At 39.8% G+C, this 144179-nt stretch overlaps 4 protein-coding genes across 7 annotated transcripts; 2 read left to right on the top strand and 2 right to left on the bottom strand.

Moving 5' to 3' along the window:
- Positions 1-5932: 5932 nt before the first annotated feature.
- Positions 5933-6244, bottom strand: LOC308328777 (ATP synthase subunit g, mitochondrial-like; the record flags this gene model as incomplete). The annotated part of the gene is made up of 1 exon (XM_080782888.1): positions 5933-6244. The coding sequence occupies one exon, from the start codon at positions 6242-6244 to the stop codon at positions 5933-5935; it is 312 nt and encodes a 103-aa protein (XP_080639014.1).
- Positions 6245-16141: 9897 nt separating this feature from the next.
- On the top strand, positions 16142-17359 carry LOC308328776 (26S proteasome non-ATPase regulatory subunit 11-like; the record flags this gene model as incomplete). Its single annotated transcript, XM_080782887.1, has 1 exon — positions 16142-17359. The coding sequence occupies one exon, from the start codon at positions 16142-16144 to the stop codon at positions 17357-17359; it is 1218 nt and encodes a 405-aa protein (XP_080639013.1).
- Positions 17360-87415: 70056 nt separating this feature from the next.
- On the bottom strand, positions 87416-125290 carry LOC308328692 (uncharacterized protein). 3 transcript variants are annotated; one of them, XM_080782740.1, is made up of 7 exons: positions 125163-125290; positions 112957-113022; positions 110019-110098; positions 109592-109724; positions 109011-109334; positions 107399-107495; positions 87416-93786 (listed from the first exon to the last, which is right to left on the bottom strand). In XM_080782740.1, exons 1-7 carry the CDS (start codon positions 125257-125259, stop codon positions 88692-88694), a joined length of 5892 nt encoding a protein of 1963 aa, XP_080638866.1. In that variant the 5' UTR covers positions 125260-125290; the 3' UTR covers positions 87416-88691. The 3 variants fall into 3 exon arrangements, with proteins under 3 accessions (XP_080638866.1, XP_080638867.1, XP_080638868.1); XM_080782741.1 differs by having other exon boundaries at positions 125167-125288; XM_080782742.1 differs by lacking the exon at positions 112957-113022 and having other exon boundaries at positions 125163-125280.
- A 4648-nt stretch (positions 125291-129938) lies between these two features.
- morn4 (MORN repeat containing 4) lies at positions 129939-139362 on the top strand. Of its 2 annotated transcripts, XM_080781749.1 has the most exons (6): positions 129939-130058; positions 133204-133281; positions 137001-137115; positions 137870-137979; positions 138166-138319; positions 138351-139362. In XM_080781749.1, the coding sequence occupies exons 2-5, from the start codon at positions 133215-133217 to the stop codon at positions 138312-138314; spliced, it is 441 nt and encodes a 146-aa protein (XP_080637875.1). In that variant the 5' UTR covers positions 129939-130058; positions 133204-133214; the 3' UTR covers positions 138315-138319; positions 138351-139362. The 2 variants fall into 2 exon arrangements, with proteins under 2 accessions (XP_080637875.1, XP_080637874.1); XM_080781748.1 differs by having other exon boundaries at positions 138166-139362.
- The last annotated feature ends 4817 nt before the right edge of the window (positions 139363-144179 follow it).

The raw sequence follows: 144179 nt of genomic DNA, 5'->3' as shown, positions 1-144179 counted from the left end.
TATGGGCACAAAAGTGGGAATGCCCAGTATAGGGATACTGATGACATAAGCGATCTCTATATATGGGACAAGGACAAATACATCCATCCATCTATCTTCAACCGCTTATCCGTAGTCGGGTCGCAGGGGCAACAGCTCCACCAGAGTGCTCCAGCCGGGGTGCGCACGTTTTTCCGACACCCCAATAATCCGACAGGCAATAGTCCGACATGTGTCGGACCATTGTCCCCCATTCCGGCTTTTTACTCCAATGGTTAGACATGTCATTACCCGACAGAAGTTCTAGCAATAGTCCGAAAACCATAGGTTAGACGGGACAATAGTCCGACGCGGGAAACAGTAGATAAAGCGAAAATAGCTGATCCGCAAGCTCAACTTGCATCCCACGATGCTGAGCGTGTGTTCCAGTTTCAACTTCATTGAGCGTGGCCAGCGCCGCTGTGTGTGTGTGTGTGTGTGTGTGTGTGTGTGTGTGCGTGAGTGCGTTCGTGTGTGTGTACGCGTGCATGTGTGTGTGCGCGTGTGTGTGAGTGCGTGCGTGCGAACTTCGAGACTAGTTGTATGTCCGCCTGACAGTAGTGCATTACATTGTATTTCAATTTGAAATAAATAATGATGAATTGATGTACTGTTGCTTGTGTGTGTGTGTGTGTGTGTGTGTGTGTGTGTGTGTGTGTTTTTTAGACAATAGACCACTTAGCACTTGATTTAACTATGAAAGAAATAAAGACTATTTAACTATGAAAGAAATAAAGACATGAAAGATATTGTCAAGGGGTTGGCAATGATTGACACACTTAATTGTTAGTAGAGATGATTATGGACGTGTCCTCCCTATAAGATACCATGACTCTCCCTCTGAATGAAAATGAAAATGTAACCTGAAAGTGACGACAAGAAGCAGATAAAATTGGAACTGGAAAATCAAAAATGAAGCTGTTAAATGTATTTATCTATCTATCTAGTAGGGGGTGGGGTGTAGGGATGGTGGTTCATTTTTGTTTATTCGCTTAAGGAGGGTATTATAGGTCTATAGATTTTTAGGGTTAATTAGTAGGATTTTTTATTTCATTCAGAGGAGAGTCATGGTATTTTATTTATACTTTTATAGTGAAACATACATTTCATCCAGGGCGTACCCATTTTGAAGTGTGTCAATCAGTGCCAACCCCTTGACGATATCCTTCATCGTCTTCATTTCTTTCATAGTTAAATCAAGTGCTAAGTAAGTGGTCTATTGTCTAAAAACACACACACACACACACACACACACACACACACACACAACAGTAGACTACATCTATTCATCATTATTTATTTCAAATCAAAATACAATGTAATGCACCACTGTCAGGCGGACATACAACTCGTGTCGAAGTTTGCACGCACGCGCGCATGCGACACACACACACACACACACACACACACACACACACACACACACACACACACACACACACATGAAGGGGTTCCACTCCCGCCTCAATCTCTCTCTCTCTCTCTAAGCGCCGTGCACCTTTCTGACATAACAGTAGAAACGGCGTTGTGCTGTTTGTCTGTCTTCCGTGTCGGACTATTGGCTTGTCTGATCTATGATTGTCGGACCATTGCTAAAACCTTTGTCGGGGGAATGTTATGTCAGACTGTTGGGGTGAAAAAGGGGGAATTTCTATGGTCGGTATATTGGATTGTCGGAATAATGACGTGTCGGAATATTGGCTGTCGGACTATTGGTTGTCGGACTCCCGGTATGTCGGAAAAAAGACCTGTACCCGCTCCAGCCTTCCCTCTCCAGAGCAACATTAGTGACTTCCTCCTGGGGGATTAACATGTATGTTATATATAAGTATTGGGTATTCCTTCCCAATAGACATCACTTACTGTACAGTGTTGGTTAATTTCCCCCCTAAGATTTTGTAACCCATTTTTTCACCCAGTGTCAATTATCTAATGTAATCCTGGGTGCTACTGTACACTCCTTCTGCCAACCTGGGGAGAGCAACGGACTGACACCCATACTTCCTTCAATGCATGAGTAGTCCAAGCCGCTTATTTTCAACTGACAGGGGAAGCTTCCCCGGTTGGACGTAGCGTGTGGAGGAAACATGTTATTCCAACCAGTTCCTTTCCCCCATCAGGGGTGGCAGTTTAGAGACCAGGGGGTAGGAATCTTCACATTTCTCCTGCCATGGTGCAACAAATACCAGATTTAATTCAGCCAAATAGAACAAATGTAGCTACCATGTGATCTCAGACTACCTTGCAGTGTTGATGAGAGCACTTGATTTCAGTAAAGCAACGCCATACTGCCTCCTACATTATGTGCAATTTCAAAACAGGTAGTATGCACGGATTACCAACGACCACTTCCAATATCCAACTTTCTTGACAGAAAGTATCTCATAACATGTCTACGGTAGAGGATAGCCCCTTGACATGTATCATCTTGTTTTAGAGATGCAGATAGATAATTCAAGCTTTTTGTACACCTGCAATGTTGATGAGTTTGACGTCATTTAATACAATCAGCAAATTGCGGCGAAAAATCACACCCGTGTGAAGTGGGGGCATACATCATCATGACGTAACATGTCTATTTGCAAGGACACTATGACGTAACATTCTCCATTCATTTTCAGAATTTAATGTTTGTAGGACGAAAATAGCCGACTTGCTCAGACACCTAAAATAGTGCTAGTAGTTCTTGTGCCTGGTGAAAGCCTCTTTTTGATTGGCTCGTACAATGTTGTCGGGCGAGGGTGAATCAAAGTGGAATGGTGTAATCGGCTGTAGAGGAGTTTGCTGCTCTTGGCTTTTGACCAGCATCTGGCCCCCTGGTGGTCTGTACAGGAGGATGGCCTTCATCATCCTCTCTCTGCCGTTCTTGGGGGCACGGAGTGACAAGGTCACAGCGAATACAGATGGTGAGGCACATGCAGTGAGGTCATTGTCACAGATATGAAGAAATGCATCTGCCGACCGGGCCACAGGTTTTCTCAAATCGAGGTTCTGGCCCGACCTAGTGGGTTTGGTGTTCAGGCAGAGTAGTTTAGGTGGTGTCTTATCTTGGGCGCTGTTCACTTTGAAACTGCCAGTCGAGTCGGTCGACAATGTACGCCCACATGAGCTCCCTGGTGAAAGGAGTGAGCTGAGGGAATATTCTGGAGCTTTTGAGATGACTGCTGTTTTGACTTGGTTCTGAGAAGACAACTGAGCCAGAGAGAGTGGCTCTGAAAGGCCAGATGGTCTGGTCTCTCGAAGTTTCAGCGCTTGAATGCAGAAGGGTTGAGATGGACCTGAAGGGTGGTTGCATTGATTCTGCAGGGCCAGCTGAGACGGAAGCGGCCTGTCTAGGCCTATTAAGGGACTGGTGCCGGTTGAGCTGGACACAGTGTGTGTTTGTGCTGGTCTTGCAGTGCCCTGCGATTGAAGGAGAATGTGTGTGTCCTTGTTCTGATGCTGGGACGCAAGCTGAGACGGTGAGAGCGTGTGCACCGCCGTCGCTGGATTCTGTGACACTCTAGGAGTCATACTGCCATGGGGACTGGGCATGGAACTACAGAGAGTGGGTCTTTGGTTTGAGTGTTCCTGGATTAGATCGGCAAGCGACAAGCATCCATTGGGATCAGTGGTCTTCATGAACCTGTTTCGTTCCCCAACTTCCACTGACTGGCTGCTCCGAAGGACAGAGCCGAAACCCCTGACAACAGGTGTGGGAGGGACCAAAGTAGAGTCAGACACTGGCACTCTTGGGTTACCTGGTGACAGGCTACTCGATGAAACCGCAAGGAGGGAAGAGGAAGGGGCTGGAGGAGCCGAGCTGAGAGATGCTGAGGACATTTTCAAAGTCCCCAACATTCCGGGTGAAAGGGAGAGGCCTCCCTCCCTCCCTAGTTTGGGAGGTGACTTACCTTGGACCCTGTTAAATTTTATACTGCTGGTCGATACTTTACCCCCATGCAAGTTCCCAGGTGAAAGGAGTGAGTTGAGGGAACAGTCTGGCCAATTTGAGATGGCTGACGTTTTGACTTGGTGCTGAGAAAACAACGGAGACAGAGAGAGTGAATCCGAAAGGCCAGACGGTCTGGTTTCTTGGTGTTTCAGTGCTTGAGTGCAGACGGGTTGAGGACCTGAAGGGTGGTTGGATTGATTCTGCAGGGCCAGCTGAGACAGATGCAGCCTGTCAAGGCCTAGTAGGGGACCGGTTCCGGTTGAGCTGGACACAGTGTGTGTTTGTGCTGTTCTTGCAGTGCCCTGCGATTGAGGGAGAATGTGTGTGTCCTTGTTCTGATGCTGGGAGGCAAGTTGAGACAGTGAGAGCGTGTGCACCGCCGTCGCTGGAGTCATACTGCCATGGGGACTGGGCATGGAACTACAGAGAGTGGGGCTTCGGTTAGAGTGTTCCTGCATTAGATCAGCAAGTGACAGGCATCCATTGGGATCAGTGGTCTTTATGAGCCTGTCTCCTTCCCCAACATCCACTGCCTGGCTGTTCCGAAGGACATAACCGAGACCCCTGAAAACAGGTGTGGGAGGGAGCAGAGTGGAGTCAGATACTGGCACTCTTGGGTTGCCTGGTGACAGGCTACTTGATGAAGCTGCAAGGAGGGAAGGAGGTGGAAAGCTAAGAGGTGCTGAGGATATATTCAAAGTCCCCATCGTTCCGGGTGAAAGGGACAGGGAGGGTGGAGCACCCAGTGAGTAAAGGCCTAGACCCTGGCCACCTGCTGCTTCCTGGGTATTCCGGTTGTGTTCAGACATGAGCTGAGCCAGGCTAGGGCTGCCTTTTGAGGAACCATTTTTGTACATGGTGATTCTTTCCTTTAATGTTCTCTCCAGTTTATATTTCTCCCTATGTGTCAGGCCTTATGCTAAGGCGTCTATGACATCACATACAAATGCAGACCTTTGCAGATATTGTTAATGAATGTGGCTCCCATGTGACAGTCTATGATGTCAGACTATCTATCTATGACATAGGCTATCTACGTCTCCATATTTGGGCAATGTCTCAGCCTGAGCCAAATCACACATCCATTATACATTTTAAGTTAGATATTTCAATGAAATATAAAACAGTATGTGAATTTCACGGTTTGCGATATTAACTCTGAACACAAATTTGATGTGCATCACCTCAGAGCCATGTCGTAAAAGTGGCAGAATTTTGTTTTGTTTAAAGTTTGAACGTTTCTTTCTTCTTTTTGAGGGGCACTAGCCCCTCCTATATACGGCTTTTGTCCCAACACGTCTCAAGATTGACAATGAACGGAGAAATGTCAAAATTTTGCTAACTATGACATAAATTAAACATCAAAACATTAAACGCCATTGACAATGAAGGAAGAATTTACGTCATATGTAAACGAGCAAATCAGCTAACCAATCACATGCAACAGGCATTCTGATTGGCCAATATGAGATGATCCATGATGATTTACGATAAGAGCACCCCTCACTTCACACAGGTGTGATTTTCTTTAAATTGTACACATGTGAAGTTGAGCATGCAACACCCAGATAGTGGCCACCAGCAGGACCTCAGAAAGGAGGACACTCTTGAGTGTTTAACCAACATGACCCCTCTTATGTGTTTACATCACCCACTTCTATAGATTACACCTGTTGCACCCGTTATTCAGGGTTTCATTTTGAGGTGCGTGAGCACCTCTAACGTCTGACGGCTTTTGGAAATTACGTCATATGGCATCCAAGTCTATGGACTTTGTTTTAGAGTAGGGTGCCCCTCACTTTATATGAATGTATTTTTTCATGTTTCGATTGACCTTTTCTTTGGGGTTTCGTGGAATGCATTTTATTCACAAGTTAAACTGTCCCAATGTTAAGTTAGGACTGGCATATTTGAGATAAGAAAACAGCGGGACAACAAAGTAGAGACTCATGGTGGAGAACAGTATTACCAGTCCAAAACTCAGACATTGTAGCCAATAAGGCCTCCTTTGCCAATGCACTCTCCAATATAGAACCACATCAACACTTCAGTGGCCACCAGTCCATTCCTTAATGCGTCCTTCACTGTTGTTTGTCCAAGGCGTCCTGTCTGGAAGCCCTTGATGAGGCTTTGTGCACTTTCAATAGCGCTGGGAATCTCAGTAGGAGACGGAGGAACCAGCTCAACACGAGCGTAATGCCAGAAGGTCGCTAACCGGGGTCTGGAATAGGCGACAGTGGCATCGACCATTGTGGGTAACTTTGCCATCAGTTTCTGCACTGCTTGTGCCATGATGAAGTGTGAATGTTTCTCGTTAACTGGAACTGTCGACTGAAAGTGACCTAAAGCATACCCACTATTTGTTCATTTTGAATGAATGAATGAATGATGATGACAGACATGTGTTGACCCTGACGCGATCAGTGACGTCACCACTGATATCATGTTATGACGTCATCTACAGTATGACGTAACGTATGTTAATACTCATTATTATAATTAGCTATTAACTGTCAATAATTTATCTGGAGACCAAATGATTGATGGTTAATATTAATATACTACAACTATAGTATGTTGTTTTTCATAGTTTTCGACGATAACAAAAAAGGTCAAATTATTCTTTTGGATGACATACTAATAATAGTATGTTGTTCATGGTTTTCGACGAAAAGAAAGAAATTATGAAAACCATGAAAAAACTACTTACTACATTTTAAAACATTGCTGCAAATTAACGGGACCATACAAAGCATCATATTTGAAAACAAAGTTAACTGTAAGGAACACTGTGTACTTGAATCTGTAGTGTACAGAAGACTCGACTTGAAAAACAATACTATATGAAAATGCTGCACAATATATCGTATCGTTATCGAGGTATGAAGATGTGCAATATCAGTATTGCAAAAAGGCAACAGTATCACAATATATCGATATATATCGTCCACTTCGAAAGCCAGCAACATCCCTCTGTTTTAGCCTGTACCCTTGGCCGTCACTTGGTGTGTGTGTGTGTGTGTGTGTGTGTGTGTGTGTGTGTGGGGGGGGGGGGGAACAGTGAAAGAAAAATCAGTTTTTCACTGTAATCCTCTTAGTTTATTTCTCCAATTCGAGTCACTCACTTATATTGTTCATCTCTTCTATGTTGATTTTTCTATCACGTTCTGCCTAATTTTAGCTTGTTTTGTAAAGCACTATGCAAATAATGTGCATTATTATTGTAATGCACATTATACAAAAAAAATCAACATTAACCCTTAGATGCATGACTGGGTCCAAAATGACCTGGTGTGGTTAGTCAGCTTCCCTATGTAATTCTTTTTTTCTTTGAAAGATTTGCATATTGATACATTTATAGAAATGCCCAGATGTATATGGCATTGTATATGGCAAACTGGGCTGCTTGGTGAGTGAGGATTTGGTGCCAATGAGGCTTAACTCGGTTTTATTGCCATTTAGTTTGAGGTTTGGAAGTCCGGATGAGTTTGGAAAGGTCTGAGGGAGAGGGGAGTTGGAAACAGGAGAGCGGTGCAGAGACTGGGGGATTAGGAACAGAGGGAGGAGGACAACCGGACGTGAGGGGGGCTAGTTGATGGTGAATGGTGGATATTTTGGCGTTGAAGAATGACATTATGGCGTTGCAGTGGTCAGTGGAGTAGAAGTGTGGGGGGAGGGAATCAGGGGGGCGGAGGGAGTTGTTAACCACCGAAAACAGAGCCCGGGTGTTCCCGGCACCGGCAGTGATTTTGTCTGCAAAATATTGGGTTTTGGCTGAGGAGATGGCATTTTTATATTGGAGGATGTGGGCATGGTGCATTTGTTTGTGAACAGTGAGGCCGGTTTTGGTGTACAGTCGCTCAAGCTGACGGCCTTTGGCCTTCAGCTGGCGCAGGTGTGGGGAGAACCAGGGGGCAGAGTGGCGAAATGAGGTGTTCCGGGTCTTGAGGGGGGCAAGTGTATTTAGCAGGGATTGGAGGCCATCATTGTAAATACTGACTAACTGATCTGGGGTGCATGGGGGGGTGATGGTGGGGAGATTTTCAATGCCTGTTATGAGGTCGTCTGGGTTTATGTTTTTGATGTTACGGAGGGTTATGGTACGAGATTGTTTGGTTTTGGACAAGGTGAGACTGAGGTTAAATGAAATTAGTTTGTGGTCAGTGAAAGGGAGGTCGGAAGCAGAGAAATTGAGAGGAGTGATACCAGAGCAGCAAACTATGTCCAATGTATGACCTTTACAGTGTGTGGGGAAATTGATAAATTGTTTGAGACCAAAACTGTCCAGGCATGAGATGAAGACCTTAGTGAAAGCAAGATTGTTATTGTCCAAATGAATATTTACGTCACCAAGCAAAATTATATTGGGTGACAGTGCAGATATGAGTGAGAAATGTAGTGAAATCAGTAATAAAATCCTTGTTTGGTTTGGGAGGGCGGTAAATGTTGACTAGAATGGTAGGAGTGGGTCACTGGGTCCATTCAAGTGAAGAGCCACAGCCTCGAATGATTGTGACACTGTTGGCATGGTAACGGTAGACACTTTCCAAGTATCGCGATGTAAAATCGCGAGACCGCCTCCTCTTCCGGATAGACGAGACTTGCTGGTGTAAACAAAGCCATGTGGAATACAGTCATTTCATTGTGAATAATCATCCGGGGTTTGCCAGGTCTCACAGAGACAGAGACAGTCGAGATTGTGATCGGTGAGGATGTCCTGGAGTAGTTGTCCTTTGCCGGTGACGGAGCGGGTGTTGAGGAGTCCAAAGTTGACGTCGGAGTGTTGGTTGGAGAAGCTAACGTTAGCCGACCTAGCTAGGCTGGCTAGCGTTCTGTGATCCACCCTCCTGTTGGTGTTTTTTGGAGGACGGCGGCGGCCGGCGGACCAGAGCGACTGAATGGCAGTGGAGTCGTCGGTGTTATAATTCCGTCCGGAGCCGCGGTGGATGTATCTCCGACGGGCTCATGTACTGTATCAATGTAGACGCTGGATGGATTAAAAGGGACAAGACTGTCCACACGAGCACAAAGCTCACAGCGAGCTTTTAGATCCACGCCATGGTCTCCACGGGTTGGTGAGCCGAGCAGCAGCAGCAGTAACCAGGTATTCCAGGTAAAGAACCCCAGCACGCTACGAGCTTGAACGGAGAACACAATACTGGTGATACAGTATGCTTCTATGATGAGCCCATGGTGGAGATCAGCAATACCAAGTTCCATAGAAGTGTAAGGTCTGCTGTAGGCGATGCGTGGAATCATAAAAAAGTTTTAAAAACAACCGGAGAGCAGCGGCAGCTAGTCGCGCCAGCGTTCACTGTGGGATGACACAAAAAATGAAATCGTAACTTGGACCATTGGACTCCTTGACCCTGAAAATATAGGTTTAGCCATTCAAATCAATGTTCCAACTTATTTAGAAGCAAGATATTACAAAACATACATTTTACAATTCAATATGGCTGCCACAGACATCTGGGCAAATTATTTTCTGATTCCTACCCTTTCCAAAAATGTATAGTTATGCAAATCTTCAGAAAATAAATCCAACAAAATTACATAGTGAAGCTGACTAACCACACCAGGTCATTTTGGACCCAGTCATGCATCTAAGGGTTAATGTTGAATTTTCTTGCAGCTTCATAACTACCACCATTGGATTCCTTGATGCTGAAAATGTGGGTTTAGCAGTTAAAATGTTCTAGCTTATTTAGAGGCTGAGATATTACAAAACGTACATTTTACGGTGGCCATTTTGTAAATTCCAATATGGCTGCCACAGACATCTGGGCAAATGGGAACATTGATTTTCTGATTCCTTACACAATACCCTTTCCGAAAATGTATCTTGCAAATCTTCAAAAAAATCCAACAAAAATACATAGTGGAACTAACACATTCATACACCGATTGCGGCGGAAGCCATGCAAGGTACCAACCAGCACATCGGGAGCAATTTGGGGTTCAGCGTCTTGCCCAAGTACACTTTGACATGTAGACAGGAGGAGCCGGGATTCGAACCGCCGACCCATGGATCATTGGACGACCTGCTCTCAGGGACGGATTAACCCCTACGAGGTCCCCTGGGCCGGTAATATTTGCAGGGCCCCCATAGCGCGCATGCGCGTGACATTTTCGTGTTTTCCGTGTTTTTATCATCTTTTTAACCTAAGTTAAACAAAATTAACAGGGTAATTTGTCCCTGCCTGCTCTACCTCTTGAGCCACAGTCGCCCCAATGGGCCATAACATTTTGGAGCCGTTCCGACGGGTTACCACATCTAGCCAAATTAATCATATAGTGATGGAATCTGTAACTGCAATTATTGCAAATAAGTTAAAAGAATACAACTCACTTGATGCAGCATCAGGATCACTTCCTGGGAGACCTGTGTTGCTGTGGGCATCATAGAAGGGTTCCTGAAAATTAATAAATACGTGTTGTCATACTTGGCTCATAAGAATTAAATCTCAGAACTTAAACTGTCAATGTCATGCACACAGCTTTATGTTTTATGCAAGGAGGACATGATAGTGTCATGCAAATGACTATTATAGCCTGTATGTGGTCCAGCTAAAATAAACCTAGAACATGTTCCCTTACAAAACCCATCCCCACTAGGACTAGGAGTTCAAATTTGATGTGCCATGATAATTATGCGTAATGTTACCTTCCTTCATGGAACTGCAGAAAATCAAGCAGTCCTTCAACTTTATCCAATTTCACATACTTCTGCATTTGTCTGTACCTGGGCCAGCATTTTTAATCATGCAGTAGTTATAGTAGGCTACTAAAAACTGCTTTTGTTTTCTTCCTTGTGAATTGCAAAACCGTCATGATGGTAAATCATCATGATAAAGAGACGAGAGAAAAGTACCATAACAGTATCTTATCTTAAAGTAGCAACAACACCCTACCTTACACTACCACCAGAAGATCAGTCAGGGTCTAATTTTAATGTTCAGTGATTCTTCTACACAGAAGGCAACACAATTAGAATTATATCAGAGTGAATAAGAATAATGTAATGTTCACTGTTTGTAGCCTTTACAGTTTACAGCATAAACTTGTATTTTTGGCACCAAACGGCCAGTCGGGCCAGACCATGGACTCCATGGTTTGTGTAACATAGTCACCATTAAGTCAAGATAAACATTTTGTAAAACCTACAGGCCTAGGCCTACAGTCTCCTACATCTCCGTGGATGTTTCCTTGTAGCTAATTAATGCAGTCTGCAGCACACATTTGTAATTATTTCAATAAGTCTGCACTTACCATGAAATCATGTTCGAAGAACACACATTGAAGAAAATGTGACTTGTCCACCGTGCATGTCTGTTGATGTTCTCTCAGTGTTCTGTGTAACTAACTGTTCTCTTCATCAATCAATTCAAACTGAAATGCAGGTGTGGGTGCTTAATTACATCTCTGATGAGTTGTGTTAACACTTGTGTAAACACCATTTAAATCAGAAAATGTTGAAATTACACTTTGGGAGTGGAAATCAACTCTGGATTTAATCAACTATTTAAAACAACTCCAAACACTCTCGGCTGAGTTTGGTAACACTGACGTGATCAACTCTTTCAAATGACTCCAACACTGAACCCAATTTAAATCTGAAGGTGTTAAAATGACACTTTGGGAGTTGAAATCAACTCTGTTTAACCCTGGAATTTCATCTCTCCAATTTTTGCTAGGCTCCATCTTGCGCCACCCTTATCCCTATAAGCTTATTTGCCATTTTTTACTATTTTGAAAATCATTTTAAAATAGTTCAACTAGCCGACTACATCTACACGTTGTGAGCTTGTAGATCAGCTATTTTAACTATTTTAAAAGGTTTTTTTTAAATAGTAAAAAATGGCAAATAAGTTTAGGGATAAGGGTTAAGGGGTGGCGCAAGATATAGCCCCATATGTTTGAAATAGACACTATAGGGTATGATTTGGTTCCGTAAAGATGAATACAAAATTAATATGAACATCTTTATACTGTCCAATAATTAGATAAGGAGATTATGACAGGCAGTTTTGTTGTCAAAAAACACTATGTTTGAAATGCTGTAGACACTCATGCTTTTTAAGGTGTGATTTGGGGTGCTAAGGATGAATACAAAATCAACATCTTAATACTGTCCAATACTTAGGGAGGGGGGTGGAATTATGACAGGCAGTTACTGGCGTCAATATATGACTCCAAAATGAATATCAACATCTTAATACTGTCCAATACTTCGATACAGAGGCGGGTGCAATTATGACAGGCAGTTGCTGCTGTAAAAAAATGACTCCCCAGTCCACTATATTTCCACACTCACTCCAGAGGGCCACTATATTTCCACACTCACTCCAGAGGGCCACTATATTTCCACACTCACTCCAGAGGGCCACATTGCATATACTGTCTTAGCAAAAATAGCCGATCTACAAGCTCAGATCAGCTTGTAGATCAGCTATTTTTGCTATATTTCAATTGAAATTCTGAATATTTCTTTGCTATTATTGAATTGGAATCCTGAAAAGTTATTTTATTTCAAATGCATTTAGTTATATTTCTGTTAACTTTATGAACTAAATACATTGGACATAAAAAAATGCAGTGACATTTTAATACTAAGCTACTTGTTGCATGTTTGGAATTGTTAACAGCTGATATCAATACTATATCAGTATTACGATATTAACCTGCGGGCCGCATTTAGTGAAGGTGGGGGCCGCATGTGGCCCCCAGGCCGCCAGTTGCCCATGTATATTCTAAGGTCTGATTTGGGGCCCTAAAGATGAATACAAAACCAATATCAACATCCTAATACTGTCCAATAATTGAATAATTTGAATAGGGAAGGGGTGAAATTATGACAGGCAGTTGCTGCAGTTCCCTTTCTAAGGTGTGTTTTTGGGGCGCTGCTAAGGATGAATACAAAATGAATATCAACATCCTAATACTCTCCAATATTATTTAGATATACAATACTTAGATAGGGAGGGGGGTGAAAAATATGACTCCCCAGTCAAAAAACCTCTGTTTGAAAGGTAACAAGAACACTCGGCGGATTTACCCTTTTTGCCGACTTCTCAAGACAAGTCGGCAAACCGTGGAGAATATTCGGCAGAATCTGAAGAAGAGTCGTCGCGCGGCGAATCTTCTTAAGATTCTGCCGAATATTCTCCACGTTTCGGGGCACTTTCAGCAGCTGCAGCTGCAAACCAGAAAAATAGCTGTCTACTTCCTGACTGAATTACATCTGAATAGCAACGCTTATTCTCCACGTTTCGGGGCACTTTCAGCAGCTGCAGCTGCAAGTTTCTGAATGTTAGCTACTGTGCTAACGACGATAACCAAAACAAACCCAAACCAGAAAAATAGCTGTCTACTTCCTGACTGAATTACATCTGAATAGCAACGCTAACAATGCAGAAGACGCTAACACTGAGGAGCTAAGCTAAAGTAAACGTGACGTTGTTGTGATTAAACATAATACTGCTAATGACATGCATGTGAGAAGCTCACTACAGGCCAATGTTTTTAAATAGGCTACTGTATAAAACAGTGCAGTGGATTTAGCGTGCCTCTCACACGCGCGCGCACATTTAGTACATAAATCGTCTGGAAACGTCATAAGGATTGGAACCGAGAGGTGCGTTCGTCTGTGGACGTCCTAGCGACGTCCAAACGACACGGGGCGAGATAAGAATATTCAGAATGATTCCTATTTGTTTTTTTGGCATTTCGCTTTTCGCTTGCCGTATGCTAATGCTCTGTGCAACTATTAGCTTGTCATTGACTCCCATGAATGACTCGTATCTCCTCATCCAGGGCGCTCTCCGTGGTGATAAATGGATCGATATGCTGGCGCTTCATTTCTGCTCCTCATCCGTCTGTCCCGCAAAATATGAACGCTTTTTGGAGCGTATATAAATATATTAAGATGATCGGAGATTGTGAGGTCACTTTGTGCGCGCGCGCGCACACCCACACACACACACACACACACACACACACACCGCCTCCTGGCACACACACACACACACACACACACACACACACACTGTGAAGGCCGTAGTACTGTAAATATGACATGAATATGAATGCAAAGTAGCGGTCCATGCTTTTGCATGCTTTTATTGATCTGCTGTCTGATCAGCGTGCATGATCATCATGCAGTAGCTAGATGCGCGCTCCAGCGCCGAGATTTCTTCCCGTTTCGGCGACTCTTCGTCACTTTCCGTCCGAGTTCTCAGACAGAACTCGGACCGGAAAGTGACGAAGAGTCGGCGAAAGGGGAAGAAATCTCGGCAAAGATGAAGAACAGTCGGCGACCCGAGTTCTCCAGTATTCGTTTGAAATAGACACTAGTGCTTTATAGGTTACAAAAACACTTTGTGTTTGAAATAGACACTCATGCTTTCTAAGGTGTGATTTGGGGCCCTAAGGATGAATATAAACATCTTAATACTGTCCAATACTTCGATACAGAGGGGGGTGAAATGATCACAGGCAGTTACTGCCGTCAAAATATCCAGTAGAAAGAAAATAATTTGGGGCCCTAAAGATGAATATAAATGTAGGTAACACTTGCCATGCATCCCAAATAAGCTTTATAATGTGTCATGATAATGTTCATGATTTATTTTTATAATAATTTAACATTTATAATGTAATGGTTAATGTCAATACTTGATATTATAAGTCATTTTTAATAGTTTATACTATAGTTTATAATGTGTTGTGATTAAGGTTATAAAGTATTATGATTATTTATGAGCGCTTATAAATATAATTATACATGGTTATGAGAAGATTATAATGTCTTGTGTGTTCATAATGCGTTATAAACATGGAATGCATAGCAAGTGTTAACCTAGTGGGTCACCCCGATCTTTGGACCCATGGGCCTGGGCGCGACAGGCCCTGTTCCATCTATCTTGTTGTTGGGTCACCTAACAACACAGTAACCTGACTCTGCCAGATAGCGGCAGTATTGAGTTCACACGTTCACAATTTTGTGAATGAGTGAACTCAATACTGCTGGAGTCAGGTGGAGTCAGGTTAACACACGGTGCTTGAGAACAGAGAACATGTCTGACACATACCCAAATATGGAGTCTAGGCCATATATGACATCATTAATACTAGTCATCATAGTAATGACCTCCCCTCTCCACATGGCGTCACAGCCCGGCCCCCCTCCCTCTGTCTTTGGTTTTGTCTATTGGTTGACCTACATGATGTCACAGCCCGGAGAGCAAGCGGAACCGGGCATACTTACGACCAGTAAGACGCGCAAACGCGGGAAGCGAACGCAGCTGAGACCCTGCAGATCATGTCTGTCTGTCTGTCTGTCCCGCTGTTACTGTATATGTGGACCTGGCCCCTTTTGTGCCCATATATGGAGCTGAGTGATTGCTGATGCAACACACTCCATATTTGGACGTATAGCGGGACAGACACACACACAGACAGACAGACACACAGACAGACATGATCTGCTAGGTCTCATTGCGAACGCAGTGAGCACTTACTATGAGACCTAGCAGATCATGTCTGTCTGTCTGTCCCGCTTTTGTGCCCATATATGGAGCTGAGTGATTACGTCACCATGACTCAGCCATAAGACCTAGCAGATCATGTCTGTGTGTCTGTCTGTGTGTCTGTCTGTCTGTCCCGCTTTTGTGCCCATATATGGAGCTGAGTGATTACGTCACCATGACTCAGCCATAACCCAAATATGTACGAGCTGCGTTCGCTTCTCGCGTTTGCGCGTCTTACTGGTAGTAAGTGCTCACTGCATTCGCAATAATAGTGGACTCGCTACTCAAGCCCACAATTACGCAAGTAATGCTAAAAGGATAACAGAAAAAGCCCCAAGGGCTTGTTACCACTGTGGTCCTATGCAGTAGTCGATATGAGCAGAGCACCCATATTGGTCGAATCAACGGTTATGGAAAACTGGATCTCCATAATGCCTATATAGGCATATTAGTCGGATGACTCTCTCGGGTCCTCAGCGATGCATAAAATCCACAGTGCTAAAGACCAGAAACACTTAAGAAACATAAGAAAGTCTATATTTGGCCAATGGTTTGTTCTACGTATGTGCTCACATCACGCCTAAGGCATTAGACTATCATATAAAGACGGTCTAGCCTGTCATATAAAGACTGTCTAGCAGATTACCGTGACTGGAAGATGGCCGATTGCAATGCCCTCATTGACAGGTTACATTCAATAGTGAAACGCGACATCCAGGAGAGTGATGAGGAGGCCGTCCGTGAAAAGGAGCAGTGCATCCTTGAGTTGGGCCGTCTGCTGGCCAAGACCGGACAGGCTGCAGAGCTTGGTGGACTGCTCAAGTATGTGCGTCCCTTCCTCAACTCCATCTCCAAGGCCAAAGCAGTGCAGATGGTGCGCTTGCTGCTGGACCTCTTTCTGGACATGGAGTCCGCCACGGGCCAGGAGGTGGAGCTCTGCCTGGAGTGCATCGAGTGGGCGAAGACAGAGAAGAGGACCTTCCTCAGACAGGCACTGGAGGCTCGTCTTGTCTCACTGTATGTTGACACGAAGCGTTACCAGGAAGCACTACATTTAGGCTCCCAGCTACTGCAGGAGCTGAAGAAGATGGATGACAAGGCTCTACTGGTGGATGTTCAGTTGTTTGAGAGTAAAACATACCACGCCCTCAGCAACCTGCCCAAGGCTCGTGCCGCCCTCACCTCTGCCAGGACCACCGCCAATGCCATCTACTGCCCACCCAAACTACAGGCCTCACTCGACATGCAATCAGGGATCATCCATGCGGCGGAGGAGAAGGATTGGAAGACGGCCTACTCATACTTCTACGAAGCCTTCGAGGGCTACGATTCCATTGACAGCCCCAGAGCTATCACTGCTCTCAAATACATGCTGCTCTGCAAAATCATGCTCAATGCGGCGGAAGACGTGCAGGCTTTGATTAGTGGGAAGCTAGCGCTGCGGTATGCAGGCCGGCAGATAGACTCATTGAAGTCTGTGGCACAAGCAAGCAAGAACAGGTCTCTGGCTGACTTTGAAAAGGCACTAACGGAGTATAGAGCAGAACTGAGCGATGACATCATCAGCACCCACCTGACCAAACTCTACGACAACTTGCTGGAACAGAACCTCATCAGGGTCATAGAGCCGTTCTCCAGGGTCCAGATAGCACACATTTCCACCCTCATCAAACTCCCTAAGGGAGATGTGGAGAAGAAGTTGTCACAGATGATTCTGGATAAGAAGTTTCACGGCATTTTGGACCAAGGCGAAGGTTTGTTGATCATCTTTGATGAGCCACTGGTGGACAAGACATACAAAGCAGCCCTGGAGACCATTCAGAACATGAGCAAAGTGGTCGACTCCCTCTACAACAAAGCCAAGAAGCTCACATAGTTAGACACCGTTGACCATCTGTCTCACTGTCCTGACTCCTGTGATAGGATCACAGTCATACCTGCACAAGAGTTATTCTATATCTGCTGAGTCATAGGATCACAATCATACCTGCACAAGAGTTATTCTATATCTGCTGAGTCATAGGATCACAGTCATATCTGCGTAAGAGACTGATTATATACCTGCTGCTAAATGTCTACTTGCACAAGAATCATATTCTGCCTAATTTTATTTCTATTTGACCATTCGCCTTATATTTCTCCGTATATTTGACGTTGTGCATGTTTCCCTTGTTTTCCCCCCTCTATTCTTATGACTTTGTTTAAAACTACACAACGCTGGGAGCCTCTTTAAACCAGTATACCTGTGGTGTGACAAAATGTAGTTGAAATTGGCCATGACTTCACTTCCTCCTGTCTTGAGGATGGAGAATTTTACAAGCCAATATTCCAAGCCAACAAAAAAACTTAAAAAAAACCTCAACAAGAACGACAACAAAAACAGACCAACAGAACCACAGACTGAGGCTTCATACACACATGAAGAACAACTGTTCTGTGCTCTGCCTGTGTTTGATGGCCGCCTCAATGCTTTTCCAATGGAAGTCACATGGTTTTACCAAACACTTGTGTTTGATTGCCCCCCTCCCCCGCATCAAACAAACAGGAACAGACTTCCATTGGAAAAGCATTGAGGCGGCCATCAAACACAGGCAGAGCACAGAACAGTTGTTCTTCATGTGTGTATGAAGCCTCAGTACTTGTCTGGTCTGCCTTACCCATTTCCTCTGTTACTTTTGAGTCTGTGTCTCAACCCGTTCCGATTCTTGCTCTCTGTTTTGATTTTCTTTTTCTTGTCAACTTCCTTTGATCTCCCCTTTAATCTGATCCCTCTATCTTTTTTTTACATCAGGCAGTCCAGCTTTTGGTGTGTGTGTGTGCACAAACTTTGTACTACCCAAACATTAAGTCCCATTGACAATGAATGGACACTTTGCGTAAACACAAACGTTGCCTAACACAAACATTGAAGACGCAAATTCTGATTGGCCGGAAGGAGATGATGTATGATGATGTACGATGATAAGATCGCCCCTCACTTGTCACTTCACACGGGTGTGATTTTTTTGAGGGGCGCTAGCCCCTCCAATATACAGCTTTTGTCCCCACACGTCTCTTTGACAATGAAAGGAGAAATTAGGTCATATATGCCTGAAATATGACGGAAATTTGTGGAAACACAAACATTAAATGCCATTGACAATAAAAGGGCAAATCGGCTAACCAATCACATAAATTCAGTTGTCATCTTACATGATCATGCGGTGAAAGGATTAGTTTTTTTTAATAAATATTGTATCATGGTTAAGTCGACAAAGTAATTCATTCATTTCTTATTGGATGATTTTTACGACGACAAGAGCGCCCCTCACTTCATGCGGGTGTGATTTTTACTTTAAAGTTTACTTTAAACCACCATTCCAAGGACCCTGATGGGTTAGTGATTAGTGATGGGTTAGTAATTTGTACACTCAGGGACTGGTCCTCATTCACAACGGCGTTTACGCTCATAACGTTACGTAACGTGAGCGGACAGGCATTTACGTGGATTCTCCTATAGCTATATAAGTTATATATAAGTTATATAATAAGCTATATAACTAATAACTGATCTCGACCGAATGTCATCCCGGTGCCTAATGCTGGAGACCTCTCAAAACGACACATAATGTACAGTACAGTACAGTACGGCTCACCTATAACGACATGCGACACATAATGTACAGTACAGTACAGTACGGCTCACCTATAACGACATGCGACACATAATGTACAGTACAGTACGGCTCACCTATAACGACATGCGACACATAATGTACAGTACGGCTCACCTATAACGACATGCGACACATAATGTACAGTACAGTACAGTACGGCTCACATATAATGACATGCGACACATAATGTACAGTTCAGTACGGTTCACCTATAACGACATGCGACACATAATGTACAGTACAGTACGGCTCACCTATAACGACATGCGACACATAATGTACAGTACAGTACAGTACGGCTCACCTATAACGACATGCGACACATAATGTACAGTACAGTACAGAGGATTTTTGTCCAACCACGAAACGACAACCAATGGGTTCGCAGAGGGGCACAACCAGGGGGCGGGACTTGACAAAGGGGTGAATTGGGACCAGTGTTGTTTTTGGGCAGCAAATTTAGATTTTAGTTTTAGTCATAGTCTCTTGAATAGTTTTAATTTAGTTTTAGTCACCTGGAATGTTTTAGTGTCAGTTTAGTTTTAGTCGACTGAATCTACAGGTGATTTAGTCGACTGAAATGTATTTTGGCGGGCCTTGATGTTTTTTACACTCGCTGAAAATATAGCCGACGTGTTGTGAGCTTGTAGATCTGCTATTTTCACCCTCCACCAACCTAGTCCCCATATATGGGGGACAAGGGGAGAGCAACGGACTTGAACTCATGCTTCCTTCATGCCTGAGTGTCCAAGTTACTCCTTTTACACCTGACAGGGGGGAGTTTCCCTGGTTGGACGTAGCGCGTGGAAGGAACACGTTATTCCAACCAGTTCCTTTTCCCCTCCATCCCTCAGGTTTTTGTGGAGATTGGTGGGACGTCCAAGCTGTGTGTGGAGCTGCCGCTGGTGATGGGCACCATCCCTCTCTGCAGACACAGAGAGGGTCCAAACGGGCCAAGCGGGCCACTCCTCAGCTTCCCAGTTCATCCTGAGCGTAAGTTTGGCCCATTTTGGACTTATTTTGATTAAACCCATTCTGACCTGAGATCAGATTCTATAAATGTCTTCTACATCCTGACAGTTTTCTGAAAAAGCTATGTTTCTATGTCAGTGGTTCTTCGATTTTTCAAAAAATCTCATAGCGCGCCACTCGGTGGCTATGGGCTATGGGCTTGTAGATCTGCTATTTTTCAATAGCTAAAGCATAACATAATGCTAACACCAAAATGGGTTAAGTCACATTCCCCGGCCCATGAAGTCACATAATATACCCAACACTGACAAGACCCTGTTGGTTGGCTATAGCTGGCCCTACTCTCGCTTTCATTTAGTTTAACCTTTTAGGCTCCAAGCCAAATTAAAAATGGAATGAATATTACCATCCCAACTCCAAACTCAGTGACCGAATCCAGCTTGCACTACTAAATTGCTGGGCAGGAATCCCGTGACTGACCCTTTTTCTGAAATAGGCCTACCTATGTTTCTGTATCAGTGGTGCTCAATATTTCATGTCAAGGACCCCAAAAATTATCTGTGTTTGGCCATCGACCCCCATCTGAAAACGTTGTTCCAGGAACATGTTTCAGGCACATTTTCACGATTTTCAAAAATAGCAGACCAAGTTCATAGCGTGCCACTCTGTGGCGCGCTATGAGCTTGTAGATCTGTTATTTTTCAAAAGGTAAATTATAACATAATGTTTAAAACACCAAAAGGGGTTCCCACCCAAAATGGGTAAAAAAAATGATTTTAATATTTTTTTACTTTGCATGCCTGATGTAGCCACCATATTTAATGAATAATTTTTTTGGTTCCAGGGATTCCGGAACTCAGGAGGTTGGAATCTGATCAGGTCTGCAGAGTCAACCAGCCGAGAGACGCCGCTGCCTTCCTCGCGATGCCCCAACGAGGCTGATTTCTGTCCCTTTGAAGTTGAATCAATTGAACATGTTGGGGAGTGAATTAACTGGTTCGGAGCTTAATTTTCTCTAAAGTATTTACAGTATTTATGAGAGCATTCCTCTATAGTTCTAGGTAGTTTATACCATTTAGACCTGAGGACGATTCTACAAATGTCTTCTAAATCATGACAGTTTTCTGAATGAAAAAAAAAATTCCGCAATTTCCGAAATGACAAAAAAAAATGAAAAATGAAAAAAAAAATCCGCAATTTCCGAAATGACAAAAACGATGGGTTATAGCTAAGGCTGCAACAACGAATCGATTAAATCGATAAAAATCGATAATTGAATTCGTTGCCAACGAATTATCTTAGCGATTATTATCGCGGGTGTTTTCCAACATTAAAATGTAACATAACGCTGCTTTCTTTTTACCGTTCAGTAACGGCACTAGGCTGAACGAACAATATGCAACGGGTCGTATAAACACAACACAAGATTGTCTTGAACGTGACCAGAGCGCTCCGCATCTATTCTACCCCTCTCTCTCACAACTTCAGTCTCCCCCCCCACACACACACACACACACACACACACACACCGCAACGATCCTGTTGCAACGTTAGCTTGCTAGCCTAACAAGGTTGTGTTTACTGTTGATATAGCAGCTATCGCTAACATGAGGAACAGCAACAAGTCCTCTTTGGCTCTCCGTGTTCATCGGATTCTTTATCTTACATAAAGAAATACGAGCGACCTGTTAAAGAAGTTAAGAACACAGCGTGGGGACAGAAGTCACAGTGACAGACTTGTACTGAGCGTGCCGTATGTGACTGTGAGCATTGCGGGCTGAGAGGACTCCCCCCTCCGCTCCCAAGGCTCAGGAGGGAGGGGGCTGTTTGACTGTACTGTGCGCTGGGCAGGAGCATGTCTTAACGGTAGAACGGAGCGGCACTAAAAGTCAGCATTGCAAAAATAAAAAGTATGATTTTATAGTAATGATTTATATAAAAGTAAGTCAATTCTGTCTTTCATATATTTTATTTATCCATGAATATTTTTCTTCACAGTTAGGTTTGTGGGCAGGGGGTGCTTAGGGGGTAAAGGGTCTGTAACAGAGTACAAAAATGGAACCAAATGGACTCAACATTGATTTTACAATAGAAATTAAAATATAAAAATTGGGGTCCCAGAGATAGAAATGGAAAGAAAGACAGTCAGCTATACACGGTCAACATTACAGATTACAGTATCATTACAAGTAGGAATGGCAATGAAATCAAATTGGATAAAAAAGGGGGTAACATATTAATTTTGAAGGAGTATTCATTTTTATTATCTTTATTATTAGTTACAACATGCCTAAAATAACTTGAAGCTAATTTTTTTAAGTAATTGCAAAAAGGTGCCATAATCCGATTAATCGATTCATCGTTTAAATAATCGGCCGATGAACCGATTATGAAATTAATCGTTAGTTGCAGCCCTAGTTATAGCCCATGTTTTTTGAAATTTTGAAAAAAAAAGTTAGCCTCGTTTCTCATCATTTTGGACCGTGGGCTATAGCCCATATCGTACGGCATACTATAGCGCGCAGTTTTTCATCATTTTTGAAGATTTGAAAAAAATGACGAAATGACAAAAACGATGGGTTATAGCCCATGTTTTTTGAAATTTTGAAAAAAAAAGTTAGCCTCGTTTCTCATCATTTTGGACCGTGGGCTATAGCCCATATCGTACGGCATACTATAGCGCGCCGTTTTTCATAATTTTTGAAGATTTGAAAAAAATGACGAAATGACAAAAACGATGGGTTATAGCCCATGTTTTTTGAAATTTTGAAAAAAAAAGTTAGCCTCGTTTCTCATCATTTTGGACCGTGGGCTATAGCCCATATCGTACGGCATACTATAGCGCGCAGTTTTTCATCATTTTTGAAGATTTGAAAAAAATTACGAAATGACAAAAACGATGGGTTATAGCCCATGTTTTTTGAAATTTTGAAAAAAAAAGTTAGCCTCGTTTCTCATCATTTTGGACCGTGGGCTATAGCCCATATCGTACAGCATACTATAGCGCGCCGTTTTTCATCATTTTTGAGTATTTGAAAAAAATTACGAAATGACAAAAACGATGGGTTATAGCCCATGTTTTTTGAAATTTTGAAAAAAAAAGTTAGCCTCGTTTCTCATCATTTTGGACCGTGGGCTATAGCCCATATCGTACGGCATACTATAGCGCGCAGTTTTTCATCATTTTTGAAGATTTAAAAAAAATGACGAAATGACAAAAACGATGGGTTATAGCCCATGTTTTTTGAAATTTCGAAAAAAAAAGTTAGCCTCGTTTCTCATCATTTTGGACCGTGGGCTATAGCCCATATCGTACGGCATACTATAGTGCGCCGTTTTTCATCATTTTTGAAGATTTGAAAAAAATGACGAAATGACAAAAACGATGGGTTATAGCCCATGTTTTTTGAAATTTCGAAAAAAAAAGTTAGCCTCGTTTCTCATCATTTTGGACCATGGGCTATAGCCCATATCGTACGGCATACTATAGTGCGCCGTTTTTCATCATTTTTGAGGATTTGAAAAAAATGACGAAATGACAAAAACGATGGGTTATAGCCCATGTTTTTTGAAAAAAAAAAAAAAAAAGTTAGCCTCGTTTCTCATCATTTTGGACCGTGGGCTATAGCCCATATCGTACGGCATACTATAGCGCGCCGTTTTTCATCATTTTTGAGGATTTGAAAAAAATGACGAAATGACAAAAACGATGGGTTATAGCCAAGGGGCCAGCTATGCACTCCAATTTTGAAGCGCTGGGCCCTAGTGGTAAGAGGAAGGACTGCAGGCGGACCCGTGGATTCTTGACGAGGAAACCCCGTGCAACCGAGCGCCCAATGTAAAGCCCAGGTGCACTCTGGGTGCACTTCCGCATTTGGACACCAAATTTTGGTGTCCAAATGCGGAAGTGCACCCAGAGTGCACCTCGGTGAAATGCTGAATCAGCGAAAAGACGGTACTTCCGGCAGCCTTCCGGGTGCTTCAAAACGCCACTGAGCAACTTCCACTGACATGAATAGCAGAGGGGGCGGAGCTTCGCGTTAGTTTAGTCTCTATCCTTTTAATACTCTATGGTTATAGCCCATGTTTTTTGAAATTTTGAAAAAAAAGGTTAGCCTCGTTTCTCATCATTTTGGACCGTGGGCTATAGCCCATATCGTACGGCATACTATAGCGCGCAGTTTTTCATCATTTTTGAAGATTTGAAAAAAATGACGAAATGACAAAAACGATGGGTTATAGCCCATGTTTTTTGAAATTTTGAAAAAAAAAGTTAGCCTCGTTTCTCATCATTTTGGACCGTGGGCTATAGCCCATATCGTACGGCATACTATAGCTCGCCGTTTTTCATCATTTTTGAAGATTTGAAAAAAATGACGAAATGACAAAAACGATGGGTTATAGCCCATGTTTTTTGAAATTTTGAAAAAAAAAGTTAGCCTCGTTTCTCATCATTTTGGACCGTGGGCTATAGCCCATATCGTACCGCATACTATAGCGCGCAGTTTTTCATAATTTTTGAAGATTTAAAAAAAATGACGAAATGACAAAAACGATGGGTTATAGCCCATGTTTTTTGAAATTTTGAAAAAAAAAGTTAGCCTCGTTTCTCATCATTTTGGACCGTGGGCTATAGCCCATATCGTACGGCATACTATAGCGCGCCGTTTTTCATCATTTTTGAAGATTTGAAAAAAATGACGAAATGACAAAAACGATGGGTTATAGCCCATGTTTTTTGAAATTTAAAAAAAAAAAGTTAGCCTCGTTTCTCATCATTTTGGACCGTGGGCTATAGCCCATATCGTACGGCATACTATAGCACACAGTTTTTCATCATTTTTGAAGATTTGAAAAAAATGACGAAATGACAAAAACGATGGGTTATAGCCCATGTTTTTTTAAATTTTGGAAAAAAAAGTTAGCCTCGTTTCTCATCATTTTGGACCGTGGGCTATAGCCCATATCGTACGGCATACTATAGCGCGCCGTTTTTCATCATTTTTGAGGATTTGAAAAAAATGACGAAATGACAAAAACGATGGGTTATAGCCCATGTTTTTTGAAATTTTGAAAAAAAAAGTTAGCCTCGTTTCTCATCATTTTGGACCGTGGGCTATAGCCCATATCGTACGGCATACTATAGCGCGCAGTTTTTCATCATTTTTGAAGATTTGAAAAAAATGACGAAATGACAAAAACGATGGGTTATAGCCCATGTTTTTTGAAATTTTGAAAAAAAAAGTTAGCCTCGTTTCTCATCATTTTGGACCGTGGGCTATAGCCCATATCGTACGGCATACTATAGCGCGCCGTTTTTCATAATTTTTGAAGATTTGAAAAAAATGACGAAATGACAAAAACGATGGGTTATAGCCCATGTTTTTTGAAATTTTGAAAAAAAAAGTTAGCCTCGTTTCTCATCATTTTGGACCGTGGGCTATAGCCCATATCGTACGGCATACTATAGCGCGCAGTTTTTCATCATTTTTGAAGATTTGAAAAAAATTACGAAATGACAAAAACGATGGGTTATAGCCCATGTTTTTTGAAATTTTGAAAAAAAAAGTTAGCCTCGTTTCTCATCATTTTGGACCGTGGGCTATAGCCCATATCGTACAGCATACTATAGCGCGCCGTTTTTCATCATTTTTGAGTATTTGAAAAAAATTACGAAATGACAAAAACGATGGGTTATAGCCCATGTTTTTTGAAATTTTGAAAAAAAAAGTTAGCCTCGTTTCTCATCATTTTGGACCGTGGGCTATAGCCCATATCGTACGGCATACTATAGCGCGCAGTTTTTCATCATTTTTGAAGATTTGAAAAAAATGACGAAATGACAAAAACGATAGGTTATAGCCCATGTTTTTTGAAATTTTGAAAAAAAAAGTTAGCCTCGTTTCTCATCATTTTGGACCGTGGGCTATAGCCCATATCGTACAGCATACTATAGCGTGCCGTTTTTCATCATTTTTGAGTATTTGAAAAAAATTACGAAATGACAAAAACGATGGGTTATAGCCCATGTTTTTTGAAATTTAGAAAAAAAAAGTTAGCCTCGTTTCTCATCATTTTGGACCGTGGGCTATAGCCCATATCGTACGGCATACTATAGCGCGCAGTTTTTCATCATTTTTGAAGATTTAAAAAAAATGACGAAATGACAAAAACGATGGGTTATAGCCCATGTTTTTTGAAATTTTGGGAAAAAAAAGTTAGCCTCGTTTCTCATCATTTTGGACCGTGGGCTATAGCCCATATCGTACGGCATACTATAGCGCGCCGTTTTTCATCATTTTTGAAGATTTGAAAAAAATGACGAAATGACAAAAACGATGGGTTATAGCCCATGTTTTTTGAAATTTTGAAAAAAAAAGTTAGCCTCGTTTCTCATCATTTTGGACCGTGGGCTATAGCCCATATCGTACGGCATACTATAGCGCGCCGTTTTTCATCATTTTTGAAGATTTGAAAAAAATGACGAAATGACAAAAACGATGGGTTATAGCCCATGTTTTTTGAAATTTTGAAAAAAAAAGTTAGCCTCGTTTCTCATCATTTTGGACCGTGGGCTATAGCCCATATCGTACGGCATACTATAGCGCGCAGTTTTTCATCATTTTTGAAGATTTGAAAAAAATGACGAAATGACAAAAACGATGGGTTATAGCCCATGTTTTTTGAAATTTTGAAAAAAAAAGTTAGCCTCGTTTCTCATCATTTTGGACCGTGGGCTATAGCCCATATCGTACGGCATACTATAGCGCGCCGTTTTTCATCATTTTTGAAGATTTGAAAAAAATGACGAAATGACAAAAACGATGGGTTATAGCCCATGTTTTTTGAAATTTTGAAAAAAAAAGTTAGCCTCGTTTCTCATCAGTTTGGACCGTGGGCTATAGCCCATATCGTACGGCATACTATAGCGCGCCGTTTTTCATCATTTTTGAAGATTTGAAAAAAATGACGAAATGACAAAATCGTTGTGTTATAGCCCATGTTTTTTGAAATTTTGAAAAAAAAGTTAGCCTCGTTTCTCATCATTTTGGACCGTGGGCTATAGCCCATATCGTACGGCATACTATAGCGCGCAGTTTTTCATCATTTTTGAAGATTTAAAAAAAATGACAAAATGAAAAAAACGATGGGTTATAGCCCATGTTTTTTGAAATTTTGAAAAAAAAAGTTAGCCTCGTTTCTCATCATTTTGGACCGTGGGCTATAGCCCATATCGTACGGCATACTATAGCGCGCCGTTTTTCATCATTTTTGAAGATTTGAAAAAAATGACGAAATGACAAAAACGATGGGTTATAGCCCATGTTTTTTGAAATTTTGAAAAAAAAAGTTAGCCTCGTTTCTCATCATTTTGGACCGTGGGCTATAGCCCATATCGTACGGCATACTATAGCGCGCAGTTTTTCATCATTTTTTAAGATTTAAAAAAAATGACAAAATGACAAAAACGATGGGTTATAGCCCATGTTTTTTGAAATTTTGAAAAAAAAAGTTAGCCTCGTTTCTCATCATTTTGGACCGTTGGCTATAGCCCATATCGTACGGCATACTATAGCGAGCCGTTTTTCATCATTTTTGAAGATTTGAAAAAAATGACGAAATGACAAAAACGATGGGTTATAGCCCATGTTTTTTGAAATTTTGAAAAAAAAAGTTAGCCTCGTTTCTCATCATTTTGGACCGTGGGCTATAGCCCATATCGTACGGCATACTATAGCGCGCAGTTTTTCATCATTTTTGAAGATTTGAAAAAAATGACGAAATGACAAAAACGATGGGTTATAGCCCATGTTTTTTGAAATTTTGAAAAAAAAAGTTAGCCTCGTTTCTCATCATTTTGGACCGTGGGCTATAGCCCATATCGTACGGCATACTATAGCGCGCCGTTTTTCATCATTTTTGAAGATTTGAAAAAAATGACGAAATGACAAAAACGATGGGTTATAGCCCATGTTTTTTGAAATTTTGAAAAAAAAAAGTTAGCCTCGTTTCTCATCATTTTGGACCGTGGGCTATAGCCCATATCGTACGGCATACTATAGCGCGCCGTTTTTCATAATTTTTGAAGATTTGAAAAAAATGACGAAATGACAAAAACGATGGGTTATAGCCCATGTTTTTTGAAATTTTGAAAAAAAAAGTTAGCCTCGTTTCTCATCATTTTGGACCGTGGGCTATAGCCCATATCGTACGGCATACTATAGCGCGCAGTTTTTCATAATTTTTGAAGATTTGAAAAAAATGACGAAATGACAAAAACGATGGGTTATAGCCCATGTTTTTTGAAATTTTGAAAAAAAAAGTTATCCTCGTTTCTCATCATTTTGGACCATGGGCTATAGCCCATATCGTACGGCATACTATAGCGCGCCGTTTTTCATCATTTTTGAGGATTTAAAAAAAATGACGAAATGACAAAAACGATGGGTTATAGCCCATGTTTTTTGAAATTTTGAAAAAAAAAGTTAGCCTCGTTTCTCATGATTTTGGACCGTGGGCTATAGCCCATATCGTACGGCATACTATAGCGCGCCGTTTTTCATCATTTTTGAAGATTTGAAAAAAATGACGAAATGACAAAAACGATGGGTTATAGCCCATGTTTTTTGAAATTTTGAAAAAAAAAGTTAGCCTCGTTTCTCATCATTTTGGACCGTGGGCTATAGCCCATATCGTACGGCATACTATAGCGCGCCGTTTTTCATCATTTTTGAGGATTTGAAAAAAATTACGAAATGACAAAAACGATGGGTTATAGCCCATGTTTTTTGAAATTTTGAAAAAAAAAGTTAGCCTCGTTTCTCATCATTTTGGACCGTGGGCTATAGCCCATATCTTACGGCATACTATAGCGCGCCGTTTTTCATCATTTTTGAAGATTTGAAAAAAATGACGAAATGACAAAAACGATGGGTTATAGCCCATGTTTTTTGAAATTTTGAAAAAAAAAGTTAGCCTCGTTTCTCATCATTTTGGACCGTGGGCTATAGCCCATATCGTACGGCATACTATAGCGCGCCGTTTTTCATCATTTTTGAAGATTTGAAAAAAATGACGAAATGACAAAAACGATGGGTTATAGCCCATGTTTTTTGAAATTTTGAAAAAAAAAGTTAGCCTCGTTTCTCATCATTTTGGACCGTGGGCTATAGCCCATATCGTACGGCATACTATAGCGCGCCGTTTTTCATCATTTTTGAAGATTTGAAAAAAATGACGAAATGACAAAAACGATGGGTTATAGCCCATGTTTTTTGAAATTTTGAAAAAAAAAAGTTAGCCTCGTTTCTCATCATTTTCGACCGTGGGCTATAGCCCATATCGTACGGCATACTATAGCGCGCCGTTTTTCATAATTTTTGAAGATTTGAAAAAAATGACGAAATGACAAAAACGATGGGTTATAGCCCATGTTTTTTGAAATTTTGAAAAAAAAAGTTAGCCTCGTTTCTCATCATTTTGGACCGTGGGCTATAGCCCATATCGTACGGCATACTATAGCGCGCCGTTTTTCATCATTTTTGAGGATTTAAAAAAAATGACGAAATGACAAAAACGATGGGTTATAGCCCATGTTTTTTGAAATTTTGAAAAAAAAAGTTAGCCTCGTTTCTCATGATTTTGGACCGTGGGCTATAGCCCATATCGTACGGCATACTATAGCGCGCCGTTTTTCATCATTTTTGAAGATTTGAAAAAAATGACGAAATGACAAAAACGATGGGTTATAGCCCATGTTTTTTGAAATTTTGAAAAAAAAAGTTAGCCTCGTTTCTCATCATTTTGGACCGTGGGCTATAGCCCATATCGTACGGCATACTATAGCGCGCCGTTTTTCATCATTTTTGAGGATTTGAAAAAAATTACGAAATGACAAAAACGATGGGTTATTGCCCATGTTTTTTGAAATTTTGAAAAAAAAAGTTAGCCTCGTTTCTCATCATTTTGGACCGTGGGCTATAGCCCATATCTTACGGCATACTATAGCGCGCCGTTTTTCATCATTTTTGAAGATTTGAAAAAAATGACGAAATGACAAAAACGATGGGTTATAGCCCATGTTTTTTGAAATTTTGAAAAAAAAAGTTAGCCTCGTTTCTCATCATTTTGGACCGTGGGCTATAGCCCATATCGTACGGCATACTATAGCGCGCCGTTTTTCATCATTTTTGAAGATTTGAAAAAAATGACGAAATGACAAAAACGATGGGTTATAGCCCATGTTTTTTGAAATTTTGAAAAAAAAAGTTAGCCTCGTTTCTCATCATTTTGGACCGTGGGCTATAGCCCATATCGTACGGCATACTATAGCGCGCCGTTTTTCATCATTTTTGAGGATTTAAAAAAAATGACGAAATGACAAAAACGATGGGTTATAGCCCATGTTTTTTGAAATTTTGAAAAAAAAAGTTAGCCTCGTTTCTCATGATTTTGGACCGTGGGCTATAGCCCATATCGTACGGCATACTATAGCGCGCCGTTTTTCATCATTTTTGAAGATTTGAAAAAAATGACGAAATGACAAAAACGATGGGTTATAGCCCATGTTTTTTGAAATTTTGAAAAAAAAAGTTAGCCTCGTTTCTCATCATTTTGGACCGTGGGCTATAGCCCATATCGTACGGCATACTATAGCGCGCCGTTTTTCATCATTTTTGAGGATTTGAAAAAAATTACGAAATGACAAAAACGATGGGTTATAGCCCATGTTTTTTGAAATTTTGAAAAAAAAAGTTAGCCTCGTTTCTCATCATTTTGGACCGTGGGCTATAGCCCATATCTTACGGCATACTATAGCGCGCCGTTTTTCATCATTTTTGAAGATTTGAAAAAAATGACGAAATGACAAAAACGATGGGTTATAGCCCATGTTTTTTGAAATTTTGAAAAAAAAAGTTAGCCTCGTTTCTCATCATTTTGGACCGTGGGCTATAGCCCATATCGTACGGCATACTATAGCGCGCCGTTTTTCATCATTTTTGAAGATTTGAAAAAAATGACGAAATGACAAAAACGATGGGTTATAGCCCATGTTTTTTGAAATTTTGAAAAAAAAAGTTAGCCTCGTTTCTCATCATTTTGGACCGTGGGCTATAGCCCATATCGTACGGCATACTATAGCGCGCCGTTTTTCATCATTTTTGAAGATTTGAAAAAAATGACGAAATGACAAAAACGATGGGTTATAGCCCATGTTTTTTGAAATTTTGAAAAAAAAAGTTAGCCTCGTTTCTCATCATTTTGGACCGTGGGCTATAGCCCATATCGTACGGCATACTATAGCGCGCAGTTTTTCATCATTTTTGAAGATTTGAAAAAAATGACGAAATGACAAAAACGATGGGTTATAGCCCATGTTTTTTGAAATTTTGAAAAAAAAAGTTAGCCTCGTTTCTCATCATTTTGGACCGTGGGCTATAGCCCATATCGTACGGCATACTATAGCGCGCCGTTTTTCATCATTTTTGAAGATTTGAAAAAAATGACGAAATGACAAAAACGATGGGTTATAGCCCATGTTTTTTGAAATTTTGAAAAAAAAAGTTAGCCTCGTTTCTCATCATTTTGGACCGTGGGCTATAGCCCATATCGTACGGCATACTATAGCGCGCCGTTTTTCATCATTTTTGAAGATTTGAAAAAAATGACGAAATGACAAAAACGATGGGTTATAGCCCATGTTTTTTGAAATTTTGAAAAAAAAAGTTAGCCTCGTTTCTCATCATTTTGGACCGTGGGCTATAGCCCATATCGTACGGCATACTATAGCGCGCAGTTTTTCATCATTTTTGAAGATTTGAAAAAAATGACGAAATGACAAAAACGATGGGTTATAGACCATGTTTTTTGAAATTTTGAAAAAAAAAGTTAGCCTCGTTTCTCATTATTTTGAACCGTGGGCTATAGCCCATATCGTACGGCATACTATAGCGCGCAGTTTTTCATCATTTTTGAAGATTTGAAAAAATGACGAAATGACAAAAACGATGGGTTATAGCCCATGTTTTTTGAAATTTTGAAAAAAGAAGTTAGCCTCGTTTCTCATCATTTTGAACCGTGGGCTATAGCCCATATCGTACGGCATACTATAGCGCGCAGTTTTTCATCATTTTTGAGGATTTGAAAAAAATGACGAAATGACAAAAACGATGGGTTATAGCCCATGTTTTTTGAAATTTTGAAAAAAAAAGTTAGCCTCGTTTCTCATCATTTTGGACCGTGGGCTATAGCCCATATCGTACGGCATACTATAGCGCGCAGTTTTTCATCATTTTTGAAGATTTGAAAAAAATGACGAAATGACAAAAACGATGGGTTATAGCCCATGTTTTTTTAAATTTTGAAAAAAAAAGTTAGCCTCGTTTCTCATCATTTTGGACCGTGGGCTATAGCCCATATCTTACGGCATACTATAGCGCGCCGTTTTTCATCATTTTTGAAGATTTGAAAAAAATGACGAAATGACAAAAACGATGGGTTATAGCCCATGTTTTTTGAAATTTTGAAAAAAAAAGTTAGCCTCGTTTCTCATCATTTTGGACCGTGGGCTATAGCCCATATCGTACGGCATACTATAGCGCGCCGTTTTTCATCATTTTTGAGGATTTGAAAAAAATTACGAAATGACAAAAACGATGGGTTATAGCCCATGTTTTTTGAAATTTTGAAAAAAAAAGTTAGCCTCGTTTCTCATCATTTTGGACCGTGGGCTATAGCCCATATCTTACGGCATACTATAGCGCGCCGTTTTTCATAATTTTTGAAGATTTGAAAAAAATGACGAAATGACAAAAACGATGGGTTATAGCCCATGTTTTTTGAAATTTTGAAAAAAAAAGTTAGCCTCGTTTCTCATCATTTTGGACCGTGGGCTATAGCCCATATCGTACGGCATACTATAGCGCGCCGTTTTTCATCATTTTTGAAGATTTGAAAAAAATGACGAAATGACAAAAACGATGGGTTATAGCCCATGTTTTTTGAAATTTTGAAAAAAAAAGTTAGCCTCGTTTCTCATCATTTTGGACCGTGGGCTATAGCCCATATCGTACGGCATACTATAGCGCGCCGTTTTTCATCATTTTTGAAGATTTGAAAAAAATGACGAAATGACAAAAACGATGGGTTATAGCCCATGTTTTTTGAAATTTTGAAAAAAAAAGTTAGCCTCGTTTCTCATCATTTTGGACCGTGGGCTATAGCCCATATCGTACGGCATACTATAGCGCGCAGTTTTTCATCATTTTTGAAGATTTGAAAAAAATGACGAAATGACAAAAACGATGGGTTATAGACCATGTTTTTTGAAATTTTGAAAAAAAAAGTTAGCCTCGTTTCTCATTATTTTGAACCGTGGGCTATAGCCCATATCGTACGGCATACTATAGCGCGCAGTTTTTCATCATTTTTGAAGATTTGAAAAAATGACGAAATGACAAAAACGATGGGTTATAGCCCATGTTTTTTGAAATTTTGAAAAAAAAAGTTAGCCTCGTTTCTCATCATTTTGAACCGTGGGCTATAGCCCATATCGTACGGCATACTATAGCGCGCAGTTTTTCATCATTTTTGAGGATTTGAAAAAAATGACGAAATGACAAAAACGATGGGTTATAGCCCATGTTTTTTGAAATTTTGAAAAAAAAAGTTAGCCTCGTTTCTCATCATTTTGGACCGTGGGCTATAGCCCATATCGTACGGCATACTATAGCGCGCAGTTTTTCATCATTTTTGAAGATTTGAAAAAAATGACGAAATGACAAAAACGATGGGTTATAGCCCATGTTTTTTTAAATTTTGAAAAAAAAAGTTAGCCTCGTTTCTCATCATTTTGGACCGTGGGCTATAGCCCATATCGTACGGCATACTATAGCGCGCCGTTTTTCATCATTTTTGAGGATTTGAAAAAAATGACGAAATGACAAAAACGATGGGTTATAGCCCATGTTTTTTGAAAATTTGAAAAAAAAAGTTAGCCTCGTTTCTTATCATTTTGGACCGTGGGCTATAGCCCATATCGTACGGCATACTATAGCGCGCCGTTTTTCATCATTTTTGAAGATTTGAAAAAAATGACGAAATGACAAAAACGATGGGTTATAGCCCATGTTTTTTGAAATTTTGAAAAAAAAAGTTAGCCTCGTTTCTCATCATTTTGGACCGTGGGCTATAGCCCATATCGTACGGCATACTATAGCGCGCAGTTTTTCATCATTTTTGAAGATTTGAAAAAAATGACGAAATGACAAAAACGATGGGTTATAGCCCATGTTTTTTGAAATTTTGAAAAAAAAAGTTAGCCTCGTTTCTCATCATTTTGGACCGTGGGCTATAGCCCATATCGTACGGCATACTATAGCGCGCCGTTTTTCATCATTTTTGAAGATTAAAAAAAATTGACGAAATGACAAAGACGATGGGTTATAGCCCATGTTTTTTGAAATTTTGAAAAAAAAAGTTAGCCTCGTTTCTCATCATTTTGGACCGTGGGCTATAGCCCATATCGTACGGCATACTATAGCGCGCAGTTTTTCATCATTTCTGAAGATTTGAAAAAAATGACGAAATGACAAAAACGATGGGTTATAGCCCATGTTTTTTGAAATTTTGAAAAAAAACGTTAGCCTCGTTTCTCATCATTTTGAACCGTGGGCTATAGCCCATATCGTACGGCATACTATAGCGCGCCGTTTTTCATCATTTTTGAGGATTTGAAAAAAATGACGAAATGACAAAAACGATGGGTTATAGCCCATGTTTTTTGAAAATTTGAAAAAAAAAGTTAGCCTCGTTTCTTATCATTTTGGACCGTGGGCTATAGCCCATATCGTACGGCATACTATAGCGCGCCGTTTTTCATCATTTTTGAAGATTTGAAAAAAATGACGAAATGACAAAAACGATGGGTTATAGCCCATGTTTTTTGAAAATTTGAAAAAAAAAGTTAGCCTCGTTTCTCATCATTTTGGACCGTGGGCTATAGCCCATATCGTACAGCATACTATAGCGCGCAGTTTTTCATCATTTTTGAAGATTTGAAAAAAATGACGAAATGACAAAAACGATGGGTTATAGCCCATGTTTTTTGAAATTTTGAAAAAAAAAGTTAGCCTCGTTTCTCATCATTTTGGACCGTGGGCCATAGCCCATATCGTACGGCATACTATAGCGCGCCGTTTTTCATCATTTTTGAAGATTAAAAAAAATTGACGAAATGACAAAAACGATGGGTTATAGCCCATGTTTTTTGAAATTTTGAAAAAAAAAGTTAGCCTCGTTTCTCATCATTTTGGACCGTGGGCTATAGCCCATATCGTACGGCATACTATAGCGCGCAGTTTTTCATCATTTCTGAAGATTTGAAAAAAATGACGAAATGACAAAAACGATGGGTTATAGCCCATGTTTTTTGAAATTTTGAAAAAAAAAGTTAGCCTCGTTTCTCATCATTTTGAACCGTGGGCTATAGCCCATATCGTACGGCATACTATAGCGCGCAGTTTTTCATCATTTTTGAAGATTTGAAAAAAATGACGAAATGACAAAAACGATGGGTTATAGCCCATGTTTTTTGAAATTTTGAAAAAAAAAGTTAGCCTCGTTTCTCATCATTTTGGACCGTGGGCTATAGCCCATATCGTGCGGCATACTATAGCGCGCCGTTTTTCATCATTTTTGAGGATTTGAAAAAAATGACGAAATGACAAAAACGATGGGTTATAGCCCATGTTTTTTGAAATTTTGAAAAAAAAAGTTAGCCTCGTTTCTCATCATTTTGGACCGTGGGCTATAGCCCATATCGTACGGCATACTATAGCGCGCCGTTTTTCATCATTTTTGAAGATTTGAAAAAAATGACAAAATGACAAAAACGATGGGTTATAGCCCATGTTTTTTGAAATTTTGAAAAAAAAAGTTAGCCTCGTTTCTCATCATTTTGGACCGTGGGCTATAGCCCATATCGTACGGCATACTATAGCGCGCCGTTTTTCATAATTTTTGAAGATTTGAAAAAAATGACGAAATGACAAAAACGATGGGTTATAGCCCATGTTTTTTGAAATTTTGAAAAAATAAGTTAGCCTCGTTTCTTATCATTTTGGACCGTGGGCTATAGCCCATATCGTACGGCATACTATAGCGCGCAGTTTTTCATCATTTTTTAAGATTTAAAAAAAATGACGAAATGACAAAAACGATGGGTTATAGCCCATGTTTTTTGAAATTTTGAAAAAAAAAGTTAGCCTCGTTTCTCATCATTTTGGACCGTGGGCTATAGCCCATATCGTACGGCATACTATAGCGCGCCGTTTTTCATCATTTTTGAAGATTTTAAAAAAATGACGAAATGACAAAAACGATGGGTTATAGCCCATGTTTTTTGAAATTTTGAAAAAAAAAGTTAGCCTCGTTTCTCATCATTTTGGACCGTGGGCTATAGCCCATATCGTACGGCATACTATAGCGCGCCGTTTTTCATAATTTTTGAAGATTTGAAAAAAATGACGAAATGACAAAAACGATGGGTTATAGCCCATGTTTTTTGAAATTTTGAAAAAAAAAGTTAGCCTCGTTTCTCATCATTTTGGACCGTGGGCTATAGCCCATATCGTACGGCATACTATAGCGCGCAGTTTTTCATCATTTTTTAAGATTTGAAAAAAATGACGAAATGACAAAAACGATGGGTTATAGCCCATGTTTTTTGAAATTTTGAAAAAAAAAGTTAGCCTCGTTTCTCATCATTTTGGACCGTGGATATCGTACGGCATACTATAGCGCGCCGTTTTTCATCATTTTTGAAGATTTGAAAAAAATGACAAAATGACAAAAACGATGGGTTATAGCCCATGTTTTTTGAAATTTTGAAAAAAAAAGTTAGCCTCGTTTCTCATCATTTTGGACCGTGGGCTATAGCCCATATCGTACGGCATACTATAGCGCGCAGTTTTTCATCATTTTTGAAGATTTTAAAAAAATGACGAAATGACAAAAACGATGGGTTATAGCCCATGTTTTTTGAAATTTTGAAAAAAAAAGTTAGCCTCGTTTCTCATCATTTTGGACCGTGGGCTATAGCCCATATCGTACGGCATACTATAGCGCGCAGTTTTTCATCATTTTTGAAGATTTAAAAAAAATGACGAAATGACAAAAACGATGGGTTATAGCCCATGTTTTTTGAAATTTTGAAAAAAAAAGTTAGCCTCGTTTCTCATCATTTTGGACCGTGGGCTATAGCCCATATCGTACGGCATACTATAGCGCGCCGTTTTTCATAATTTTTGAAGATTTGAAAAAAATGACGAAATGACAAAAACGATGGGTTATAGCCCATGTTTTTTGAAATTTTGAAAAAAAAAGTTAGCCTCGTTTCTCATCATTTTGGACCGTGGGCTATAGCCCATATCGTACGGCATACTATAGCGCGCAGTTTTTCATCATTTTTTAAGATTTGAAAAAAATGACGAAATGACAAAAACGATGGGTTATAGCCCATGTTTTTTGAAATTTTGAAAAAAAAAGTTAGCCTCGTTTCTCATCATTTTGGACCGTGGGCTATAGCCCATATCGTACGGCATACTATAGCGCGCCGTTTTTCATCATTTTTGAAGATTTGAAAAAAATGACAAAATGACAAAAACGATGGGTTATAGCCCATGTTTTTTTAAATTTTGAAAAAAAAAGTTAGCCTCGTTTCTCATCATTTTGGACCGTGGGCTATAGCCCATATCGTACGGCATACTATAGCGCGCAGTTTTTCATCATTTTTGAAGATTTTAAAAAAAATGACGAAATGACAAAAACGATGGGTTATAGCCCATGTTTTTTGAAATTTTGAAAAAAAAAGTTAGCCTCGTTTCTCATCATTTTGGACCGTGGGCTATAGCCCATATCGTACGGCATACTATAGCGCGCAGTTTTTCATCATTTTTGAAGATTTTAAAAAAATGACGAAATGACAAAAACGATGGGTTATAGCCCATGTTTTTTGAAATTTTGAAAAAAAAAGTTAGCCTCGTTTCTCATCATTTTGGACCGTGGGCTATAGCCCATATCGTACGGCATACTATAGCGCGCAGTTTTTCATCATTTTTGAAGATTTGAAAAAAATGACGAAATGACAAAAACGATGGGTTATATCCCATGTTTTTTGAAATTTTGAAAAAAAAAGTTAGCCTCGTTTCTCATCATTTTGGACCGTGGGCTATAGCCCATATCGTACGGCATACTATAGCGCGCCGTTTTTCATCATTTTTGAGGATTTGAAAAAAATGACGAAATGACTAAAACGATGGGTTATAGCCCATGTTTTTTGAAAATTTGAAAAAAAAAGTTAGCCTCGTTTCTCATCATTTTGGACCGTGGGCTATAGCCCATATCGTACGGCATACTATAGCGCGCCGTTTTTCATCATTTTTGAAGATTTGAAAAAAATGACGAAATGACAAAAACAATGGGTTATAGCCCATGTTTTTTGAAATTTTGAAAAAAAAAGTTAGCCTCGTTTCTCATCATTTTGGACCGTGGGCTATAGCCCATATCGTACGGCATACTATAGCGCGCCGTTTTTCATCATTTTTGAAGATTTGAAAAAAATGACGAAATGACAAAAACGATGGGTTATAGCCCATGTTTTTTGAAATTTTGAAAAAAAAAGTTAGCCTCGTTTCTCATCATTTTGGACCGTGGGCTATAGCCCATATCGTACGGCATACTATAGCGTGCAGTTTTTCATCATTTTTGAAGATTTGAAAAAAATGACGAAATGACAAAAACGATGGGTTATAGCCCATGTTTTTTGAAATTTTGAAAAAAAAAGTTAGCCTCGTTTCTCATCATTTTGGACCGTGGGCTATAGCCCATATCGTACGGCATACTATAGCGCGCCGTTTTTCATCATTTTTGAAGATTTGAAAAAATTGACGAAATGACAAAAACGATGGGTTATAGCCCATGTTTTTTGAAATTTTGAAAAAAAAAGTTAGCCTCGTTTCTCATCATTTTGGACCGTGGGCTATAGCCCATATCGTACGGCATACTATAGCGCGCAGTTTTTCATCATTTTTGAAGATTTTAAAAAAATGACGAAATGACAAAAACGATGGGTTATAGCCCATGTTTTTTGAAATTTTGAAAAAAAAAGTTAGCCTCGTTTCTCATCATTTTGGACCGTGGGCTATAGCCCATATCGTACGGCATACTATAGCGCGCAGTTTTTCATCATTTTTGAAGATTTGAAAAAAATGACGAAATGACAAAAACGATGGGTTATATCCCATGTTTTTTGAAATTTTGAAAAAAAAAGTTAGCCTCGTTTCTCATCATTTTGGACCGTGGGCTATAGCCCATATCGTACGGCATACTATAGCGCGCCGTTTTTCATCATTTTTGAGGATTTGAAAAAAATGACGAAATGACTAAAACGATGGGTTATAGCCCATGTTTTTTGAAAATTTGAAAAAAAAAGTTAGCCTCGTTTCTCATCATTTTGGACCGTGGGCTATAGCCCATATCGTACGGCATACTATAGCGCGCCGTTTTTCATCATTTTTGAAGATTTGAAAAAAATGACGAAATGACAAAAACAATGGGTTATAGCCCATGTTTTTTGAAATTTTGAAAAAAAAAGTTAGCCTCGTTTCTCATCATTTTGGACCGTGGGCTATAGCCCATATCGTACGGCATACTATAGCGCGCCGTTTTTCATCATTTTTGAAGATTTGAAAAAAATGACGAAATGACAAAAACGATGGGTTATAGGCCATGTTTTTTGAAATTTTGAAAAAAAAAGTTAGCCTCGTTTCTCATCATTTTGGACCGTGGGCTATAGCCCATATCGTACGGCATACTATAGCGTGCAGTTTTTCATCATTTTTGAAGATTTGAAAAAAATGACGAAATGACAAAAACGATGGGTTATAGCCCATGTTTTTTGAAATTTTGAAAAAAAAAGTTAGCCTCGTTTCTCATCATTTTGGACCGTGGGCTATAGCCCATATCGTACGGCATACTATAGCGCGCCGTTTTTCATCATTTTTGAAGATTTGAAAAAATTGACGAAATGACAAAAACGATGGGTTATAGCCCATGTTTTTTGAAATTTTGAAAAAAAAAAGTTAGCCTCGTTTCTCATCATTTTGGACCGTGGGCTATAGCCCATATCGTACGGCATACTATAGCGCGCAGTTTTTCATCATTTCTGAAGATTTGAAAAAAATGACGAAATGACAAAAACGATGGGTTATAGCCCATGTTTTTTGAAATTTTGAAAAAAAAAGTTAGCCTCGTTTCTCATCATTTTGAACCGTGGGCTATAGCCCATATCGTACGGCATACTATAGCGCGCCGTTTTTCATCATTTTTGAAGATTTGAAAAAAATGACGAAATGACAAAAACGATGGGTTATAGCCCATGTTTTTTGAAATTTTGAAAAAAAAAGTTAGCCTCGTTTCTCATCATTTTGGACCGTGGGCTATAGCCCATATCGTACGGCATACTATAGCGCGCCGTTTTTCATCATTTTTGAGGATTTGAAAAAAATGACGAAATGACAAAGACGATGGGTTATAGCCCATGTTTTTTGAAATTTTGAAAAAAAAAGTTAGCCTCGTTTCTCATCATTTTGGACCGTGGGCTATAGCCCATATCGTACGGCATACTATAGCGCGCCGTTTTTCATCATTTTTGAAGATTTGAAAAAAATGACAAAATGACAAAAACGATGGGTTATAGCCCATGTTTTTTGAAATTTTGAAAAAAAAAGTTAGCCTCGTTTCTCATCATTTTGGACCGTGGGCTATAGCCCATATCGTACGGCATACTATAGCGCGCCGTTTTTCATAATTTTTGAAGATTTGAAAAAAATTACGAAATGACAAAAACGATGGGTTATAGCCCATGTTTTTTGAAATTTTGAAAAAAAAAGTTAGCCTCGTTTCTCATCATTTTGGACCGTGGGCTATAGCCCATATCGTACGGCATACTATAGCGCGCAGTTTTTCATCATTTTTTAAGATTTAAAAAAAATGACGAAATGACAAAAACGATGGGTTATAGCCCATGTTTTTTGAAATTTTGAAAAAAAAAGTTAGCCTCGTTTCTCATCATTTTGGACCGTGGGCTATAGCCCATATCGTACAGCATACTATAGCGCGCAGTTTTTCATCATTTTTGAAGATTTTAAAAAAATGACGAAATGACAAAAACGATGGGTTATAGCCCATGTTTTTTGAAATTTTGAAAAAAAAAGTTAGCCTCGTTTCTCATCATTTTGGACCGTGGGCTATAGCCCATATCGTACGGCATACTATAGCGCGCAGTTTTTCATCATTTTTGAAGATTTAAAAAAATGACGAAATGACAAAAACGATGGGTTATAGCCCATGTTTTTTGAAATTTTGAAAAAAAAAGTTAGCCTCGTTTCTCATCATTTTGGACCGTGGGCTATAGCCCATATCGTACGGCATACTATAGCGCGCCGTTTTTCATCATTTTTGAGGATTTGAAAAAAATGACGAAATGACAAAAACGATGGGTTATAGCCCATGTTTTTTGAAATTTTGAAAAAAAAAGTTAGCCTCGTTTCTCATCATTTTGGACCGTGGGCTATAGCCCATATCGTACGGCATACTATAGCGCGCAGTTTTTCATCATTTTTGAAGATTTGAAAAAAATGACGAAATGACAAAAACGATGGGTTATAGCCCATGTTTTTTGAAATTTTGAAAAAAAAAGTTAGCCTCGTTTCTCATCATTTTGGACCGTTCGCTATAGCCCATATCGTACGGCATACTATAGCGCGCCGTTTTTCATCATTTTTGAAGATTTGAAAAAAATGACGAAATGACAAAAACGATGGGTTATAGCCCATGTTTTTTGAAATTTTGAAAAAAAAAGTTAGCCTCGTTTCTCATCATTTTGGACCGTGGGCTATAGCCCATATCGTACGGCATACTATAGCGCGCCGTTTTTCATCATTTTTGAAGATTTGAAAAAATTGACGAAATGACAAAAACGATGGGTTATAGCCCATGTTTTTTGAAATTTTGAAAAAAAAAGTTAGCCTCGTTTCTCATCATTTTGGACCGTGGGCTATAGCCCATATCGTACGGCATACTATAGCGCGCCGTTTTTCATCATTTTTGAAGATTAAAAAAAATTGACGAAATGACAAAAACGATGGGTTATAGCCCATGTTTTTTGAAATTTTGAAAAAAAAAGTTAGCCTCGTTTCTCATCATTTTGGACCGTGGGCTATAGCCCATATCGTACGGCATACTATAGCGCGCAGTTTTTCATCATTTCTGAAGATTTGAAAAAAATGACGAAATGACAAAAACGATGGGTTATAGCCCATGTTTTTTGTAATTTTGAAAAAAAAAGTTAGCCTCGTTTCTCATCATTTTGAACCGTGGGCTATAGCCCATATCGTACGGCATACTATAGCGCGCAGTTTTTCATCATTTTTGAAGATTTGAAAAAAATGACGAAATGACAAAAACGATGGGTTATAGCCCATGTTTTTTGAAATTTTGAAAAAAAAAGTTAGCCTCGTTTCTCATCATTTTGGACCGTGGGCTATAGCCCATATCGTACGGCATACTATAGCGCGCCGTTTTTCATCATTTTTGAGGATTTGAAAAAAATGACGAAATGACAAAAACGATGGGTTATAGCCCATGTTTTTTGAAATTTTGAAAAAAAAAGTTAGCCTCGTTTCTCATCATTTTGGACCGTGGGCTATAGCCCATATCGTACGGCATACTATAGCGCGCCGTTTTTCATCATTTTTGAAGATTTGAAAAAAATGACAAAATGACAAAAACGATGGGTTATAGCCCATGTTTTTTGAAATTTTGAAAAAAGAAGTTAGCCTCGTTTCTCATCATTTTGGACCGTGGGCTATAGCCCATATCGTACGGCATACTATAGCGCGCCGTTTTTCATAATTTTTGAAGATTTGAAAAAAATGACGAAATGACAAAAACGATGGGTTATAGCCCATGTTTTTTGAAATTTTGAAAAAAAAAGTTAGCCTCGTTTCTCATCATTTTGGACCGTGGGCTATAGCCCATATCGTACGGCATACTATAGCGCGCAGTTTTTCATCATTTTTTAAGATTTAAAAAAAATGACGAAATGACAAAAACGATGGGTTATAGCCCATGTTTTTTGAAATTTTGAAAAAAAAAGTTAGCCTCGTTTCTCATCATTTTGGACCGTGGGCTATAGCCCATATCGTACGGCATACTATAGCGCGCCGTTTTTCATCATTTTTGAAGATTTGAAAAAAATGACGAAATGACAAAAACGATGGGTTATAGCCCATGTTTTTTGAAATTTTGAAAAAAAAAATTAGCCTCGTTTCTCATCATTTTGGACCGTGGGCTATAGCCCATATCGTACGGCATACTATAGCGCGCAGTTTTTCATCATTTTTGAAGATTTTAAAAAAATGACGAAATGACAAAAACGATGGGTTATAGCCCATGTTTTTTTAAATTTTGGAAAAAAAAGTTAGCCTCGTTTCTCATCATTTTGGACCGTGGGCTATAGCCCATATCGTACAGCATACTATAGCGCGCAGTTTTTCATCATTTTTGAAGATTTTAAAAAAATGACGAAATGACAAAAACGATGGGTTATAGCCCATGTTTTTTGAAATTTTGAAAAAAAAAGTTAGCCTCGTTTCTCATCATTTTGAACCGTGGGCTATAGCCCATATCGTACGGCATACTATAGCGCGCAGTTTTTCATCATTTTTGAAGATTTGAAAAAAATGACGAAATGACAAAAACGATGGGTTATAGCCCATGTTTTTTGAAATTTTGAAAAAAAAAGTTAGCCTCGTTTCTCATCATTTTGGACCGTGGGCTATAGCCCATATCGTACGGCATACTATAGCGCGCCGTTTTTCATCATTTTTGAGGATTTGAAAAAAATGACGAAATGACAAAAACGATGGGTTATAGCCCATGTTTTTTGAAATTTTGAAAAAAAAAGTTAGCCTCGTTTCTCATCATTTTGGACCGTGGGCTATAGCCCATATCGTACGGCATACTATAGCGCGCCGTTTTTCATCATTTTTGAAGATTTGAAAAAAATGACGAAATGACAAAAACGATGGGTTATAGCCCATGTTTTTTGAAATTTTGAAAAAAAAAGTTAGCCTCGTTTCTCATCATTTTGGACCGTGGGCTATAGCCCATATCGTACGGCATACTATAGCGCGCAGTTTTTCATCATTTTTGAAGATTTGAAAAAAATGACGAAATGACAAAAACGATGGGTTATAGCCCATGTTTTTTGAAATTTTGAAAAAAAAAGTTAGCCTCGTTTCTCATCATTTTGGACCGTTCGCTATAGCCCATATCGTACGGCATACTATAGCGCGCCGTTTTTCATCATTTTTGAAGATTTGAAAAAAATGACGAAATGACAAAAACGATGGGTTATAGCCCATGTTTTTTGAAATTTTGAAAAAAAAAGTTAGCCTCGTTTCTCATCATTTTGGACCGTGGGCTATAGCCCATATCGTACGGCATACTATAGCGCGCCGTTTTTCATCATTTTTGAAGATTTGAAAAAATTGACGAAATGACAAAAACGATGGGTTATAGCCCATGTTTTTTGAAATTTTGAAAAAAAAAGTTAGCCTCGTTTCTCATCATTTTGGACCGTGGGCTATAGCCCATATCGTACGGCATACTATAGCGCGCCGTTTTTCATCATTTTTGAAGATTAAAAAAAAATGACGAAATGACAAAAACGATGGGTTATAGCCCATGTTTTTTGAAATTTTGAAAAAAAAAGTTAGCCTCGTTTCTCATCATTTTGGACCGTGGGCTATAGCCCATATCGTACGGCATACTATAGCGCGCAGTTTTTCATCATTTCTGAAGATTTGAAAAAAATGACGAAATGACAAAAACGATGGGTTATAGCCCATGTTTTTTGAAATTTTGAAAAAAAAAGTTAGCCTCGTTTCTCATCATTTTGAACCGTGGGCTATAGCCCATATCGTACGGCATACTATAGCGCGCAGTTTTTCATCATTTTTGAAGATTTGAAAAAAATGACGAAATGACAAAAACGATGGGTTATAGCCCATGTTTTTTGAAATTTTGAAAAAAAAAGTTAGCCTCGTTTCTCATCATTTTGGACCGTGGGCTATAGCCCATATCGTACGGCATACTATAGCGCGCCGTTTTTCATCATTTTTGAGGATTTGAAAAAAATGACGAAATGACAAAAACGATGGGTTATATCCCATGTTTTTTGAAATTTTGAAAAAAAAAGTTAGCCTCGTTTCTCATCATTTTGGACCGTGGGCTATAGCCCATATCGTACGGCATACTATAGCGCGCCGTTTTTCATCATTTTTGAAGATTTGAAAAAAATGACAAAATGACAAAAACGATGGGTTATAGCCCATGTTTTTTGAAATTTTGAAAAAAGAAGTTAGCCTCGTTTCTCATCATTTTGGACCGTGGGCTATAGCCCATATCGTACGGCATACTATAGCGCGCCGTTTTTCATAATTTTTGAAGATTTGAAAAAAATGACGAAATGACAAAAACGATGGGTTATAGCCCATGTTTTTTGAAATTTTGAAAAAAAAAGTTAGCCTCGTTTCTCATCATTTTGGACCGTGGGCTATAGCCCATATCGTACGGCATACTATAGCGCGCAGTTTTTCATCATTTTTTAAGATTTAAAAAAAATGACGAAATGACAAAAACGATGGGTTATAGCCCATGTTTTTTGAAATTTTGAAAAAAAAAGTTAGCCTCGTTTCTCATCATTTTGGACCGTGGGCTATAGCCCATATCGTACGGCATACTATAGCGCGCCGTTTTTCATCATTTTTGAAGATTTGAAAAAAATGACGAAATGACAAAAACGATGGGTTATAGCCCATGTTTTTTGAAATTTTGAAAAAAAAAATTAGCCTCGTTTCTCATCATTTTGGACCGTGGGCTATAGCCCATATCGTACGGCATACTATAGCGCGCAGTTTTTCATCATTTTTGAAGATTTTAAAAAAATGACGAAATGACAAAAACGATGGGTTATAGCCCATGTTTTTTTAAATTTTGGAAAAAAAAGTTAGCCTCGTTTCTCATCATTTTGGACCGTGGGCTATAGCCCATATCGTACAGCATACTATAGCGCGCAGTTTTTCATCATTTTTGAAGATTTTAAAAAAATGACGAAATGACAAAAACGATGGGTTATAGCCCATGTTTTTTGAAATTTTGAAAAAAAAAGTTAGCCTCGTTTCTCATCATTTTGAACCGTGGGCTATAGCCCATATCGTACGGCATACTATAGCGCGCAGTTTTTCATCATTTTTGAAGATTTGAAAAAAATGACGAAATGACAAAAACGATGGGTTATAGCCCATGTTTTTTGAAATTTTGAAAAAAAAAGTTAGCCTCGTTTCTCATCATTTTGGACCGTGGGCTATAGCCCATATCGTACGGCATACTATAGCGCGCCGTTTTTCATCATTTTTGAGGATTTGAAAAAAATGACGAAATGACAAAAACGATGGGTTATAGCCCATGTTTTTTGAAATTTTGAAAAAAAAAGTTAGCCTCGTTTCTCATCATTTTGGACCGTGGGCTATAGCCCATATCGTACGGCATACTATAGCGCGCCGTTTTTCATCATTTTTGAAGATTTGAAAAAAATGACAAAATGACAAAAACGATGGGTTATAGCCCATGTTTTTTGAAATTTTGAAAAAAGAAGTTAGCCTCGTTTCTCATCATTTTGGACCGTGGGCTATAGCCCATATCGTACGGCATACTATAGCGCGCAGTTTTTCATCATTTTTGAAGATTTTAAAAAAATGACGAAATGACAAAAACGATGGGTTATAGCCCATGTTTTTTTAAATTTTGGAAAAAAAAGTTAGCCTCGTTTCTCATCATTTTGGACCGTGGGCTATAGCCCATATCGTACAGCATACTATAGCGCGCAGTTTTTCATCATTTTTGAAGATTTTAAAAAAATGACGAAATGACAAAAACGATGGGTTATAGCCCATGTTTTTTGAAATTTTGAAAAAAAAAGTTAGCCTCGTTTCTCATCATTTTGAACCGTGGGCTATAGCCCATATCGTACGGCATACTATAGCGCGCAGTTTTTCATCATTTTTGAAGATTTGAAAAAAATGACGAAATGACAAAAACGATGGGTTATAGCCCATGTTTTTTGAAATTTTGAAAAAAAAAGTTAGCCTCGTTTCTCATCATTTTGGACCGTGGGCTATAGCCCATATCGTACGGCATACTATAGCGCGCCGTTTTTCATCATTTTTGAGGATTTGAAAAAAATGACGAAATGACAAAAACGATGGGTTATAGCCCATGTTTTTTGAAATTTTGAAAAAAAAAGTTAGCCTCGTTTCTCATCATTTTGGACCGTGGGCTATAGCCCATATCGTACGGCATACTATAGCGCGCCGTTTTTCATCATTTTTGAAGATTTGAAAAAAATGACAAAATGACAAAAACGATGGGTTATAGCCCATGTTTTTTGAAATTTTGAAAAAAGAAGTTAGCCTCGTTTCTCATCATTTTGGACCGTGGGCTATAGCCCATATCGTACGGCATACTATAGCGCGCCGTTTTTCATAATTTTTGAAGATTTGAAAAAAATGACGAAATGACAAAAACGATGGGTTATAGCCCATGTTTTTTGAAATTTTGAAAAAAAAAGTTAGCCTCGTTTCTCATCATTTTGGACCGTGGGCTATAGCCCATATCGTACGGCATACTATAGCGCGCAGTTTTTCATCATTTTTTAAGATTTAAAAAAAATGACGAAATGACAAAAACGATGGGTTATAGCCCATGTTTTTTGAAATTTTGAAAAAAAAAGTTAGCCTCGTTTCTCATCATTTTGGACCGTGGGCTATAGCCCATATCGTACGGCATACTATAGCGCGCCGTTTTTCATCATTTTTGAAGATTTGAAAAAATGACGAAATGACAAAAACGATGGGTTATAGCCCATGTTTTTTGAAATTTTGAAAAAAAAAATTAGCCTCGTTTCTCATCATTTTGGACCGTGGGCTATAGCCCATATCGTACGGCATACTATAGCGCGCAGTTTTTCATCATTTTTGAAGATTTAAAAAAAATGACGAAATGACAAAAACGATGGGTTATAGCCCATGTTTTTTGAAATTTTGAAAAAAAAAGTTAGCCTCGTTTCTCATCATTTTGGACCGTGGGCTATAGCCCATATCGTACAGCATACTATAGCGCGCAATTTTTCATCATTTTTGAAGATTTTTAAAAAAATGACGAAATGACAAAAACGATGGGTTATAGCCCATGTTTTTTGAAATTTTGAAAAAAAAAGTTAGCCTCGTTTCTCATCATTTTTGACCGTGGGCTATAGCCCATATCGTACGGCATACTATAGCGCACAGTTTTTCATCATTTTTGAAGATTTGAAAAAAATTACGAAATGACAAAAACGATATAGCCCATGTTTTTTGAAATTTTGAAAAAAAAAGTTAGCCTCGTTTCTCATCATTTTGGACCGTGGGCTATAGCCCATATCGTACGGCATACTATAGCGCGCCGTTTTTCATCATTTTTGAAGATTTGAAAAAAATGACGAAATGACAAAAACGATGGGTTATAGCCCATGTTTTTTGAAATTTTGAAAAAAAAAGTTAGCCTCGTTTCTCATCATTTTGGACCGTGGGCTATAGCCCATATCGTACGGCATACTATAGCGCGCCGTTTTTCATCATTTTTGAAGATTTGAAAAAAATGACGAAATGACAAAAACGATGGGTTATAGCCCATGTTTTTTGAAATTTTGAAAAAAAAAGTTAGCCTCGTTTCTCATCATTTTGGACCGTGGGCTATAGCCCATATTGTACGGCATACTATAGCGCGCCGTTTTTCATCATTTTTGAAGATTTGAAAAAAATGACGAAATGACAAAAACGATGGGTTATAGCCCATGTTTTTTGAAATTTTGAAAAAAAAAGTTAGCCTCGTTTCTCATCATTTTGGACCGTGGGCTATAGCCCATATCGTACGGCATACTATAGCGCGCAGTTTTTCATCATTTTTGAAGATTTGAAAAAAATGACGAAATGACAAAAACGATGGGTTACAGCCCATGTTTTTTGAAATTTTGAAAAAAAAAGTTAGCCTCGTTTCTCATCATTTTGGACCGTGGGCTATAGCCCATATCGTACGGCATACTATAGCGCGCCGTTTTTCATCATTTTTGAAGATTTGAAAAAAATGACGAAATGACAAAAACGATGGGTTATAGCCCATGTTTTTTGAAATTTTGAAAAAAAAAGTTAGCCTCGTTTCTCATCATTTTGGACCGTGGGCTATAGCCCATATCGTACGGCATACTATAGCGCGCCGTTTTTCATCATTTTTGAGGATTTGAAAAAAATGACGAAATGACAAAAACGATGGGTTATAGCCCATGTTTTTTGAAATTTTGAAAAAAAAAGTTAGCCTCGTTTCTCATCATTTTGGACCGTGGGCTATAGCCCATATCGTACGGCATACTATAGCGCGCAGTTTTTCATCATTTTTGAAGATTTCAAAAAAATGACGAAATGACAAAAACGATGGGTTATAGCCCATGTTTTTTGAAATTTTGAAAAAAAAAGTTAGCCTCGTTTCTCATCATTTTGGACCGTGGGCTATAGCCCATATCGTACGGCATACTATAGCGCGCAGTTTTTCATCACTTTTGAAGATTTAAAAAAATGACGAAATGACAAAAACGATGGGTTATAGCCCATGTTTTTTGAAATTTTGAAAAAAAAGGTTAGCCTCGTTTCTCATCATTTTGGACCGTGGGCTATAGCCCATATCGTACGGCATACTATAGCGCGCAGTTTTTCATCATTTTTGAAGATTTGAAAAAAATGACGAAATGACAAAAACGATGGGTTATAGCCCATGTTTTTTGAAAATTTGAAAAAAAAAGTTAGCCTCGTTTCTCATCATTTTGGACCGTGGGCTATAGCCCATATCGTACGGCATACTATAGCGCGCCGTTTTTCATCATTTTTGAGGATTTGAAAAAAATGACGAAATGACAAAAACGATGGGTTATAGCCCATGTTTTTTGAAATTTTGAAAAAAAAAGTTAGCCTCGTTTCTCATCATTTTGGACCGTGGGCTATAGCCCATATCGTACGGCATACTATAGCGCGCAGTTTTTCATCATTTTTGAAGATTTGAAAAAAATGACGAAATGACAAAAACGATGGGTTATAGCCCATGTTTTTTGAAATTTTGAAAAAAAAAGTTAGCCTCGTTTCTCATCATTTTGGACCGTGGGCTATAGCCCATATCGTACGGCATACTATAGCGCGCCGTTTTTCATCATTTTTGAAGATTTTAAAAAAATGACGAAATGACAAAAACGATGGGTTATAGCCCATGTTTTTTGAAATTTTGAAAAAGAAAGTTAGCCTAGTTTCTCATCATTTTGGACCGTGGGCTATAGCCCATATCGTACGGCATACTATAGCGCGCAGTTTTTCATCATTTTTGAAGATTTAAAAAAATGACGAAATGACAAAAACGATGGGTTATAGCCCATGTTTTTTGAAATTTTTAAAAAAAAAGTTAGCCTCGTTTCTCATCATTTTGGACCGTGGGCTATAGCCCATATCGTACGGCATACTATAGCGCGCCGTTTTTCATCATTTTTGAAGATTTTAAAAAAATGTCGAAATGACAAAAACGATGGGTTATAGCCCATGTTTTTTGAAATTTTGAAAAAAAAAGTTAGCCTCGTTTCTCATCATTTTGGACCGTGGGCTATAGCCCATATCGTACGGCATACTATAGCGCGCAGTTTTTCATCATTTTTGAAGATTTAAAAAAATGACGAAATGACAAAAACGATGGGTTATAGCCCATGTTTTTTGAAATTTTGAAAAAAAAAGTTAGCCTCGTTTCTCATCATTTTGGACCGTGGGCTATAGCCCATATCGTACGGCATACTATAGCGCGCCGTTTTTCATCATTTTTGAGGATTTGAAAAAAATGACGAAATGACAAAAACGATTGGTTATAGCCCATGTTTTTTGAAATTTTGAAAAAAAAAAGTTAGCCTCGTTTCTCATCATTTTGGACCGTGGGCTATAGCCCATATCGTACGGCATACTATAGCGCGCAGTTTTTCATCATTTTTGAAGATTTGAAAAAAATGACGAAATGACAAAAACGATGGGTTATAGCCCATGTTTTTTGAAATTTTGAAAAAAAAAGTTAGCCTCGTTTCTCATCATTTTGGACCGTGGGCTATAGCCCATATCGTACGGCATACTATAGCGCGCCGTTTTTCATCATTTTTGAAGATTTGAAAAAAATGACGAAATGACAAAAACAATGGGTTATAGCCCATGTTTTTTGAAATTTTGAAAAAAAAAGTTAGCCTCGTTTCTCATCATTTTGGACCGTGGGCTATAGCCCATATCGTACGGCATACTATAGCGCGCCGTTTTTCATCATTTTTGAAGATTTGAAAAAAATGACGAAATGACAAAAACGATGGGTTATAGCCCATGTTTTTTGAAATTTTGAAAAAAAAAGTTAGCCTCGTTTCTCATCATTTTGGACCGTGGGCTATAGCCCATATCGTACGGCATACTATAGCGTGCAGTTTTTCATCATTTTTGAAGATTTGAAAAAAATTACGAAATGACAAAAACGATGGGTTATAGCCCATGTTTTTTGAAATTTTGAAAAAAAAAGTTAGCCTCGTTTCTCATCATTTTGGACCGTGGGCTATAGCCCATATCGTACGGCATACTATAGCGCGCCGTTTTTCATCATTTTTGAAGATTTGAAAAAATTGACGAAATGACAAAAACGATGGGTTATAGCCCATGTTTTTTGAAATTTTGAAAAAAAAAGTTAGCCTCGTTTCTCATCATTTTGGACCGTGGGCTATAGCCCATATCGTACGGCATACTATAGCGCGCCGTTTTTCATCATTTTTGAAGATTTTAAAAAAATGACGAAATGACAAAAACGATGGGTTATAGCCCATGTTTTTTGAAATTTTGAAAAAAAAAGTTAGCCTCGTTTCTCATCATTTTGGACCGTGGGCTATAGCCCATATCGTACGGCATACTATAGCGCGCAGTTTTTCATCATTTTTGAAGATTTAAAAAAATGACGAAATGACAAAAACGATGGGTTATAGCCCATGTTTTTTGAAATTTTGAAAAAAAAAGTTAGCCTCGTTTCTCATCATTTTGGACCGTGGGCTATAGCCCATATCGTACGGCATACTATAGCGCGCAGTTTTTCATCATTTTTGAAGATTTGAAAAAAATGACGAAATGACAAAAACGATGGGTTATAGCCCATGTTTTTTGAAATTTTGAAAAAAAAAGTTAGCCTCGTTTCTCATCATTTTGGACCGTGGGCTATAGCCCATATCGTACGGCATACTATAGCGCGCCGTTTTTCATCATTTTTGAAGATTTTAAAAAAATGACGAAATGACAAAAACGATGGGTTATAGCCCATGTTTTTTGAAATTTTGAAAAAAAAAGTTAGCCTCGTTTCTCATCATTTTGGACCGTGGGCTATAGCCCATATCGTACGGCATACTATAGCGCGCAGTTTTTCATCATTTTTGAAGATTTTAAAAAATGACGAAATGACAAAAACGATGGGTTATAGCCCATGTTTTTTGAAATTTTGAAAAAAAAAGTTAGCCTCGTTTCTCATCATTTTGGACCGTGGGCTATAGCCCATATCGTACGGCATACTATAGCGCGCCGTTTTTCATCATTTTTGAGGATTTGAAAAAAATGACGAAATGACAAAAACGATGGGTTATAGCCCATGTTTTTTGAAATTTTGAAAAAAAAAGTTAGCCTCGTTTCTCATCATTTTGGACCGTGGGCTATAGCCCATATCGTACGGCATACTATAGCGCGCAGTTTTTCATCATTTTTGAAGATTTTAAAAAATGACGAAATGACAAAAACGATGGGTTATAGCCCATGTTTTTTGAAATTTTGAAAAAAAAAGTTAGCCTCGTTTCTCATCATTTTGGACCGTGGGCTATAGCCCATATCGTACGGCATACTATAGCGCGCCGTTTTTCATCATTTTTGAGGATTTGAAAAAAATGACGAAATGACAAAAACGATGGGTTATAGCCCATGTTTTTTGAAATTTTGAAAAAAAAAGTTAGCCTCGTTTCTCATCATTTTGGACCGTGGGCTATAGCCCATATCGTACGGCATACTATAGCGCGCAGTTTTTCATCATTTTTGAAGATTTAAAAAAATGACGAAATGACAAAAACGATGGGTTATAGCCCATGTTTTTTGAAATTTTGAAAAAAAAAGTTAGCCTCGTTTCTCATCATTTTGGACCGTGGGCTATAGCCCATATCGTACGGCATACTATAGCGCGCAGTTTTTCATCATTTTTGAAGATTTGAAAAAAATGACGAAATGACAAAAACGATGGGTTATAGCCCATGTTTTTTGAAATTTTGAAAAAAAAAGTTAGCCTCGTTTCTCATCATTTTGGACCGTGGGCTATAGCCCATATCGTACGGCATACTATAGCGCGCCGTTTTTCATCATTTTTGAAGATTTTAAAAAAATGACGAAATGACAAAAACGATGGGTTATAGCCCATGTTTTTTGAAATTTTGAAAAAAAAAGTTAGCCTCGTTTCTCATCATTTTGGACCGTGGGCTATAGCCCATATCGTACGGCATACTATAGCGCGCAGTTTTTCATCATTTTTGAAGATTTTAAAAAATGACGAAATGACAAAAACGATGGGTTATAGCCCATGTTTTTTGAAATTTTGAAAAAAAAAGTTAGCCTCGTTTCTCATCATTTTGGACCGTGGGCTATAGCCCATATCGTACGGCATACTATAGCGCGCCGTTTTTCATCATTTTTGAGGATTTGAAAAAAATGACGAAATGACAAAAACGATGGGTTATAGCCCATGTTTTTTGAAATTTTGAAAAAAAAAGTTAGCCTCGTTTCTCATCATTTTGGACCGTGGGCTATAGCCCATATCGTACGGCATACTATAGCGCGCAGTTTTTCATCATTTTTGAAGATTTGAAAAAAATGACGAAATGACAAAAACGATGGGTTATAGCCCATGTTTTTTGAAATTTTGAAAAAAAAAGTTAGCCTCGTTTCTCATCATTTTGGACCGTGGGCTATAGCCCATATCGTACGGCATACTATAGCGCGCCGTTTTTCATCATTTTTGAAGATTTGAAAAAAATGACGAAATGACAAAAACGATGGGTTATAGCCCATGTTTTTTGAAATTTTGAAAAAAAAAGTTAGCCTCGTTTCTCATCATTTTGGACCGTGGGCTATAGCCCATATCGTACGGCATACTATAGCGTGCAGTTTTTCATCATTTTTGAAGATTTGAAAAAAATGACGAAATGACAAAAACGATGGGTTATAGCCCATGTTTTTTGAAATTTTGAAAAAAAAAGTTAGCCTCGTTTCTCATCATTTTGGACCGTGGGCTATAGCCCATATCGTACGGCATACTATAGCGCGCCGTTTTTCATCATTTTTGAAGATTTGAAAAAATTGACGAAATGACAAAAACGATGGGTTATAGCCCATGTTTTTTGAAATTTTGAAAAAAAAAGTTAGCCTCGTTTCTCATCATTTTGGACCGTGGGCTATAGCCCATATCGTACGGCATACTATAGCGCGCCGTTTTTCATCATTTAAAAAATTGACGAAATGACAAAAACGATGGGTTATAGCCCATGTTTTTTGAAATTTTGAAAAAAAAAGTTAGCCTCGTTTCTCATCATTTTGGACCGTGGGCTATAGCCCATATCGTACGGCATACTATAGCGCGCAGTTTTTCATCATTTCTGAAGATTTGAAAAAAATGACGAAATGACAAAAACGATGGGTTATAGCCCATGTTTTTTGAAATTTTGAAAAAAAAAGTTAGCCTCGTTTCTCATCATTTTGAACCGTGGGCTATAGCCCATATCGTACGGCATACTATAGCGCGCAGTTTTTCATCATTTTTGAAGATTTGAAAAAAATGACGAAATGACAAAAACGATGGGTTATAGCCCATGTTTTTTGAAATTTTGAAAAAAAAAGTTAGCCTCGTTTCTCATCATTTTGGACCGTGGGCTATAGCCCATATCGTACGGCATACTATAGCGCGCCGTTTTTCATCATTTTTGAGGATTTGAAAAAAATGACGAAATGACAAAAACGATGGGTTATAGCCCATGTTTTTTGAAATTTTGAAAAAAAAAGTTAGCCTCGTTTCTCATCATTTTGGACCGTGGGCTATAGCCCATATCGTACGGCATACTATAGCGCGCCGTTTTTCATCATTTTTGAAGATTTGAAAAAAATGACAAAATGACAAAAACGATGGGTTATAGCCCATGTTTTTTGAAATTTTGAAAAAAAAAGTTAGCCTCGTTTCTCATCATTTTGGACCGTGGGCTATAGCCCATATCGTACGGCATACTATAGCGCGCCGTTTTTCATAATTTTTGAAGATTTGAAAAAAATGACGAAATGACAAAAACGATGGGTTATAGCCCATGTTTTTTGAAATTTTGAAAAAAAAAGTTAGCCTCGTTTCTCATCATTTTGGACCGTGGGCTATAGCCCATATCGTACGGCATACTATAGCGCGCAGTTTTTCATCATTTTTTAAGATTTAAAAAAAATGACGAAATGACAAAAACGATGGGTTATAGCCCATGTTTTTGAAATTTTGAAAAAAAAAGTTAGCCTCGTTTCTCATCATTTTGGACCGTGGGCTATAGCCCATATCGTACGGCATACTATAGCGCGCCGTTTTTCATCATTTTTGAAGATTTGAAAAAAATGACGAAATGACAAAAACGATGGGTTATAGCCCATGTTTTTTGAAATTTTGAAAAAAAAAGTTAGCCTCGTTTCTCATCATTTTGGACCGTGGGCTATAGCCCATATCGTACGGCATACTATAGCGCGCCGTTTTTCATCATTTTTGAAGATTTGAAAAAATTGACGAAATGACAAAAACGATGGGTTATAGCCCATGTTTTTTGAAATTTTGAAAAAAAAAGTTAGCCTCGTTTCTCATCATTTTGGACCGTGGGCTATAGCCCATATCGTACGGCATACTATAGCGCGCAGTTTTTCATCATTTTTGAAGATTAAAAAAAATTGACGAAATGACAAAAACGATGGGTTATAGCCCATGTTTTTTGAAATTTTGAAAAAAAAAGTTAGCCTCGTTTCTCATCATTTTGGACCGTGGGCTATAGCCCATATCGTACGGCATACTATAGCGCGCCGTTTTTCATCATTTTTGAAGATTTGAAAAAAATGACGAAATGACAAAAACGATGGGTTATAGCCCATGTTTTTTGAAATTTTGAAAAAAAAAATTAGCCTCGTTTCTCATCATTTTGGACCGTGGGCTATAGCCCATATCGTACGGCATACTATAGCGCGCAGTTTTTCATCATTTTTGAAGATTTTAAAAAAATGACGAAATGACAAAAACGATGGGTTATAGCCCATGTTTTTTGAAATTTTGAAAAAAAAAGTTAGCCTCGTTTCTCATCATTTTGGACCGTGGGCTATAGCCCATATCGTACAGCATACTATAGCGCGCAGTTTTTCATCATTTTTGAAGATTTTAAAAAAATGACGAAATGACAAAAACGATGGGTTATAGCCCATGTTTTTTGAAATTTTGAAAAAAAAAGTTAGCCTCGTTTCTCATCATTTTTGACCGTGGGCTATAGCCCATATCGTACGGCATACTATAGCGCACAGTTTTTCATCATTTTTGAAGATTTGAAAAAAATTACGAAATGACAAAAACGATATAGCCCATGTTTTTTGAAATTTTGAAAAAAAAAGTTAGCCTCGTTTCTCATCATTTTGGACCGTGGGCTATAGCCCATATCGTACGGCATACTATAGCGCGCCGTTTTTCATCATTTTTGAAGATTTGAAAAAAATGACGAAATGACAAAAACGATGGGTTATAGCCCATGTTTTTTGAAATTTTGAAAAAAAAAGTTAGCCTCGTTTCTCATCATTTTGGACCGTGGGCTATAGCCCATATCGTACGGCATACTATAGCGCGCAGTTTTTCATCATTTTTGAAGATTTTAAAAAAATGACGAAATGACAAAAACGATGGGTTATAGCCCATGTTTTTTGAAATTTTGAAAAAAAAAGTTAGCCTCGTTTCTCATCATTTTGGACCGTGGGCTATAGCCCATATCGTACGGCATACTATAGCGCGCCGTTTTTCATCATTTTTGAAGATTTGAAAAAAATGACGAAATGACAAAAACGATGGGTTATAGCCCATGTTTTTTGAAATTTTGAAAAAAAAAGTTAGCCTCGTTTCTCATCATTTTGGACCGTGGGCTATAGCCCATATCGTACGGCATACTATAGCGCGCAGTTTTTCATCATTTTTGAAGATTTGAAAAAAATGACGAAATGACAAAAACGATGGGTTATAGCCCATGTTTTTTGAAATTTTGAAAAAAAAAAGTTAGCCTCGTTTCTCATCATTTTGGACCGTGGGCTATAGCCCATATCGTACGGCATACTATAGCGCGCAGTTTTTCATCATTTCTGAAGATTAAAAAAAATTGACGAAATGACAAAAACGATGGGTTATAGCCCATGTTTTTTGAAATTTTGAAAAAAAAAGTTAGCCTCGTTTCTCATCATTTTGGACCGTGGGCTATAGCCCATATCGTACGGCATACTATAGCGCGCCGTTTTTCATCATTTTTGAAGATTTGAAAAAAATGACAAAATGACAAAAACGATGGGTTATAGCCCATGTTTTTTGAAATTTTGAAAAAAAAAGTTAGCCTCGTTTCTCATCATTTTGGACCGTGGGCTATAGCCCATATCGTACGGCATACTATAGCGCGCCGTTTTTCATAATTTTTGAAGATTTGAAAAAAATGACGAAATGACAAAAACGATGGGTTATAGCCCATGTTTTTTGAAATTTTGAAAAAAAAAGTTAGCCTCGTTTCTCATCATTTTGGACCGTGGGCTATAGCCCATATCGTACGGCATACTATAGCGCGCAGTTTTTCATCATTTTTTAAGATTTAAAAAAAATGACGAAATGACAAAAACGATGGGTTATAGCCCATGTTTTTGAAATTTTGAAAAAAAAAGTTAGCCTCGTTTCTCATCATTTTGGACCGTGGGCTATAGCCCATATCGTACGGCATACTATAGCGCGCCGTTTTTCATCATTTTTGAAGATTTGAAAAAAATGACGAAATGACAAAAACGATGGGTTATAGCCCATGTTTTTTGAAATTTTGAAAAAAAAAGTTAGCCTCGTTTCTCATCATTTTGGACCGTGGGCTATAGCCCATATCGTACGGCATACTATAGCGCGCCGTTTTTCATCATTTTTGAAGATTTGAAAAAATTGACGAAATGACAAAAACGATGGGTTATAGCCCATGTTTTTTGAAATTTTGAAAAAAGAAGTTAGCCTCGTTTCTCATCATTTTGGACCGTGGGCTATAGCCCATATCGTACGGCATACTATAGCGCGCAGTTTTTCATCATTTTTGAAGATTAAAAAAAATTGACGAAATGACAAAAACGATGGGTTATAGCCCATGTTTTTTGAAATTTTGAAAAAAAAAGTTAGCCTCGTTTCTCATCATTTTGGACCGTGGGCTATAGCCCATATCGTACGGCATACTATAGCGCGCCGTTTTTCATCATTTTTGAAGATTTGAAAAAAATGACGAAATGACAAAAACGATGGGTTATAGCCCATGTTTTTTGAAATTTTGAAAAAAAAAATTAGCCTCGTTTCTCATCATTTTGGACCGTGGGCTATAGCCCATATCGTACGGCATACTATAGCGCGCAGTTTTTCATCATTTTTGAAGATTTTAAAAAAATGACGAAATGACAAAAACGATGGGTTATAGCCCATGTTTTTTGAAATTTTGAAAAAAAAAGTTAGCCTCGTTTCTCATCATTTTGGACCGTGGGCTATAGCCCATATCGTACAGCATACTATAGCGCGCAGTTTTTCATCATTTTTGAAGATTTTAAAAAAATGACGAAATGACAAAAACGATGGGTTATAGCCCATGTTTTTTGAAATTTTGAAAAAAAAAGTTAGCCTCGTTTCTCATCATTTTTGACCGTGGGCTATAGCCCATATCGTACGGCATACTATAGCGCACAGTTTTTCATCATTTTTGAAGATTTGAAAAAAATTACGAAATGACAAAAACGATATAGCCCATGTTTTTTGAAATTTTGAAAAAAAAAGTTAGCCTCGTTTCTCATCATTTTGGACCGTGGGCTATAGCCCATATCGTACGGCATACTATAGCGCGCCGTTTTTCATCATTTTTGAAGATTTGAAAAAAATGACGAAATGACAAAAACGATGGGTTATAGCCCATGTTTTTTGAAATTTTGAAAAAAAAAGTTAGCCTCGTTTCTCATCATTTTGGACCGTGGGCTATAGCCCATATCGTACGGCATACTATAGCGCGCAGTTTTTCATCATTTTTGAAGATTTTAAAAAAATGACGAAATGACAAAAACGATGGGTTATAGCCCATGTTTTTTGAAATTTTGAAAAAAAAAGTTAGCCTCGTTTCTCATCATTTTGGACCGTGGGCTATAGCCCATATCGTACGGCATACTATAGCGCGCCGTTTTTCATCATTTTTGAAGATTTGAAAAAAATGACGAAATGACAAAAACGATGGGTTATAGCCCATGTTTTTTGAAATTTTGAAAAAAAAAGTTAGCCTCGTTTCTCATCATTTTGGACCGTGGGCTATAGCCCATATCGTACGGCATACTATAGCGCGCAGTTTTTCATCATTTTTGAAGATTTGAAAAAAATGACGAAATGACAAAAACGATGGGTTATAGCCCATGTTTTTTGAAATTTTGAAAAAAAAAAGTTAGCCTCGTTTCTCATCATTTTGGACCGTGGGCTATAGCCCATATCGTACGGCATACTATAGCGCGCAGTTTTTCATCATTTTGAAGATTTGAAAAAAATGACGAAATGACAAAAACGATGGGTTATAGCCCATGTTTTTTGAAATTTTGAAAAAAAAAGTTAGCCTAGTTTCTCATCATTTTGGACCGTGGGCTATAGCCCATATCGTACGGCATACTATAGCGCGCAGTTTTTCATCATTTTTGAAGATTTAAAAAAATGACGAAATGACAAAAACGATGGGTTATAGCCCATGTTTTTTGAAATTTTGAAAAAAAAAGTTAGCCTCGTTTCTCATCATTTTGGACCGTGGGCTATAGCCCATATCGTACGGCATACTATAGCGCGCCGTTTTTCATCATTTTTGAAGATTTTAAAAAAATGTCGAAATGACAAAAACGATGGGTTATAGCCCATGTTTTTTGAAATTTTGAAAAAAAAAGTTAGCCTCGTTTCTCATCATTTTGGACCGTGGGCTATAGCCCATATCGTACGGCATACTATAGCGCGCAGTTTTTCATCATTTTTGAAGATTTAAAAAAATGACGAAATGACAAAAACGATGGGTTATAGCCCATGTTTTTTGAAATTTTGAAAAAAAAAGTTAGCCTCGTTTCTCATCATTTTGGACCGTGGGCTATAGCCCATATCGTACGGCATACTATAGCGCGCAGTTTTTCATCATTTTTGAAGATTTAAAAAAATGACGAAATGACAAAAACGATGGGTTATAGCCCATGTTTTTTGAAATTTTGAAAAAAAAAGTTAGCCTCGTTTCTCATCATTTTGGACCGTGGGCTATAGCCCATATCGTACGGCATACTATAGCGCGCCGTTTTTCATCATTTTTGAGGATTTGAAAAAAATGACGAAATGACAAAAACGATTGGTTATAGCCCATGTTTTTTGAAATTTTGAAAAAAAAAAGTTAGCCTCGTTTCTCATCATTTTGGACCGTGGGCTATAGCCCATATCGTACGGCATACTATAGCGCGCAGTTTTTCATCATTTTTGAAGATTTGAAAAAAATGACGAAATGACAAAAACGATGGGTTATAGCCCATGTTTTTTGAAATTTTGAAAAAAAAAGTTAGCCTCGTTTCTCATCATTTTGGACCGTGGGCTATAGCCCATATCGTACGGCATACTATAGCGCGCCGTTTTTCATCATTTTTGAAGATTTGAAAAAAATGACGAAATGACAAAAACAATGGGTTATAGCCCATGTTTTTTGAAATTTTGAAAAAAAAAGTTAGCCTCGTTTCTCATCATTTTGGACCGTGGGCTATAGCCCATATCGTACGGCATACTATAGCGCGCCGTTTTTCATCATTTTTGAAGATTTGAAAAAAATGACGAAATGACAAAAACGATGGGTTATAGCCCATGTTTTTTGAAATTTTGAAAAAAAAAGTTAGCCTAGTTTCTCATCATTTTGGACCGTGGGCTATAGCCCATATCGTACGGCATACTATAGCGCGCAGTTTTTCATCATTTTTGAAGATTTAAAAAAATGACGAAATGACAAAAACGATGGGTTATAGCCCATGTTTTTTGAAATTTTGAAAAAAAAAGTTAGCCTCGTTTCTCATCATTTTGGACCGTGGGCTATAGCCCATATCGTACGGCATACTATAGCGCGCCGTTTTTCATCATTTTTGAAGATTTTAAAAAAATGTCGAAATGACAAAAACGATGGGTTATAGCCCATGTTTTTTGAAATTTTGAAAAAAAAAGTTAGCCTCGTTTCTCATCATTTTGGACCGTGGGCTATAGCCCATATCGTACGGCATACTATAGCGCGCAGTTTTTCATCATTTTTGAAGATTTAAAAAAATGACGAAATGACAAAAACGATGGGTTATAGCCCATGTTTTTTGAAATTTTGAAAAAAAAAGTTAGCCTCGTTTCTCATCATTTTGGACCGTGGGCTATAGCCCATATCGTACGGCATACTATAGCGCGCAGTTTTTCATCATTTTTGAAGATTTAAAAAAATGACGAAATGACAAAAACGATGGGTTATAGCCCATGTTTTTTGAAATTTTGAAAAAAAAAGTTAGCCTCGTTTCTCATCATTTTGGACCGTGGGCTATAGCCCATATCGTACGGCATACTATAGCGCGCCGTTTTTCATCATTTTTGAGGATTTGAAAAAAATGACGAAATGACAAAAACGATTGGTTATAGCCCATGTTTTTTGAAATTTTGAAAAAAAAAAGTTAGCCTCGTTTCTCATCATTTTGGACCGTGGGCTATAGCCCATATCGTACGGCATACTATAGCGCGCAGTTTTTCATCATTTTTGAAGATTTGAAAAAAATGACGAAATGACAAAAACGATGGGTTATAGCCCATGTTTTTTGAAATTTTGAAAAAAAAAGTTAGCCTCGTTTCTCATCATTTTGGACCGTGGGCTATAGCCCATATCGTACGGCATACTATAGCGCGCCGTTTTTCATCATTTTTGAAGATTTGAAAAAAATGACGAAATGACAAAAACAATGGGTTATAGCCCATGTTTTTTGAAATTTTGAAAAAAAAAGTTAGCCTCGTTTCTCATCATTTTGGACCGTGGGCTATAGCCCATATCGTACAGCATACTATAGCGCGCAGTTTTTCATCATTTTTGAAGATTTTAAAAAAATGACGAAATGACAAAAACGATGGGTTATAGCCCATGTTTTTTGAAATTTTGAAAAAAAAAAGTTAGCCTCGTTTCTCATCATTTTGGACCGTGGGCTATAGCCCATATCGTACGGCATACTATAGCGCGCAGTTTTTCATCATTTTTGAAGATTTGAAAAAAATGACGAAATGACAAAAACGATGGGTTATAGCCCATGTTTTTTGAAATTTTGAAAAAAAAAGTTAGCCTCGTTTCTCATCATTTTGGACCGTGGGCTATAGCCCATATCGTACGGCATACTATAGCGCGCCGTTTTTCATCATTTTTGAAGATTTGAAAAAAATGACGAAATGACAAAAACAATGGGTTATAGCCCATGTTTTTTGAAATTTTGAAAAAAAAAGTTAGCCTCGTTTCTCATCATTTTGGACCGTGGGCTATAGCCCATATCGTACGGCATACTATAGCGCGCCGTTTTTCATCATTTTTGAAGATTTGAAAAAAATGATGAAATGACAAAAACGATGGGTTATAGCCCATGTTTTTTGAAATTTTGAAAAAAAAAGTTAGCCTCGTTTCTCATCATTTTGGACCGTGGGCTATAGCCCATATCGTACGGCATACTATAGCGTGCAGTTTTTCATCATTTTTGAAGATTTGAAAAAAATGACGAAATGACAAAAACGATGGGTTATAGCCCATGTTTTTTGAAATTTTGAAAAAAAAAGTTAGCCTCGTTTCTCATCATTTTGGACCGTGGGCTATAGCCCATATCGTACGGCATACTATAGCGCGCCGTTTTTCATCATTTTTGAAGATTTGAAAAAATTGACGAAATGACAAAAACGATGGGTGATAGCCCATGTTTTTTGAAATTTTGAAAAAAAAAGTTAGCCTAGTTTCTCATCATTTTGGACCGTGGGCTATAGCCCATATCGTACGGCATACTATAGCGCGCAGTTTTTCATCATTTTTGAAGATTTAAAAAAATGACGAAATGACAAAAACGATGGGTTATAGCCCATGTTTTTTGAAATTTTGAAAAAAAAAGTTAGCCTCGTTTCTCATCATTTTGGACCGTGGGCTATAGCCCATATCGTACGGCATACTATAGCGCGCCGTTTTTCATCATTTTTGAAGATTTTAAAAAAATGTCGAAATGACAAAAACGATGGGTTATAGCCCATGTTTTTTGAAATTTTGAAAAAAAAAGTTAGCCTCGTTTCTCATCATTTTGGACCGTGGGCTATAGCCCATATCGTACGGCATACTATAGCGCGCAGTTTTTCATCATTTTTGAAGATTTAAAAAAATGACGAAATGACAAAAACGATGGGTTATAGCCCATGTTTTTTGAAATTTTGAAAAAAAAAGTTAGCCTCGTTTCTCATCATTTTGGACCGTGGGCTATAGCCCATATCGTACGGCATACTATAGCGCGCAGTTTTTCATCATTTTTGAAGATTTAAAAAAATGACGAAATGACAAAAACGATGGGTTATAGCCCATGTTTTTTGAAATTTTGAAAAAAAAAGTTAGCCTCGTTTCTCATCATTTTGGACCGTGGGCTATAGCCCATATCGTACGGCATACTATAGCGCGCCGTTTTTCATCATTTTTGAGGATTTGAAAAAAATGACGAAATGACAAAAACGATTGGTTATAGCCCATGTTTTTTGAAATTTTGAAAAAAAAAAGTTAGCCTCGTTTCTCATCATTTTGGACCGTGGGCTATAGCCCATATCGTACGGCATACTATAGCGCGCAGTTTTTCATCATTTTTGAAGATTTGAAAAAAATGACGAAATGACAAAAACGATGGGTTATAGCCCATGTTTTTTGAAATTTTGAAAAAAAAAGTTAGCCTCGTTTCTCATCATTTTGGACCGTGGGCTATAGCCCATATCGTACGGCATACTATAGCGCGCCGTTTTTCATCATTTTTGAAGATTTGAAAAAAATGACGAAATGACAAAAACAATGGGTTATAGCCCATGTTTTTTGAAATTTTGAAAAAAAAAGTTAGCCTCGTTTCTCATCATTTTGGACCGTGGGCTATAGCCCATATCGTACGGCATACTATAGCGCGCCGTTTTTCATCATTTTTGAAGATTTGAAAAAAATGATGAAATGACAAAAACGATGGGTTATAGCCCATGTTTTTTGAAATTTTGAAAAAAAAAGTTAGCCTCGTTTCTCATCATTTTGGACCGTGGGCTATAGCCCATATCGTACGGCATACTATAGCGTGCAGTTTTTCATCATTTTTGAAGATTTGAAAAAAATGACGAAATGACAAAAACGATGGGTTATAGCCCATGTTTTTTGAAATTTTGAAAAAAAAAGTTAGCCTCGTTTCTCATCATTTTGGACCGTGGGCTATAGCCCATATCGTACGGCATACTATAGCGCGCCGTTTTTCATCATTTTTGAAGATTTGAAAAAATTGACGAAATGACAAAAACGATGGGTTATAGCCCATGTTTTTTGAAATTTTGAAAAAAAAAGTTAGCCTCGTTTCTCATCATTTTGGACCGTGGGCTATAGCCCATATCGTACGGCATACTATAGCGCGCCGTTTTTCATCATTTTTGAAGATTTTAAAAAAATGACGAAATGACAAAAACGATGGGTTATAGCCCATGTTTTTTGAAATTTTGAAAAAAAAAGTTAGCCTCGTTTCTCATCATTTTGGACCGTGGGCTATAGCCCATATCGTACGGCATACTATAGCGCGCAGTTTTTCATCATTTTTGAAGATTTAAAAAAATGACGAAATGACAAAAACGATGGGTTATAGCCCATGTTTTTTGAAATTTTGAAAAAAAAAGTTAGCCTCGTTTCTCATCATTTTGGACCGTGGGCTATAGCCCATATCGTACGGCATACTATAGCGCGCAGTTTTTCATCATTTTTGAAGATTTGAAAAAAATGACGAAATGACAAAAACGATGGGTTATAGCCCATGTTTTTTGAAATTTTGAAAAAAAAAGTTAGCCTCGTTTCTCATCATTTTGGACCGTGGGCTATAGCCCATATCGTACGGCATACTATAGCGCGCCGTTTTTCATCATTTTTGAAGATTTTAAAAAAATGACGAAATGACAAAAACGATGGGTTATAGCCCATGTTTTTTGAAATTTTGAAAAAAAAAGTTAGCCTCGTTTCTCATCATTTTGGACCGTGGGCTATAGCCCATATCGTACGGCATACTATAGCGCGCAGTTTTTCATCATTTTTGAAGATTTTAAAAAATGACGAAATGACAAAAACGATGGGTTATAGCCCATGTTTTTTGAAATTTTGAAAAAAAAAGTTAGCCTCGTTTCTCATCATTTTGGACCGTGGGCTATAGCCCATATCGTACGGCATACTATAGCGCGCCGTTTTTCATCATTTTTGAGGATTTGAAAAAAATGACGAAATGACAAAAACGATGGGTTATAGCCCATGTTTTTTGAAATTTTGAAAAAAAAAGTTAGCCTCGTTTCTCATCATTTTGGACCGTGGGCTATAGCCCATATCGTACGGCATACTATAGCGCGCAGTTTTTCATCATTTTTGAAGATTTGAAAAAAATGACGAAATGACAAAAACGATGGGTTATAGCCCATGTTTTTTGAAATTTTGAAAAAAAAAGTTAGCCTCGTTTCTCATCATTTTGGACCGTGGGCTATAGCCCATATCGTACGGCATACTATAGCGCGCCGTTTTTCATCATTTTTGAAGATTTGAAAAAAATGACGAAATGACAAAAACAATGGGTTATAGCCCATGTTTTTTGAAATTTTGAAAAAACAAAGTTAGCCTCGTTTCTCATCATTTTGGACCGTGGGCTATAGCCCATATCGTACGGCATACTATAGCGCGCCGTTTTTCATCATTTTTGAAGATTTGAAAAAAATGACGAAATGACAAAAACGATGGGTTATAGCCCATGTTTTTTGAAATTTTGAAAAAAAAAGTTAGCCTCGTTTCTCATCATTTTGGACCGTGGGCTATAGCCCATATCGTACGGCATACTATAGCGTGCAGTTTTTCATCATTTTTGAAGATTTGAAAAAAATGACGAAATGACAAAAACGATGGGTTATAGCCCATGTTTTTTGAAATTTTGAAAAAAAAAGTTAGCCTCGTTTCTCATCATTTTGGACCGTGGGCTATAGCCCATATCGTACGGCATACTATAGCGCGCCGTTTTTCATCATTTTTGAAGATTTGAAAAAATTGACGAAATGACAAAAACGATGGGTTATAGCCCATGTTTTTTGAAATTTTGAAAAAAAAAGTTAGCCTCGTTTCTCATCATTTTGGACCGTGGGCTATAGCCCATATCGTACGGCATACTATAGCGCGCCGTTTTTCATCATTTTTGAAGATTAAAAAAATTTGACGAAATGACAAAAACGATGGGTTATAGCCCATGTTTTTTGAAATTTTGAAAAAAAAAGTTAGCCTCGTTTCTCATCATTTTGGACCGTGGGCTATAGCCCATATCGTACGGCATACTATAGCGCGCAGTTTTTCATCATTTCTGAAGATTTGAAAAAAATGACGAAATGACAAAAACGATGGGTTATAGCCCATGTTTTTTGAAATTTTGAAAAAAAAAGTTAGCCTCGTTTCTCATCATTTTGAACCGTGGGCTATAGCCCATATCGTACGGCATACTATAGCGCGCAGTTTTTCATCATTTTTGAAGATTTGAAAAAAATGACGAAATGACAAAAACGATGGGTTATAGCCCATGTTTTTTGAAATTTTGAAAAAAAAAGTTAGCCTCGTTTCTCATCATTTTGGACCGTGGGCTATAGCCCATATCGTACGGCATACTATAGCGCGCCGTTTTTCATCATTTTTGAAGATTTGAAAAAAATGACAAAATGACAAAAACGATGGGTTATAGCCCATGTTTTTTGAAATTTTGAAAAAAAAAGTTAGCCTCGTTTCTCATCATTTTGGACCGTGGGCTATAGCCCATATCGTACGGCATACTATAGCGCGCCGTTTTTCATAATTTTTGAAGATTTGAAAAAAATGACGAAATGACAAAAACGATGGGTTATAGCCCATGTTTTTTGAAATTTTGAAAAAAAAAGTTAGCCTCGTTTCTCATCATTTTGGACCGTGGGCTATAGCCCATATCGTACGGCATACTATAGCGCGCAGTTTTTCATCATTTTTTAAGATTTAAAAAAAATGACGAAATGACAAAAACGATGGGTTATATCCCATGTTTTTTGAAATTTTGAAAAAAAAAGTTAGCCTCGTTTCTCATCATTTTGGACCGTGGGCTATAGCCCATATCGTACGGCATACTATAGCGCGCCGTTTTTCATCATTTTTGAAGATTTGAAAAAATTGACGAAATGACAAAAACGATGGGTTATAGCCCATGTTTTTTGAAATTTTGGAAAAAAAAGTTAGCCTCGTTTCTCATCATTTTGGACCGTGGGCTATAGCCCATATCGTACGGCATACTATAGCGCGCAGTTTTTCATCATTTTTGAAGATTAAAAAAAATTGACGAAATGACAAAAACGATGGGTTATAGCCCATGTTTTTTGAAATTTTGAAAAAAAAAGTTAGCCTCGTTTCTCATCATTTTGGACCGTGGGCTATAGCCCATATCGTACGGCATACTATAGCGCGCCGTTTTTCATCATTTTTGAAGATTTGAAAAAAATGACGAAATGACAAAAACGATGGGTTATAGCCCATGTTTTTTGAAATTTTGAAAAAAAAAATTAGCCTCGTTTCTCATCATTTTGGACCGTGGGCTATAGCCCATATCGTACGGCATACTATAGCGCGCAGTTTTTCATCATTTTTGAAGATTTTAAAAAAATTACGAAATGACAAAAACGATGGGTTATAGCCCATGTTTTTTGAAATTTTGAAAAAAAAAGTTAGCCTCGTTTCTCATCATTTTGGACCGTGGGCTATAGCCCATATCGTACAGCATACTATAGCGCGCAGTTTTTCATCATTTTTGAAGATTTTAAAAAAATGACGAAATGACAAAAACGATGGGTTATAGCCCATGTTTTTTGAAATTTTGAAAAAAAAAGTTAGCCTCGTTTCTCATCATTTTTGACCGTGGGCTATAGCCCATATCGTACGGCATACTATAGCGCACAGTTTTTCATCATTTTTGAAGATTTGAAAAAAATTACGAAATGACAAAAACGATATAGCCCATGTTTTTTGAAATTTTGAAAAAAAAAGTTAGCCTCGTTTCTCATCATTTTGGACCGTGGGCTATAGCCCATATCGTACGGCATACTATAGCGCGCCGTTTTTCATAATTTTTGAAGATTTGAAAAAAATGACGAAATGACAAAAACGATGGGTTATAGCCCATGTTTTTTGAAATTTTGAAAAAAAAAGTTAGCCTCGTTTCTCATCATTTTGGACCGTGGGCTATAGCCCATATCGTACGGCATACTATAGCGCGCAGTTTTTCATCATTTTTTAAGATTTAAAAAAAATGACGAAATGACAAAAACGATGGGTTATATCCCATGTTTTTTGAAATTTTGAAAAAAAAAGTTAGCCTCGTTTCTCATCATTTTGGACCGTGGGCTATAGCCCATATCGTACGGCATACTATAGCGCGCCGTTTTTCATCATTTTTGAAGATTTGAAAAAATTGACGAAATGACAAAAACGATGGGTTATAGTCCATGTTTTTTGAAATTTTGAAAAAAAAAGTTAGCCTCGTTTCTCATCATTTTGGACCGTGGGCTATAGCCCATATCGTACGGCATACTATAGCGCGCAGTTTTTCATCATTTTTGAAGATTAAAAAAAATTGACGAAATGACAAAAACGATGGGTTATAGCCCATGTTTTTTGAAATTTTGAAAAAAAAAGTTAGCCTCGTTTCTCATCATTTTGGACCGTGGGCTATAGCCCATATCGTACGGCATACTATAGCGCGCCGTTTTTCATCATTTTTGAAGATTTGAAAAAAATGACGAAATGACAAAAACGATGGGTTATAGCCCATGTTTTTTGAAATTTTGAAAAAAAAAATTAGCCTCGTTTCTCATCATTTTGGACCGTGGGCTATAGCCCATATCGTACGGCATACTATAGCGCGCAGTTTTTCATCATTTTTGAAGATTTTAAAAAAATTACGAAATGACAAAAACGATGGGTTATAGCCCATGTTTTTTGAAATTTTGAAAAAAAAAGTTAGCCTCGTTTCTCATCATTTTGGACCGTGGGCTATAGCCCATATCGTACAGCATACTATAGCGCGCAGTTTTTCATCATTTTTGAAGATTTTAAAAAAATGACGAAATGACAAAAACGATGGGTTATAGCCCATGTTTTTTGAAATTTTGAAAAAAAAAGTTAGCCTCGTTTCTCATCATTTTTGACCGTGGGCTATAGCCCATATCGTACGGCATACTATAGCGTACAGTTTTTCATCATTTTTGAAGATTTGAAAAAAATTACGAAATGACAAAAACGATATAGCCCATGTTTTTTGAAATTTTGAAAAAAAAAGTTAGCCTCGTTTCTCATCATTTTGGACCGTGGGCTATAGCCCATATCGTACGGCATACTATAGCGCGCCGTTTTTCATCATTTTTGAAGATTTGAAAAAAATGACGAAATGACAAAAACGATGGGTTATAGCCCATGTTTTTTGAAATTTTGAAAAAAAAAATTAGCCTCGTTTCTCATCATTTTGGACCGTGGGCTATAGCCCATATCGTACGGCATACTATAGCGCGCAGTTTTTCATCATTTTTGAAGATTTTAAAAAAATTACGAAATGACAAAAACGATGGGTTATAGCCCATGTTTTTTGAAATTTTGAAAAAAAAAGTTAGCCTCGTTTCTCATCATTTTGGACCGTGGGCTATAGCCCATATCGTACAGCATACTATAGCGCGCAGTTTTTCATCATTTTTGAAGATTTTAAAAAAATGACGAAATGACAAAAACGATGGGTTATAGCCCATGTTTTTTGAAATTTTGAAAAAAAAAGTTAGCCTCGTTTCTCATCATTTTTGACCGTGGGCTATAGCCCATATCGTACGGCATACTATAGCGCACAGTTTTTCATCATTTTTGAAGATTTGAAAAAAATTACGAAATGACAAAAACGATATAGCCCATGTTTTTTGAAATTTTGAAAAAAAAAGTTAGCCTCGTTTCTCATCATTTTGGACCGTGGGCTATAGCCCATATCGTACGGCATACTATAGCGCGCCGTTTTTCATCATTTTTGAAGATTTGAAAAAAATGACGAAATGACAAAAACGATGGGTTATAGCCCATGTTTTTTGAAATTTTGAAAAAAAAAGTTAGCCTCGTTTCTCATCATTTTGGACCGTGGGCTATAGCCCATATCGTACGGCATACTATAGCGCGCAGTTTTTCATCATTTTTGAAGATTTTAAAAAAATGACGAAATGACAAAAACGATGGGTTATAGCCCATGTTTTTGAAATTTTGAAAAAAAAAGTTAGCCTCGTTTCTCATCATTTTGGACCGTGGGCTATAGCCCATATCGTACGGCATACTATAGCGCGCCGTTTTTCATCATTTTTGAAGATTTGAAAAAAATGACGAAATGACAAAAACGATGGGTTATAGCCCATGTTTTTTGAAATTTTGAAAAAAAAAGTTAGCCTCGTTTCTCATCATTTTGGACCGTGGGCTATAGCCCATATCGTACGGCATACTATAGCGCGCAGTTTTTCATCATTTTTGAAGATTTGAAAAAAATGACGAAATGACAAAAACGATGGGTTATAGCCCATGTTTTTTGAAATTTTGAAAAAAAAAAGTTAGCCTCGTTTCTCATCATTTTGGACCGTGGGCTATAGCCCATATCGTACGGCATACTATAGCGCGCCGTTTTTCATCATTTTTGAAGATTTGAAAAAAATGATGAAATGACAAAAACGATGGGTTATATCCCATGTTTTTTGAAATTTTGAAAAAAAAAGTTAGCCTCGTTTCTCATCATTTTGGACCGTGGGCTATAGCCCATATCGTACGGCATACTATAGCGCGCAGTTTTTCATCATTTTGAAGATTTGAAAAAAATGACGAAATGACAAAAACGATGGGTTATAGCCCATGTTTTTTGAAATTTTGAAAAAAAAAGTTAGCCTCGTTTCTCATCATTTTGGACCGTGGGCTATAGCCCATATCGTACGGCATACTATAGCGCGCCGTTTTTCATCATTTTTGAAGATTTGAAAAAAATGACGAAATGACAAAAACGATGGGTTATAGCCCATGTTTTTTGAAATTTTGAAAAAAAAAGTTAGCCTCGTTTCTCATCATTTTGGACCGTGGGCTATAGCCCATATCGTACGGCATACTATAGCGCGCAGTTTTTCATCATTTTTGAAGATTTGAAAAAAATGACGAAATGACAAAAACGATGGGTTATAGCCCATGTTTTTTGAAATTTTGAAAAAAAAAGTTAGCCTTGTTTCTCATCATTTTGGACCGTGGGCTATAGCCCATATCGTACGGCATACTATAGCGCGCCGTTTTTCATCATTTTTGAAGATTTGAAAAAAATGACGAAATGACAAAAACGATGGGTTATAGCCCATGTTTTTTGAAATTTTGAAAAAAAAAAGTTAGCCTCGTTTCTCATCATTTTGGACCGTGGGCTATAGCCCATATCGTACGGCATACTATAGCGCGCAGTTTTTCATCATTTTTGAAGATTTGAAAAAAATGACGAAATGACAAAAACGATGGGTTATAGCCCATGTTTTTTGAAATTTTGAAAAAAAAAGTTAGCCTCGTTTCTCATCATTTTGGACCGTGGGCTATAGTCCATATCGTACGGCATACTATAGCGCGCCGTTTTTCATCATTTTTGAAGATTTAAAAAAAAATGACGAAATGACAAAAACGATGGGTTATAGCCCATGTTTTTTGAAAATTTGAAAAAAAAAGTTAGCCTCGTTTCTCATCATTTTGGACCGTGGGCTATAGCCCATATCGTACGGCATACTATAGCGCGCAGTTTTTCATCATTTTTGAAGATTTAAAAAAAATGACGAAATGACAAAAACGATGGGTTATAGCCCATGTTTTTTGAAATTTTGAAAAAAAAGGTTAGCCTCGTTTCTCATCATTTTGGACCGTGGGCTATAGCCGATATCGTACGGCATACTATAGCGCGCCGTTTTTCATAATTTTTGAAGATTTGAAAAAAATGACGAAATGACAAAAACGATGGGTTATAGCCCATGTTTTTTGAAATTTTGAAAAAAAAAAGTTAGCCTCGTTTCTCATCATTTTGGACCGTGGGCTATAGCCCATATCGTACGGCATACTATAGCGCGCAGTTTTTCATCATTTTTTAAGATTTGAAAAAAATGACGAAATGACAAAAACGATGGGTTATAGCCCATGTTTTTTGAAATTTTGAAAAAAAAAGTTAGCCTCGTTTCTCATCATTTTGGACCGTGGGCTATAGCCCATATCGTACGGCATACTATAGCGCGCCGTTTTTCATCATTTTTGAAGATTTGAAAAAAATGACAAAATGACAAAAAGGATGGGTTAGAGCCCATGTTTTTTGAAATTTTGAAAAAAAAAGTTAGCCTCGTTTCTCATCATTTTGGACCGTGGGCTATAGCCCATATCGTACGGCATACTATAGCGCGCAGTTTTTCATCATTTTTGAAGATTTTAAAAAAATGACGAAATGACAAAAACGATGGGTTATAGCCCATGTTTTTTGAAATTTTGAAAAAAAAAGTTAGCCTCGTTTCTCATCATTTTGGACCGTGGGCTATAGCCCATATCGTACGGCATACTATAGCGCGCAGTTTTTCATCATTTTTGAAGATTTTAAAAAAATGACGAAATGACAAAAACGATGGGTTATAGCCCATGTTTTTTGAAATTTTGAAAAAAAAGGTTAGCCTCGTTTCTCATCATTTTGGACCGTGGGCTATAGCCCATATCGTACGGCATACTATAGCGCGCAGTTTTTCATCATTTTTGAAGATTTGAAAAAATGACGAAATGACAAAAACGATGGGTTATAGCCCATGTTTTTTTAAATTAAAAAAAAAAAAGTTAGCCTCGTTTCTCATCATTTTGGACCGTGGGCTATAGCCCATATCGTACGGCATACTATAGCGCGCAGTTTTTCATCATTTTTTAAGATTTGAAAAAAATGACGAAATGACAAAAACGATGGGTTATAGCCCATGTTTTTTGAAATTTTGAAAAAAAAAGTTAGCCTCGTTTCTCATCATTTTGGACCGTGGGCTATAGCCCATATCGTACGGCATACTATAGCGTGCAGTTTTTCATCATTTTTGAAGATTTGAAAAAAATGACGAAATGACAAAAACGATGGGTTATAGCCCATGTTTTTTGAAATTAAAAAAAAAAAAGTTAGCCTCGTTTCTCATCATTTTGGACCGTGGGCTATAGCCCATATCGTACGGCATACTATAGCGCGCCGTTTTTCATCATTTTTGAAGATTTGAAAAAAATGACGAAATGACAAAAACGATGGGTTATAGCCCATGTTTTTTGAAATTTTGAAAAAAAAAGTTAGCCTAGTTTCTCATCATTTTGGACCGTGGGCTATAGCCCATATCGTACGGCATACTATAGCGCGCAGTTTTTCATCATTTTTGAAGATTTGAAAAAAATGACGAAATGACAAAAACGATGGGTTATAGCCCATGTTTTTAGAAATTTTGAAAAAAAAAGTTAGCCTCGTTTCTCATCATTTTGGAACGTGGGCTATAGCCCATATCGTACGGCATACTATAGCGCGCCGTTTTTCATCATTTTTGAAGATTTGAAAAAAATGACGAAATGACAAAAACGATGGGTTATAGCCCATGTTTTTTGAAATTTTGAAAAAAAAAGTTAGCCTAGTTTCTCATCATTTTGGACCGTGGGCTATAGCCCATATCGTACGGCATACTATAGCGCGCAGTTTTTCATCATTTTTGAAGATTTGAAAAAAATGACGAAATAACAAAAACGATGGGTTATAGCCCATGTTTTTTGAAATTTTGAAAAAAAAAGTTAGCCTCGTTTCTCATCATTTTGGAACGTGGGCTATAGCCCATATCGTACGGCATACTATAGCGCGCAGTTTTTCATCATTTTGAAGATTTGAAAAAAATGACGAAATGACAAAAACGATGGGTTATAGCCCATGTTTTTTGAAATTTTGAAAAAAAAAGTTAGCCTTGTTTCTCATCATTTTGGACCGTGGGCTATAGCCCATATCGTACGGCATACTATAGCGCGCCGTTTTTCATCATTTTTGAAGATTTGAAAAAAATGACGAAATGACAAAAACGATGGGTTATAGCCCATGTTTTTTGAAATTTTGAAAAAAAAAGTTAGCCTCGTTTCTCATCATTTTGGACCGTGGGCTATAGCCCATATCGTACGGCATACTATAGCGCGCAGTTTTTCATCATTTTTGAAGATTTGAAAAAAATGACGAAATGACAAAAACGATGGGTTATAGCCCATGTTTTTTGAAATTTTGAAAAAAAAAGTTAGCCTCGTTTCTCATCATTTTGGACCGTGGGCTATAGCCCATATCGTACGGCATACTATAGCGCGCCGTTTTTCATCATTTTTGAAGATTTGAAAAAAATGACGAAATGACAAAAACGATGGGTTATAGCCCATGTTTTTTGAAATTTTGAAAAAAAAAGTTAGCCTCGTTTCTCATCATTTTGGACCGTGGGCTATAGCCCATATCGTACGGCATACTATAGCGCGCAGTTTTTCATCATTTTTGAAGATTTGAAAAAAATGACGAAATGACAAAAACGATGGGTTATAGCCCATGTTTTTTGAAATTTTGAAAAAAAAAGTTAGCCTCGTTTCTCATCATTTTGGACCGTGGGCTATAGCCCATATCGTACGGCATACTATAGCGCGCAGTTTTTCATCATTTTTGAAGATTTGAAAAAAATGACGAAATGACAAAAACGATGGGTTATAGCCCATGTTTTTTGAAATTTTGAAAAAAAAAGTTAGCCTCGTTTCTCATCATTTTGGACCGTGGGCTATAGCCCATATCGTACGGCAAACTATAGCGCGCCGTTTTTCATAATTTTTGAAGATTTGAAAAAAATGACGAAATGACAAAAACGATGGGTTATAGCCCATGTTTTTTGAAATTTTGAAAAAAAAAGTTAGCCTCGTTTCTCATCATTTTGGACCGTGGGCTATAGCCCATATCGTACGGCATACTATAGCGCGCAGTTTTTCATCATTTTTGAAGATTTGAAAAAAATGACGAAATGACAAAAACGATGGGTTATAGCCCATGTTTTTTGAAATTTTGAAAAAAAAAGTTAGCCTCGTTTCTCATCATTTTGGACCGTGGGCTACAGCCCATATCGTACGGCATACTATAGCGCGCCGTTTTTCATAATTTTTGAAGATTTGAAAAAAATTACGAAATGACAAAAACGATGGGTTATAGCCCATGTTTTTTGAAATTTTGAAAAAAAAAGTTAGCCTCGTTTCTCATCATTTTGGACCGTGGGCTATAGCCCATATCGTACGGCATACTATAGCGCGCAGTTTTTCATCATTTTTGAAGATTTGAAAAAAATGACGAAATGACAAAAACGATGGGTTATAGCCCATGTTTTTTGAAATTCTGAAAAAAAAAGTTAGCCTCGTTTCTCATCATTTTGGACCGTGGGCTATAGCCCATATCGTACGGCATACTATAGCGCGCCGTTTTTCATCATTTTTGAAGATTTGAAAAAAATGACGAAATGACAAAAACGATGGGTTATAGCCCAGGTTTTTTGAAATTTTGAAAAAAAAAAGTTAGCCTCGTTTCTCATCATTTTGGACCGTGGGCTATAGCCCATATCGTACGGCATACTATAGCGCGCCGTTTTTCATCATTTTTGAAGATTTGAAAAAAATGACGAAATGACAAAAACGATGGGTTATAGCCCATGTTTTTTGAAATTTTGAAAAAAAAAGTTAGCCTCGTTTCTCATCATTTTGGACCGTGGGCTATAGCCCATATCGTACGGCATACTATAGCGCGCAGTTTTTCATCATTTTTGAAGATTTGAAAAAAATGACGAAATGACAAAAACGATGGGTTATAGCCCATGTTTTTTGAAATTTTGAAAAAAAAAGTTAGCCTCGTTTCTCATCATTTTGGACCGTGGGCTATAGCCCATATCGTACGGCATACTATAGCTCGCCGTTTTTCATCATTTTTGAAGATTTTTAAAAAAATGACGAAATGACAAAAACGATGGGTTATAGCCCATGTTTTTTGAAATTTTGAAAAAAAAAGTTAGCCTCGTTTCTCATCATTTTGGACCGTGGGCTATAGCCCATATCGTACGGCATACTATAGCGCGCAGTTTTTCATCATTTTTGAAGATTTGAAAAAAATGACGAAATGACAAAAACGATGGGTTATAGCCCATGTTTTTTGAAATTTTCAGAATAGTGATTCTAGGGTTAATGTAATTAATGTAGTAAATACATAAATGAAAATTGGATTTAATTATTACATTAACGATATGAACGAATGAATGAATATTAAATGAAAAAAGTTGCAAGCAAAGATTTGGAACTCCTCTGTAGTAACGAGGAACCCCTATACTATAGGGGTCAGAGAACCATGTGATCAGAACCATCACTGGCCCCTCTACACTGGCTCCCGGTTAAATACAGAATAGAGGTCAAAATCCTCCTCACCTATAAAGCTCACAATGGTCAGGCACCACAATATCTCAAAGAACTCATCGATCCCTACAATCTTAACAGAACAGTGTGTTCATAGTTTACAAAAATGTTTAGTCCCGAATATCAAAAGTTACAATAGGAGGCAGAGCGTTTAAGTCCCGGGCACCTTCTCCCGGCATCTGTCCTCGGGGGTGACACGCTCTGCAAAGACTAGATTAAAAACCTCTATGACAAAAGGTGACCCGACAAAGTAAAAGGGGTGAGAAGAGAACCCCTCCACCCAAACCCTCGGCGTGGTCACGCCGCCAGGGCCAGTTAATTGCACAACCAAACACTGTTGTATATTGTGTACACGTAATAGAGGTGGCTAGTATTTTATAGAGAAAGGTTTTATTATGTGAAGGGAGTTTAATTGCGTTTAAGTGCTTTGCTATATATGAAATGTCTTGTCGTAGTTTACAGTTTTGCCTCATTTTATAACCCACTGAGTATTTACTTTAATAAAGATTGTTATACATTTAAAACCCTTGTCTGTGGTCCTTCCAGGTTCGGACAGGACTACAGTTTGTATAGTAAACAGTCTTTTACTTAATTTTTGAGCAAAGATCCCAGGAGGAGAGAGATACAAAAGTCAGAATACGAAAGTGAGGCAAGAGGAGACACATGGGTAGGGATGGAGTTTATATCGATAACGATCAGGCTTATCGAGCCGGGTTATTAACGAGCAATTTATATTATTTTGTGGAAAGACAGGAGACAATAAAATCTGAACAGAACCAGTCTTATACTAGGGCAATTGACCTTTTTACGAATAAAATATTAAAGGTATATTCAGTGATTTCACTCAAAAAAACCGTAGGTTTCGTTTTTGGATGGGACCCAATAAGGCCTTTCGTCCAATCAGGATAGAGAGTCAAAATCGAAAACTAAGGTTTTTTGACCCACAGGGGTTAACTGGGACAGGGAGGAACTCCTTATATGGTCAGCACACTCTAGAGGATTATCACAACAAAACAAAGAAATAAGTGATATTTGAATCAAGTGAAATCACTGAATATACCTTTAAATAAACTGTTAACAGGTTAATATATGTTCCGCCACTTTAAAAGCGTAATTGTGTTTACCCGGACAGCGCTGGTTGGCATCTATTGATCCACCTCTCGTCTTGATTATTTAAACATGACCCGGGGCCACTATGCTAAACAAGCCCAAAGCTTATTGATAACGGGTACTCAATAACTTTATTAAGGATTTTTTTCCGGGTATGGAGCTCCAGTCCTACACATGGGTATCAATGTTTTATTGCTCACGGTCAAGCGGTTCATGAGCTATGCCCGTTTTAAAGTTTGAATGTTCAGTTGAGTGCTATAGCGCCACGCATTGGCCAATGGTTGTGGGCTTTGCGACCTCACCGTTTGGCATTGCCCTCTAGGTTGTCCCGATCGGATGGGGTGATCGGAGATCAGGGCCAATAGTCATTTTCAAATGATTGGAATTGAGCCCAAAAAGTAGAGGGCTACAATATTGCCAAGTTTGACGAAAACCCGACAGCACAGTTCAGCCAGAACTAACATTTTTGGTGGAAGGAGAAGAGAACAATAAGGGACCAAGAGTCCCTTTGGGCTTGGTGCCTAAAGGGACTTGTTACCCAACTGTAGGGAGTACAAACACAGTAAAGAACCTGGGGGTTGTCATCTATGAAATGGCAACACAATGAGCAGAAAATGAACCATGTAAATACAACAAATTGAGGGCACCGCAGGGAGTTGAACCCCGTTCTGGTAAACCAGGAGTACCACAACCAGTGCCTAAGTTTTTGTTTTATAATTTACAGGTCCAAATCAGTCATTAGTTGCAATTTTGGAAAATACGTCAACCTCATGCGGCCAGATAATAAAAAAAAAAAGATAGCCTACACACTCCATCTGAATCATGACTATAAATTGATTGATTGTCATTATACAATTGAAAAAGAGAAGACTCACTCCACAAATACCTTAAGGAAAACTCCTCAGACATAAACTAAGAATATCTTATTTTGTCATGCTCATAAAGTGCTGAAAAGTGCTAAAAGTGAAAAGTGCAGCAGAAAACGTTTGAGTCATAGGCCCATCGTCAATGCCTGGATGAAGTTTTAGCTGCAAATGGCAGCATAAATAAATCACATCAATACACACCACATAATGTGATGTTAACTGACGCGATGAAGCTTGCACATTATAAGACACACATCACATCAACCAACATCACATACCTACCCTAACCCTATTGTTCATTATGTGATGTGGGATGACATGATGAAGCCTTACTCACAAATGTGAAATGAGACAAGACATAAACACACATCACATACCGGGCCTGTGTTCATAGGTGATGTGGGCTTACGTAATGAAGCTTTACTCACAAATTAGATCTGATAATATAGCACCAACAATGTTCTTATGACCTAGATGTTTGCTGCTGCACTCTAAGCACTTGGAGCGCTTTATGAACATGAACAAAATAGATTTTCTTGGTCTCTGCCCAAGCAGTTGGCCTTTAGGTTTTCGTGGCGCAAGTATTTTTCTATCTAGTTGTCCCATGTAGGAAACATGGGGCAAGACTGTACAATTTATGCCATGTGTGGACGATTGACATAAATTATACGAGGTAGCAGCATTCTTTGCGCCCCAGTATTTGTCAGCAACACTATGAACATTAGTACACAACATACAACAGCAATAAACACAATTAAAATGGCGTGAATGACGAGCTATCCGCAATTGCTGTGAAAAATCACCTTTAAAAAAACCACATAAATGCACATCACATATCGGCCTGTGTTCATATCTGATGTGAACTGACGTGATGACGCTTAACTGGTAAATTACATGAAACAGCTCCAAATGAGAAACTGCACGCGAGACATGAGCCGAGTCACATACACTAGTGAAAAACTAGTGTCATAGATGAGAAAGAAAGAAATTACAATAAAAATTAAAGCAAAATGCGATTAAAAACTCTGACCACAAAAATAAATAACTTTATTAAAGCAAAGAATAGAAGAGAGGAAAGATGAAGGTTGGGTAGAAACCTTGTACGTCCAAAACGGTTACTTTTATGGACCAAAAACAACTGATCCATATTATTAATATAATAATCTGTGTTCCAATGTTATTATTTAGTCACATATTAGAAAAACAGAATACTACATGTTAAATATTCAAAAATGGATTATCTTTGCCTCGTGAGATTGGCCATTTGCTACTTGTGTGTGACACTGTAGCATGACCAAGTAAGGAAATTAATTTACTAAAAGGTTGAACTATGGAGATACAAGGTTTCTGCCCAACAGTCAAGGATAATAAAGTACACTCACTTACCTTCAATATCAGCACTAAACAAAACACACACACCAACCAAGGAAGCAAATGACACAGCGGCCATCATTTGCTTCCTCTTGTTAGTTCAGACCTACAGCATAGTAAGCTGTAAACACAGTGTTAAGGGGCTACATGCTACCATAATGACACAAGACATAAAGCACACACCTCCACATCACATAAAACACTAGTGAAGAACTAGGGCAATAGATAGGCAAGAAGAAAGACATTACTTAAATATAATGCAAAATGAGATTAAAAACTATGACAAGAAAAAATAAATAACTTTATTAAATCCAAAGAATAGAAGAGAAAGGAGATCTTACATATGTGATGTGGATGTGGACAGACTTTACCCGTAAATTATGTTTAACGATAAATAAATCACATGCCTCCACAAACCTCATATAACGGTGATGTGGACTGGCATTATACACACACAAATTAAGTGAAACTATACATGTCACAAAAGACAACCTACGGTATGGTAGCATGTAACCCACTTAAACAAGCAGCAGGAATCAGACGGTTAACTAACCTTCACTGATAACAGCAGCCAGCAGTGGCAACAGCATAGAGTTCACCCAGCAGTGGCAACAGCATAGAGTTCACCCAGCAGTCAGCTTCACTTTCTGAAATGGCAGGGGAAAAGAAAATTAGTTGTCGGCCTACAGGATGACATTTTGGAAGTCATAACAGTCACTGACAAGGCTGTGTCACACACATTCTAGGGCTATAATGTGCCTTGTGCAACCATTTCTTTTAAGACGCCTAAAAGCTAAAAAGGAAACTTCGTATTCATATGTTCAACAGCAAACACAATTGTTAATCGCAGTCCTTTGTATGACAATGAATGGTCAACTTAACATGTTGTAATGTAATGACACAGCCCTAGTTTCTACTACAGCCACATGTAATCCAGTTACGTACCGTGTTGGGCCTTCAGTCGCTCGGTTGAAGATGGCCGGTATTAATAGAGCCGCGTAGGTTGTATGGCACAATACGTCCCGAGCACCGTACGCCTCGTAATCTCAGGGAGCGTTCGTTGACACCGTTATTCGTTTCAGCTCACCCGAGTAGACACTCTATTATCAATACCAGCCATCTCCTGAAGACTGCAGCCAAGGTCACCGCATGACACCAAGGTCACATGATCAACCTGTAAGACACAAACATACGCCAACATTACTCTTTATCCAGATTTTATACATTGTAGAAAATACATCTTTAGGAAATTCTTGCTTTTCTCTTTTGCATCCAGATCTTATTTGAATGATGTTTGGGAGACCAAAAAAAGAAAAAAACTTTCCTGGGGTTTAGATATTTCAGTATTTCAAAGAGTCCATGATGTCATGGACACTGGGCTCACTTCCTTCCTGGACTACATTTTGTCTCAGTAAGACAGCCCTCCCCCTATCCACAAGGAGGAGCAGTGGACCAAAGCATTGTGGGAATAGTAGTTCAGGAAGGAAGTGAGCCCGGTGTCCATGACATCATGGATTCCATGGACACTTTGAAATACTAAAATATCTTAAAAACACATAAAAACCCCAGGAAAGTGTGTCTCAAAAATCATTCAAAGAAGGTCTGGTTGCAAAAGGGGTGAAGTGGCCCTTTAAAGTTTAAATCAAGTTGCTCTGTGTGGTAGAAATGGGCTTGTAGATCTGATACATTTGAGTTTTCCATCAACAGAGAGACATTTAGTTTAATCTTATGAATGTGTCTGAGCCAGTTACAACTGGTTACCATTATGTACTAAAGTAAAAGGGTATGGCATCAAAATGCATGATTACCAAATGTAGCTCATTGTGCAGAAATGTCCCATTTCAAATCAAATTAAAAAAATCTGAAAAATAGCTACAAATCTACAATTAGCTGATCTACAATTTCACAATGCATTGCATCACAATGCATTGTGATATTGTAGATCAGCTACTTCCAAATGGCCAAAATGTGGTTGTAGCCCAGTGGTAAATTGCAATGTAGCCAAAAGGATATATATTTAATAATCCAAATCTACAAAATAACTAGTAAAGTGTCCAAATAATAGAATATAAAAGTACAATATAGCCTATTGTCCACAGCACTTCAGTAGATGTAATTATTTACTTTCCACCTGTTTGTTTATTTGTTTGTGTCTCAAAAAGTACCAACACATTCCTCATATTGTTGTCCTTTTAGAGTCACAATAAACAACCAACAGTCCTTCTAACAACACTAACACTTTAAACAATAACAGAGTTAATGTTGGCTAACAACCATGCGGTTAACAAACAAATCTTACCTTCCAGCAGCAACGCCCCAAACACACTATGCACCGTGTGCGCCTCCATTTTAAAGCATAAGCCCCGCCTCCTGTATCCGGTTCTAGACCGTCGGTCATTGGTCCGTCGGAGTGAATGGATAACAGCTGTGTGGATTTACAAGCTGCACGCATGCGCGCGCGCACACGCAAGCACGCACACACAACAGACAGACAGACAGACAGACAGACAGACAGACAGACAGACAGACAGACAGACAGACAGACAGACAGACAAGGACCCACAAATTATATAATATGAAAAGGTTTGTCAAGAACTGCTGCAGATCCATAATCTTCAGACACATGCAGTGTCTGCTGGTGAACACTAGATGGCAGCAAAACGTCGGTTTCCCAGTCTGTCCATGACAAACTACTTTAAACATGTAGTTTCACCTGCTCTCTCTCTCTCTCTCTCTCTCTCTCTCTCTCTCTCTCTCTCTCTCTCTCTCTCTCTCTGAGTTAAAATGTTCACTCTGTAATAATATATATTCAATCAAAGATTTGAGGCGCATTTTCACAATTTTTCAAAAATAGCAGAGCTACAAGTTCTTGTAGAGCTTGTAGATCTACGTCCAACCAGGGAAACTCCCCCCTGTCAGGTGTAAAGGAGCAACTTAGACTCCTCATGCATAGAAGGAAACATGAATTCCGGACTTTTATTTCTACATTGCAGAATTGATCGTTTTACTTAAAGAGATATTTTACTTTTGGTCATTTTATCGTCTACTCATGGCCACCTGTACCCTTTTCTGGTGATATTATCCATCTATAATACGTGAGGGGGCCGTGCTTTTTTTATTGCTTTTTTCATTTATTTTGAATAATTGTTTTGAAAAAGAACCTCGATCCTCCAGGAGGAGGATGGAAGAGACAAAAAAAAATCTAAAAATGATTATTAAAAATAAATGAAAACATGTCTCCCTGGAAACACTCTGGCTACAGCAGTGGGTCTCAAAGCTCTACCTCCTGAGTGGCTGTGGCTCAGGAGGTAGAGCACGTCGTCCAATGATGATCCCTGGGTCGGCGGTTCGAATCCCGGCTCCTCCTCCTGTCTAACATGTCAAAGTGTCCTTGGGCAAAGACACTGAACCCCAAATGGCTCCCGATGTGCTGGTTGGTGCCTTGCATGGCTTCCGCCGCAATCGGTGTATGAATGAATGTGTGTGTGAATGGGTGAATGTAATGCACAATCTATGTAAAGCTCCTTGGATAAAAGGCTGCCATATCTTGCCAGCAAGATGATTATTTATTTGAAGTGTCTGAGTTTGGAAGCACTCGTTATCAGTAAAGAAACCTCCTTCTGCCTCCTGCATTATGTGCAAAAGGTGGTAGGCCTACACAAACTACACACTTACATCGTTTAATATTAATAAATATAGGACTTTTCTGTTTGGATGAATGTCAAGTTGCACCCAAGGACTGTCTAAAGAGGACGAGACGCGAAGACTCAAATAAGCCAAAGGTGTAATGATTGGGCACAACATGATCACAGCAATATAAAGTGTATCTGGCTGTGGGGGCTTGGGAGGTAAAGTGGAACATTTGGAATGCACAAGGAGGTCTCACATGGGTTCCTATTCCTTCTGAGTGCAGAAATTACCTGATGTGTTTGTAATGGGGGGTAGGATTGTTGTGTAGTGGTGAAATTCTGTTTAAACTTGTGGTGAAGTGGTTGGAGTGTATGTGAAAATGTGGTTATGAATGGGAGTAGTGTTGTCATGGTAGAGGAGCCTATGGCCTGGGTGGTGGGAGAAGAAGAGTTGGAGGAGGGAAGACATAGAGGAGAGGGTAATGTGTGGCCCCGTCGAGGTCCGTCCCTGTCCCTGCGCTAGGGAGGGGCCTCTGATCCGGGTGCATGCTCTGAGGTGGCTGGGGAGGAAAGCTAGCATTGAGGTTAGGGTTAGAATTGGGGGGTGAGAGGGTTAGGGGTAGGAGGCACTAGGCAGAGTGTTTGTGGAGAGTGACTGGGTGGGAGAGAGAGAGGCCAGGGCATTGCTCCTGATTGTACGTAAAAATCTCTTGCTGTAAAACCTCTCCTTCTGAGGACTGTGAAGAGTGTGTGTGTGGCCTGATTAAAGTGTTCTCTATTGGATGAAATCCTGAAAAAACCGAATGATTTGTGATTTGATGATTCCTGCAAAAGTGTGCTTTGGGTGGTAGCTGTGTTTATGGAGTAGCCTAGTGCGTGTGTGTCTGTGTCCTTAAAATATATTTTGTGGGCCGTGGGCTATAGCCCATATCGTACGGCATACTATAGCGCGCCGTTTTTCATCATTTTTGAGGATTTGAAAAAAATGACGAAATGACAAAAACGATGGGTTATAGCCCATGTTTTTTGAAATTTTGAAAAAAAAATTATCCTCGTTTCTCATCATTTTGGACCATGGGCTATAGCCCATATCGTACGGCATACTATAGCGCGCCGTTTTTCATCATTTTTGAGGATTTGAAAAAAATGACGAAATTACAAAAACGATGGGTTATAGCCCATGTTTTTTGAAATTTTGAAAAAAAAATTATCCTCGTTTCTCATCATTTTGGACCATGGGCTATAGCCCATATCGTACGGCATACTATAGCGCGCCGTTTTTCATCATTTTTGAGGATTTGAAAAAAATGACGAAATTACAAAAACGATGGGTTATAGCCCATGTTTTTTGAAATTTTGAAAAAAAAAGTTAGCCTCGTTTCTCATCATTTTGGACCGTGGGCTATAGCCCATATCGTACGGCATACTATAGCGTGCCGTTTTACATCATTTTTGAAGATTTGAAAAAAATGACAAAATGACAAAAACGATGGGTTATAGCCCATGTTTTTTGAAATTTTGAAAAAAAAAAGTTAGCCTCGTTTCTCATCATTTTGGACCATGGTACATCCCCCCTGTTACTTCCTCGCCTGCATTGGTGTATGAATGTGTGTGAATGGGTGAATGTAATGCACAATCTATGTAAAGTGCCTTGGATAAAAGCGCTATATAAATGCACCATTTAATTAAGTAGGCCTACTTTTTAAAAAGGGTTAATTAATATATGTAGTAGCTTCTTACACTTCATGACTAAATTAAGTTTATTAAGTCTGTTTGAGTAAGGGATAAAACCGAGAAACACAACCCAAGAAACCAAACGTAAAATTCAAACATCTTTATATCAACTCCAGCAAAAATACAAAGTTCTTAACGTAAAAGATGTATCATTCTTGGGATTAACACAAATAAAGAATTGTTATTTCTTTCTGATATACAAAAATCAAAATCTATAAATAGCAACTGTAAAGAATAAAACATGTTCAAGTCAGATATTTGGTGGGTTGTTTAATTTAGGTCTAATGAACATGGGATTCTTAAATAACAATAAAAACAGGATTTAAATGTTTTGCATTTACAAATGATTAATTCCTAGAGAGAGCGACAGAGAGAGAGCGAGAGACACAATAACACTGTGCTAAAATGGTAAATGTTTCATGTTGGATGCTACTATTGCAGATGTAGAGGAAATTTGAAAACAATGTCTAGCAGTAAATAAAACAAAAATAAAATCTTGTATGTATGGATTGAGAAGTGACAAGAAAACACTCAAACAAAAAAAGAATATTGCCCCATTAAGGAATATATATCGTTAATTGGGGCAAAAGCTAAATGATCTTATGTAGAAGAGGTACTAATGCATCAACCAGTAATGCATCATGAATGACGTATGGAAGGTCACAATAGACGAGATTTGCTGCCTTAAACCTTGTCAACCACTGCAGTGGTCAAAAAGCCACCATCACGTTTTGCTTCTCAGTACAGGTTAATGATACGCACCGTAACGTACATGCATAGTCTTGAATTACTTAACCACTTATGGTTAACCTATATGGTTGAACGGAGTCCCTCAGGGGACTATACTAACAAACGTCTTTTCCGTTTTCTTTCATTTGGGGAAAACCTTAACTGAAAATAGCAGATCGACAAGCTTACAACGTGACGCAGTGCAACACTTTGCGATTTTTCTGGATGCTGGTTAAGCCCCTTTTTTAATACATTTTTCAGGATATTTTTAAATGGCTTCTAAATCATGAAAATTGATTCAATTAAAAAAGAAAAACAAAATAAATTATGGCCGTACAAGCTCAATGCGTTATGATCACAATCAGTTGTGAGGTTGTAGATCAGCTATTTTTGAAAGATGAATGTCCAAAATAGGGATGCCAGGTCTAAAGTGGTTAACCTTCCTAACAGTAGGATTCAGCTTTACATATACGTAACATCTCTACTCCAAGAGTGGCAGAAAATAGTTTAGCAACGGTTCACATTAACAAGACTATAAACACATGCAGTAAGCAGGTCATTATTTTTTTAAGAAGGTGACAATGATGCTAATGGCCAGACTATGGCGATGGATGTGTACAACATGAATTGCTGTCAAATTCGACCTCAATGAAAAATAGAAAATTAAACAAATCAAAAACCTTTTTTTGTTGTGATGCAGAGAGATGGAGAGAGAGATAGACAGTGCGAGAGAGATTTACTGAGATTACCGTCGGCTTCATCATGTAACAACTAAATGGACTTCATGGGGGGGGGGGGGGGGGGAATGAGTATATAACAAAAAAAGAGCAGAATATAGAAATCTTCAGAATAAATTGACAATGCCTCAGTCAGCGTATTGGACACAAAAGCTTTTACACATTAAGCAAGGAGGCATACTATTATATTAAATATGCAGGTATGGAACGGAAAACCATTTGCCAAACATGGAAGGACGCACATCCGTGTTAACTGGAACCTGTGCCAACGGCAAGGGAACCGAGGCTTCACATAATAGCAAAACATTCTGACTTAAACTTCATAAATAAGGCACCTTGTCACAGCTGTTACACACCCAAAAAGCTCTGATTGCAAGACAGGCTGGAGACACCAATGGCCCAAAAGATTCTATACGCAAAAAGTATTCAGTTAAAACCGCTCTCCCATGCTTCTGGGTTCATGCATGTCGAGTAGTTCCGTTCTCCAGTGTTCACTAAATGCGCAACATGCCGCCGGCCAAAAATAATATGTGGAAGGTGAATGGATTTGCTGCCAACCTGTTGACGTAGACTAGCGTCAAACGTTCATGCACACAATTCTGCAAAACTGGTTTTCACATGGCATCAATGTTATCTCCAGCCGTGCTACAGAGTGGTGAAAAACAAAGCAAAAAATGGGGGGACAATAACTCTGCTCGTCGTCGCATGGAGCTTGCATGTAGCCCCTGAACACATACAGCAAACCTAATGCATTTCGCGGCACAAGCTAGACGAAAGCGTGAATCAATTCCGAGTGTCAGCACTTTCTTTTTCAACACATTTTCCTACAAACAAACAAAATAATAATAATGAGAAAAGTTTAAACAGTTGAACAAGAGTACACAAAATAATTACTTGTACCGGTAGTCCTTTGTGAGTATATTCATAACAGAGGAAAAACATCATCATCCTCTGTTCTGTGGTCTCCCATCAATAAGTAAGTCTTATTTTGAACGAGACATCCTGGTGCGCTTAGCTGGAGACTGTAAAGGCTCCTGAGCTCTTTTTGTTGGCGATTTTGGAGTCCCACTCCGTGGCGGCGACGACACCTGACCTTTTCTTGTGACAGATTTTGGAGTCCCACTTCCTGTTGGTGTGGGCTCCTGAACCTTCTTGGCTGCAGATCTAGGACTGCCACCTTGCATTATTGCGACCGGCGTCCACAACTTTTTGGAAGCAGAACTGGGGCTTTCCGTCAGAGGGACGGTTGCCTCCATCTTTCTCTGTGACCTGGTCAGCACCTGGTCAGGTGAGATTGGGGGCTTAACATCTGTGTGTTTCTGTGAGGTTTCTACAGCGACCTCTGCACCTTTACTTTCACTGACTCGACCCTCTGTGATTGAACTTTGTAGTGATTCCTTTGTTTGGGTTCTTGTACCACTTGCTTTAGTCAGAGTGTGCTTTTCCGCCCCCGTTTTCTCCGTTTCCAACTGCTTTTTGATGGACTCAGGCTTGTTTTTCAATCTTTTAGGCATACCTGGTCTTGGAGAAGATCTCAGTGGAAAATCTGTATCTTTCCTGGTAAGATCCCTTGATGCTCTATTACTGCCTGGAGATCTCCTTTCTTGAATAGGAGATTTTGCTGTAGCCTTTCTACCAGTGGACATCTTCCCTTTCCTTATCTTTGACTCTTTCATTTGTTTATTAACGGGAAGACGTGATTTCTCTCCCTTGACAGTTGATTTGAGGTTTGTTTTTGAGCCAGACTTGGAGGCTTTCATACTTGTGGCTCTTTTTGTTGGGGCCTCTTTAAGCCTGACAGAGGTTTGCTGAACATGCAACCGGATGTTTGAGTACTTTCTGAGGATCCGTGCGCTAGCTGGGTTCTTGGATTTACCTGAAGTCTTCTGGGCTTCACTCTGCTTCTGAGCTTCGACTGAAGAATATAATGGCTTAGTCAAACGAGTGCCAGAGAAAACCTCTCTCCTCTCTCTGACTACATTTGCCTCCTGCTCCAGTGCTTTAGCAATGAGCTTCTGACTCTTGGGGTTGCTCTTCACAGGGGAGGCAATGGCAAACTTCTTCAGGTGTTTCTTAAGGCGCTCTGCCTGCAGACTTGGATATACTCCTTGAGATGTCCCCGACATGCCAGAAGAGCTGTGGAAGCAGAGCTGGGTTTCGGACGGAAGACGCGTGTTCACCTTCTTGACGATGACAAGGGACTTTGTTTCTGTTGACTCAAGGAACCAGCGGCAAATACTGGTGAGGCTGAAGTTTTTCATGAAAAGCATCTGCACCGGAGAGTGCTTCTGCTGGTCCTGAGACTTTGGTTTCCGTGTCCTGCGCTTACTCTTCCATATGGCTGCCTGTCTGTCTGACATGTTTCTGTGTTTTTTCACTGGCTGGCCCTCTTTGTCCATTTGGATCCAGCCTTTCTGCATTTTATCAAACTTCATGTTCAGATTTGTGAGTAAATGTTGGTTTTCTTCTCCATTCAGGGCTCCCAAGAACTTGTTAGCAGTAGTTTGCTTTAGAGTCTCGACTCTGGGCATGATCACAGAGGTTACCGTGCTTGGTGACAACACAGAGGTTTCACAAAACGGGGAAGATCTTACTGCCATCTTTGTTATCTTTTCTGGCTTGATTCTGATAGGTGACGCAACATCCCTCCGTTTCTCTGCTATATTAGGATCACTTGTAGAAGGCGTTGCCAGTCTCTGTGACCTCAACGGCAACTGTGACCTCAACGGTGGGTTCTCACTGGACACACCAGCCTTACTGCTCTCACTCCTCAATGGCATTTTCACAAGTTTGTCTGGAGAGGAAAAGTTGGTGGATTCCCCATCCACAGTTTTCTCATCTAGGGAGGATGGTGCTGCCTTCCTCTGAACACTTTCGCCACCTTCCGTGTCCTTGCGGAGAAGCCGTTTGCTTCTTAGAGGTGTACTTGGTTCTGCCGTTTCATTCTCTTCAGAACTCTGACTTTTCATTGGGCCAGATACCCGACTGCTAACTTGTGGATTCTCATCCTCATTGACCTTTTCAGCCTTTGACGGTCTAAGTTTCTGTTTGGTTGGCAAACGTCTTTCCACCGTTGATTTCCACTTGTCACAGAGGTTCATTTCCGGTGACTTGGGATTTACAACACCCGGCTCGACAGTATTCTCTGGGACCGCAGATCCATCTGATGATTCAGAGACAGCAGAGGAAGGAAGTACGGGTGGGGTGGAAGAAACAGGAAGAGGACAAGAAGAAACGGGGACGGAGGGCATGTCCTCTCCTGATGGAAGTGAATGTGGCCCAGTGGGTCTTGCCGATACAGAAGAGCTATTTACAGACTGTGGCGACTTAGCAGTTTCAGCTTGCGGTGATTTAGCAGTTTCAGCTTGCGGTGACTTAGCAGTTTCAGATTGCGGTGACTTAGCAGTTTCAGATTGCGGTGACTTAGCAGTTTCAGATTGCGGTGACTTAGCAGTTTCAGTTTGCGGCGACTTAGCAGTTTCAGCTTGCTTCAGTCTGGCTGATCTGAGTGGGCGTCTGGACTCAGGGGTTTGGGGAAGAGAATCAGTGTTGTGTGTACTCTGACCTGCACGTTTTTGGATTCGTTTGGCTCTTGGCTCTGATTTAACGAGGGACCCTGAGGCACGTGTTGTGTTCCGTGTGGTTTCAGGGGAAAGTTCATCCACAAGCAAAGGTATATTCTCAGATTTTACAGATGCATCTCTCTCGGGGAGATCTCTTGGCATGGGACTATTTTGAACAGGAGCATCGACTGGTGTGTTTTTGGGAACTCGTCTTCGAGATTTTAGAGGTGGAGGGGTGCAACTGGCCGATCTTCGGCGCAGACTTCTGTCAGAGGCAGATATGGGTCGACCGTTAACATAACCCACAATCTCACGCTTAGTCTCTCTTAATCGCTTTGGCAGAGTAATGACCATGCCGCGTTTTCGACGCCAGGGTGGCAATTCATTCAGAAGTGCATCAAGTGTCTTTGAGGACACATCATAGTCCTCGTCATCATCATTCTCTTCAGTCTCAGGCACCACCTCAATCTTAACTGGTTGCGCTGTGACATTGTTTTGTGGTTGAATTGGGTCATTTTCCTGTGGTTGAGCTGGGTCATTTTCCTGTGGTTGAGCTGGGTCACTTTCCTGTGGTTGAGCTGGGTCACTTTCCTGTGGTTGAACTGTGCCATTCTCCTGTGGTTGAGCTGGGTCACTTTCCTGTGGTTGAACTGTGCCATTCTCCTGTGGCTGCACCGTGTTATTTTCTTGCACCTCCACTTCCACTGCCGCCTCCTCTTCTGCAGGAGCTACGGGGCTATGATTCTGTTCTCCGTCCATATTGTCAGTGACTTTCTGCACCTCTGGTTGAGGCTCAGGTGGCTGTTCCTCATCTTTGCTGGCTTCATTTTTGTCCCCCTCTTCTTCCACAGCTCCATCACCCTCGGCTGGGGCCAAGGTTTCACACTCCTGCTGCTCTGCAGACTCGCTGCTTGGGACTTCATCTGAAACCAACGGGGGCCCCGTTTCATTTACCCGTTCATTCTCTGACTGGTCTGTCATGGTCTCTATTGCTACTTCCTCAGTAATTTTATTCAAAACCTTGTCAGGCTCATTGCTCTCCTTGTCCTCCTCAAGTGGTGCCATAGTGGCAGTTTCTGAAGCAGGGCTTTCGTCGGACCTGCTCTGAATCTGCTCTGAATCTGCGCCCGCTTCTTGCATTGCGTTTACATCTGCATATACATGCATTTCACTATTCTCCGTTGGAGAGCTTAAGGGAGATGGGGGAGTGGACGTCTCCTTGGCTACTTGACTTTGATCTGTCTGACTGGTCTCAACTAAAACATCCAGTTCACCATCTGCTGCCTCCACCACATCCCCCATTCCAGGTGTCTCCCTCTCTTCTGGCTGTTCTGGGGGCATTTGTTGGCCAACAGTTTCTCCACAGCCTCCTGCAAAAGGCATATCTACAGGGGGTACACCATCAGGTTTGGCGAGTATCTGTTTTGGGGTGACCGAGGCGACGAGCTCTGGCAGCGGGTTCGGACAGTTGCTCTTGTCGTTCCGGTTGGCTAAGGTACGGACCGTTTTCAGCTCCCACATTTCCTCTACGTACATGGGCCCCCTGGTGCTTTTCCTGGCATTTCGGCGTGGGGTGAAGGGACGCCGCTGTTCCCTCAAGCACTCTGTGATTGGTTTGTCAATATAAACAATGTCATAGTGGCCTAGATCTGGGTCTGTTATGACCTTACGAACAGACTCCCTGGGACGATGGTCAATGGAACTCCGCATGGTCTTTCTAGCGGTCCTTGGGGAGTTGATTGGAATGCTGCTGAAAGCCTTGTGAACTGAGACTTTAGCCTGCGAGTCTTTGGTGGGCCCAATGGAGCCTCTCTGTCTGGCTTGCTGCAATTGTCCCGACTGACTGTGCCTTTTCACAGCAGAGCTGAGTCTAGCACTGTGAGCCTCTGCTCTGTTTGACAAGTCCGAGTTACCCTGTTTCTCTCCCAAAGTGCCAGAGTGAGTTAACAGTGAGGGCGGGAGCACGCACAGCTTCTTACCGTCAGCTTTACCATCAGACTTGATTATAACCTTAAGAGATGGGGCGTGGTCACTGTGATGGCTGCCCTCTGCATCTACTGCATTCAAGCCGGGGATGTTCAAACCCGCGGTGCTACCTGATCCAGGTGTGCGCAGATCCAAAGCAGGGCCAGAAATAATGGACGTTTTCAGTGAAATAGCAGTGTCTATAACACTCTTTACCGTTGCAGGACTGCCAGTGATACGAGACGAGTCCCGGACATCCAGCATGCCTTTAGGAGTGGATGTAATAGGAAGCCTGGACTGAGAACATGGCTGCCCAGGGGATTCCAGGTTGGGCAGCGCAGTGGAGCACATGGCTCCCTGGCTACAGGAGGTAGGGTTAGAGGCTTGCGATGTGCTGGAATATCCCGACGCCTTCACCTCGGTCTGAAGGAAGCCCAGGGCATCTACGATCTGTCTCTGATGGTGAGGGCAGAGTTTGGCCACAAACTGCTCCAGTGTGGAGGTCGACTGCAGCTCCTTTGCCTTTGCACCATGCACCTCTGGAGGCTCACTGAAAAAAGGAAACAGTCAAATGAGTGAGTCAGCGGTTGCAACAGACAGACATGTATGGGTAATTACGTTTCAAATTGATACCGATGAATTACTTGTGGTCACTGTACGGAGAAATAAGATAATGTAACGCACATCCACCGATCTTGGTGTTGAGCCAAACTGTTAAAACAGACCACGTAGACAAAAGCAACCATTGTCATACTGATGCCCTAGTTTGGCCATGTCATAGTCACACCCACAACGTCTTTCCTCAAATTGGATTATATAGCAGATCTCCACTTGTCGGACACCGTCAAGACGGCATCATGGCTAATGACAATGAAAAATAAAATAATTAATAATAACAAGGTTTCTGCCGGGCAGCGACAAGTCAACGACATAATCAAACAAGACAAGAGCCTTCAAGCAACTGATTTGTGAAGTATAATCTATTAAAAGTAAACCACACACACACTACATGATCTGTATTTTCACAATAAATTTATTAGAAGAATAAGTGATTTTGAAAAGTGATTCTTTTATCCAGTGAATTTGACCAAAGACATTGTTACAGCCAATATATATATTTTTTTCTTCGTCTTTTCGTAATGCTTTTTCCCCCCCTTATGGAGTACATCGAGTAACCTTTACACATGCACAGAGACATTAAGCAACGATGCCCCAGTTCCCATGGTAACACAAAGCAAGATCATGTTAAATCACTGTGAAGAAACGCATCAGGAGCAAAGTTGTCAACAAGTTGTCAAATTCAAACCGTTATCAAACATCTAGTGCAATGGATAACATGTAGTGATCATTTAAGTTCTCTACCACAAAGAAATTTAACAAATTTTGTCAAAAACACACAAAAAAATGTAATTAAATAATAAATTATAGGATGGAATAACATCAACATCAAATTAGACAATGTTTGACAAATGATTAATCCCAATAATTATGAGGTTTTGTTTGTGTCCCTGTTTTTCCCCATTTATTCCATATGTTGTCCTATATTTATTTTGCATTTGTGAGGTAGGCCTGGTATTGTACAAAGTACAATTACTTTGTGTACTACCCACCAGTATGCCAAAAATCTTTTCTTTCTTTGAAAATGGATAACTGTTGCATGAACATGTCAAACATATCTTGGTTCTTTAGAGATGACCGCTTTTCCTTTTAAAATGTCAACAGGCCCTTTTCGCATGGCAGCCAAATTAACAAATTGTTGTGTCAGGCCTTCGTTCTCAAAGTGACCCTTGGGGGTGTACCATAGCCTGGTGAAACCACTCCCCCTGCTGGACAACATTTGCATTCTGCCAGCAGGGAGAGTCTGGGAACTCTCAGGCAGAGATGATGTACTCCGGTCCAATTCTGGCCGGAGTGATATGCGGCTGTATGAGGCTGCTAGAGGCGGGATCAACACGAGACTTAGGACATATTGAAGCGCTCCCACAGCGCAAATGTAAACACAACCTAATAAGACTACAACTCGAAATTATTATGGAGATATCGAATGTTTGTCCCGCTGCTTCCAGGTTCATCGTTTCTGCTTGAGAGATCCCAGATGCAGGCAGGAGGAGGGAACTGGTGAACTCAATACTGCCGCAATCTGGCGAAGTCAGGTTAGGTGTACCATTTTAACCTAATTTAAACCCTGGCTATTCAAATGCACACATGCTGCAAGCTCACAAGGCGTCACTTCATGCCTCGTTATGAAATTGTAATAGATCTGCTATTACTGAAAAATAGTGAACATTAACTCTTTGCTTCTGGAAGTCCCTGAAACTATTTTTGAGATGGAGGTCCGCGAATCAGAAACAGCCCCCAATGCCACTAATTAAAGCCAAGGCTCCGTTCCATTTTGAGTAATGATCCAGATTGTTTTGTTTCGTTTGTTTAACACCTTATAGCAAATGTAAAGTGCATTATAAATCAAATGAATATATCATTGTTATAATTATATTATCATTTACACCTGTAACGGAAGAAATATTACACAAATATTTGTGTCAATATGCCTGGCGTGAAAGGGGCCTAGTTCAAACTAAGCTGCCCCATTTAGAAAAGAACCTGGTCCGCCCCGGTAACAAGATGTGGACATGCATAGACTACAGTGGGGGAGGGGATGATGGCTGGGCCACCTAGCCAAAAACGAAACCTATGTTTCAGGGGTACTGGGGACAGGGAGGAACTCCTTATATGGTCAGCACACTCTAGTAGGGAGGATTATCACAATAAAAACAAAAAAAGAATTGAATTAAGTAAAATCACTGAATATAACTTTAAGTGTCACACTGTGTCACATAAGTGGTTAAGAATGTCTGAAAATGCACGTCATCTCTTGTCCAAAACTATTACTTTTCTGGATTCAAATGCAAAAAATGCATCAAAAGTAGCAGATCCACAAGCTTGAAACGTGTCACTTTGTGACTCATTTGGAGCTTGCGATCTGCTACTTTTGTATTATGATCAAATATTTACTAAAAGGGAAAAAAAGGTTAGAATATGGAGATAGGAGGTTTCCGCCCGACAGTAACGATCGGTCAAATGTAATTTTCTTTTAGACCAATACAATGTGACACATCCCTATATTGCTTGAGGCACTGTGAGCCGGAGAGAGGACTGCAGACTGAAAACCGTGCCTGGCAAACATCTTACCTGAACTGAAGTTATATTGAATTACTGCATACAAACAATAAGTGTGAATTTGTAATATCTTTGGCCGCTCGACGCAACCAAAGAGGGCGTGTGCAGCAGTAAAATATCTCACACTGATTTTTTGGAGATACTAAATAAATCTAAATAAATTGCAATGATATCCATTTAAGACACAAAAAAAATGTATTTGTGACGACAACTCCTCCAGAACCTGAGACATGTTTGCTTTTCGGTAACGGGACACATACATCCCTGCAAGCTCAGTCTAAGTAGGAATATTACCTGAACTACAATGAGGTGGTACAAGTTAGATACCTGAGGGTTTTTGCTCTCCATTTCACATAGCGTTTTGTGTAGGATCTCATACGAGATGCCATTAATTCCCCCCGCCCCTTCAAATAGTAAAGTGACAACAGATATATTATATACATTAAAAAAAGAGACCAAATCAAAACAAGACCACCACAAGAATTTGATGAGACAACAGACAGATACACGACAACACAGAGCTGTCGACGGTAACCTCACAGTACACTGGGGAGGAGAAACGGATCTAGTTCACGTGAGGAATAGGGTTGGGAATCCAGTCGAATCGTTGAAATCCTAAATGATCCCAAGTTTCCCAACCCTAGTTAGGAAACCGTTGTATGTTCAGACATTGAGTGCATTTTAGTTAGATATACATCATTAACCATTCGAGACCCATTTCAGAAACGGACAAAATAGCCGATATGCAAGCTAAGTCGAGACTCGTTTGGGGCTTGTGGATCTGCTTATTTTTCACTATTTTGCCACATATATTATTTGAACATTTTAGTCACACATGGCTCAAAACAGGGATGCCGGGTTGAGAGTGGTTAATGACACAATTGACACACGGTGGTTCTGAATGGATCCATGACATCGACTCTCACAGTTCGTCTACTTCATTGGTGTACTACACGTTTCTACATGACATACATTGCATACACCCCAGTAGTTTTATTACAACATCCCCCATCAAAGACTACTTTCACCTTACTGTACACATCAAGTGGCCCAGTGACACAATTTCTTCAGTCCATACTCTGGCAATCATGCAAAAATACACTCAGTTTCATTCCTTTGTACATTTGCAAAACAAAAGTTAAATTACAAAAAAGGAAAAGAAAGAAATTATGTCATTTCCCCGCATAAGTATGCGCTTTACGCATCTCAAGAGTGAAACTATTTGCATTTGTGCAATCTCATCAATTCGCCAAGCTCTGGACTGGTATGTTATAATGGGCTAAGCATAATATTTAAAACATTATTAACAAATTCCCCTTGTAATAACAAAGTGAAGGACAATTTAAAATCGAATTCCTTCACCTACGTCACACCCGAGGTAAATCATATACGTTATCAGCAATATATATCTATATTTTCATTAAGTTCTTCAATGTGAATAAGCGCTTTTTTTGTTTTTTGTCGTTTAGTTCTGTTAAAGCTATTTACATTCATTCTTACTTACGAGAGAAAAAGCTTCAATAATAAACACTGCCTGAGTGAAATGACTCGTGTCCAAAGAGATATTGCATTCAGGAAGCAAAATTACATCTTACTCCCATTTATGAGAACCGAAATGTTTCTCCAAAAAAGAAAACAGACTATTATTAACTGTGCCAACCACCAAGACGATACAAAATGAACACCTGACCTTTAAAATATATAAGTCAAGAATGGGTGCATGAAACTTTTTAGGATACTTTGACATATTTACATAATGGGTTAGACCCGTGCTTGAATTCTGATTCATTTCACCGTCTCATGTCAGAGTAACTATGCACATTATCTCTAGCCTCCACATCTCCTTGTGGTGTGAAAATTCATCCAAAAAGAGCTTTCTCTCTAATGCCAAATTTATGCTCCGTCGTATGACTGCACCGCACGCCGAAAACAGGCAATCTAAAAGCTCACTGCGCATCATAGATGTGATGCGTTGAGAGCTTGTAGATCAGTGGTTCTCAAAGTGTGGTCCGGGGGACCCTTGTTGAGGGGGTTCCAGGGGGATCCCCTGCAAAATGTGTAAATACAGCATCATTTTAACCCCTTTATCCATATTTTATACGTTGGCTATTGAAAAATAGCAGATGTACAAACTCAGTGCGTCACTTTGTGCCACTGCGAGCTTGTACATCTGCCATTTTTGAAAAAAATATCTTGAAGGTTTTTGGAAACGTTTTTCTTTTTTTACACAAATCTTTTTACCCTGGGGGCCCCTGGCACAAAACATTTTCAGATGGGGTCCCGCGGCCAAATATATATCAATTTGGGAGTCCTTGCGGCACGAACAAGTTTGAGAACTACTGTTGTAGTCAGATCACCCATTTCTGCTGTGTGCGCTACCGTTGTACGAAGAAGTGTATATCAATCTGGTTTTACAAGTGTGTGTGTGTGTGTGTGGTGTACATGAGAAACTGCTACATAGAAATGTTACGTGAAAACTAACAGTTTTCCATATCATGAGGTAGTAAACCGTTCGATTTGCTACAGTAAACTAGGACATTAAAATGTGTTTATAAGCCAACTGCAAAATTATATATCAAGTGTATCTGATCACATGATGGCAAATAACAGACACCACAAAACAAAACCTCACGTGCTTAACAGGCATATTTATATTTCCCAAACTTGGAACATTAATTTTTTGTTGGGTATGAATAGCCTTTGATTAATTCTTAACCCATTCTGGGCGGGAACCCCTTTTGGTGTTTAAAGCATTATGTTATACATTAGCCATTGAAAAATAGCAGATATACAAGCTCGTAGATCTGACATTTTTGAGAAATCGTGAAAATGTGGTTAAAATCTTTGAATATATATTCTTTCAGAGCGAACGTTTTTAACGCAAATATCTCGTCTCAGGTCAAAATGGGTTAATGATTGTCATGGCGAGATCAACCTATTATTCTTATGGGGCAAGTTAGTTTGAACTGGTGCATGTACTGTTACGTAATTAAACAAAGACACCATTTCATTGATTAGGTTAGTGAATTAGCCGTGCATTTGAAATCTAGGTCCATCAAACCTGCCGCTAGTAAAAATGTTTAGCCATTAGCCATTACAGTTTTAGCAATGTCAATTTAAACGTTATACACTTTACTCTATAAGTGCGAATATTTTTTCCCCCATAATGTCTACATGCAGATTCTACACCGTTAGTGTAAAAAATGAATTATGCCCTGCAAAATAGGTTTGTACATAAAGTGGTTTCAAAAGTTTAGCGTTGACTTTGAGATCAGATTTCACTTGACAATCATTGACTGCACTATTTTACACAGTCTGTAAATATATATATATATATATATATATCTGAGGTACCTACTTATACCTGAAGCATCATTTTGTATTCAAAAACATGTTTCACTTCATAGCACAACATTTTCATCTTAGAACTGTAAAAAAATTAAATTAAGCAAAAGAAAAACACAAATAAAGAATCAAATATATGAAGATCTGTTAAGAGCTTTTGAACAACCTGATAAAAAGGATCATCATAAATTATTATGTGTACAATCCAATTACAATATTATGCATGTCCTGAGGTATAGCTGTTGATAGTGTACGTGGCATACACTGACGTATAATAAGAGCCATATGCACTAAAATTCCTGATTCCAGTGCGACACCTGGATATGATTCAGTCCTTTGGATAAGCACAGTATTTATATTATTAAAGTTGCCATTCAGAAGCTATTTGTAAGAGAACCAACCAAAAAAAACAATCCTGTATCCGGAGTGTACGTAGTAAAATACTCAAAGTGTGCAAATTAAACCAAATGGAACCTTATTAGGGGCCCACTTTCATTCCATTTGTACATCCCCTTGAGTTAGATGAACACTATTTACTCATTTGTGTAAAATAAGGTATTATCTTATCTAAAGAATGCTGGTGTAAAATATGTCGACTGAGAAAAGTGTTGCCTTGAAAAGGGCTGTCCATATACAACGACAACGATGACCACAATGGCTGTTATAATGAACTAATCGTTTTTTCTTTTTTTAAAGAATCCCTCAAAATCAAGTGCGTGGCAAAGTTCACACCACTACAATAATGGAGACGACAGTGGCCGGCTTTCAGAGTGATTTGGCGAGCAGCCGAAATCAGAAAAGGTGTTGGCCTGTAATGGGTCAATGCAGTCCAGTGCAGCACTGCCCTCTGGTGAAAGCATCTTTACATTACTGTAATGGGTCAATGCAGTCCAGTGCAGCACTGCCCTCTGGTGAAAGCATCTTTACATTACTGTAATGGGTCAATGCAGTCCAGTGCAGCACTGCCCTCTGGTGAAAGCATCTTTACATTACTGTAATGGGTCAATGCAGTCCAGTGCAGCACTGCCCTCTGGTGAAAGCATCTTTACATTACTGTAATGGGTCAATGCAGTCCAGTGCAGCACTGCCCTCTGGTGAAAGCATCTTTACATTACTGTAATGGGTCAATGCAGTCCAGTGCAGCACTGCCCTCTGGTGAAAGCATCTTTACATTACTGTAATGGGTCAATGCAGTCCAGTGCAGCATTGTCCTCTGGTGAAAGCATCTTTACATTACTGTAATGGGTCAATGCAGTCCAGTGCAGCACTGCCCTCTGGTGAAAGCATCTTTACATTACTGTAATGGGTCAATGCAGTCCAGTGCAGCACTGCCCTCTGGTGAAAGCATCTTTACATTACTGTAATGGGTCAATGCAGTCGAGTGCAGCACTGCCCTCTGGTGAAAGCATCTTTACATTACTGTAATGGGTCAATGCAGTCCAGTGCAGCACTGCCCTCTGGTGAAAGCATCTTTACATTACTGTAATGGGTCAATGCAGTCCAGTGCAGCACTGCCCTCTGGTGAAAGCATCTTTACATTACTGTAATGGGTCAATGCAGTCCAGTGCAGCACTGCCCTCTGGTGAAAGCATCTTTACATTACTGTAATGGGTCAATGCAGTCCAGTGCAGCACTGCCCTCTGGTGAAAGCATCTTTACATTACTGTAATGGGTCAATGCAGTCCAGTGCAGCACTGCCCTCTGGTGAAAGCATCTTTACATTACTGTAATGGGTCAATGCAGTCCAGTGCAGCACTGCCCTCTGGTGAAAGCATCTTTACATTACTGTAATGGGTCAATGCAGTCCAGTGCAGCACTGCCCTCTGGTGAAAGCATCTTTACATTACTGTAATGGGTCAATGCAGTCCAGTGCAGCACTGCCCTCTGGTGAAAGCATCTTTACATTACTGTAATGGGTCAATGCAGTCCAGTGCAGCACTGCCCTCTGGTGAAAGCATCTTTACATTACTGTAATGGGTCAATGCAGTCCAGTGCAGCACTGCCCTCTGGTGAAAGCATCTTTACATTTACTGTAATGGGTCAATGCAGTCCAGTGCAGCACTGCCCTCTGGTGAAAGCATCTTTACATTACTGTAATGGGTCAATGCAGTCCAGTGCAGCACTGCCCTCTGGTGAAAGCATCTTTACATTACTGTAATGGGTCAATGCAGTCCAGTGCAGCACTGCCCTCTGGTGAAAGCATCTTTACATTTACTGTAATGGGTCAATGCAGTCCAGTGCAGCACTGCCCTCTGGTGAAAGCATCTTTACATTACTGCATTACTGGCCCACTGGGTCGCCTTCATGTAGTAGTGTACCGTCTGGCAAAACAATGTTGCCGGTCTGAATTATGCTTTTGCTGTGATTATATGATACGATATGATTCTGTTGTTCAAAACACGAAAAGTTAAAACATTTTTAACCTTCTTTTCCCCTTCAATCCGGGAAAGCATCCGCGTCATTTTAGATTTTAGCTATACCCTATTGGCCTGAATATAAGACATCTTTTTTCCAATGGTAATATCCTAAAAAAAGGGGAGACTATTTGACATTTAATGTTCTTTTTCCAAAAATGAGTCTTGAAAAATGAGGGTCGTCTTATAATCAGAGTTGTCTTATATCCGTCGACAATACGGCGTATTTATATATATTGTATTTAGATTCTTAGATTCAGGCCAATAGCGTATAATCGTTGTTGGGCAGAAACCTTGTATCTTCACGTTTCAATTTAAGATTAGTTTCCCCCCTGTAAATGAATGCCCCACTTCTGGACTTCAAACAAAAGTGTTGTACAAAAGTAGTGAAAACAGCAGATCTACAAGCTCACAGTTATAGATCAGCTATTTTCACCATTTGATTTTTTTTTTTTTTTTTAAAGGGAACCGTTTTGGACATACAAGGTTTTCACTCGACAAACAGACAGATTTATAGCAACTTAAGTTTTCCAGAAAACCGTCAGGATTTAGAAGGCATTATTTAGAATCAGACTGAGGTCTTAAATGGGTTGAAGAGACAAGATATTTCAGAGGCAATAAATTGTACCCAATATAAAACATGAAGTCAGTAAATGAGAAGCCCTAAACAAAGAAAAGAAAAAGATCCAAAGGCTTGAACTGGTGTTCTGTTGACATGCTACTGATAACCGGTCAAGGTAGGCTGTGAAGACACCTGATAGAAGGGCGTGCGTATTTGTCAGTAAATAGAATACATTTATTTATTTTCTCCAAAAGAAGAAAAGTTTAAAAAAAGGAGGATTTGGGGGATGGAATATTTCCTGTTTTTAAGATGACTGAGAATATCCATAACATGAGGCACCGAGATATGCAAATACAGTATATCTAAGGTTGAGGTATGTTTGTGTTTATATAGAAATCAACAGATTTTTTTTTCCTGATAGAAACAATTCTTTCACTGACAAATACCGCACGCCAAGAAATAAATGTATCCTGAGGTGTGATGAAGGCTATTAAGTTACACGTTATCACTATTCATACTGTGCAGAGAAAGACTACATCACATTTCTAGGGTGGGAAATTATCTGGGTGTGCTTTTTGAAGGTTAGCTCTTAGTTTAGGATTTGGACCAAAGAGGGAGGTGAAACTCTGGACAAGAGGACATGTCATTCCAACAAACGGACTATAAAAATAAAAAGGTATTTGAGATCTTGCGGTGCTGGAACGCACAATATTGCCCTGGCATCTACAGTATATTTTCTTGGGGATTGGGTGGGCCAATTTCAATCTCTGGTGGTCATTTGCAAAACAGTGACGAAAAGCAAGTCCGTCCACCAGTGTTTGTATGCAAGATCACAAAAGTATAAGACATCCTTTTCTTTACAACAAAACATCTAAATTCCGCATTAACTTATTATTTACAGGCTCTCAACATCATGCACATCTGCAGCAAAGATGTTTTACTTTTGTAAAGAAAACAGTACCGGCAGAGGACAGTAAGGGGCGCCACTCGCCAAGACTTGATTCTATGTATTACCAATTGTTAGGGTGACCTTTTTAGAGACAGGGATAGATTTATTCAGTCTATAGAAAACAGCATTTTCTTTCATGGAGTGCGTTACAATCCCATATGGGTTGTTTTTTTGGAGTGTAGTGAGTCACTTGTAGTGTTTAAGGACAAAGAGATCGAATTAAATAAGTTAATAAATAAGTTTTCTTTTCTTTTTTTAAATAAAAATAATCACACACTAGTTCTGTGATGGAAAGACAACATTGCCTCTGTTACCGTCTGTCAAATGCAACATGAAAGTTATCTTGTTCAAAATAAATTCAAAATTAGTATGGTTATGTGGGTTTTACTCATCAGGGGAGGTGCTTGTGGTGAGCGACTCTCCCCCGTTCTCCATTGACGCACACTCCAATGTCTCAGAGACCGTGTGCTGCGAGTATGGGACTCCCTCGATGCTCTCAGGGGACTTTGAAATGGCCTGTTCCTCTGCTAAACTGAGGCTTAGCAGCCTCAGTTTCTTTTTGGGGGGATGTTTCAGAGTCCCCAGGCGCTCTTTAACCTTGTACTCCAGGGTGCTGTGTGGAATACCATAGATGGACTGGGCCTTAGACACGCTCATTTTCGCACCCATGACCATAGTGATCGCTTCCTCAAGCAGCTCCGTGTTATACTGCCGATAACGCCCTCTCTTCTTCCTTGGTTGCTGCTTGGAACCCAGATCTGACTCAGACTCGAGGCTGGGATAGTTGCCGCTCAACGCTTGCCTGTCTGTGTCGTAAGCCCAGTATTCCTTCTCAGCCCCGGGGAAGTCGAAAACTCCGTTGCTCCCTTTTCGGCTGTACTTGGGCAGTATAGAACGAAGCTTCTTTCCCAGACCATCCTCGCAGACTGAAGCAGAATGCTCCGAGGGCAGGTCTAACCCGGCGGACAAGCCTCGCACCTGGGGAATCTTGAGGTCAAAAGGTGAGTGGGAGAGGCCCGGGTCTCGGTGGGCCTCGCTGAGGGTTCCTTTACCACAGGACAGAGACTTGGAGAAAAGCCCAGCTGCTTCCAGCAACCGAGGCAGGTCTTTAAGATGCTCACTAGCCTCGCTGTTGGCTCTAAGCTTGAGCAAGGCCCCGAAATGAGTGTGTGCGCCGGAGAACGCAGATCCGTTTCTGAAGAGGTCAGTGGGACTGGAGCGGTGGTTCTGGCTCGGAGGTGACTCTGGGTCGCTCTCCGGGGACAGACCAGCCTCCTCCTTGATGTGCAGAGAGTAAGCAAGAGCCTGGGAAGTCTTAGAATGGTCGGAGTGGCCGCTATTCTCCCACCTCCTCCCATCCTGTAGGCTCCTCATAAACAGCCCGACTTGTCCGTCCGCTCTCAACGATCGCCTGATTGGATGGAAGGAAATTGGGTGTAAGCAGAGCTTGCACAGTGCTGTGTTTTCTAAAGGACGATGGGTTGGGGGAGGGGAGGACGTTGGCCACTCCTTTATTTGATGACCTTGCTTTGGGTAACATCACCATCTTTTCAATAAATGTTGGGGGCCGGGTGGGGTGGGGGTGCAGTTGTGTGCGACTTTTTTTAAGAACAAAAAAGGCTCAACGTTTGGGAATCTGTTTATTAGTTTGCTTTGACGATTCGGGCTCACAAATGTTCCAGTCAACATAATAAGAAAACAAAAGAAAAAAAAAGGTCAAGGGCGAACAAAATGGGGAAGGAAAAAAAAAACAAGAAACAAAAGGGTCAAAGGAAAAGAAATGAAGGAGTTATCAGAAAGAGTGATGTGTTTTCCGGTGGAGGTTCTAGAGGTTTTAGCATTGACAGTGAAGGCACTCTGTGGTATGGCAGCGGAGCGGGGCACAGTGACTATGTGTTACCAGATGACTAGTGCAAGGACAGCCCTGCTGGGTCCTTTGTGAGTGACGTTACCACTGAACAAGCGCAGCAATAAAAGAGTTAGCCAGAGGAGATGATGGGGATGTTTAGAACACTCAGTCCTCAAAGTGAAAAGATAGACCCTCCGTTAACCCTTTAAGACCTGATTCCCATTCTACAAATGCCTTCTAAAAATCAGTATAGTTCACACTTTCAAGATGTTTCTCAACGATGTCCAAAAATAGCGGATGTACAAGCTCGCAGCTGTAAGCTTGTGCATCTGTTATTTTTGAATAGCAGACGGTAAAAACTAAAATGACAAAAAAAAAAATGCTTTCCTGGTTTCAATGGGTTAAGATAATTACCAACGCAAATCAAGACATTCGGTCATGGCAGGAAATAACGATAACACTTGTTGATTTTTCAAACATGTGGAAAATTAAAGCAATCAAACTCGTGATTGGTGATAAGATCATGACAGAAGTATAATGAACAAATAATGTCGGACAAATCAGAAAAATGCGCTGTTGGTGTTTATTGAACACAAGTGTTGACAAGAAGTTATTTCTGAGGTCTGTTTTTCGTCATTTAAATAATTCCTGATCGTTTCGCGCGGCTGGTTTTCATTCACATGCTCAGCCCTTCAAGGATAAAGACCGTATGAGAACTAGATACCGTCATGCAAATATCTGGTTCACATACAGAGTGAGATCTAAACCACAGGCCGCTCTATTCTGCTAAAAAAAGTGATGATCATCATTTACGATTGCGTCTAATCCCACTGTAGCCAAGACAGAGGGAGCAAAGCAACTGGTGCTTAATTAATCCAAATCAGAACTGAATTACAGGCATGTTCAGTTTCAAATGCACCAACAACACCCAGGCCAAAGCATAATGATGTCAAGAGAGGATTCGCCTCAGAGGAAAACGGAACAGAATTGTGGGTTATGAAATAAAGACTTCAACCAATGTCTTTTATGATTCGATAAAAGACATTGGTTTGCGTGTTTTTTTAAATGAACAGACTATAGTCGAGTTATTTGTATAGAGATTCTTAAGAGTATAAGAGTGTGGCCTCTGCTGATCTGGTTCAATGTTATTTAAAAAAGCGTGTTGCTTTTACAGAATTAATATCTTCAGAGGAGATGCAGAGTCAAAACATGGCGTTATTAAACTGAGGTTGATGTGCAGAAACTCCATTTTGTTAGAAGTTCTGTCGATGCAACAAGTGAAGAGTTGTAGCAAGGACATTATCAAGCTATTGCTAGTCAATTGTTAGCCCTGCTAGAACATCACAATATTATAGTAACCGTGGTAACACAAAATGCTTCTACTATTGACAGACTCTCGGAGTCAATCAATTCCTAATTAGATGTTTTTTGCGAGTTTGTGTGTGTGTGTGTGTGTGTGTGTGTGTGTGTGTGTGTGTGTGTGTGTGTGTCAGAAATTCAATAAGTCATTAAGGTGACTTATTGAGGTCAAACTTAATCTCGTATTTGATTTCATGAAATTGAAATGGACAATGATTATCACAAATCAGATTAGGCTAAAGCAAAAGAGTCAGTGCACTTCTCAACCTTTTCACCATTTATTGCCCCTTTCTTATATAATTTTGACAACTTGGCCAATGTCTGACCAGTTTTTAATGGTATAGTTTGCTGATTACTTTAAATGCAGTAATGGTCTTTTTTCCTTTTGAGGTATTAAAAAGGTCTTAAATAGAATCATCAAATAAATACATCATCATGCAGACCCCCAGGTTGAGAAGCACTGCTGTGGGGACAGACATGGACCATGGGGACAGAAGGCCATCTTACCCTTTGATTGTTGTCGCTGGTGCAGACTGGTAGGGGGCATGGCCAGACAGACGGCTGCTGTGACGGCTCTTCTTGAGGGACAGGTCCAGGACTCCATCTGGAAAGATGGCAAATTGACACTAATTAGACTACGGACCCCCCATTAGAAAAGATATGCAAGGGACCCCCATAAGACAAGTTTTTTACAGCTCTAGCAAAACACAGTTTGACATGCATTAGTCTACGGACCCCCATTTAATGACATTTCTATCTCTGGGACCCCCAATTTATATTGTAAAATCAAAGTTAATTTAACTCTGAGAGTGTACAAATGGAACCAAATGGACCCGTTTAGGTCCAAGTATGAAAATCCACATTTGTTATTTAACCAAGTAGCCAGCATCGTAACATACTGACATTTATGACAAACCAAACCACTTGACAAACTTGTTGTAAATTCAACACGATTTTAGTTGTGGAGTGGCATTCTGCTTCAATAGACATACGTAGGGCATACACGCATTATAAGCTATGGCTTGCCCCTTATGCCATTATGGCAGGCAGGTGGACACATGGCTCCAATGTATAGTACAGAGGCCAATCAGTGGTATCATAGTGTATATATTAGAGATGTTATTTGTCATATCGGTATCAGAGAATATGCCAGTCTAACCACCGATCCGACACAGGGGTAAGGAGTTGACACTATGGCAGGTAAATAAAATGTTGGGGCATGTGGAGTTTGCTTTCGAGTTGCCCAAACAGCAATTGCACATACAGTATGAGGAGGAGTCTGCTATAAACACAACACGAGATGTATATAGCTACTAGCTAGATAGCTATAAACACAACACGAGATGTATAGCTAGCTAGATAGCTATAAACACAACACGAGATGTATAGCTAGCTAGATAGCTATAAACACAACACGAGATGTATAGCTAGCTAGATGGCTATAAACACAACACGAGATCACAACACTAGTATCGGTATCGGCTAACACAGAAATTGTGGTATCGGGATCGGCAACGAAAAAAGTGTATCAGGACATCCTAGGTATATATCTATGGATCACACATCCTAGCCTCTTCTCTCCCCTGGCTCCCAAGTTGCGGAATGATGTTATTTAGAGAGCAGGTTGTTTAGACAGACACTAGGCTCGATGTTTTCCTGGTATCCTAGTGACTTTGTATTGTAGCACTAAATAAGACTTTTTTTCCCTCCTCCACTGCAGCCAATATTGGCATGAAGTACTAGGTAGACACAGGTGTTACCAATGATATAAAATAAAGACGTGTTCCTTTCAGATCAAACGGAGTCAGGGTGCTGCTATTGTGCACGTTGGCTCACTGGGGCTCCGCTACACTAAGCAGAGCCATAATTAGCATCATTGGTAACACCTGTACAGGACGCAACATCACCCTTACGCATGTCAATATGGATGCGGTGCAAAAGGTCCTTTGTTTTCTTTGCACTCCAGTCGTGACCATTTACTTTGTCGTTTGTCGATTACGTTTCACGAGGTTTACGGTAAACCACAGATGCAATCTGCAAGATCAAAGTAAACCGTTTACTCTGATCTTGCGTTTTGGCATCTGTGGTGTCGTTGGGTGCGCAGCGACGTTCGCTGTACCTTGTTCACTGGGCTCGGCCGGGGGCTTCTTGACGGTGAGGTCGAGAGGGGAGTCCTGGTCGGCCATGAGGAGTTTGCTGAGGACCGGGTTCTGGCTGTGTGCGGCGGTGGTGGCGAGGGCGGCAGGGGGGCTGGCAGACGGCGGCGCCCCCGTAAACGAGGGCGGGCGCGCCAGGCTTTGGTCAGTGGAGGGCTCCGGGTCCGAGGGGCTGTCCTGAGTGGGGCTGGTTTTTGAGGTATATTCGGCGGCGAACTGGCGGATCATTCTCTGCATGATCTCTCGAGCCACTATTGGAATGTGAGGGTCCGAGAAGCTTGGGACATCTGACAGAGGAAAAGGCACAAGGGCAAAACAATCAAAGATACATTTCACCTTAAGCTTAAATTTATCTTCCATTGCACGATGGTGTTGCTTGCGTAAAAGAGCAAATCTTCGCGCTGTGTGGCGTGCCGTTAGCTTGAGCATCTGTTCTTTTAGACAAGGAGGTTGTCATTCTACAGAGAATAAATTAGGCTTTACAAGTTTACATCCACTTTCACTTCCAATGTCATCATCTGTGATCACCGATATAGAAACTCACCCTTTCTGTAGAGGACTGCATTTAGGAATTCCTCCGCCTGCTTCTCTAGTCTGTTAAGTTTGGTCTGGTCTTTAACCAGGAGAGGTTTCTGTGTATCTTCAAGGCCCTGGTTGCTTAAGCTAACTAAGTGCTCCTGACAAAAGGGCAAAAATAAAAAGGTCATCAGAATCAAACAGGATATTAATGAACTCATTAAAAATGCATACAACAATGAAGCTGTTTGTCCAGTTTCCATCGACGAGGCCTAGTTCTCAATATAAACATTATTGCTTATCAAAAAGGGGTTGTGCTGGGAAACCCTGGCTGCACATAGCCCAGGGCACATATATTATACATTCACAACACTGTAGGCTCACACTTTTTTTTTTTACTGGTTGGAATGAATACTAAGCAACATAAAAACTGGTGCATGAGAAGAAAAGCTTACCTTCACTTTGTCACGTCTTAAGCAGCAGAACAGACAGTTCTCATCGAAGGACCAATCAGATACCGCTTCGGGCTCACAACCTGCGGACACACAACAAAAGTGACATGTCAGTTACTGTACCATTCTGAGTCCTTTTCACCAGCATGTGTGTGTGTGTGTGTGTGTGTGTGTGTGTGTGTGTGTACACGCGTGCATGTGTGTTAAAAATAGATTTTTTTTAATTTTTATTGTAAATAAAGGACATCCAATTCCATGTTTGATCTGGACTGATGATTCAGCAAGACCTAGCCTTCGACCTTCCAGTAGTACGCAAATAATATCCATCTGTACATTTCAGGAATCACTGCATGTATGCATGCACGGGTGTATTATATGCATGCATGTCCTGCACAAAGCTGGAGACGAGAACCTCGATGCCGACGGCCAAATGAAGTGGCGGGGTCGAGTATGAAGTCGACAGGATGAGCTTTCCTCCAAAACCAACCGCCTGCCAACAGGCACGCCTTACGAACAGCGGCCACGCCCCGATCGTCCACTGACTGCACTAGTTCTCTTAACCCGTTAAGACCAGGAAAGCATCCGTGTCCTTTCAAATTTTAGCTACAGTATATAGAAACATAGGTTAAAAAAATAAAAGTAGGATTTAGAACAGTGGTTGGAACTGATTTAGAAGGCATTTGTAGGATATAATCAGCCTCAGGTATTATGGGTTAAATAAAATGTGGACAGATTTAATTTTAGCTTTTTCTTCCATCATCAACAATAATATTTATAATAAAAGCTACTGTGAAGCTTGCACTCAAGATACGACCGCACGGCGCCAATTGTTTTACATTTTGTTGTTTTGTCACTTCGCGTCTCCGTCATTAACTCGACGGCGTGCTGCCTAGCAGCTTACAAGATGCACTGTGTAAAAACACGGAACCTGCAGTGTTCTAAATGTGCTTTGAACCCACCGATGCATAACATTCAGGCCGATATAAGGTTCTCGCTGCGTACACAGAAAGCACATGTTCCACGGTGAGGAAGTATGGTGGGGTTTTCCCTACATCAACATCAATGAATTAATGAACATTAATTTTAAATATAAATATATGTGGGCCATGGTAATTCCCTGTCACCATTTGTTTTAATCGTAAGAGGAAAGGAATCGAGTAAGCATGCTCCATTCAAAAGGGGTGTATCTCTCCTTACTTTCTTTTTTCTTTGTTAAAGATGGAGTGCCACAATTATTTTATTTTTCCAGTTTTGTCTATGAGGTGACTGTACTTCATTAGATACCCTGGTGTCGTGTTTATGTACAGTACAATGATGTACTGAACCCTTGACAGTCAAACTTGCCAATGAAAAAAACAGTAATATAGTGTTTATTATCAGCCCCTCCCCTAACCCCTCCCCTTCATCATACAACTACAGCTGTGTGTGTGGCTTAAGTTCAGGTGGATCACCACCCATCAGGCATACATAATGAACTGGTGGGGGTGCCCACATAAAAACGACATTTTAACAAATACTGTAGACTTTTTTGGAAAAAAATCTTCCTCCTTATATAACAATATAATGACCTGATGATGATGTTTTCGGGGGGGAAAAAATCATGGCACTCCATCTTTAACTATGTGTTAAATGGGTCTATATTCTCCAATATAGACCCCTGATACTGAACAAAGACCAAACTGTGTTTGTTCAGTAGCAGGGGTCTCTCTGATCTCTCCCTGTCACTCATGTTCTTTAGTAAACAAGACATTTTCTGGTCAGCATACCGAATCCGATTTCCTCCACTCAGGAGAGAGAGAGAGAACTCACACAGGATAAACAAGTGAAATTGAAAGTGACGAAACGAAGAAAAAAAGCCAAATTGGAACTGAAACCTCTAAATGATCTTTGTGGGGTCCTCTCTCCTCTCTCCTTTAATGTTTTGTTTTTGCGGCTTTCTTTTTTTTTTTTATTATAGAGGAAGTACGTATGGTGGGTTTTTGACAGGAAATGGGGGAAAGAGTGGGGGAGTGACAGTAAAGGCCGTCGGGATCGCGGCACACTGCCAGACTCGGGCTACCGGCCAAGGTGCCTGGACCGCTGAGCCACGGCCCAGGCCGGGGTCCTCTCTCCTGACTGGATACAATTGGTATCCCGAAACGAATATTTATTTTGTTCACTTAATACTATTTTTGCAGAGGAATTCTTCATATCAATAAAAAATTACCTTAGGATGCTTATACACGTCCTTAGCACCCCGTGGTTTTGATTCCCAGGACGTGTATACACATCCTTAGCATAATTAGTGTTAACATCAAATTTAAATTCCAACAGCCTTCTTTACCAACTTGTATGAAAGACCCTTGCTTTATCATTTACAGTTATACTGTGGCATGGGAATGACGTGAAAACCCAGAATAATACATACATTGTTTTCATTAACATTATGCATCGTCATAATAGTCTGAAGGAATTGTGGACTTTTTTATAATGGGCCCTGTGCCATCCAAAACACCAACTTCATGTAACACACAAAGCATGCTCTTTTCAACAGCCCAGAGGAGAGGAGGGAGTGAATGTAGATGGGCACCACATGGTACAATGGTGTGGCATTGTTATAATAAGGACAGATAACACAAACACTTTATTCACCACTCAAGGCCCATTCAAAGATTCTCCCAAATTAAATAACCGATCTACAAGCTCAAGATGTATCAAGTCTGATCTTGAGCATGCACGGTATAGATCTGCCATTTTTTGAGGATTTGGAGAATTTTCACCTATAATGATAACTCCAAAATCATAATGCCAGGCTGGCCAAGAGATTACATTTGGAATGTTGACTAAAGCAGTCAACTTTAGCCGTTTTTTTTGGTACTAATGCTAATGATATAGCAGAATTTATTCATGCAGTAATGTTCTCTTATGGATTATTATTATTTATTTTTTTGTATTGACTTACCTTTAAATAATTTCAGATCTTCTACCAGCCCTGGACCAAACAGACCCTCCAGAATGCTCTCAAAACCTACAGAACAGAAGCAAATCAAATCAATCAATCAACAGGCCATACGCCATGTGAAAGAAAGAAAGAAAGAAAGAAAGAAAGAAAGAAAGAAAGATTTCAACCGTAAATGTGTAATACTTTAAGTCAGACTGTATAGAAACCAACAGCTGCAGAGCATACTCTCAAAATGTATGACTGCTTTGAGACAACCCAATTTCTGCCCAAGGGTCCAAATTAATTTAGTGTGCAAAAAGAAAAAGAAAAAAGAAACATCAATTAGGGCCAAGTGTGCTGCACATCACTGACACGGATCATACACTTCCCATACAACCAGGCTTATCTCTGGCTTTCCATTTCATCTTGACAACCCCCTCAGCTAAATCTACCCCCCCCCCCCCCACACACACACACACACACACACACACCCCCGCACACACCCCGTTAAAACACATTATCGGCAGGTTTTTACTTTAACGGTAAATACATGCACTCCGACTCCATCCATCCTCCGGTTGCCAAGCAACTGAAGCAACTATGGAGTTGGGTGCACTTATGGTACATGTTGTAACAATAAAAGAAACTGACAGAAAGAGATGGAAAGGTGATGATATGAACATTATCGTGAACCCTGTTGCAGAGCGGGAACTACACCGTTAGCTTTCATGGGAATCCAGCGCGCTACACCAAACTAAAACCGAGAAAACGGGCAGGAAAGCTGCAGGCTTCCTGCAGTTGTACATGGCAGATAAAAATGACAAAAGGTCGTTTTACAGCACAAGGCCGTCCATATATTCTGTATATATTCTGTATTTAGGACCGAAGGAAGAGTCGCACCGATGACATTTCGTTTTGCAGCCTATACGTACAGTCCCAGCTGTTCCAAGTTCATAGTGCATATTGCCTTCGCAGGCCTTCACTGAACAGTGCATAATACAATATGCTAAAGTCTGCCTACCGCCATAGGGTCAATATATATACCAGATCCAAAACTACAACACGTGTTTAACCAAGCGCTAAGGAGGTCAGAGGCAGCATCTGCCTACTGAAGCAAATCCTAAATCAGAGACCATAGGAGGAGCGTACAGTACATACACTCAGACTGTACTGTAGTCCAATTCCAACACAGACATGACTCTTCATTAACCAAACCATGTGGATGAGGCAAAACAGTGGCTCAACGGGACATTTCCAGACGCAACAATAGTAATTAACATTGCGAATAACAGCGAAAGTAGTCAATCTACATGCTCACGACGAGCTTGGAGATCGACCATTTCCGTTGGGGGGCGATAACGCCGTGCGACAAAGTATAGTATAGTACGATGAATAAAAGGGTTCAGAAAATCTCACGTTCGAAAGCAGCACATTCAACCTACAGAAGATAACATATTACCCCCCCCCCCAAGTTTTTTCAGCACTACCATCAGCATCACCGAGCCATGCCAACTGTGTGAGTTGCATAACATCTCTCCTTTTAGTCCAATGTGTTCTACTTACTTTAAGATTCACGTCTTCACAGATGGCAGCAGGAGAAGAAGCAGAGAGAAAGAAAAGAGAGCCAAAAACCTCCAGCCCTCCTCGCCATCTACCCTCCTCCTAAACTTAACTTACAGTGAGCCCAATCATATACTGTACTACTGTCATGTGTTCAAATGCCCTCTCTCTCAGCTTCTCACCCAACTCCCAACCACCCCCCTCCCCCCCGAGAGTCAAACAGAGAAGAGGGGAGAGGGGAGGGAGGGAGGTGGTGAAATATAGCGTTAGCCTGTAGCTGGAGCGTTGTGTAGCCTGTTTCTGGGTTAGTGCACAGGACTTCAGCCGCAGCCATCCAATCCCATTTCTGAAAATATTTCAGAGGCAGCGGAAGGAGGAAAAAAAAAAAAGAAGAAAAAACTAGGTCATCCACTTTCGTTTGACAGAGCAGCGGCATGACATCAAACCACTCTTCAGGAAATTTGAGTTTAGGGCATTTAAATAATGCGTCATACTGTACAAAAATAAATAAATAAAAGATGAAAAAGAAAAACAGTTAGGTAATACCAAAGCTTTTCTGCTGGAGGACAATCTATACAGCTGCTTCAAAACTCAGCCCTTTTTTTTGGTGCCAGATGCATAAATTTAGGCTTTGATGCACACTGGAGTAGAACAAGTAGCCTAAATGTGCTGCAGATGAAATATTGATGGAGGCTGACGTTGCCATGCAAACTCCACAAAGCACATCTAAAATACAACATAGTGCTGCTGGGGGTTTGGGGTGTGGTCGATGTGAAACAAAAAAAACATGAAAATACCAAGACAACACAGCTCTAATCCCGGGATACGTTGCTGTATGACTAGTAGCGAAAATAGCAGATCTACAAGCTCACAACGTGTCGCAAATCACAATGCTTTGTGAGCATTTTGATTTGCCATTTTTCTCATATAGAAACCGCCCAAAAAGGTCAAAATAGGGATGCCAGGTTGAAAGTGGTTTATAATGTGTCTTTATTTCAAGTGATGAGACTATGGCTGTGGAAATGGTTTTCTCAGCCTCTACAAAAAGGTGGGTTAAGCATTTTGACTGCTTGATAGAACATTGGGCAATTAATCATGGCAGAACAGGAATTAGGCCACCATTCAGATTGTGCTACACAGATGTAGCTCGATGTATGGTATCTACATAGCCTCCAGATATACAATATAAAGAGCTAAAGAGGTGTGGAATAGTGATAATGATCAAGTTGCAAGATGAAAACAAAATTGGGAACAGTTGAGTGAAGGATATTAGAGATAACTTAGACATATTAACTGGGCTTCTTCCAGTGCCTATAGACATTAAAAATAAATAAATGATGATCGAGATGTTAAGTTATAATCATGTTTCACCTAAAGTTGTTTGGCAAAATGTGCCCAAATGTGCTCACGAAAGACATTTTATATCAATCCTCCAGCTGACTTTAGTGACTAAAACATTATTTCAACCAAACTGTATTTTATCCAATCTGTATGGTAGATTATGTATTATTATACACAGAACTAGCACTACACTTCCATTGAGAAATGTCGACCCTTGTCTGGGGCAGGTATGACACAGACATAGTAGTTCTGCACCAAGCTCATAAGCCGCAATATTTCTCAGAGCCAAGTGAGGGATTCGTTCCTGAAGAGTGACATTTAGTCTCCCACATGGACCTGGGTTAGCATCCCCAGTAGGACATGAATTTCATGAAAGCCACAGATTGAGTCAAAGTCGTGAAACTTGAAGCTGCAAAGTACGCTATAGGATTTGAAAAATGCCAACGGTCACCTAGTTCCTAGTTTACAGAATTATTGTTGAAGGCAAATGTCACAGAAGCCACATCATGGCACAGTGTGCCAAATCCAATTTCACACATTTGATGTGATGGATTTCATAACCCGCCATTTCATCACTAGTAAAGATGAAATTGTTTTGATAAGTCTCTTGTCGACACTATGACACGATGTGTCCGTTATCGTACGGCGACGTCACAAACGTACGTCATTTGGTGTTTACAATAGAGGGAGCTCGTCCGCAACCCGCGAGTGATCCTAGGATTTCCGAAAGAAAAATACACCCGGAAAAAGATCCAAACCTTCTATGCTTTCCGTTCCCAGACAGTTTTGGTGAAAACTGCCAATTCAACTGCCAATAACTAAAGAACGGAGCATGGCGGTGACACATTTAGTTGAAACGATTAGTTGAAACGCTCAGAAGCACTGGCAGTGGCTAAAGACTGGCAGTGAATGAGTTTAATTTAAAGAGCTGGAGAGACACAGAGACCCCTGAGACTGAACAACAAACACTATAGCAATGATTGATTACTATCAGAATAGTGATTTAACCTTTTAACAAACAATAAAACAAAAAAAACATATTGTTTTAATCAAAACACATCACTTACCTTACCTTTAAGCATAAGCAATGTCTAAATGATATCTCGACAGGAAAGTTGTGATCACCTCTCCATCTGTATACCATCTACCTGGGCCTAGAGTAGACTAGGCTCTCCAGCTTGTGTGTGCGCTAGATACCATATGTAGCCCTACATCAAAACCTCCCAGAGGAATTGACCAAAGTAAAGGGAAGGAGGGAGAGTTTCCATAGTATGGTTGTAATCCTCAGGGTCTAACTGTCTCAATGGAAGATTAGGGAGACAAAAATAGCAGATCTACATTACATAGCAGATATAATGAATCACTTAATGCCGCGCTGCGAGCTTGTACATCTGCTATTTTGGATTGTTGGAAAAGTGTGAGAGCTACTGATTTCGAAGGCCTTTGTAGAATAGGCTTCAGGTCAAGTGTGTTGTTTAAAGTATATTGTGCCACGGCAGGATCCCTAAATAAACAGTTGTTTTAACCACAACCTTCCCTATAAGCCAGTTTTGTTTGAGCACCTACAGTACCAACCATTGAGCCGTGTGTGTGCTAATTGTAAGTAACACTACACTACCCAATCTGTCTTAGCCTTCTTCTGACCTACATCTCCAACCAATCAGGGACAGGGAGGCGAAGAGAGAGATTTGGAGTGACACCCATGTCCTTCCAAACACCACTTAATAGAAGAAATCCCCTTTCAGGGGGCAGATCTAGGATCAGCTTATACCCCCTAATTCCATCCCTTAACCTGCGCTGTACATCACCAACAACCGATCGTGAAGTCACTGGTTTTGATTTGGTGAACAAACACGGCTGCAGGCGGTAAGAAAATATAGCCAACAATCACATCTAGATGTGATGGAACAGCTACGTACCGACTGATAGTTCCGTGATAAGATAGGCTATATTATGCCCTCTACCTAATGTATTCCTAATTCATATGTTCGAACCGGATTCGATGGCAATTCCGACAGAGCATTAGACCGACATGCGGGAACAACGGTTGGACTAGCGCTCGAACATGAGCTGCTCCCGTGCTTGCGGTTATGGTTAGGTTAGGGTTAGAGGTATAGGTTGTCGGTCTAATGACCAATAATAGTGTCGGAACTAAAGCCTGTAGTGTACCCTGTTCCAACATTCAATGCCACAAACACAATTAATTGGTTAATCACAATTATTTGTCTGGCAATTATCGTCAACTTAAATTTGTAATCGTGACGTGATCAATGACCTGTTGTTAACAGTGATCAAGTGCTCAAGGGATGACATGTCCAGTCTATTTGACTAGTTATTTTATCAGAGCCTACTCGGGCTGTCTGACCTAGTTTTGGATTTCAGAAGCTGCTTGCTATGTGTTACGTGTCTCCTAGCTCTGCTCCATAACCTTACTGCTCTTGCTGCCGTTGCATTAGGCTATGGAACTGATTGGCTCGCATGAGATGCAGACCAGCCTCTCCTCTGTAGCGAAAATAAAAATATATGTTTTACTTACTCACCAATACAAAGACGGGTTGTGAATTTAGAAAGCCTACTTTCCTTAGTGGACACACTTTAGAGCCCCCACCACACATAAATGCACTTTTTTGGCTAGAAAGGGATTGTGTTTTCACCGGGAAAACAAATAAGAAATGTAGTTACTCCACTGTGCCCTCTACCGATATTGCCATGGGAAAATGTATATTGTGTTGTGTGCCGGTGTTACACACGTCACAACATGTTGTTGTGGGCTTGTAGATCTGCTTTTTTTGGCAGGCAATTAAGTTTAAATAACACATACCGGTAAGTAAAATGAACACAAGCAAAACAGGAAATCTGTGAGTCATATCCACCCCACATAGGTCTGAAGTAAAGATGCCATTTGGTTAGACTTTTAGCACTTATATAAAACTGTGCGTGCGTACATTTCTAGTCCTACTAATTAATCACTTATGGAGAATATGTCCCAACTTACATTCACCAATTCAAAGAGCAAAACTGTTCATGAGTGTGACAAGTAACCAAATGGACCCGTAAGGGTCTGTATACACAGTAGGGTTCTAATCTGTACATAAAGAATGTAGAATTTCTTCAAATGTTAATTGAATGCAAACATTTCATCATGGGAGTGCAGTGCTCCTCTTCCCATTGGACAACCCTCCTGTTTCATGCTGCTGCCCTACTAGCTCTGAGGGTCTCTGACTCGTATCCAACGCCTGCACGACCCACCCATCCCCCACTGACACTACAGTACAACTCAGAGAGAGAGAAGGAGACCCACAATCTTTGAGAGCTGGAGCTTCTCCGAGCTCAAAGCAGTGTATATAACCAAAAATATTAACCCATTTAGACCTGAGGACGATTCTACAAATGTCTGCTAAATCATGACAGTTTTATGTTTCTGTCAGTGGTGCTCAAAATATTTCATGTCAAGGACCCCCAAGAATTTTATGTAATTGGCCGCCGACACCCATCTGAAAATATGTTGTTCCAGGGAGGGACCTCCCGGAAGCAAAGATTTGGGTTAAAAATGTTAGCTCTGAAAATATATATATATTCAAAGGTTATACACGATTTTTCTAAAGCTCGTAGCGCGGCACGTGCCACGCTATGAGCTTGTAGATCTGCTATTTTTCAATAGCTAAAGTAACATAATGCTTAAAACACCAAAAGGGGTTCCCGCCCAGAATTGGGTTCCACCCACACTGCATCATCACTGCTTCCGTGCATGCGGGATCACTATAGCAAAAATAATCAATTGACCCGTTGAATCGATTCTTAGCCTCTCTCCGTCACCGCCCTTTCTGACGGGATGTCGGGATCATCGTTTAAAAATCATATGATCGTGTTCACACGTACTGAAGCCGATCATACATCCATATCATACAAAGAGGGTCATTGACATGCCTGAGCAGGGCTCTATGCAGATGTAAAAGGAAGCTCTGGGTGCTGGGGATATAATGAGAGAGAGAGAGTCAAAGTTTCACTGATTACTTGAGACAGGACACAAGTAAGATCATTACAGTGCTTAAGTTCTATCCCTTCTTCTTGTCACTTTTTTGGATTAGATGCTAGTAATACTATGCAGATCTATGTTGGTTTTCTAATTTCTACTAACTTGTTGGATTTGTGCTTTTGCTTGACCACAAATGCTAGTCCGATGGCATGTTGTTGTTCAGACCGATGCTAGGTTTGATGTTCACCTGGTTATTCAACACTCTACAGTTTCTTTGAAGCACAACTAAAATCTTCTCGTTTCACTCCAATTATGTGACTTTATCGCCTCTGATCTCACACTTGGTAAGTCTCTCTAGATAAGAGCATCTGTAAATTGCTTAAAATGTTAATTGTAAATTGCAGCCCAGTCATCCATCTCACACACTGTACACCGGTGGGGGCATCGGATGTCCACCTCTGAACAGCGCTCAACGGGTCAATGGAGACCCAATTGGTCTCCTGTTCCAACTCCGATGTTGCAGATTTTCCCCCCGGACCCCCCTGGGGTTTAAGAGATTTAAGCCTGATTTATACATAGTTAAATTAGACCATCAACAAGTTCACAATGTGTCACAGGCAGCGTGACTCATTGTGAGATTGTAGATCGGATATTTTCGACGGGCGACACAGACGTGCAGCCAATTCTACTATAAATCAAGCCTCCGTGGGCAAAAGCAACGCGAGTGCTTGTAATGACATTTGTTGGCCATACATTGGGCTCCTCATCGAAGCAGCAACATAGATGCATCAGCCTGTACAGTAAGCAATGAGGTGACAGCTTTGAGGGAACATCTAACAGGGGGAAAAAGCCTCCATGAATAGTTAACACGATGTGATGCAAAGTGACATTCAAATGGTGTAATGCTGCACAGAGCAAACCTCACAATAACCAAACTCAGTGAGACCATGAGTGAAATGCAAACATAAAAACATGTGGGCGTAAGTCTGAGTGTGAACACTTATATATATATATATATATATATACACACACATGCATGCATGCATGCAAGCTCAAATACCGTACTACACATACAAGCCTGCCAAGACAATGCAATTCAAAACTGTTGGAGGAGTCGTGTGTGTGCGTGCGTGTGTGTGTGTGTGTGTGTGTGTGTGTGTGTGTGTGTGAGAGAGAGCATATACAGAGTCTGTCAAAATGAACAAGCCTCAGCAATGTTTGCAAATTAAGAGATGGCCCAAATAGCCATACGAAGACAAAACAAGACAATCTAGCCATTGTCAATCATTTGTCATTTGATCTAGAACTACATCTTTAAACACTCACCCACACCAACCTCTGCATGAATGGCTGAAATTCCAGACTTTTTAAATGTTAGCCTAGCCTGTTCCAAAACTATTTGGAATTCCAAATTTCTCCGATTGAGGACAGAGAACAGAACACATGTCATCAGCTGGAGAGCACAGTTTGCAGACGGGGGCTGGTGTTCCATGGACACACGCATGCGAGACATACAGACAATAGTTTCCGCTGTTCCAACAGGACAATTGCCCTCCTTTTTGCCCTGTGGTCTCTTACAGGCTCACATTAAATACACAAAGACAAAATGCCCATTACAACTTCAACGGGGTGGTGTTGGTGGTGGTGGCGTGCAGCACTCTCCACCAAAAAGCCAAACAAAACTATGGGCTTGTTGTTGTCATGGACAGGATCTGCCATTCTGTACTAGCAGGCTGAGCTCCGTTGTTGTCATGCAGAGCCAGGGAACAAGGGACAGTTGTCGGTCATACATGAAGAAGAAGGGGCTGACTAACTGCTGCAGGGCCTTGGGTTGGGAGCAGTGAGTGACCGACCAGAATCTTCCCTCTGTTCATTTTCAGTCTAATCAGCAGCAGAAAGCCTAGCTTGTCTATGCAAAGCACCGGTTAAACTTGGTTGAGTGCTGGTGTTGTTCAGTGAATACTACGTGAATGTGATCTGCAGCGTTGTATATCTGATATTTATGGCATCCAATACCAGTGTGCAACCAAGTATAAATCAGGCTTACCTGGAACATGTTTATTACCCCGTGTTATAACGGGTGTAATTAAGTAACATGAGGGCTGGTGATAACTGGACATGAGGCTGAAAACCAGTCCATAAGTAGAAATAATAATACAAATATTTATATTTTATTGAGTGGTGCAACCACTCCTATAGACAGCTATATGTGTCCGAGCACGAAAATATCTTTTGGTTGGTTTTCACAACCAAGTGTCACTGTTGCACAGTGTGTGTATATATATATATATATCTCATGTCTTAATCATTTTGGATGCGGGGCGGCTCGCCGGAACCGGGCCGGCCCCCATGGGCGTGTTCCTGGGGGTCTGGAACTTCTGGGTACCCCACACGGAGTTGCACCACTCACTTCACACGGGTGTGATTTTTTTGTGTGAGGCAGCAAAATACTAAAACATGCAAACAGTATTAGGCAGGTTTGTATTCAACATTTAATGGCCTCTGCAAGCCATTGTGTGGTTGGGACTTGTTAATTCACTATATTCGTGGTGGTCTATTAACCCATTGATGCCTGAGGCCGAATCTGGGAACGCCTTCTAGGGCCTGACCTAAGGTTTCTGAAAACCTTCAAATTCTGATGATTTTCTTTTTAAATAGTTATGTTGCTACATGTATAGCAATAGCTGATGAGACACAGAGAGCGCATCAAGGGTAGAACAACGTATACGTTGCACCAGGCGTCAATGGGTTAATAAAATAATTTAACGAATGCACATGTCTCTGTTAACTTAAGACTGACACTATCATATGACGAAAATAGCCGATCTACAAGCTCACCAACACGCCACAACACACGGCTGGCATACAACAACGGTCTAATTAAGCAAATAGCCAAATAGCTGTACAGTGCCAAGCAAGTAGGTCCAATTGTTGCTTGTTATTAGAGACTAGCCCTTACCCGTTCGTTGTGAAATACTTAATTTATAATTTGTTAAATTGGAAAAAGGGCTTCGTTAAGACCTCCATATTATTATGGTCAATGCCTGTGTGAAAAGTGGGAGTGATTGGTGCAGGCAGTGCGGAGCTACGGCAGTCACAGTGACAGAAATTCAGACAGACATTGTCAGAATTATAGTATGATGATGATTATAGTATGATAATAATATTAACTAGTGAAATGTTTCAGCCTCCTACAGATTACTGGTGCTTTGTAAGTCTCTCTCTCTCTCTCTCTCTCTCTCTCTCTCTCTCGGGAAGTTGTGGTTTAGGAGGAGGAACCACCCGAGATAAAAGATAATTCCAGTATTATAGTTTAGCATGAAACTAAAACAATCATTTTCTAGGAGGGGGGGGGGGGGCACACTTCCTGATTGCAGCAAGGTGCCTCCTGTGCAAGGTGAGTCAAAAGCCAGTTGTTTTGCCCCCAAGCCTAAAGAAATAACTGTATACTCCAGGGGTTCCCAAAGTGGGGTCCGGGACCCCCAGGGGTCCTTGAGGGAGTTCCAGGGGTTCCCCAGCTAAATGATAGTTAGGAACCAAATGGACCCTTATGGGTCTGTAACTCTTGAGTGTACAAATTTGGTTCCATTTGTACACTCTTAAGAGTTAAATTAACATTGATTTTACAGTATAAATTGGGGGTCCCAAAGATAGAAATGTAGACTAATGCATGTCAAACTGGGGGGTCCTTGAAATCAAACAGGTTGAGAATCACTGCTAGAGCCGTACAAATCTTCTCTTATGGGGGTCCCTGGCATACCTTTTCAAATGGGGGTCTGCGGTGCTAATTAGTCAATGTGGGGGTCAATTTGGGGGTCCTTGACATGAAAAGGTTTGGGATCCACTGGTATACACCACATCTTGCAAGGCTATTATGCCAAAATGAACACTTGAACAATTGTTCAGTACTTTTCCTTCTACTCCACTACATCTCAGAGGAGCATAATATTATAATTTTAGTCCACTACAATTATTTGAAAACCTTTGTTAGCAATCGACTTGCGAATTGCTAATTACAAAAACATACATTAACCACTTCAGCCCTATACTGTATTTCGGCCAATTGAAAATAGACAATCTCCAAGGCAAGCTCACGTTGCGTTGCGATCGGTTATTTTCAAAAGATTTTCCTACATTTCAAAACGTATGAAGAGGGACCTTCTGTATATAATATAATGACTACTTTTACTTTTGGTACTTTAAGTATTTTTTGATGCCAATACTATTGTACCGTCAATACGGGACTTCTGCATAGCCTATATATATATATATATATATATATACACACACACACACACACACACAGTATTGACACCTTTACTTAAGTAAATCATGAGAGTACTCCTTCCATCACTGTCTAACACACACACACACACACACACACACACACACACACCGCAACCCCCAACCAAAATACAGTACACATCATCCCACGCGAACGCGCATCCCAGCCAAAACTACAGTGATGATGGTGGGGGGGGGGGGGTCCGCAATTTGTCGTTGCACGGCGACGGTGTCGCGTGCACGAAAATAGCAAATCTACAAGCTCACGGCACCTTAGCTTAGAGTATATATTAACGTCACAGACCAGACGCGTTTCGTTTGTGAGCTTGTAGATCTGCCATTTTGGCCGACGAGAAACGCAACGTGCACTGTTTGATGATGACGACACACACACACACACTCCCTTTAAAACAAACACACACGCGCACGGTGCCCTTTAAATTACACGGAACGACACAAATCAGCCAAACATGAGGAATTACGAAACTACAAGAAAACTACAAGACTTTGTTTAAACCAATTGGCTCACAGCACAGACTGACCGCTCGTGAGGAGAGGAAACGGTTGACAAAAACAGTTTTTTTACTCAAGTAAAAGTATCAATACTGTCTGCAATGTAGAAATTCGCCGTTACAAGTAGAGTCCGGAAGAAAAAATATACTCGAGTAAAAGTACAGTAAGCTACCGCCCAAAAGTAAAACTAAAATACATTTACTATGATTGGAGTCGAGTAAAAACTAATAATATTTGCCTCTAAGGAACAGAAATGTTGAAATACTCCAGTAACCAGCGTATTCATTTTTTTAATACTTCCGTACGGTACTTGAGTAAAAGTATTTAAGTTACTTTACACCACCGGACAAAAAAAGTGTCTCGCGGAAGGAAAGAAGGAAGGGAGGAAGGAGAGGAGACACACACACACAGTCGCACGCACACACACACACACACACACCACAGTGCAGTTATAACAGAGGCTTATAACGCCTGCTACAAAAACAAAACGGCACGCCGCGGCCCTTCAAAAACACACACGGTTGTCGTGCGTGCGTCGCTACGCGTTCCTCACCTACACAGTGGATGAGTTTGTGCCTCCATGAGTCCAGTTCCTGCCGAAAGCCGCGCCTCTCGATCGTGCATTGCTGCCTTTTACACAGACTCGCCATTTTCTAACCCCGACGAGTCCTCCTCCTCCTCCTCTCTGGACGGACGGACGGGCGCGTTCACGACGGAGAGAGAAGAGAGAGGGGACGCGAACGCGCATCAGTGTTGCCAGATTGTGTGAAAGAAATAAGCACCCATGATGGGTCTCTAATCTCTATAGGGAAGTGGTTCCCAAACTTTGTCATGTCAAGGACCCCCGGGCCGGCCACAAATTGACACTCATTAGCCCGTGGACACCATGCCAGGTACCACCATAAGATAGGATTTGTACGTCTATAGCAGTGATTCTAAACCTAGCTGTTAAATTTCAAGGAACCCCAGTTTGATATGCAATAGGCTACTGACCCCCATTTAATGGCATTTCTATCTCTGAGACCGCAATTTGTATTGTAAAATCAATGTTAATTTAACTCTGAGAGTGTACAAATAGAACCAAGTGGACCATATAGGGTACATTTGGTTCCATTTGTACACTCAGGGTTACAGACCCATAAGGGCCCATTTGGTTTCAAACTATCATTTAGCTCTAAACGATGGAGAGTTGGTAACCATATAGGCTACCATAATTTGGTATGGGGCCTCGTTCATCAGGCTTGCCTCTTAACCCTTTATTACAGTTTGATTTATCCATATCTCTCTCATTTATTGCAATATTGTCTGGGCAAGTACATATCCATCTAATTTACACACATTATTAATTATTCAAAATAAATTTGTAAGAATAGCTACTCACTATTTGGCTCCTCATGCTCTCTGTTTAAATATCTAAATGTATTGTCTATCTATGACAGTAGCCTATAAGTCCTGTTCTTTCATCTATAAATATACTTACCTTCCAAATATGCTTCCTACACCTTTCAAAGAATATTTTAAGACAAACTCTCAAGTTCATGATTATAATACTAGACAATCTGACAATATTGCATCCTCCCTTCAGCCGTACCACTCTTAGCCAATTCTCCATTAAAGAGTCAGAGGTAAGAGAGGTTATTTCCTTTAATCCACCCGACACTGATCGACATATACGTCACCATTGAAGGTATTGGGTCCTTTAATCCACATCTTTATTACGTCATCATTGAGAGCTAGTTATACCAGTTATACCCTGACGTCATATGCTGGGACGATGCATACGCATCAAAAGTGGCGCAAAGTAACCACAGTATACCGCTAATCAACTTACAAATTACATATACACAGAGGCATTTAGTATTAATATCACTGTAGTCCAAGATTAAGTCAATTTAAAGCAATTGACAATTTAAAATAAAGAATTAAATAATTATACTGTATACGTGATACCTTTTTTTTCATCGGATATCGAATAATTCTAAATCGATAAAACTGTATTTATTTTATAGATAGAAACTTGTACCATACTACAATACTACTTTTTTACATGCATAAAGTAGGTAAATGCTAAATGGCCTACCTACCTACTTGCTTGTTGCACACTAGTAGGCCATAAATGGCCTACTAGTGTGCAACAAGCAAGTAGGCACTCGACAGAGTGCAGTTCTAGTTTACTCTGGAAACACATACTTTTTGTCAACTCCTCATCTTCTCTCTGTAGTTTTAAACATAGATTGAGGGCCAGCCTCTTGAAGAAACCCTCTCCACTTGATTCTAACGTAATGTAGCTTTATTGTGCATAGACACAGACAGATATGCATGTACACTTAGGCAGTGTATTTGTACTTACTATTTGCGAATAAAACTAAACTAAACTAAGAGAGTGCAAAATTACTCAATCTTATCCAACGACAACAAAATATTCTTTAGTTTTGTGTCTGAGAGGCTATATGGGCTCTATTTTCATCCATGCTAAACCCCCTTTTTTTTAACATTTTTGACTAGTTAAAATAGCCAATCTACATCGACACATTGTGAGCTTGTAGATTGGCTATTTTAACGATTCAAAAATGTAGTTTAGGGATAAGGAGTTCAGCATGGACAAAAATAGAACCCTAAATGTGAAATGGTGGACCGTGGCTCAGATGCCGAATAAATAATAGCCTTGATATGAAAAAGGTTGAAAACCACTGACTACGCTATTTGAAAATAGCAGATCTACAAGCTCACAGGAGCTTGTAGATCTGCTATTTAAAACAAAAACAAAACATTGGGGAAAAGTGACAAATGTGGAATATATATCCTTTGGACAAAATAATACTTTAATGTGAGGGTCCATGGCAGACATGGAAATGTGTGAGAGCTGGTTAAAGCAACATTAGGAAACAAGTCCAAATAAGCAACTACACCTTAGAAACCAAGTACAAAAAAACGCAACCCACAACTACCAATGTAATTATAACAAGCAACTTCACAGAAAAAGAAGCACAAAGTCGCTTATAATTAGCAGACATGGCAACACTGTACTACGACGGCATCGATTCGCATTACAGGTTGCAGATCCGGTCTAGAACAGATACAGAAACGGTCCTTGTGTTCGCACGTATGTGTATGAGCAAATTGCCGGATACAGTAGACGGGCTCTACGCGGGATATGACTATGAATTGAAATTTGAATTGACTACTACTGAGCATTGAATGTAAACCTCAGGCTTTCTACAGGTAGGCCTATAAATAAAAATAAAAGTTACACAGCTAGTTACCCAGGCTTTTATTTTTGTTCGCATTCCACATTTCTGATGAATTGAATATGAAATACAATTACTTTGATTGACTGATTGATTGATTGTTTGAAATATTTATTAACAGTTTGCAGAATTACAGTACATTTCAAGCACAACTCAATACAAAGACTGTTAACTGTGAGTGGACGACCCAATAAAGCAATGAAGCATTACACTTCTAGCCAAAGAACAGAACAGGAATTCACCATAAAGGAGGTAAAAAGGGAAAGAAAGAAGTCCGTAGGTGCCCTTTGAGAGCGGTTTTGAAGGAGTCAAGGGATTCGCATGTCTTAATGACTATAGGGCGTTCCACATTTTGGTGGCATAGGAGAGAAAATAATTTAGTCACTTGTTTGTGCCGAATCTGGGTTGCACATGGTTTGTTGCACTCCCTCTGGTGTTGTGGGTGTGGACTTTGTTGACATAAAGGAAGTATTTAGACAGGTACATGGGTATCTTTTGGTGTATCGAATCTTGTGGACCAGACCCATTGCAAGATGCTGTACTCTGTCGTCGACCCTAAGTCATTCCAGCCTGTCAAAGTGGGAAGGGGTGAGGTGGGTTCGGGGGGTGAGGCCAAGTAGGAGCCTGACCAGTTTTGGGATGTCTAGAGCCTATAGTTTTAAGGGCCTTTGAGGTGCTGTGGTACCCCAATGGAAACATAGGCTTTCTTGGGTTTAATTCCACATTTAGCAGACCTTGTATCAAACTGTACTTTACTTCCCTTTGATTATTTTTCCAGCAAACTGCTAATAAAGTATTCAGTCAATCAATCACAGATAGTGGTTAAGTGGTAGCCTACCACAGCTGGCTATAGTAAGGTGTCACGTGCCAAAAGAAGAGCATATAGGCTATTTACAAAATGACAGATTGTCAGCTTGTAGATCTGTTATTTGTTTTGTCAGTGGTGCAATGCAGTGGAACAGCACATTATACTAAAGTAGGCCTATTCTACTGCATTTGGTTCTCAAAGTGGGGTCCAGGGACCCCCAAAGGTCCAGCAAAAGAAAATTCTGGAATATCTTGAAAGAATCACACCCGTGTGAACTGAGTGGTGCAACTCCCCTCTCCCCCCTCCTCTCTCTCTCTCTGGCACAACAGCGCCCCTACTGGTACTAATAGTTGATAATGTTAACATGTGATCTTATTGTCTTAAATATACCTGCTCTTATTCTGAAGCGCCAAATGCTCAGCAGGAAATGCCTATTTCATGTGTGTATATTAACTGCTGAATAAATGGCTGGCTTCAGATGTTGTGTTGACAAGCTGAAGGAGTGGATGTCATTGCTGCCTACTCGTGTGTGTTATTCTCTTTATTTCCTATGATGTCCGACTAGCTCCCAGGCGATCTAGATTCCGTCTATCGCTGTAATGGCACTGGCAGCTCTGCCAACAGATAACCACTGCTACTGAACACTGAAGTACAATGGATGGATGGATGGATGGATGTACTTGAGTATTTCCATTTTTTATACTTTATTATCCACTAGGCCTACATTCCAGAGTCAACCACTGCAAGTTGGTTGGTCGGAACCACGGGTGTCCAGAACTGCCACAAAAGGCCTCTGGACAGGGCCCCTGCCCAGGCTTCATGTGGAGCTGGCCTGTTCTGACATCAAGAAAGACACTCCATATTTGGGCATGTCTGACACAGAACTCCATGCACGTGTGTACGTCTCCACTTAACTTGTCGCACTGACTTTTATAAGCCATAAAACAAATTATAAGCCTATTGAAATGCATATAGCAACAGCAATAACAGTGAAATACAGTGTAGAGTTAGAAACGCCCAAAATAAATCAGTCCCTGACATTTACAGCCTAATCATTATATTTGATTATGACTCAGTTAAATAAAATAAATAAATAGACACTGAGTGACTAACGCTAAGGACTATAACGTCATCTATCTACTATGCATTATCCGGGCCAGCGTACCATTTTTTGCTCCGTTGTAATTCGCTAACGGTTGCTCGGAAACCAACTACCTCCCAATGACAGCTCTAGAATCCTTCCGAGCTATGGGGTCTTTATTGGGGGAAAAAACACAGTAATAACACACAGCCGGACCGGTGCGGTGCGTGTTTGACGTCCGCAGCTCGTGCAGACAGACACCTATATAGGTGGATTCCATGTTCCAGAGACGGCGGGGGTTGTAGTGCGCAGGTAATTAGCCTTAAATTGGGCTTGTATTGCTTTGAATAAGCTGTCATATTAATTCAGTAGGTGTGCTTTTTTTATTTGGCAGTTTTTGGCACTCAATTTAGGCTTCTATTCTGGTTACAGTAACAGGAGGCGGCGTCCTGGCTGCAACATTGTAACGGCTGTCTGTCAGGTGATCCCCGGTTTATACACCGACACCGTAGTATGGTGTGGCGACACTCGCATGTCAAAAACATGAACAGATCTACAAGCTAACAACGCGTCGTCAGCTTGTAGGCTACAGTAGATGATCTGTCCCTTTTTGACAACCCCTCATATGATGAAACTCTGTTTTTCCCTGCCCGGGATTCGAAGCTCGTCACCTCGGTCTCCCGGTCTCCCGCATGATGAGCGACCACCGCACCAGGGGAGATATTGCGCTTATGAGCTTCTGGCGGTACTACTGCTTGTCATAGTCAAGTAACCCAATAGCTGTCCCAGACCTATACCAAACCCGCGACACGCCATGATCTACATTTCTCAATTGAAAGGATATATTATAGTGAGACCTCCACCATGCACTGCATTATACATTGTATTAAACTGCAATCCGGAACTTATTTTAATAAATGAAAGCTGGCGTAAATAAGAGATCTTCTTTGGTTAATAAGTGTTAAATTGCTCTGTACTCATAATAATCATTTAATACATGTTCACACTTGTTGTAAACAAGTGTAATGCTTAATTGGGTCGTCCACTCACAGTTAACAGTCTCTGTATTGAGTTTGTGCTCGAAATGTACTGTAATTCTACAAACTGTTAATAATTATTTCAATCAATCAATCAATCAATAGTATTTGTTCAGTAATGGGCACCGGCACCCCATGCTTCTCTGCAGCTCTTTTAGAAGAAAATACATGTTCAGGATAGGAAAGGGGATATTAATTTCATCCAGCCATACAATATTGGAACCGTGGAACGAAACCACTGTGAAATTAGGCTAAAGCTCATAAATGGGTTATCTTTCCAGATTGGGTGAAACCAGACAGTAACTCACCTGAATGGAGGCTATTTTCTGTTTACTGGAGGGATGGGGAGACCCCTGTCACTGAGCAATTACTCTAGTAGTCCAGTTTCAACCCTTTTCATATCAAGGCCCATTATTTATTCGGCATTTGAGCCACGGACCACCATTTGATGAGATTTAGCCTCTCAGACAACATATAATATTTTGTTATTGTTAATTGGATAAATATTTCTGTCCACAATTCCATGCTGTGTTGATGTGGTATACCATTAGGAGAGATGCAGGCAAATGTTCAAAATAATAATTCTTCTAAGTTAGAAGAATTATTATTTTGAACATTTTGAACTCTCAAGAGTTAGAAGTTCTAACTCTTGAGAGTGTAAAATGAGATCGAATGGACCCATACGGGTTCATTCAGTTTCATTTCACGCTCTCAAGAGTTAAATATCTATATAAGAGTGAGTCCATTTGGTTGAAAACCACTGCTCTAGTAAGTGCTCATTGCGTTCGCAACAAGAGGCATGCGCGCGTGACATCACATACCCGGAAGTTATGCGGCAACGAGTGGCAAAAAACGCTACAGTTTTCTGCACCACAAAGGGAGGGACTTTCGCCCACAAAGGGAGGGACTTTCGGCCTATAGTTTTAGACCGCGACGGAGGGGCGCCGTCTCAAGCAAACTTGAGCCACGAGAGACACCGGCATCGAGCACGCTAAAGCGAGCAAGTTGCCGTGTCAAGCGTTGCAAAGTTCGCTTGAGTTGAGCCGACTCAGCCCTGTCCGAGTTGCGACCCCCCCCCCCTATACAATGAACACAGTGGAGCACTCCTTTCCCCGAAAGTGGTATTGCAGCTTCGAGCGGCACTGGGCCATACGTGGGCTGGCTCACGCCGCGAGCCAATACACAACAACCACGGCGTTCGTTCATGACTCGCTCGCGCACGCACGCACGGTACTCGGCAAAGCGGGTGCCTAATACTGCCTATGGGCTATAGTTCCAAACATTGCTCCTATGGCTGGAGCCTGGAACTATCCCATTGAGATAGAATTAGCAATTCCACATTCCATTGTTACAATGGGAGTCAACGCTAGTGTCGGCCACTCTCTTACTATATTACTCTGGTTCAAGTATGGCCCAATTCCATCCCAAAACGCAGCCACATTAATTCCATTTTCTCCAGAAACTGGCTGTATCAAATATTAATGGACATCATTAACACGCACAGCCACCCCCCAGACAGAAAGGCCGGGATGATCGGTTTATTTTTCAAACACAGTTCTTATATGAAGCGACCTAAAATCGCCCTATGGGGATTTCAATGCAATTAAAAAAATGCATGAACCTGTGTACCATATTATCCTCTATCTGCAAAGTTTTTGTTTAATAAAAATCCACCATGTTATGAGCTACTTTCTGTGATAAAAATAAGAAGTACTGCCAGAAGGTCAGGAGTACACTACATGGTAGACTTCGGTTTGAGTCCTGGGTAGGACATAGTTCTGTATTGCAGATTTAACAATATAGCAAGGCAAGGACCATTCACAAGTTATTTTACTGTTTTAATCATGTCGTGAACTTGATGAATAATTCAAGTATAGGCAGCATGGGTAGAATTACATCTCGGTAGCAGTCCCTTACATAAGTGTTACGCTTAACATTGTCAAATAATAAAATATATGTATTAATCACTTTAACAAACATTATTAAAATAGGCTTGATTACTATTCTTCTTTTCTAATTTAAGAAACATTTTTGAACGTTGTTTTTGAAAAGTAATTGGGTAATAAATTTATTTTTTGGGAAAGTAAAACAAATGGTAGCACTTTGCCATCATCATCCATCATCTCTATGCAGTATATTATGCTAGTCTTGCTCAAATATGGATCTACGCTGTGAATATGAATAGGAACTCAAATATGGAGTTCCACATTGCCTGGCAAAGATATGATTTATAGTTATTGATGCAGCAGCTACAGAAAATAGAATTTGTTGTAAATACACCAACCTGTAATGTAATCTGATCTAATCTACTTTAGGAAAGATTTGTCTGTGTATTAAAAAAAAAAAATCTGCCTTAACATTTACAGTATACGTTACAAGTACCACTATAATGTTTTCTTGTGTATGTGTGCACTGTGCAGGAGGGGTGACAATGACTCTGACCAGAGGATCTTTCACCTACGCCAGTGGAGAGGAGTACCACGGCGAATGGAAGGAAGGCAAGACACACTGTGAAACCCTGGGTGTTCATTTAACTCTGCCTAAACCAGTTCCCTAACGGTGGGTCAGGACTCAGGACCCATTTTGGGACCATAGACCAATTTCTAAGGGTCATTTACTAATAGCCCCTTTTTTAGAATTTACAAAACTAAAACAAACAAAACACTTTAAACATTTTTTCAACAGAATTTCATAAAGTTCATAAAAATATATATTTATGTAAGAATTCAGTGGAAAATAGCAGATCTACAAGCTCACAAGGCGTCGCATTGCAACCATAAACTTGCAACGCATTGTTAATTGTTTTCACAAGCTTGGTTCCCGGGGAGACTTTCTCTTTTGGGTCTTGAGACAAAGAATGTTTGGTAACCACTGGTTTAAACAACATGCTATCTAAATAACATGCTATCTAAATAACATTCTTTTAATTTGTAGTCTGTATCTGCATAGTAAAAAGTACAACGTAAAAACTAGGCTAATATTAGTTAGTAATATTAGTCAAGCTAATATTAATCCAGTTTTCACCAGCCTATATATTATCATATTATCTTATCTATTATTTTATTGTCTTGTTATTCGTAACTATGTTGTGTGCCAATAATAGCTTATTTCCAAGCTCACAGCTGTTCAATCAATGACGAACAAAACATGTATATCCACATTCGCTGGTCAAAAACCTTAGTTGTAACTTGTAACTCTACTTTAACTTGGTTTTGGTAAAATGATAATATGACACATGAATACATTAATTTATTTCACATTTCCTGAAAAGTAACTGTTAACATAAAGGTTTTTGCCCAATAGCAGAGAATAATAGGGCCTACAGAGTGTGTTTATCCAAGATACAGCCTGGTTTTGTTGCACTTATGCCATCGTTTTGAAATTATAAATGAAATAAAGCTAAATGTAACAAAGTAAACAGAATCAGAGATACAGTACATGGGAAATGTAGTTATCGGTCAACTCCCAATTTGGTTTCAGGAATGCACAAAGTCTCAGGTGCACAATTAGGGAACCGTCCAATATCGACATTATTAAGAATTTAACAAGGACAAAGGATACTGAAAGAACATTTTGACACCAGCAAAGGTAACATCCCTCAATGTTCCCATATGGCTTTGGACCTCATTAAACGTTGTAGTCGACTCATTTCCTTTAGAAAACCTAGAGTATTACTTTTGGCGTGATCAAACTAGAGTAGTCGAACATGTTCCCTAGAAAATGTTATTTCCTTGTGGTCATGGACATAATTTGCAAGGAGTTTAATATCTTACTACTGAAGGCTATTTGCGACTACAAATTTCAATATAGCTTATAAATTAAGTCATGTTTGCGTAAGCCACGGGAGCCCTGTTTTGTACTTTGTGGTACTGTATGGTGACATGCAGAGAAAATAGCCGATCTACACGCTGACAACACATCACTTGGTGATACGTTGTGAGCTTGTTGATCAGAGTTTTTCTGCATTTCTTCTAATAATCCCCCCCCCCCCCCCCCCCTTTTGACTTTCTTTGGACATTTTCCCTAAATAGGGATGCCAGGGTTAATGTGGTTAGAGGCGAAGATTTTATGGAAACTCAAAGAGTTCACCTGAAATAAAAATGATCATAAAATGATAGTAAAATGTATAATTCAATTTCAATAGACAAACACATACCGGGCACACAGGTAATGGTGCCCGTGACGAACATGAAAGCTCAAGCTATTAAGACAAATCCTAATTAGCTAGCATTGGCAACACCCCATGACCACCGCAGCCAGATTGACCTGCTGTAGCTTTGTCAAACCTTTGGGATTAGACTTGAAACTATTAGAACTCGACAACTCGTACAGTGTGAAAGCTGTTCTGAAAGCAAATCATTCAATATTGTAAGAATTCAATAGCACGAGAAGTACAGTCAGTGACCATTATTTATCTGTCCTCATGTAAGCCAAAAGTCATACAACTGTGACGGTCATTGAAAATACTTGATACTCAAGATATTGAGTACAGTTTTGGTACAGTTGAACCAGATACAGTTTGGTATCAGTCCTTTTTGCTGTGTGAACCGACTGTACAGCAAATTCTGAATTAGGCTTCAGCCTGAGACATTAAGCTGAAGTACCAACTAAATATTGATCCCATTTTATTTTCTGCCCACTTTCAAAAGAGGCAACGTAAAGATATCACTTGAAAGTCATGTGAGAAAATAAAGTTAAACCATCTCGTCTAGTACTGCATCTAGTGCAGCAGTACATACAGTACATGCCTTGCATGTTTCCATAGCCAGCCTCCTAAATAGAAATCCCTGCTAAAAAACCTGCTGGCTTAGGCTGCTGTAATTCCCACTGCACTCAAGGCAGATGGGACTCCTAATTCAGTGGTAAACCTTTAGCTGACATAGGGGGAACGGTACTTAAATCCCAGACCCATGTGACATATGTATGTGCTGGCTTTACACACAGTATGAAGAGAATATAAAACCACAGGTCAAAGTGCACGTTGAAATGGCATATATATCCTCGGACACATTCAAATTAAATACCGTAATTTGCAGGGAAATCAGTTTAAAAAATAAAACAAATGTGTTTGGTTGAGTATGTTAATATAATATACTAATGTACAATATACACAGTTTTTTACTAATGACTACGGTGATTGGAAGTGATCTGCCTACTCCTATGTTGTGGTACCCGGGCAGTACCCTCAATGCCCTCATAACCGATCAACTACAGATCTACCACTCAAATATAGAACAAACATGGGAAATTCCCATTCTATACTCTGCCACCGAAATGTGTAATGCCTTGAGGCGGACGCCATCCATTTCCTTCAAAACTGGCCTGAAAAAACACCTGTCGGCAGACCAAAAAGGGAGATAAATGCAATTTCCCATAGAAAGGTGTCATTCACTGCTGACGTATTTCCTTTTACTCCTCTGTACATAATAGTGGTTTGTATTTGATGACATGTATTATTGTGTTATTTGTATGCTATGACGATGAATTGAATATACTGTATAAGACCTCAATGTAAACAAGTCCCCAGGATTTATTTGTAATGTCTGACTGTATCACGTGCTGTACTTTTTTTTGAGTAGTAGTATTCAATCAACAAAATAAATAAATGCTGGCAAGAGGTACTGCGTAAAAGGTCAAAGCGTAATATATCCACTGTCCAAGCGGTCTTTGTTTAGCTGTATACATTTTGGCACTTGCATGCATGGGAGACCAGAGTTCAAATCCCGTGTAGGGCATAAATCATACATGTCAATAATTGCGAACGCAGTGAGCACTTACTATGAGACCTAGCAGATCATGTCTGTCTGTGTGTGTGTCTGTCTGTCTGTGTGTGTGTCTGTCCCGCTATACGTCCAAATATGGAGTGTGTTGCATCAGCAATCACTCAGCTCCATATATGGGCACAAAAGGGGCCAGGTCCACATATACAGTAACAGCGGGACAGACACACAGACAGACAGACATGATCTGCAGGGTCTCAGCTGCGTTCGCTTCCCGCGTTTGCACGTCTTACTGGTATCCCTGTGCTTCAGGAGACATACCTGACCCGGAGATATTCAAGGCCATTTCCCTTGGAGTACAGGTAATGATGTCCATGTCTTTGTTGTGTGTGTGTGTGTGTGTGTGTGTGTGTGTGTGTGTGTGTGTGTGTGTGTGTGTGTGTGTGTGTGTGTGTGTGTGTGTGTGCGCGTGTGTGTGTGTGTCTCTTCTACCTCAGGTCGGAGGCATGGGGTTGGGCAGCTCAAATTCCAGGATGGAACCCGCTACACAGGCCAGTTCGAGAACGGGCTCTTCCACGGTGCCGGTGTACTGCAATTCACAGATGGATCTAGGTGTGTTCGGGAGGACGAGGGTTGAAGTTAAAAAGGATAGAGCCCCGTGGGACTCCGGTCAGCTATTGTTGCTGTCGGGCAAGAGACCTCTTATCTCCATATTCAAACGTTTTTCTTTCGTAAATGAATCCCTACTTGTAACTTGATCATACTACAGTGTCGCACAAAAGTGTCAAAAATAGCCGATGTACAAGCTCGAAACGTTGTGTGAAGCGATGCGTTTGGAACTTGTCAATCTGCTATCTGTGCCATTTCTGAATTTTAATCCTTAAAATAAACAGTTTTGGACATATGAGGGTTTCCACCCGTGCTATAAGGTTTAAGTGGTTAAATCAGTTGACCAACTTTCACAGGCACTGCACCTGTTATGAGCCTACTGTTATATATAAATTATGCAAAGCACACCCAATCGTTTGCATTGGCTACGCTGTCCTCCTTTGGGCTGGGTGGAAGTGACGCGCGCCAGTCCGTTCCATTGCCATTGTTTAGCTAACTAGCTATAGCCCGCTACCGGTAATGTACTGTAGCTTGCCTGAAAGTGCATACAATCATCAAGTACTATGTGCAGGTTTGGATTCTGGAACAGGGTTGCCACATGCTCACGAGGCCTTGAGGCTCAAGCAAGTGACCGCGCCAAGCAGCCGATACAGTCACGGCGCTCGCCTTACTGTCAAGTGATCACAGTGGTGGGGGTGTGATTTGCAAAATTTGTTACAGGGAATGACATGCACTCTGTATGTACTGCACACCTCAGGTACGAGGGAGAATTTGCACAGGGGAAGTTCCAGGGTGTGGGAGTCTTCAATCGATATGATGGCATGGCCTTTGAAGGAGAGTACAAAAGTGGCCGTGTGGAGGGATACGGTGAGTCTGCCTCCATTAATGGCGTAATGGAGGAGTTAGTTTAACTTTAGACGAAGATATAGCCATTCAAAAAGCTTGTAGATTGGCTATTTTTGCACTCAACCAAGTTTATACCTCATCAATTTTTGTTGCAGTGCTACTGCGGCTCCAGCTGATCTCTCTGTGTGCCCTTTGTCCTGTGTCCAGGATTGTTGACGTTCCCAGACGGTGGACACGGTATGCCGCGGAACGAGGGTCTGTTCGAGAATCACAAGCTTCAGAAGAGGGAGAAGTGTCCGGGGGTGGTGCAAAAGGCTCAGGCCGCAGCCTCCAATGCCCGCAGTCTGGCATTATGACCCGCGTGCAACGGGTCAGGGTTCCAGCATGGTCAGGGTTCCAGGGTTCCAACATGGTCAGGGTTCCAGCATGACTTCAGGGACTATACTGCAGAACACCACCCACCGTCTTTCTCTCTTCTAATCACTTTTTCTCTTGCCTTTCACAATTTGGCTTTGAATGCAGAAGACGCGTAAGCGAATAGCCTATGTCGTGTTCATGTTTATTGACGATCGCGGACCATGACCTCATAAGGTGTCTTACGCTGCTTTTCCATTGCAAGGTCCTACCACCTCGACTGACTATAGCTTTGTCATATCAACTCTCTGTGTAGGCTAACAATGCTAAAAAGTTAAAACTAACGTTAATGCCGTCAGGAAACTATTTAACATGTACAATATCTGTACAAAAAACTGGTTTCTGATACCATTTTAGGTGAGAAATAATAGGCCATACGGATTTGATAAATGGAGTTATTGTGCAATGTCAGTAGTTAGAGGCCAGCCTGAGGCTGTGTGGAACTCCATATTTGGGCAAATATTTGATGAGGCGAACTCCATAGTAAGGACAAAATGTATTCAATCATTTATTTGGACTAGAGAGGTTGCGTGGGGCCTGTACGGCGTTGCCCGTTGGGCCTCTACGGCGGTGCACAACGGGCACTGGCCTACTTGGAATGATGCAAGTTGGAAATGCACCCAGATATGATGATGTCTGTGTCCCTTTTATGCCTGACGTCAGAATGATGTCAGATGTGTCCCTTTATTCCTATGGAGTTCTGTGTCAGCGATGCCCAAATATGGAGTGTTGGGATGTCAGAACAGGCCAGCTTATGGAGTTCTGTCTCAGGCATGCCCAAATATGGAGTGTTGTGAGGTCAGAACAGGCCAGCTCCATATATGGACCCTGGGCCAGAGCCCGGGCAGAGGCCTTTTTGGGGGTGGTTCTGGACAACCGTGGGTCCGACAGACTCGACACGGGTACTGCACCCCCTGTGGGGGTGTGGAACGCGTGTGTCGAATTTGAAGTCGGTGTGGCGAACGGTTCTCGAGTTACGTGAATTACAGACGTACACACGTACACACAGCGACTTGGTGCATTTATATTTAGATAACTAACTAAGAAAAACACTCTTCTATACAGCTTGCCCCTTCAGACATACACTCTAAAAAACCAACAAAGGTAATTTTGCCTACTATTATAAAAAAGGTGAGTCGAGTGGAAAAGTGCCATTGTTTGTGCTGTTTGAGGGTAGCCAGCTTTTCCCCACCTTGCAGTGGAAGAGTCCCATCACATGATGTGTGTAATTTAAGTGTTCCCTCCAGTGTGGCTTGAACAGTTGAGTTGTTTCCCGTTTTAGATGGAATAATTACTTGCAAAACGGTCACTTTACAGACAGAAGTAGTTTTTGTTTTTGTGCTTTTGGAAGATCAGTGTTCAAGTTTGCCTTAAACAAGCCATTTATTTTCCTTTCCCCCCAAATTTGAATGCGTTTATTGAGTTTATTGTTTGTGGAGTGTGTGTGTGTGTGTGTGTGTGTGTGTGTGTGTGTGTGTGTGGGGGGGCATGCAAAGAGAGGCATTGGACTGTCATAGTAAGGTGATTTGTAAGGCGTTTCATTGTTGCCGGGCAGATACTTTGTGTCTCCATAACATGTCACATTTGAGCTTAAAAAAAAGGTTAAATATTTAACAAATGAAAATGATTAACAATAGCTTGTGACTAAATAATAACTACCATGGATCCATTGGAACACTTTCTTCCCCCCTTTTCCTCCATCTCCTGAAATGCAATGGTTCGGGTCACCCAAGCCAAGCCAAGAGGATTGCCTGAAAATGAAAGAGAACACAACAATGAAATGTGGAACTGTTTTTAAACAGGCAGCTGTTTTTAAAGTAGGGATAAATCAAGTTGATATGTTAGCACTGTTTAATGCCCTCTAACCTGTGTGAAGTGCTATTTTCTTTGCTGATCACACAAATGCGTCACAATGCGATCCGTTGTGAGCTTGTAGGTCTGGTATTTGTCGTATTAAAAGTGTATAGCGCATAAGTTATGTCTCTCCCCCCCCCCATTTTCTTTTTTTACAAATCGACCTTGCTCCATATATGTATATTTGCAGCGATGTGCGTGCAAAGACTATACAATACTGTATGTGTATATGGCAGTGGTTTTCAACGTTTCTCATGTCAAGGAAGGTCCATTTATTTCTTCAGCATTTGAGCCACGAACCACCATTTGACGAGAGCCTCTCAGATCCAAAACTTCAAACATTTTGTTGTCGTTGGTATAAGATTCTATGCTGTATTGATGTGGTACCATAGGAGGGATAACAACGAAATTCAACGAGAAATTCAGCATGTTATAACCCCTTGAGTATAGAATGCGCCTTTGAGCACAGCATGAATTCCCTCGAGTGTGACTGACTGAACTAACTGCCAGCTACGTGTCATTTTAACTCTTGAGAGTGTAAAATGAAACCAATTGGACCCATTTGGTTGGTCATTTTACAGTCTCGAGAGTGAAATATCTCTAAGGGTCCATTTGGTTACCAACTCTCCATCATTTAGCTGGGGACCACCTGCTGGAACCCCCTCATGGACCACTGGTTGAAAACCACTGCTGTATGGCATTAAACAAAATGAAATGGGGATTAGATTTTTCCATCATAATCTATTCCAGGGTTGCCACCGCCTCTGTTTGATCTACCAGGTGATCAGTAATGAGGTGATCGTCTGAGTTGATCAAATAAACTCTCCTTATTAACCATTATTGTTTGATGTGCATGAAACGTTTCTCTGCTGGATAGTCAGAATCTGGTTCTTTGTTTGGTTCTATTACTACATTGTGGAGGTGGTTCTCTCTGTCTGGCACTGGGTGATCTTGCTATACCCAAACTTGGGCAGGTGCTGAGCGACGAGTAGTATACAAGAATAAAAAAATAAACACTCGCACACGGAGGAGGGCTCCGATGCTGTAATAGATGCCTTTATTGCACCAAAACTGACGTTTTGAGCACAACGCTCTTCGACTGACCACGATTCTGACATGATACTTGGTAACCATGATACTGATATATGATACTGTCCATGATACAGACATGATACCTCATGGTTAATGTTAAATATACATGCTTGCAGATACTGTACAACATGATGCAGCCAGGCTTTATTGATGTTCAAAAACACAGACAAACAAGCTGTTTTGCAGGTGCAGGGAGGAAAACTGTCGTTTTTGGGACGAACAGGTTTATCTGGTTTGGAAACTGCAAGCTGTCGGTTACCCATCCCCCCTTCGCCCTTAACCCCTGCTATCAGCTCCACCTCGGAGCTGCAGCATGCTGATAGCTTCCTGCCTTACAGTCCAAATGGACTCGGAAGCAAACAAGATGAAGTCATTAACATTTTAAAGAGAGCCAAATGTTACAGGGTTGAACCTTTCCCGTAAGTTATAACCATTTGTCAACATTCAACCTGACATCCCAATTTTGGGCATTGTTGGGTTAGGCAAAATGTTTAAAATGGTCATGACAACACGTGAACTTGTCGATTGGCTATGCTTACAATAAAAATTAAATAGGGCTTAAGCCTTATTTTATACTTTGTTGTCGTGTTACGGTGCCACATACACACATACGTACACACACACACAGCAAAAAATAGCCGATCTACAAGCCGACCTGCAAGGCGTTGCATCTGCTGTTTTAGAAGTTATTTTTCACATTACTGGAAATGTTCACCCATGACATGGCCAAATGACATGGCATTATAGGCGGCCACCATATTAACGAGGGTCTCTTAGACACAAAACAGCAAACACTAAAATACATGTTCAGGTCAGTCCAGCTCTGCCCTCAGCACTAACCCAGCTGGGAATGGAACAGTGTTGTTTTTGGCAGCAAATTTTGATTTTAGTTTTAGTCATTGTCTCTTCAATAGTTTTCATTTAGTTTCAGTCACATTTTAGTCACCTGGAATGTTTGTTAGTCTAGCTTTAGTCCACTAAATATCGTAAGATTTTAGGCGACTAAATCTACAGTTGATTTAGTCGACTAAAATGTATTTTGGCGGGCCTTGATGCCGTCGTAATGACTGTCTTTACACAGACAAGTCAACACAGACAGTCAACGCGTTGTGAGCTTGTAGATCTGCTATTTTCAGCATGCAACCAAGTGTAAAATGACTGGATCTCTTGTCCACTAGCCCCTTCCTAACATTTTAGCCTAGTTTTTATTTGTTGACAAAATTGTCAGTATATTTAGTCTTAGTCATCATAGCTTAGTTTTCATTTAGTTTTCGTCAGTGAAAAAAAGTATTTACAGCTTTCAATATAGTTCGATCGTTTGTTTTTAATGAGTAAAACCAGCCGCCATGACAATGCTATACGAGAACAGCCTCCACAGCGTGTTGTAGTCCAAACAAGCCCCCCGTTAACTTATTTCCTTGGCCCTACCACCACAGGCCCCGTCAATTTGATTTCCGGTTTCGTCATCATAAGGCGACGGCCTCGTCACCAGGTCTGCGACAAATCCGCTATTTATTTTTAATTCTTTTAAAACAGCAAATTAAACGCATTAAAAAAATAGCGGGTTTAGCGTATTAAGCAGAGCTGATCGTTGGATTAAACAATTCAAAGCCAGGCAAAGTGTTAAGTATACATATTGAATGTTCATTCACACTCAATCAGATATTAAATATAATCTAAAAACAGCCACCATCTGTAAGAGTGCTTTTCGGATCACGGAGCTCTCAAAAGTAGGTGAAATATTTGAGGAATGCATTTGTCGTGGGTCCTCTAGCTCCCTCTGAAATTTGACATATTTTTCCTCCCTTTTTAAGCTATAAGCAGATCATCTTGAGTCATTTATTTGTACCCATGGGTGGCATTCTTTGGTGTCAAAGTTCACACTAATCTCCGAGCTTAAGCAGCCATGTCCAGAAAGGCAGATTTTGTCAGAAAGAGCGAGCATTGCGTCATGCGGTATACAAGGGGTCGACAGGTTCATATCTGAGTATGTATTATAAGATGCGATTTAAGCAGTACATTGGAATTAAATCATATAGTGCTTTGAGGTAAGTAAGCCTTGTCGAGCTATATCCATAGGGCAGGAACCAATCTCCTGTTTCTGTAGCGAGTGCTGAGTGCCAAGCTGGGAGGCACTAGGTCCCAGTCTTTGGTATGACCCGGCCGGGGATCGAACCCCAACCTCCCAGTTTCAGACACTCTGCCCTGGTTGTGAGGTAAGCAACTAATGCAGGGGTTCTCAACCTGTGATCCAGGGCCCACTGGTGGGCTGCGAGGACAATAAACGTATGTAAAACTAAAGCGTGAAACAATACCCAAAAAAGCGTTTACCAATGTACAGAAAAACATGGCCCCCCAAGGAGCTATACTTGCTCTCCTCCATTTTTCCCACTACATCAAATAAATGTCTTCATCAAATTCAAACTCACGTGACACGTGTTGCAATCATTATAGATTGGCTATTGTTTTTGCCTAATTTCGCTGAATGTTCCGCTGTGACATGGCCAGTATAGGGACATGTGCTAGAATGGAAAACAAGTTAATTATCAAATGAACCCATGAGGCGTTCAAAACACTACTGCATTCAATACTGGTCGAATGGTTCGTAATAGAGGTAAGGACAATGTGTATTAGGGTTGCTCTGCTTTATGTCTTGCAGATGATTAAACTGGACATTTTGACCCAGGAACATTTTTGCCGTTCCCGCATGGTAAAATCTTAATTGAACCACATCATAGATAGTTAAATTAAGACTAGCTAGACTGGACAAAAGCTATAGGATTTTTTGCAATGCACCATTAACAATATACACACAGTACAAACCTGAGTGTTCTGGGCGGGAACCCGCTTTGGTGTTTTAA

The sequence above is a fragment of the Protomyctophum bolini genome, assembly GCF_963924005.1.
Source record: "Protomyctophum bolini genome assembly, chromosome: 14".
Classification (NCBI taxonomy): Eukaryota; Metazoa; Chordata; class Actinopteri; order Myctophiformes; family Myctophidae; genus Protomyctophum; species Protomyctophum bolini.
Note: the sequence above shows the minus strand (reverse complement) of the source record. Positions and strands in the feature narration are given on the sequence as shown.

Coding starts and splice junctions, on each gene's coding strand:
- LOC308328692 (XM_080782740.1), bottom strand. CDS start 125,259: ATGGCGAGTCTGTGTAAAAGGCAGCAATGCACGATCGAGAGGCGCGGC. Junction 110,099..112,956: donor AGATCTGAAATTATTTAAAG/GTAAGTCAATAC, acceptor GTGTGTCCGCAG/GTTGTGAGCCCGAAGCGGTA. Junction 109,335..109,591: donor TGCAGTCCTCTACAGAAAGG/GTGAGTTTCTAT, acceptor TTCCTCTGTCAG/ATGTCCCAAGCTTCTCGGAC.
- morn4 (XM_080781749.1), top strand. CDS start 133,215: ATGACTCTGACCAGAGGATCTTTCACCTACGCCAGTGGAGAGGAGTAC. Junction 133,282..137,000: donor CCACGGCGAATGGAAGGAAG/GCAAGACACACT, acceptor CTTCTACCTCAG/GTCGGAGGCATGGGGTTGGG. Junction 137,116..137,869: donor CAATTCACAGATGGATCTAG/GTGTGTTCGGGA, acceptor TGCACACCTCAG/GTACGAGGGAGAATTTGCAC.